The following is a 142,202-nucleotide window of genomic DNA, read 5'->3' as shown; positions in this document are numbered from 1 at the left end:
GGGAAGGGGGCCGCAGCACGGGAAGGGTTAAGACCTCCCCCTACCTTGATCACAGTCCCCCAGAGCTGTCCTGACCCCCTACCCTCTTGGCCCTGCTGTGTTAATTGGCATGGAGGAGCCAGGCCATATCCTGGGGTGGGGGGAGCCACCAGAGGGTTTGCAGGTAGAGGCAGTGGGAGGGGGACCTAATGGGGGGAGCGAGGCAGTTGCCTAGCAACCCCACAGCTGTCTGTTGACCTAGAAGAAGCTGCGCTGTCTTGACACAGCTGGTGTTTACATGTAACCGAGGCTCTGGCTTAGCGCTTGCTTGGAGGAAAGCTGAGGCAGGGCCCTCGTGGCAGCCTGGCCCCCGGCTGTCCAGGGCTCACTGCCTGCCTACCCTCTCTGCTCTAGTTCGCACCTCAAGTCCAACGGAGGAGGAGTGGGCGAGCAGCTCCCAGGGCTGGAGGTTTGGGCCTGGGGAAGGTTGGTGTGTTACACACCCACACACACACACGCACAGCCTGAGGCCTGGGACATCCAGACAAGGCAGAGATAAAGGAGGAGAAGTGCAGGTTCCAAGTCATGCCAAGAACACCTCTACCCTGGAATCCTTGGACACACAGAATCAGAATGAGAAAGAGTGGCTCTCATCCGCACAGTGTCGTCCAGGCCTCAGGGCATGGAAACTCATTGGAGGGACATGGTGTGAGGCAGAGGCCCTGGCCACCTGACAAAGTCGCCCTCCAACACGCTGACGCACACGCAGCCTGTCCCCCGCCTTCACAGCGTGGCTCCCACTGGCCTGCCACGTGACAAGCAGAAGCTCATGGGTATGCACCAGAACACAGAGGAACACAGCTCACCACAGCTTGGACTGACTGCATGCGGGGCCCCAGGTGGGCGGCACCACCAGCGTAGGCAGAGGCACACCCAGAGGCTCTATATGTGAAGTGGATCTTCCCATGTCCCACCTGCACCCCCCACACAAGCACCCGTGGCCCAAACCTGTGCCAGCCTTGGGTGTGGTGTGGGCAGTGCTGAGGCTCCTCCCTGCCCTCGAGCTCCCAGCAGTCCTGCCCATGTGCAGGTAGGTCCTTGGCTGCACTTGGGAGGCCCAGCATCAGGGAGAACCAAGGCCCCAGTGAGGCCTCTGGTCACAGGAGGCTCAGCCCTGGCTGCAGGGGCCAAGTCTGATGGAGGTCGTGTCTCTTTCCCAGGCACCTCTGGACCCTACACACATGCACACTAGTATGTGGTCGCTCCGGGAGCAGGGGGAAGGTGCTTGAGGGCTGTCAGAAAGAGGGGAACCCCAGGCCTGGCTCTGCAGCCCGAGAGGAAAGGGGCTGGGTATGCACAGCCGAAGAGGGCCTCCTTCCCTTCTCCCGTACTCCGCCCCCTCATCCAGCAGTTCTTCCTCCCCCCAGGGCCCAAGGGGCCAGCTGGGGCCCCACGGTCCCATCAGCCCCAGCAGTGAGCAGAAGGAGGAGAGTGGATATTTTTAGCTTCTCTGCCACTGACATTTCGCAGCAGGCGACCTGGGCTGAAGCTGAGTGAGTGCTGAAGGCTGGGAGAAGCCGACAGCGCCTGCCCGCCCCCATGCACATGCACGCACAACAGGGCACGCACACAGCCACAGTGCTCCCAGAAGGAGCACAGCTCCAGGCCCTCAGCGTGCCAAGCCTGGCTACACACACACCTCTGCACATGCTAGATTCCTACACCACTTAGGATTGCAACCTCACTCCCCACCCCGCAACTCCAGCACACAAAGGATGTAGCTCACACATGACTCCTCCATGTCACATACTCCCAACCCCTAACCAAGCAGCCACATGCCTGTTGTTCCTTCTTTGGAGAAAATGGACTCTGGCAGTTACAATGTATTGGGCACTATGCTAGATGCTTGGGACGCCATGAACAAAATTGATGAATGTTTCTGTCCTCATGGAGTTTACATTCTAGCAGGGGACAATAAGCAAAAAATATGTGAAGTGCTAGACTGCTCCAAGAATCACATAGCTGGACAGACACTTTGCATGGCAGTGAAGACTCCACTAGGAAAGCCTTTGTTCCGTATCAGAATACTTGGGTCACCATCCCTATCTGCTTCAGATTCTAGCTTCTTGCTCAGGCACACGCTGAGGGGCAGCAGTGATGGCTGTCATGCCAGGGTCCCTGCCACCCATATGGGAGACCCAGACTGAGCTCTGGGCTCCTGACTTCGGCATGGCCCACCTGGGCTGTTTGCAAACATACAGGGCAATGACTCAGTGGATGGAAAGAGCTCTGTCTCTCTCACTGTCTCTCTGCCTTTCAAATAAACTAAAAATAAGTGAAAAAAGTAAAAAAAAAAAAAAAAAAAAAAAATTTTAGAAAAAACCACCTGAATAGCCCAGTCCTTCAAAAGATGCAGCCACAGGAATGAACTCTTACACTCCCTGCCTCCCAAGCACATGCATGTGAGAACAGTCACCATCTGTGTGAACTCGGAACTCGGTTGCACACATACGCCATTACACACTTCACAGAAAGGTGTGCCCCTCACTAACCGGCACACACCAATGCAGTCACTGCTGCACCTACACACACGTGTACAGAATGTAGCCTTCCCAGGAGCAGGTAAGTGAGGGTTCACACTCTTCCCCATCCTCATGCCATTCTGTGCCTGACACCCAGACAGGCACCCCCACCGTCACCACCACCCCCAACACACACACCCAGCCAGGGAAGTCACAGCTACACAGTCTGCAGCTTCACATTCAACAACCCAGGGGGCACATACCCAGGGTGTGCCCCTGCATAGCCCACCTATAGGCCCCCTCACCTTTCCTGATGCCATGAGGATGCCCCTGCATAGCACACAACAACCCTCAGCGGGTTCAGCCCCGCTGTCCCCAGGCCTTGGGAGTGGAGCCCTCAGAAGAATCCAACCCCATGGTCTCCCCACCCAGGGAGGCAGGATCCTGTATGCCTGCAAATTGCTCCTCTGTGCCCAGCCTAGGGAGAAGCTTCAAGAGGCCACCCCTGGCCCAGTGCCTACCTACTCTCTGCTCTCTGCCTCCTCCTTCTCTGGGAGCCTGTGGCCCAGAACCGAGCTCTCTCTTCCTCTTCTAGGTTCTGCTAGAGGGGATGGGAGCCCTTATAACACACAAGCAGACTCTTGAGGCTGAGAAAACCAACCCAAATAAAAAAAAAAAAAAAAGGAGGACATTGTCATGACCTGGAGAACCTAGGTGGGAGACGAGACTAAGCAGCCAAGGGAAGGAACGTCCTTGCTGGCTCTGAGCCCACGTGCACAGCCAACAAGAGTGGGAGAAGCAGCACTGAGTTGCTATCTTGGTTCTGCTGTGTGGCCCTGGAGCAGTTGCTACCCCTCTCTGGGCCTCTGTTGCTGCTGGATGCAGAGAGTTGCAGTGGATTGATCTCTGAAGCCAAGGGATTCTCAAAGACATGGCAGCAGTTGGAGAAACAGGGAGAGGGGGCTGGCAGCCCTAGAAGCCTGGTCAGAGCCTTGAAAGCCCTCTCCTCCCCGAGAGTGCCCCAATGGCCTCCTCCCCCTCCCAGGCCAACAGCACCCCCTGGCCTTCAGCACAGATAAAGGCGCCTGCTCATCCTGCATGCCCAGACGCCCGCTCACTGCCTTTGCCCTTTGTCGACCAGAGTGTCCCAGCTCCTGGGTTTGGGCTTGGGCTCTGAGCCGGGAAGCCAGTCTATGTGTGCAATGTCTGTCTGTCTGTCCCTCTGCCAACAGCCTGCAGGCGCCGGGAGGGGAGGCAGCAGTGGGGAAGGTGGGGGCAGGGACAGCGGTAGCGTTGACAAGTTCCAATGTCTGCTTTCCCTCCTGGAAACCCAGAGCTGGGGCTGCCCCCCCTTCCCTTCCTGTCTCTCTCGCTCAAGCACGTCCCTTCTAAGAGCCCCTCTCTGCAGACACCCCCAGTGGAGCCAAGCCCAGATCAGCTGCCAAGAAGGCCGATATTTCTTAGAGTTGCCACATTAGAGGGGCCTGCACAGGCACGCACTCAAATCCCCCCGCCCGCCCCAAGTCCTCCTGCGCACATTCAGGCGACCTGAAGCACACAAAGACACGGTTGGACACAGCGGCCACCTGTGCACACAGGAGGCAGCACATGGAGCGCAACTGACCCGGGGCTCACTGACAAGCACAAACACAGCCGTGGGCTCCCTCCCCCTTCTTCCACCAACCTCAGCACAGACTCACGCACGCACGCACACACACACTGCTCACAGACACGCACAGACATAGGCACACACAGGACCTCGCAGTGCAGAGAATCCAGCACCACCCCATTGCACAGTGCTTGCTCTGAACCATCCCTGCCATTGCCCTGGCTGCCTGCAGTCCCAGAACACAATGCCTGCGCCGCCTGCTCCCTTGTCCACACAGTCAAGCACACAGTCACCAAGGTCCCCTGCATTACAGTTAGTAGCCACACAACACACAAAGTCTGCAAAACACAGACCCACTGCAGGCCCAGCCCCTGGCCGTTCAGACCAACCCACACTGATAACTCAGCATCTTCCTGCACACCGAGAAACACACCCGAGATCACAATGACACACGGTCATGCCTTGTGCACAGGCTAACCCTGTCGCTTGTGTGCACACAGATGAGCTCACGGACATACCCACGGCACTTCGTTATCCTGCTGCACCACTTAAACACATAAGCAGCCACAACATAGCCGGGCATGACGAACACAGACTCCAACGTGAGCACTGACCCTGCGGTACACACACACACGGATGCCTTGTCACAGACGGCACCCAGTGCCTTCCAGGTACATGCACTACTGGGCACAGTGTGCCTGTGTTAACAGACCCATGCTCTGCCCCAGGACACATGCAGCTGTCCTTTGTGCTTCCACAAGCACCCAGTGGCCCCGTTTGCCATCACAGCCCCAGGAGCAAGACCTCATCCCTGAAAACCCCCGCACACTGAGACAAACCCAGACTCACAAACTGCCTCCAACACACTCTTCCAGGCACACACACGTTCCCCTGGACTGATCTCACTCTCAGACCTTCTCCCTCCCCCCACCCAGTCCCCTGCCTCCCTCTCTTGGCCGGTGAAGCTAGGAAAGGGTTGGGAAGGTTGGGGGCTGGCTCAGCCCTTGTTCCCTCCCTCCACCGGCTGGCTCACTCCCTCCTGTCTGGCAGAGTTAGCCAGCCCAGCCCCGGTTCCAGCAGCCCAGGCTGCTCTGGGCAAGCTCTCGGCGGGTTGGTCTCGGCTGTTGCCGCATCAGCAGCAGCAGCAGCAGCAGGGGCCGAGAAGGCTGCGGGCGGCTGCCAACGTGGCAGACGGCGGGCAGGGCGGCAGGAAGGAAGCTGGGCCGCTTCTGCGCCCACTCGCTGGGGGAGACAAAACCAAGGGGGCTGGATGAGCAAGCGAGGCAGCTGGGCAGGGGGACCTTGAGCAGGGACTGGGCTTCGGGCCCACACTGGCCGCGCACTCCCTGGGTGACCTTGGGCGACTTGTTCCCCGCTGTCCCTTGTGCAGAACAGCCTGGACTACCCCTTCTTCCAGCCCCAGATCCTAGTCTCCGACTCATTCTGTAGCTTCGGGGCTGGCTGGTCCCTCCTCTCTCCCCAGCTCAACTTCTCAGCCCAGTGATAAACACTCCACCATTTTACAGATAAGAAAACTAAGGTTCCCAGAAGCCAACAGATTCTCCCAGTAAGTGAGCGCTCGGGGCATCTGGTTGAGTCTAAAATCAGCACTGGTGCCCTCATCTTCCAGCCAGGCTTCCCCACCCCCACCTCAGCCCACCTCACCTCCCAGCCCTGGGCCCCCTCAGAGCCACCTGGTCCCGCCCTGGGGAGTCAGAGTGCAAAGGCCAGACAGGCCTCCCACCAGCATTCCAGCTGCCTCTGGGAACACAGCTGTCAGCAGAGCCCTAAGAGCCAAAAGCCGCCTCCCCAGCAGGCCCACATAATTGGTACATTGTCAGCTCTAAGCCAGAGCTGCTGTGGGACCTGGGTCTCTCTAGGCCTTTCCAGGCCCGGTCTGTCCACCTGGCTGGCTCTCATGGCTCAGGCTCGGTCATTTGCAAGGGCCCTTTTGGCCTCCTGTGTTGCCTCAGGAGTGACCATGGCAAAACAATGGCAGTGGGCAGCAGTGCCAGGGTCCCCAGCAGGCCAGGGTGTATGCCTCAGGGCCTGGAAACCTGAAAATCTGGCCCCTGCCTCACCTGTAGGCTGTTGGGGGAGGACGGTGTGGCTGACTGCTCTCTGAGGCCCCAGGTAAGGACTGACTTGCAGGCAGGTAGATGGGCAGATAGATAGACCAACAGAATCGTGAAGGAGAGGAGAGGGGTGCTGACCAGTGCTCCAGGGGCCTAGCACACCCTGAGGAGGGTGCTGGGGAAAACAGGCAGAGGGTCTCTGCCCCACCTCCACCTTTGTTTATTCTACACCCCCTGTGGATGCTCGCTGTGGGAGCCCTACCAGCACAAGTGTGGGACACACAAGAGAGTGCAGCCTGCTGAGGGCTCAACCCTGTGGGCTGAGGCAGGAGGTGACACAGGGATGGAGCCCAGGTTTCCAGGAGTCAGACTGAGCCCCCTGAGATGTGTATGTACAGGGGGATGAGTGGGGGTGGACAGGCATAGCTCAGCGAATAGCCCCATTATACAGACAGGGAAAGCAGTGCTGAGAAGTAGAGAAATGGAGCCAGGCCTGGGTGATGGCCGCTGCCCTCAATACCACACTGCCTCCCGGAGGAGGGGATTGCTAATGGTGGCATTCAGATGTAGCAACCCCATGTGTGCTGGGAAGAGGATCTGGACAGATGGTGCCCAGTCGGGCCCCTGCCTGGGGCAGGCAGAGCAGAGGGCTGTCAGGGCCAAGAGCAGAGTGCAGCCTTGGCCCAGCAGCTGTGCAGGAGGTGGGCAGGCCCCTCCCGGTGTGCACTGGCCCCTCCAGCCCTCCGGCCTGGCTTGGGTGACCTGCATGAGCTCAGCTTTCCAGCAGCCCTGCGGAGGAGGCAGGCCAGGCACAGCTGCCTCTGTCCTCTCCCTGCTCAGCAGTGCCAAGGGAGGCAGAACCGCAGAGGGGTGGCAGACCGTCACAGTCACAGGCCCTCGGGCCCAGTCTCCTGGCCCAGGCACCTGCGGGACTCACTGCTGAGACCAGGACAGTGGTGCCGGACTGGGTCTGCTGGTCAGGCCCGTCTCTGTTGCTGCAGCCTTGTTGAGCTGCCATTAACAAGTGGCCGGAGGTTGCCGTGTCTCCATGGAGACCAGACAGTCAGTGCGGCTGCGGCTCCGGGGTGAGGGCCGTGATTAGTGAGTGTCAGCTTTGCCAGCCTTGCTCTTCCCGCCGCTGGGCCCAGAGACAACAGGCCTGGCGGGTGGGGGAGGACTGGGAGGTGGGGGGAGCAGCACTCAGGGCTGCACAGGTTGGAGGGGGGAGCGCCCAGGCACAGCGCCAGGTGCTGCGTCTTTGTCTGCCCCTGTGGCTCCTTCATTCCCCCTCGGCGAGTCACCTGCCTTCCCTCCCTGATCCATCTTCCACACAGCGCCAGGTGGAGCTTGGGAAAACACGAGCTGAATCCCAACACTGCCTTCCTTAAGAACTTTCCATGGCTCCCAAGCCCCTGGAGGCAAAGAAACCAGTTCCTTCTCACAGCCTTCAAGGCATGCATGCATGTATTTGGCAAGCCTCTTTTTGAGCCCCTACTGTGTGCAAAGGAGCAGGTCAATAAAATAAACAAGGTACCTGCCCTGGTGGAACCTCCTGTCTAATGAGAAACTCACTATAGACAAAACACCCCATTCTGCTGGGTGGGCAGGGCGTCTCCTGGGACACCCGCGCCCTACATAGGAGTGTCTTGGTTCAGGCCTGGCTCTGCTCCCGATTCCAGCTTCCTGTTGGTGAGTAGCCCAGGAAGCAGCATGTAACAACACAAGAGGTTGGGTACCTGCGACCCATATAGGAGACGTGGATTAAGTTCCCAGCTCTTGGCTGTGAACAGGTTGGTCCCAGTGCTTGGCACTTTGGGAGTGAATAAGTGGATGAGGGTACACTCTTTTTCTGTCTCATTGTGCTCCTAGAAATAAACTAAAAATTGAAAGCAAAACAAAATACTTGTCCAATTTCTGTCGTCCTACCATCGTGCTGAGGCTGAGCAGGAAATGGATTGTGTTGGTAGAGACCAGTTTGCAGGGGAGGCAGTGGACCCAGGGTGGCCAGGGGGAGCTTCTTGGAAGAGGCAGCATCTTAACAGAATCACAGCCATGGATGAGGTTCCCCTGCTGGGTAGATGGAGGGGAAAAGCATTCCTGGGGGCAGCCTGTGCCAGGGCCCTGTCTCTTGCCCAGGGAAGGCTTTGCCCTGCCCCCTGCCCCTCCCTCTTTATGTCCAACCCCCTACTCCCTGTTTCCCATTTTGGTTAAAGGCACAGGACTTCTCCAAGGCACAGGACAAACCTCGTCATTGCCAGCTCTCTCTTCTCCCCCTGCACTCAGCTCTCATTGTGCTTGCCTCCTACCACTTCTGTCGCCACTGTTCGTGGCCACCGCAGACCCCATCGTTTCCACTCTGCCTGTCGCACCAGGCTTATCCACTCATTGCTCCAATCACGGGTGTGGCACAGTGAGTGGTGTGCCCAGCCCCGGGCCTCGGGGCCTTGTGGGGACAGGCACACGGTTGTTCCCTGCCCTTGGCCAGAGTCCGGTGGGGAAGGGCAGACAGGTCTGTGCGAGCAAGGAGGAGCAGGACAGACCCGGATCTGGAACAGAGTGTCTGGGAGGACTTCTGGGAGGAAGTACTGCTCAGGCAGACTCCCAGGAGGACAAGGGGTTCGGCCGGCAAGGGGAGGGGGCGAGGCTGCCAGCAGAAGAGCAAGTGGGCAGGCAGGAAGTAGGAGGTCAAAGCCACTCTGGAGGCTGCTGGGAAGCCACGGGTTGGAGAGGGGGGACTTCAACCCCGGAGGGGGAGCACTCAGCACTACTCCCACTCTCTGTCCTTCCGGTTCATTCTGCACACCACAGTTAACCTTCCCTTCCGTGCAGTCATCTGTCTCCAATATGCACAGTCCTTTCCTGTCCCTGCTCTTCAAATCCTGTCCTGCCTCCCCAGGTCTTTTAAAGTCAGCACTCAGCAGCTAGAGCCTGGAGGCCCCGCTGCCCCCTCCCCTCCCCCCACCCCCCCCACCCCCAGCCTCTTGTTTCACAGCTCTTCCTAGCCAGCTTTGCGCTCAACCACACCCAAACAGGTCAGATCCTTCTAGAGCACCGCCTGGGCCTGCGTCCAGGTAACACATTCCTTCTCCTAGGCCCTCCCCCACTTCCCTTTTGAGGGCCCAACATCCAGGGCAGACAGATACTGCCTCCTCTAGGAAGCTGCTTCCGCTACAGCAGTCCATTTCTCTTGCTTCCCCATTACAAGCTAAATGCTTCTTTGTGGGTGCTAGACTGCATAGGAGCCCTGTACTGTCATGGTTATATTGACCTTGATTGCCTGTCTTCTAAGAAAGAAGCTGTCTTGGGGGCCAGCATGATGGCTCAACTCTGGCCATTGCAGTCATCTGGGGAGTGAACCACTGGATGAAAGATCTTTCTCTCAGTTTCTCCTTCCTTCTATAAATCTACCATTCCAATAAAAATAAATAAATCTTTTTTTTAAAAAGAGAGAGAAAGGAAGGAGGGATTGATGGTAAGGAGCAGGGAGGGAGAAGCTGTCTTATCCTTCACATTTTGCTTGGCTGAAACAGAGGCTCAAAAGAGCTGCCTAGAACCTCACCCAGGCAGGATGCTGCTACAGCTCATTTTCTTAGTTATCAGTCTGCAAGGGGCCGTGGGAAGGTCCAGTGGCAAATTAGGCTAATCCTCTGCCTGCATCACATATGAATACTGGTTCATGTCCCAAGTGCTCCACTTCTGATCAAGCTCCCTGCTTATGACCTTGGAAAGGCAGCAAAGGATGACTCAAATCTTTGTACCCCTATACCCATGTGGAAGACCCAGAAAAAACTCCTGGCTTTGGATTGGCTCAGTTCTGGCTGCTGTGACCATTTGGGGAGTGATCAGCAGATGGAAGATCTCTCTGTGTCTCTCCTCTCTTTAAAAAATTTGCCTTTCAAATTACTAGGTGGGTGTCGGGTTCGTAAGCCCCAGCAGTCAGCGATGCTTGGGACACCTGGCCAGGGTACTTGGACTTGCCTTCAAGAACATGTCCTGCTTAATAAAAAAGGTGGAGCAGTGAACACAGGCCCTGTTGTAAAAGGAGAATATGACAGCTCATCTGGTGCTGTAGCAGAAGAACAGAACTAACTGGACAACTACCCCAAACAAACGATGACAGCAAACAATCTCAGTGAATGGAGCCAATGGACATTGGGAAGGTGACATCATCCTTGGATCAGTGAAGTCAACAGCATTTCAGAACTATCCAAACTACTTAGACAGAACCCTTGGAATATGTACACATGGAGACTCTGGGTTGATATGAGGTGGCGGTTCCTCATTCCTGGGTGCTGGGATGTGTGGAAAGTCATGAGTGGTTCCCCCCTTTGTCTCTCCTCTTCCCTCAGAACAAAAGAAGAAATAGCAAATTTGGAAACAGTTAGTATACCCAGTTTTCCCTAAACCTCAGTTCTTCCACACTGATACACCATGTAATCATTATAAAAAATAAATCATATTAAAAAAAAAAAGATGGGTCTGGCGTGATAGCATAGCGGTTAAAGTCCTCGCCTTGAATGCACTGGGAACCCATATGCACGCCGGTTCTAATCCCGGCAGCCCTACTTCCCATCCAGCTCCCTGCATGTGGCTTGGGAAAGCAGTCAAGGACGACCCAAAGCTTTGGGACCCTGCACCCACGTGGGAGACCTGGAAGAGCTCCTAGCTCCTGGCTTCAGTTTGGCTCAGCTCCAGTCGTGGCCACTTGGGGAGTGAACCATTGGACGGAAGATCTTCCTCTGTGTTTCTCCTCCTCTCTGTATATCTGCCTTTTCAATAAAAATAAATAAATCTTTTTTTTTAAGTTTTTTTTTTTTTATTACAAAGTCAGATATACAGAGAGGAGGAGAGACAGAGGGGAAGATCTTCCTTCCGATGATTCACTCCCCAAGTGACCGCAATGGCCGGTGCTATGCTGATCGAAGCCAGGAGCCAGGAGTTTCTTTCAGGTCTCCCACATGGGTACAGGGTCCCAAGGCTTTGGGCCGTCCTCGACTGCTTTCCCAGGCCACAAGCAAGGAGCTGAATGGGAAGTAGGGCTGCCGGGATTAGAACCAGTGAGCATATGGGATCCCAGCACTTTCAAGGCGAGGACTTTAGCCGCTAGGCCAAGGTGCCGGGCCCAAAATAAATAAATCTTAAAAAATAAAAAAAGAAAGAAAGAAAAAGAACGGCCCAGCATGGTAACCTAGTGGCTAAAGTCCTCACCTTGCGTAAGCTGGGATCCTATATGGGTACCAGTTCGTATCCTGGCTGCTCCACTTTCCTTCTAACTCCCTGCTTGTGGCCTGGGAAATCAGTAGAGGATGACCCAAAGCCTTGTGATCCTGCACCTGTATAGGAGACCTGGAAGAAGCTCATGACTCCTGGGTTCGGATTGGCTCAGCCACTTGGGGAGTAAACCAGCAGATGGAAGACATTTCTCTGACTTTCCAGTAAAAATAAATAAATCTAAGAAATAAATCGAAAGAAAGAAAGAAAGAAAAGAACTAGGGCCATTTTCTGCTGCCTTCCCAGGTACCTTAGCAGAGAACTGGGTTGGAAGTGGAACAGCTGGAACTTGAACCAGCTCTCCACTATGAGATGCCAGTGTCATAGGATGTGGCTTAACCCACTACATGATAACATCAGCCTCTTGGTGGGTAAATGAAACCCTCTATTCTGGGAGTCACTTGGGGCCAGAGCAGCCCCTAGCTTTTGGTCACCTACTGGTGACCTTGGGAAGCCTAGCCCGGGTGTGCCAGATTTAGCCTTGCATCTCAGCTGTGAACTCAGCAGCGCCTGCTCTTGTGTGTGGCTGGGCAGACGATGAGCAGCAGCCACAGCGACTGTTTCCCAAGGTTAGCTGTGCATCAGCACAGGCTTAGTGGCAGAGTCTTCATCAGGACCATGCCATCCCCTTGGCCTCCCTGCTGCCTCACCGACAGCAGGTTCGCTGGCAGGAGAATTGGGGAAAGGGGGTATGGTAGCTGGCTGGGCCCCTGTCTGGAGCCTGGCCTGAGGACAGCTGTTTCATGGGTTAGGGTGGGACAATGGACAGAGCTTGATTTGCCGGCATGGGGCAAAAGAGGGGTTCTGGTGTCCTCTTTCTAGAAACTAGTTGCCCTTGATAATCTTCCCACCTGCCTGAAATGATTCATCCTATTGAAGAGATGAAGAAGTGGCAGTGTTGTGGCTCCATCCTGGTCTCTTACGTGGGTGACAGGGACCCAAATACGTGGGCCATCATCTGTTGCCTTCCCAGGAACATTCGCAGGAAGCTGGATCAGAAGTGGAGCAGCCAGGATTTGAACCAGCACTCCTACAGCACCTACCCTGTGGCAGGCAAGCTTTCAATCCCTTAGAGCCTGCTGCCTGTTCTCATGAACACACTTACAACTCAGTCCCCTTTGCTGGCAGGCAGTCTCCACCTTGGCCACCTGGCTGCTCCTGGCTGTACAGCCAGCCAGAAAGGGGTAGATTAGTGATCCTGCCTGAAGACCTGTCAGACCAGGGCTTGTCCTACAGCCCCAGGCCAGCCCAGCAGAGCCCTGGGGCTGCTCTGAGAGAAGCAGCAGCTCTGAGCTCCCAACTCTTCCCTCCCTCCAAGCCTACAGCCTGCAAAGATGGCGCTGTCCCATGGCCCAGGCAGAGGCCGCCCCCTGCCTCGCCTCCAAGGCCCAGCTGTGGGGCGGCTGCCCAAGATCCCGCCAGCCCCGCCTCTCCTCCCAGCCAAGCTGCTCCTCTGTGGTCACCTGGACCCAATTTCCTTCTTCCTGCCTCCTCCCATCTCTGGGAACCTCCCCAATTTCCAAAGGCTTCTCCCCTAGGAAACCATCTCTGTATTCCCCTTTTCTCCACCCTCAACTCCCACCCCAAGCCCGGGGTGGGCTACCCCCGCCTTGGAATGCTCCAGCCCCTCTCCTTGCAGCCCCACACGTAGAGAATCACTTGGAGCAGCAGCCCATTTTCCATTTGGTTCCTGGCTGAACATTGGGTCTCTCTGGCCAGACAGCAAGCGAGCTGCCTTCCCAGGGCAGGATCACGTTGTGTGCTGCCCTCTCTCCCCACATAGTGCATGATGGGGAGGAGTCCAGGGCCAGCATTGCCCTTGGAGCAGGAATTGACCATTATCCCTCAGAGGGCTGGAGTCCATGAGCCCATGTGACTGTTTCAAGGTCAAAGTATCCTTACCTACTGGGTGAACACTGGGAAGGAGGGGAAGAGACTCGCCCAAAGTCACCCAGAGGCCAGGCCAGGACTCCACCTGGCCCTTCTGACCTCCTGATAAGCCCGACAATACGGTGCCAGAAGCCTGGGGGCTGACTTGGCCCCAAACGCCACTACCACATCTAGAGAGGTCTCCAGGAGGTTATCAGCCCAGCCTGCTTCCAACCACTTCGGTCTCAGACACAAGCAGCAGAGGCCTGCAGAGCAGAAGGGGTTTCCTCAAGCTGCCTTAGAGCTGGGGCTAGAGCTGCAAAAAGATTCTGCATCAAGATCTTGGAGGAGGGCCCGGCGGCATGGCCTAGCGGCTAAAGTCCTCACCTTGAACGCCCCGGGATCCCATATGGGCGCTGGTTCTAATCCCAGCAGCTCTACTTCCCATCCAGCTCCCTGCTTGTGGCCTGGGAAAGCTGTCGAGGATGGCCCAATGTTTTGGGACCCTGCACCTGTGTGGGAGACCTGGAAGAGGCTCCTAGTTCCCGACTTTGGATCGGCGCAGCACCGGCCATTGCGGTCACTTGGGAAGTGAATCATCGGACAGAAGATCTTCCCCTCTGTCTCTCCTCCTCTCTGTATATCTGACTTTGTAATAAAAAAAAAATAAATCTTTAAAAAAATTTAAAAAAAAGATCTTGGAGGAAAAAACTGAAGCATTGCCTTTGAATTCTTTCATGCAATAAAAATTGGGAGTGGGTGCTCGGTGCTGCATTGGCTTAAGCTGCTGCTTGGCATAGTAACAGCCCATATGAGAGGGCTGATTTGAGTCCTAGCTAGCCTGCTTCTACTCCGGCTGTCTGCTGATGCATCCTGGAAAGGCAGCAGATGATGGCCTGAGACCTTGGGCCCCTGCCACCTTTGTGGGAGACCTGGATGGAATTCATGGCTCCTGATTTCCACCTGGCCCAGCCCTGACTGTGGCAGACATTTCGGGAGGAGCCAGTGGATGAAAGAGCTCTTTCTCTCTCTGCCTCTCCCCCTCAAATAAATAAGTCCTTACACCCCAGGCAAGGTTTCTTAGGGGATTTCCTAATGAGACGACTGACTCAAACCCCAGCCACAGGGAAAATCACAATATATGTGGTCTGACCTTGGAAGGCATGTATGGGGACTGGGCCTCCTCAACTTCCGATGCCTGTGCAGTGGTCAGCATGCCCAGATGCACAGAGGGGATGTGACACTCAGCTCATCTGGACCAGTGGAGGATGTCAAGTGCCTTGTCAAGGGATGGAAAGCAGAACAGGTTGGACCATTCTCCTGGCCAAGCTTTGAAACATGTTCCTGGGCCTGTGGAGGCACTAAGGTAGAACTGGTCAGCCAATAGATCTTGGAAAGATTTTCTCAACCCTGGTGCAGCAAAGCCAATGATGACTCAGAACTATCAAAACCCACCCAAGCAACACCTTCAGAACACTCTCCCGCACATCGAGGTCTCTAGGGTGTCATCAAATGATAGTTCTCCCATCCCCAGGTACTGATGAAGTTTGACAGCAAGGAGTGACCCGTTCCCTATCCCTCTCTGCAGACACAGAAGAAAAATATAATTGAAACATTTGTCCCACCCTCTTTCTCCATTCTTGGATCCTCCTTACCCTAATCAGAGACCACATGAGTTTCCCTCTCAACTGTGTAAACAATGTTAACAATAAAATTGTAGGCCTGGCCAGGTAGCCTAGCGGCTAAAGTCCTCACCTTGTACATGCTGGGATCCCATATACATGCCGGTTCTAATCCCAGCAGGCCCACTTCCCATCCAGCTCCCTGCTTGTGGCCTGGGAAAGCAGTCAAGGACGGCCCAAAGCCTTGGGACCCTGTACCAGCATGAGAGACCTGGAAGAAGCTCCTGGTTCCTGGCTTTGGATTGGCTCAGCTCTGGCTGTTGCAGTCACTTGGGGAGTCAATCAGCGGACAGAGAATCTTCCTTTCTGTCTCTCCTCCTCTCTGTATATCTGACTTTCCAATAAAAATAAACAAATCTTTAAAAAAGAAAAAAGTGCCAAGATTTGTACCTGACCTCTTTGTGAGAGTGGTTATGTGGGCTCTGATATACAGAGAGGAGGAGACACAGAGAGGAAGATCTTCTGTCCGATGATTCACTCCCCAGGTGGCCACAACTGCTGAAGCTGAGCCAATCCAAAGCCAGGAGCCAGGAGCTTCATCCATGTCTCTCATGCTGGTGCAGGGTCCGAATGCCTTGGGCCGTCCATGACTGCTTTCCCAGGCCACAAGCAGGGAGCTGGATGGGAAGCGGTGCCACCGGGATTAGGACTGGTGCTCATGTGGAATCTCAGTGCATTCAAGATGAAGACTTTAGGCACTAGGCTACCAGGTCAAGCCCAAACTAAAATAAATCTTAAAAAAAAAAAAAAAAAGAAAGGAAAAGATACCCCTTGAGATACCTGCATCCCATACTGGGATGTTTGGGTTCTAGTTCTTAGCACCATTTTCAATTAGCATATATTCTGTAGGCAGCAGGTGATGGCTCAGCTGCTTGGATCCCTACCCTCCACATGAGAGTCCTAGCTGGTGTTCCAGGCTCTTTCCAGTGTGGCCCAGCCCTGTCTGATATGGGCATTTATTTATTTATTTATTTGAAGACTTATTTATTGTTATAGGAAAGGCAGAGTTACAGATAGATCTTCCATCCACTCCCCAAAATGTCGGAGCTAAGCTGGGAACCAGGAGCCAGGAGCTTCCTCCCAGCCTCCCATGTGGGTACAGGACACCAATGCCTTGAATCATGCTCTGCAGCTTTCTCAGGCCATAAGCAGAGAACCTGATCAGAAGTGGAGCAGCTGGGACATGAACTGGAGCCTGTATGGATACTAATAAAGATTTATATAAGTGAAGAATTAGCCTGCTGGGGCACTACACCAGCCCCTGTTGTGGGTATTTAGTGAGTAAATCAATGAATGGAAGATCACTCACTCTCTGCTTTTTTTTTAATCATCAATTTTCTCTCTCTCTCTCTCTCTCTCTCTCTCTCTCTCTGTATATATATATATATATAAATATATAAATATATATATAAATATATATATATATATATTTGGAAAGTCAGATTTACAAAGAGCAGGAGAGACAGACAGGAAAATCTTCTATCCACTGATTTGCTCTCCAAGTGGCCACAACAGCCAGGGCTGAGCTGATGTGAAGCCAGGAGCCAGGAGCTTCTTCCGGGTCTCCCACGTGGGTAAAGGGTCCCAAAGCTTTGGGCCGTTCTCGACTGCTTTCTCAGGTCACAAGCAGGGAGCTGAAAGGGAAGTGGAGTATCCAAGACACGAACTCGCACCCCTATGGGATCTGGTGCATGTAAGGTGAGGACTTTAGCCACTAGGCTACTGTGCCGGGTTCTACAATTTTTTAAACTTTTTTTTTGAAGATTTATTTATTTTTATTAAAAAGTCAGATATACAGAGAGGAAGCGAGACAGAGAGGAAGATCTTCCATCTGATAATTCAGTCCCCAAGTGACTGCAACGGCTAATGCTGAGCTGATCTGAAACCAGGAGCCAGAAACTTCCTCCAGGTCTCCCATGCAGGTGCAGTGTCCCAAAACCTCAGGCTGTCCTCAACTGCTTTCCTAGGCCACAATTAGGGAGCTGGATAGGAAGTGGGGCTGCAGGGATTAGAACCAGCGTCCATATGGGATCCCAGTGCATTCAAGCTGCTAGACCACCACTTTCGGCCCCCTACAATTTTTTAAAAGATTTATTTAATTTATTGGGAAGTCAGATTTTATAGAGAGAAGGGGAGACCAAGAAAAAAAACAGAGAGAAAGATCTCCCATTCACTGGTTCACTCCTCAAGAGACCACAACAGCTGGAGCTCAGCCACTCTGAATCCAGGAGCGTCTTCTGGGTCCCCCATAGGGGTGCAAGGTTCCAAAGCTTTGGGCTGCCCCCTACTACTTTCTCATGGCACAAGCATTGAGCTCGATGGGAAGTGGAGCAGCCAGGATACGAACCAGCGCCCATATGGGATCCCGGCAAGGCAAGGACTTTGGCCAGGTCCTCTGTCTGCTTTCAAGAAAATGAAAGTAAACAAATAAAAATGAACACGAAACATGGACCTACCTGTGAAAGCTATCAGTACATAATGTTCTAGAAGAAATGGAAATATTTAACTGACCTTGAGCTAGGCAAAGCTTTTTTTTTTTTCATTGTAAAGTCAGATACACAGAGAAGAGGATAGACAGAAAGGAAGATCTTTCATCCGATGATTCACTCCCCAAGTGGCTGCAACAGCTGGAGCTGAGCCAATCCAAAGCCAGGAGCCAGGAGCTTCTTCCGGGTCTCCCACGTGGGTAAAGGGTCCCAAAGCTTTGGGTTGTCCTTGACTGCTTTCCCAGGCCACAAGCAGGGAGCTGGATGGGAAGTGGGGCTGCTGGGATTAGAACCGGCATGTATATGGGATCCCAGCATGTGCAAGGTGAGGACTCTAGCCACTAGGCTACCTGGCCAGGACCAAGGCAAAGATTTCTTTTTTTTTTTTTTAAGATTTATTTATTTTTATTACAAAGTCAGATATACAGAGAGGAGGAGAAACAGAGAGGAAGATCTTCCATCCGATGATTCACTCCCCAAGTGAGCCACAATGGCCGGTGCTGCGCCAGTCCGAAGCCGGGAACCAGGAACCTCTTCCGGGTCTCCCATGCGGGTGCAGGGTCCCAAAGCTTTGGGCCATCCTCAACTGCTTTCCCAGGCCACAAGCAGGGAGCTGGATGGGAAGTAGAGCTGCTGGGATTAGAACCGGCGCAGTCCTAGGAGGCAGAGGCCAGACTGGAGACTTCATCCTGACAGTAATAGACACTCAGAGAAAGCTCTTGTGGAGGGCTTCTGGCGTAGTGGACCAAGTCGTTGCCTGCAATGCTGGCATCTCAAATGAGCGGCAGTTTGAGTCCCAGCTGTTCTACTTCCAACCCAACTCCTTGCTAATGCTCCTGGGGAAGCAACGTTGGGTCTTTGTACCCACGTGAGAGGCTTGGAAGAAGCTCCTGATTTTTGCCTGGCCCAGCCTCGTTGTTGGGACCAACTGGGGAGTGAACCAGTGGAGGAAAGATCTCTGTCTCTCTTTCTCTGTGTAGCTCTCTATCCTGTAGCTCTGCCTTTCAAATCAGTAAAAGGAATTAAAAAAAAAAAAAGGCAGGAGCAGCAAGCGAAGCAAAGGCTGGGGACAAGGCAGAAGCTGGAGTTACCATCTTTGATGTGCCCAGGGTGGCAAGGTGCTCCCTGCACAAAAAGGAGAAGAAAAGGGAACACACTTCCTGCTCCCTGCTCTGCCACAAGATAGCGCCAGGCTGGGCTTCAGTTGCTCGCAACCCAGACCTTGTTTTACAACTTACAAAGTCACTTAATCCAGGTGCCAGAATGAGGTGGGGCACGGCAGGTGGGGACTCTGTCCTGCCAGGCCCTGCCCTGGTCTTAGAGGAGCTGGCAACTGCCAGCTCCCAACCACGCCCCAGCTCCTATGAGAGCCCCACCCACCCTTGCTTGCACCTGGACCTCCTCCCTGCCTCTGCCCTCTCCCTCCCTGGAGAAGAAAGAGCCCAGATGTCAGGAGTTGCCTCCGCTCACTCCCACCACCACACGCTTATCACCAGCCTCTGGTTCTGAGCTGGGCTGCGCCCCTGGCAGCCGGGTCCCTGCCACACTGTCCAGCTTTGTCATCCCTCAGGGCTGCTCCCTGCAAGGAGCTCAGGAAAAGTACCAGCCATGACGGACATTTCTGGAGTACCTGCTGCATACCAGGCACCATGCTAGAGTCAGGAAAGCTGCTATTCTTACTCTCTGGGGACCCTGGGGCGTTGAGGGAGAGAGGTATGTAGCCAGTACTCTTCTAGGGGTTTCACAGAGGTGCAAAGTGCAATGGAGTGTAGAAAACCAGGCAGCTCACACTTGGAGTATGGTGTGTGGAAAGCACAGGAAATTTTCTCCAAGTGACATCTGAGCTGGGTTGTAAAGAACTACAGGGTCTCCTGGAAGTGTCAGGTTCTGCGCTCAGCACCTTATGTATTCATTTAAACTCCATAATGATTCACAATAGAAATAGTATTATATTTATACCCATTTTCCAGTACTAGCTGAAGCTCCTCCAAGGGGTGGCAGGTGCGGATTTGCTTTTAAATTCTCAGAGCTGGCTGAGTGGCAGAATCCACTGTGTCTGACTTCCATAGAGTAGCTGAGGAAAAGAGCATATGATCACCCAGAGACAGGGGCAGGAGAGGTGGGAGAGATAGAGAGGCAGGGGTGGGATGGGGGAAGCCTTTGTCGGGAGGGTGGCTTAGCCAGAGGGCAATGGGGAGCCATAGGAGGATAAGGAGCGATGAACCGTGGGATTAGCTTTGTTTACAGAAGCCCACTTTGAAAGAGGCACTGCAAAAACACCACAGAAAGAGGGGGGCTGAGGAACAGAGATGAGGGGGTGCACCAGACACAGAACACAGGGCCTGGCTCATTCTGGCGGCAGGAATAGAGGCAGGAGTCAAAGACAACGTCTGGCGCTCTGGGCTGATGTGTTTCTGGAGGAGGCTCAAGGACTGGGGCTTAACCAGAGACTGGGCGTCTGCCCCCCTTCCCCCACAATGGCACCTGCAAAACGCGCTCCTGGAAGGTGCTTTCTTCCTCTCCAAACACTCATGCATATTCATCACCTGTTTGTGCATGCATTCATCCAAAATCTAAGGGCACCCACTGGATTCCAGATGTAGGCTCAGAGCTGGGGACATGGCAGGGAGCAAGCTGAACCTACCTCATTAGCAGGTACTTGTGACAAAGTGGGGTCCAGATTGCAATCCTAGCTCTTCAGTTTCCTTGAGGGGAGCCCTGGCTCGGCTTCCCTCTTACTGTGACTTCAGGTGAATGAAAGAACCTCTTGCCTCAGTATTCTCACCTGTGAGATGGGGAGAGACACAGTCCCCACCACAGGGTTAAAGAGTTTAAGATGTGTGTGTTGCTGATGCCATGCTGGCTATGCCTGCAGAACCAGCTGCCAACATCACAGAGTTCACATCTTAGTGGGGAGACAGAGCCATTACCTAATGAACTACTTCACTCTAACAGTGATAAACACATTGGCGCAGCACAATCTGGGAAGGGTTGAAGGGGTGGGGGTGGGGGGACAGGCAGCTTCTGGCCCAGAGTGAGCCAAGCCATGGGCCTGCTCAGTTGTGCAGAGGGAGGTCAAGTGGGGGGCAGAGAAAGGACAGTGGAGGCAGAAGGCCTGGGGGATCAGGTGGTGCAGTAGACACGGCGTTTTGTGTGTTTCTGTTCCATCGACCTCTCCGGGGCCTCAGAACAGTGCTAAGAAGTAGGTCAGGCCCTGTTCCCATTTCACAGACAGGGCATTAGGGCCCAGAAAGGGCCAATGACTTAGCAGGTCTGTGCTGGAGGAGGCGCTGGGCCAATGGCCTGCAGGCTGATCCTGGGGGCTGCAGGGCCCTGGTCTGAGTGGAGGCCTTTGTCCCCTTGCCTGCTGGGTCTGGAGGAGCAGGAGCTGAGGCTGCAGCTGGCCCCCAGCAGCTGCGATGGCCAGGGCTGCACTTCCCTGCTGCCAACAGACCAAGTCCAGGCTTGCAGAGGGGCTGGGAACTTCCTTTAAAAAAAAAATGCATATCGACTTGTGATTTCCATCAGGCAGCTTCCCACATCCCCAGGGTGGTTGGTCCCCAGGCAGCCAAGTGACCCTGAAAGGTAAGGTGACCTGGAACTGGAGGCCAAAGACCTCGGGGGCAGTGTTGAACCAAGCAACCCCAGCTTGCTGTGTGACCTCAGGCAGGTCACCAGCCTTCTCTGAACCACAGCAGCAGCTACAAAACAGGGAAAGGAGGGGTGGATGACCTTAGTGGGGTGGGGAGTCCAGGAACCGGCTCCAGCCAGCTGCAGCAACTTCTCTGTCCTCCAAGTCAGAGGCCTGGGGGGCCTTGGGGGACCGGAAGCTGGAGCCAAGCAGCCTTTCATCTCTGCTGGCCCAGGGTTACTGCAGGTTGGCAGGAGGCTTCAAGGGGCCTTCCTGTGACCTCAGCAGCCAGTTTTGCCCCTGCTCTCTCCTCCCATCCTCACCGGGGGGAATCAGGCAGCCTCCTGCCCAAGGTCACTGACCAGCAAGTGGCTGTCCTTCGGGCTGCCCTTCCCTCCCATCCGAGAGCCAGCCCCCGCCAGCCTCCCCCTGCAAAGCGGCAGGTCTCCTGGGCCATTAGGAATCTGCCAGGCGAGGCGTGGTCTTTTCCTCTTGTTTCTTGGCTTGTTTTCCCAGTCCTCCAACAGCCGCCTCCTGCAAGCCTCCGGGTGCGGTGCGGGAACATTTTTCCTTTAAAAAAAAAAAAAAAAAGCGAGACAGAGAGGAAGAGAGAGAGAAAAATGCAGCCACGGTTTGAGTAGAAAAAGCAACCAACTCCTTAATCCTCCCCTGTAACCTCTGGCTCCACAGCCGCTTGGCTCCAGGCGCTGGGAGGAAGGCCTGGCTGGGGCGTGAGGCCCAGGCTTGTCCCCCACCGCCCCCACCTCACCGCCCCCTCAGCCCTCCAGGGTTCAGTCTAACTTTTGGAGCCAGTAGGAAAAGAGCTGCAGGGGTGAGCTAACTGGGGGTGCCAAGGACTTGGCTGGGGACTTTGCCCCCCTGCCCGCTTGGCTGCTGTCTGTGGAGGTTACAGGATCTGGAACTTTCTCTCCTAATCCACTCCCTATGAGGCCAAGGGACAATTTGGGGCCTTTGTTCCCGGGTCTTGGGAAGCAGGAACCACAGCTGGCAGCATTCCCCATGGGCCATCTCCTTGTCCCTGCTCAGTGGCCCAGGCCAGGGCTCACCTTTGTTTTCTAATAAAAATTGTCAAAGTCTTTTTATCTGCCCACCTGTAGGGGTGACACTCAGGTCCTACCCCTTGCTCTGGCAAAAGGACTCCTCACCAACTGCTGTGGGTGCCAGGGCCACTTATCTTGACTGAATTGCCGTCCTGAGTGGGAACATTAAAGGCAAGCTCACCCAAGGGACAGTGGATGATGACACAGCTCTAATACAGTCCCTCCCTGCTCACCCCCACACACCTGGGCCCATCCTTCATCTCTGCCTCTCCCCTCTCCTCAGTCCTTCTCGCAGCAAGCCCCCCACTCCCAGGTCTTCTTTCCCTGGCCTCTGCGGATGAACTGTTCCATGGTCAGACACAGCCGTTTCCACCTGCACCTGGCTGACTCCTTCAGTTCCCCCCAGAAGCTGATCAAGCAGGGATTTAAAATACCAGCAAAGGAGGGACACTGCAAACTTCCTTTTCAAATATTTGACCCTTGATAATTAAGAAACAAACACTAAGAAATTGGCATGGTGGCATAATAGGATAATTCTCCGCCTGAGGCACTGGCATCCCATATCCGCACTACGTAGAGTCCTGGCTACGCCACTTTCAATCCAGCTTCCTGTTTGTGACCTGGGAAAGTAGCACAGGATGGCCCAAGGCCGTTGGATCCTATAGAAACAAAAGGAGACCAGGAAGGCCCCTGGCTTCTGGCTTCAGATCGGCTGCGCTTTGGTTGTTATTGCTGTCTGGGGAGTGAACCAATGGTTAGAAGATTTCTTCCTTCTGTCTGTAAAATCTGTCTTTCAAATAAAAATAAATCTTTAACAAACATTGAAGTAGTATTCAACATTGAAGTAGTATTCATGGGAAAAATTCAACTTTGTTGGTGTTCCCTCCTCTTATTTTATGACTTGTGTTGTTCTTAGTGTTGAACTTATACATATTTCTTCTATTCTCAGTACTCAAAATCTCTTAATTGCTTGGGGCCCAACTAATGCTGCTCTATTTCCACACCTGGGCAGAACCTAAGACAACACCGAATGCAGACATGTCACTCTCTGGCCTTGCTTTGTTCAGCACTCTTTGTAGGATCCGTGCTATACATCAGTTTCTCTGTCCCCATGTAACTGCCTGAGGAACTCCTGCTCTTCCTTCAAGACCCCATCCAAATGGTCCCTGCTCCAGAAACATGCTCTAGTCTTTTAGCTGAGTTAAGCTTTTTGTTGCTATAGACTCATAGCTTCTGCTGCAACCTGGGTCTCCTTCTTTACTTACAATGTTTTTTATAAACTGTGTTTATTTGAAATTCAGAGTCACAGAAATAGAGGGTGAGACAGAAATTTTCTCCACCCACTTGTTCCCCAGATGGCTATAGTAGTCAGCTCCAGGCTCTGTGGAAGCCAGAAGACAGGGGTCACCCATGTGGGTGGCAGGGGCCCAAACACCTGGGCCATCTTCTATTACTTTCCCCAGGCCATTAGTAGGGAACTTGATGGGAAATGGAGCAGCAGGAACACAAACTAGTGCCCACATGAGCTGCTGGTGTTGCAGGTGGTGGCTTTATCCAGTGCCCTATTTTTTTTTTTTTTTAAGAAATGCCTTCTGGGCCCAGCGGCGTGGCCTAGCAACTAAAGCCCTCGCCTTGAAAGCCCTGGGATCCCATATGGGCGCCGATTCTAATCCCAGCAGCTCTACTTCCCATCCAATTCCCTGCTTGTGGCCTGGGAAAGCAGTGGAGGACGGCCCAAGGCTTTGGGACCCTGCACCCGTGTGGGAGACCCGGAAGAGGTTCCTGGTTCCCGGCTTCAGATTGGCGCGTACCGGCCCATTGAGGCTCACTTGGGGTGAAACATTGGATGGAAGATCTTCCTCTCTGTCTCTCCTCCTCTCTGTATATCCGGCTTTCCAATAACAATAAAAAAATCTTTTAAAAAAATAAATTAAAAAAAAGAAATGCCTTCCTCCTCAGCAGCATGGGACCCACGCAAGGACAGAGGCTGGCTGGACTGAGTCCTGGGGCCTCAGCGCCTGGCTGAAGTCCGGCCACAGCAGGAAGCAGCATGCACTTGTGAAATGCCAACTGGAAGACATCACAAAAGAGGTAAAATGCAGGCAGGTTTTTGAAGGTGAGGCGAAAGAGAGTGACCTGCAGCTGCTGTGGGAATGGAGTCAGTGTGGAGAAAAGCAAGTCATCGTGATCATCATGGCAACTGTTACTAGGTGTGCCACACAGTGCAGTGGCCAAGGACACAGACCCGGGGCCTGGCAGTGAGGCATAACCGGGCAAGCTCCCGAATGGGACGTCTACTCCTCACATTTAAGTGCTGATTCTAGTCCTGGATGCTCCAATTCTGATTTGACTCCATATTAATGCACCTGGGAGGCAGTAGCCTGTGCCCCAAGTCCTTGATTCCCTTCTTCTCAGTTAGGAGACATAGGTGGCATTCCTAGCCCCTGGTTTTGGCCCGGCTCAGCCTCAACTGCTGTGGCCATTTAGGAACTGAGCCGAAGGGTGGAAGATTTACCTCTCTCTCTCTGTGTTATTTTCCCATTCCAGTAAATAAATGTTTATAAAAGAGGAAAAGGGAGTCGGTGTTGTGGTATAGTAGGTAAAGCTGCTACTTGCAATAGATACCAGTTTGAGTCTCGGCTGCCCACTTTCAATCCAGCTTCCTGATAAAAATCTGGGAAAAGTAGGGAAGATGGCCCTTCTTGGGCCCCTACTTCTCATGTGGGAGACCCAGATGAAATCTGTGGCTCCTGGATTCGGCCTGGTCCAACTCTTGGTATTGCAGCCACATGGGGAGTGAACCAGCAGATGGCAGATCTCTATCTCTCTGTAACTTTGCTTTTCAAATTATTAATTGGGAAGAAAAGGGGGAAAAAGAAAACACAGACACACACACACACACCACACACATGAATGCACAATGCACACACACACCATACATGCATACATCACACATGCATGTGCACAAAATACCACATGATACATCCCACACATTCACACACACCATACATGCATGTACATATACCACACAGACACCGCACCACACATGCACACGTACCACATGTAGGCACCATACACATGCATCATATATACACACCCCCACATCTAACACACATGCACAAACATACCACATGCACACACCCCACACACTCACACACACCCCATGTGTGTTTGCTGTCACTGCTGGCCTGGCCACTGCCAGGTGCTTTCATTCGCTGCCTCACCCAGGAGCTGTGTCTCTCTGCACAGAGGAATGAGGCAGCAGCACTCCTGAGGTCATTTGCTAAGTAGGGGGTGAGACTTGAACCCAGGTCTCTCTCGGCCCATCACCCATCTATGTTCCTTGCTTGTGGCACCTGCCTGCAGGAGGAGGGGGCGAAGGAGGAGCGGGCACAGTGGGAAGGGGGGGCTTTCCCTGTGCTGGGGCCTGGAAGCCTAGCGGCAGGCATTTTTCCAGGGTTTTCATTTCTGTCTGCCTCTTCCAAGCAGGTGAAAACCCCCACGGAGGCCTTCCCTGAGTCCCCTCCCTCCTCCCTCCCCTCCCAGCACAGGGGGATGAGGCAGTGCGGGGAGGGGGAGGTCAGGCAGGCAGCTGGGGGCTGCAAAGGAGGGATGTGTGGAGGTGGGGGAGCATCCTGCCAGATCCTTCCCCTGCAGCAGCAACCTCCTTGTCCCCCCATCAAAGGCACACAGGGAGGAAGGGATGGCCAGTGCAAAAGGCTGCAGGCAAGGCTGTGGAGGCGGGGCAGTGTGCGCAGGCGGCTGGAACCCAGCTTGCTGCAGCCGAGGTTGGGGCCCCCTGGGATTGCTCAGTGAAGAAGAACTTGTTTGACGAGAGGAGAGAGGGAGAGGGAGAGAGAGAGAGGGGGAGAGAAAAGGAGAGAGTGAGAGATTGAGAGAGAGGCCTGGAGAACATACTAGGCTCATGGCACCTGCACCCTGTTCCTGCAGATGTGCGGGGTGAGACTTCACTACCTCTTGCCCTGTCCTTGACCTTGGAATGCCTTAACTGACTGCTTCCTAACAGTGCTGTACCATGCAATGGAATGTGTGGTTTTCTACTGATCTCTCACTGCATTTTCTCTTCAGCTCTACAAGATTGGATTCTTCACTCCATTTTCTGGATGAGAAAACTGAGACCCCGATGATGTTTTATCAAATATGTCCCCAGTTGGACAGGGCAGAATTGGCACACTTGGGGCCTGTGCCTCAATCCTGTTTTCAGGCATCCCTCCCGCCTGCTGTACCCACTTGGCGGTGGCGGCGCTGGCTTTGCCGAAGTGCCTGCCATCCCCATAGCAACAGCAAGAGGCACTCTCAGTGTAGGCCTGAGGCAGGGCTCTCAGCACCCCGCCATCAGGAAACTGAGGCGCAGCGTGGGGGTGGGACTTGGCTAAAACCACAGAGCCACGGGGCAGCAAGACAGGGATACAGAGCCAGTTCTGGCGAGTCCCAAGGTCTTTCTTGCTTCTCCTTGCCGAGGCAGAGGGTCTGCTGCTGTCTCTTATCAGGGAGCAACAGGAACTGCTTTTCATAATTCCTAGCAAAGAATGAGGGCTTTGGAACTTGGGGATTGCAACAGACTGTAATTTCTGGCTCCAGGTGACATTGCGAACTCTTTGAACACAAGAGGGAAGCCGGCCCCTCAGGGGAGTAGAATTCTCCCCCACTGTTCCATGGTTCAGTTTGGATTCCAGAGCTGCTGGGCTTCTGGGCTGGGTGTCTTTGAGCAACTCACTTACCCTCTCTGGGATTCCTTTCCCTCCTTTGTAAAAGGAAGATGATATGGAGCTCAGACAATGTTAATTAATTAATTTGAAAGGCAGATATATATGAAGAGAGATCGAAAAAGATCTCCCTTCTACTGGTTCATCTGCGGTTGTTTGCAATGGCTAGGACTTGACTAAGCTACAGCCAGGAGCCCAGAACTCAGTCCAGGTGTCCTGTGTGGGTGGCAGGAACCCGCACACTTGATCCAGCATCTGCTGTCTCCACGTGTGCACTAGCAGGAAGCTGGAGCGGGGGCAGATGGGGCAGAACCATGGCTCAGCCTGCAGCTCCTGTAACCCGTATGGGTGCCAGTTCCTGTCCCAGCTGCTTCACTTCCCATCCAGCTCCCTGCTTGTGGCCTAGGAAATCAGCAAAGAGAGCCTAACACTTTGGGACCCTGCACCCACATGAGAGACTCAGAGAAAGCTACTAGCTCCTGGCTTCAGACTGACTCACCTCCGGCCCTTGTGGCCACTTGGGAAGTGAACCAGCAGGTAGAAGATCTTTCTCTCCTCTCTGTAAATCTGCCTTTCATGTCAAATCTTGGTATTCCACTATGGGATGTGAGTGGCTCCAGAGGAGTTTAACTGCTGTGCCAAATGCTGGCTCAGTTCGTGTTTCAGTGCTTTTTTTTTTTTTTTTTTAATATTTATTTTATTTTATTTTATTTGAAAGGCAGGGCTAAGGAGAGAGAGACAGAGAGCTAGATAGTTAGAAAGATAGAGGTATCTTCCATCCTTTGTTCTACTTCCTGAATAGCCACAACATTCTGGGCTGGATTAGGCCAAGGCCAGAAACTTGAAGTTCCGTTTGCATCTCCTATATAGGCATTGGGGACCCAGGTACATGGGCCATTCTCTGCTGCTTTTCCTAGGAGCATTGGCAGGGAGCTGACCAGAAACGGAGCAGCTGGACCTGGCATGATGGCTCAAATGGCTAATCTTCTCCCTGCAAGTGCCTGCATCCCATATGGGTACTAGTTCATGTGCCGGCTGCTCTACTTTCCATCTGACTCTCTGCTTGCGGTCTGGGAAAGCAGTCCCAAAACCTTGGGACCCTGCACTCATGTGGGAGACAGTGGAAGAGGCTCCTGGCTCCTGACTTTGGATTGGCTCAGCTCCAGCTGTTGTGGCCATTTTAAGCAATGAATCAGTGGATGGAATATCTAACTTTTCTCTATAAAAGTACCTTTGATGGGCCCGGCGGCGTGGCCTAGCAACTAAAATCCTTGCCTTCAACACGCCGGGATCCCATATGGGCGCCGGTTCTAATCCCGGCAGCTCCACTTCCCATCCAGCTCCCTGCTTGTGGCCTGGGAAAGCAGTCGAGGATGGCCCAAAGCTTTGGGACCCTGCACCCGTGTGGGAGACCCGGAAGAGGTTCCAGGTTCCCGGCTTCGGATCGGCGCGCACCGGCCCGTTGCGGCTCACTTGGGGAATGAATCATCGGACGGAAGATCTTCCTCTCTGTCTCTCCTCCTCTGTGTATATCTGGCTGTAATAAAATGAATAAATCTTTAAAAAAAAGAGTAACTGGGGCTTCAGTGGCCATTCACATAGAATGCCTACGTTGCAGGGAGCACCTTACCATGCTGTGTCACCACGCCAGCCCCTGACTTGTTTTATAGGATTGCTATAAGGATGGATGAGCTAATACATGTGAAGCAATTAGCAGATTCCTGGCATATAGTAAATCCTAAGTGTCACTGTTTATTAATATTACTATTAATATGCTCAGTACTGCTTCTTCTGAAAGGACTTGCTTGTCTCTGTTGCCTAAAGGAGAAGTTCTTGTTCTCAGACATCCTTCAAGCAAAGTGTCAAAATCTTTTTATACACGTATATAAAATACATTTTCAGGGCCTGGAGCGGTAGCCTAGTGGCTAAAGTCCTCGCCTTGCACATGCCAGGATCCTATATGGATGCCAGTTCGTGTCCCAGCTGTTGTACTTCCTTCCAGCTCCCTGCTTGTGACCTGGGAAAGCAGTCAAGGAGGACCCAAAGTCTTGGGACACTGCACCCGTGTGGGAGACCTGGAGAAAGTTCCTGGCTCCTGGCTTTGGATTGGCGCAGCACCAGCCGTTGTGGTCACTTGAGAAGTGAATCATTGGATGGATCTCTCCTCCTCTCTGTATATCTGACTTTGCAATAAAAAATGAATAAATATTTAAAAAAAAAACAAGCAAGCAACTATACTGTGTATTGAAAATGGTAATAATAAAATGAGGGGACTTCAAAAATCTGTGGGAAAATAATTTTAAAATAAATTTAGGAGCAAGCAGTTGACATGGTGATAAGATGCAGCATGGAAGGCTGGTGCCGTGGCCTAGTAGGCTAAGCTCCGGCCTGCAGTGTCAGCATTCCATAGGAACACCAGTTTGAGTCCCAGTAACTTCAACCCAGCTCCCTTGCTTATGGCCTGGGAAAGCAGTGGAGGATGGCTCAAGTGCTTGGGTTCCTGCGCTCGCGTGGGAGACCTGGAAGGAACTCCTACTCCTGGCTTTGGACTGACCCAGCTTTGGCCATTGCAACTTTTTTTTTTTTTTTTCAAATCACATAGCTGCTTTTATTGGATAACTGCACAGCATAAGAGCGGGAAAGGGAGTACCTAAAATTCAAACGTCTTGGCCAAGGGCAAAGCCACAACCTTCCCTCCCTCTTTCAGCTTCTTATGGAATATCACTCCTCATAATGGATACAGTGAACTTGAGTGGAATAAAAAACAACCACTCCAGGGGAAACTGGAAGCTGGCGGAACATCAAGAGAGACGGTCCCACTCAATCTAGAAGCCACAGGTCACTGGTGTTGGGCTGCATCCTGACAGAGGTGCCGAAGTCATTCTTGGTCAGTGGTTGGTTCAGGACACGTTGCAGCATTTGGAGGCCTTGGGCTTGTTGGGAGGAGTCTGGGTGCCCCAAGCTCCAGAACATGTCCATCAGCCACTGGCATGCATTATGGGGTCCAATGATGCTGACCCAAGTCTGTCCCTGGGCTGTGAACCAACTCTCCACCTGGATGAGGCTGTGGCTGTGTGCCTCAATGCTGCGAAGGTACCTGTCACCACGGCCAAATATTTGCTCCTCTTGCTCCTCTTTAATGTAAAGTACCATTGGAGCATTAAAGTTGTCAGGCACCAACCACCACGGCTTGCTGCTGAGGTTGCTCATGCCCACGTCCTGCACTGCTCTCACCTGACTCAGAACAAGGCAAAGAGCAAGCTAGTTGACAGGTAGCTTGCAATCCATTGCAACTATTTGAAGAGTAAACTAGTGGCTAGAAAATCTCTCTCCCTCTCTAATTCTGCCTTCCAAATAAAATTAAAAAATAAATCTTAAAAAAAAAAAAAATAAAATCTTAAAAAAAAAAAAAGCCACTTGGGATGCCCACACCCAAGATATGAGGGCCTGGATTTGAGTTCTGGTTGCTTTAAAAAATATGTATTTATTTAGGGCCCGGCATGGTGTCCAAGCAGTCAAAGTCCTTGCCAGGACCCCAAATAGGCGCCAGTTCTAATCCTTGCAGCCCCACTTCCCATCCAGCTCCCTGCCTGTAGCCTGGAAAAGCAGCCGAGGAAAACCCAATGCCTTGGGACCCTGTACCCGCCTGGAAGACCCAGAAGAGGCTCCTGGCTCCTGGCTTCGGATTGGCTCAGCTCTGGCCGTTGCATTCACTTGGGGAGTGAATAATCGGATGGAAGATCTTCCTCTCTGTCTCTCTTCCTCTCTGCATATCTGACTTTCCAATAAAAATCTTTTAAAATATATTTATTTATTTATTTATTATTTGAAAGGCAGATTACAGAGAGATAGGGAGACAGTTACATGGGGTTCTGCCACCGGATGAAATCCCTGTGTGTGTGACTTTGGCATAGTCCAATCCTAGCTATTGTGGGCATTCAGGGAGTGAACCAGCAGATAGAAAATGTCTCTCTCCGCATCTCTCCCTCTGGGTCACTCCGCCTTCCGAATAAATCTTTATAAAACCCTTTTTCTTTTTTAATCCATGCATAATTTTTTTCACAACATACATCCCCATGCACTTGATAAGAAGTGTCATGAGAGCTAACATTCATCCACTGTTCACTACGTGCCCATCATGGTGTTAACGATGTTCTCTTCACTGCAATGGGAAATAGATGCCTGTAGGGTCCCCATTTTGTGGATAAAAAAACTGAGCCTCAGAGAGGTGAGGTCACCTGCTCAAAGGCACACAACTAGGAAGTGGCAGTAGCCGTGACTTGACACCAGCCTGTCTGGCTCCACAGCCTCCTATGACAATTCAGATCAGGGGACAGCTTGCCCAGCACCTGGACTCCTGCAGCAGCTCCATCCCAAGACCTTTTTTGGATCTGCTGCCCAGGACTCACCTCCCTCCATGTTTGGAAGGCCACACATTGTTTAGGGTGTTCCTTCTGTGTGCTGGACACTTTCCACATGTTCCCTCATCAAGTCCTGTGACTCTATTTGCCTTTTAAATATTTATTACTTTTCAAAAAATTTAAAAAGTATGGACCTGGCGCAGTAGCCTAGTGGCTAAAGTCCTTGCCTTGCATGCGCCAGGATCCCATATGGCCACTAGTTCTAATCCCTACAGCCCTGCGGCCCATCCAGCTCCCTAATTGTGGCCTGGGAAAGTATCCCATACCTGATGCAAGGAAGTCAGCACCATCTCAGAACAGATGAGAATATTCAAGTAACACCCTTAGGAAATTCTCCCCGTTGGGGTCCCTGGGACAAAACCAGGGGACCATCTCTGTCCCCTGGCACTGATAGGATCTGACAGCAAGAAGCAACACATCACCCCCTTTCCTGCCCCGTGTTCAGGAGGGAGGGCAAGGTCTTTCCCCTCATTCACTTCGTTGCTTCCCTTTCCATCCCACCCAGAGTCTTCATGAGTCTGCAGTCCCCTCACCTAGGTAACAAACATTCAGATGTAAATAAATTTTAATTGTTTAAATAGATTTATTTTTTTAAAGATTTATTATTATTAAAAAGCCGGATATACAGAGAGGAGGAGAGACAGAGAGGAAGATCTTCCATTCGATGGTTCACTCCCCAAGTGAGCCGCAACGGGCCGGTGCGCGCCGATCCGATGCCGGGAACCAGGAACCTCTTCCGGGTCTCCCATGCGGGTGCAGGGTCCCAAAGCTTTGGGCCATCCTCGACTGCTTTCCCAGGCTACAAGCAGGGAGCTGGATGGGAAGTAGGGATTAGAACCGGCGCCCATATGGGATGCTGGCGCCTTCAAGGCGAGGACTTTAGCCGCTAGGCCACGCCGCTGGGCCCAGATTTATTTTTTTATTGGAAAATCAGACATACAAAGAGGAGGAGAGACAGACAGGAAGATCTTTCATCCACTGATTCACTCCCTAAGCGGCCGCAGTGGCTGGAACTGAGCCGATCTGAAGCCGGGAACCAGGAGCTTCTTCCAGGTCTCCCACACAGTTGTAGGGTCCAAAGGCTTTGAGCTGTCCTCAATTGCTTTCCCAGGCTACAAGCAGGGAGCTGGATGGGAAGTAGGGCCGTCAGAATTAGAACCGGCATCCATATGGGATCCCGGCACGTTCAAGGCGAGGGCTTCAGCTGCTAGGCCACTGTGATGGGCCTGTGTCCTGTCTTTTGTGTCTTTTGTGTCTTTTGTGTCTCTCCTCACACGGAGTCAGAAATGGGGGTGGCCCAGTCCTATCACGTGTGCTCCGAGGCCAGATCAGATGTCCACGTCGTGTTTCCTGAGGTTGGGGACTGACTGGAGTGGTTCTATCAGGCCAACTCCCTAGAGCTCCTACTGGGTTACTCCTCAGATTTGGCTGCCCTGTGTGCCAGCCGGCACTGCAGCCCAGCCCAACTCAGCGTAAGACCCGGTCTCACATGTGCCAGGGGTGCGGCAGCCTGGTGAGGGCAATCCCCCAGTACCCTAACCAGGCCTACACACAGACATGGCCCCTGTGCATGCCAGTGAGCACTGCAGCCTAGCCCAGCCCAACTAGTTAGACCTGGCTCTCAGATAGACATACCCCACGTGCTGTGGCCTAGCTGGGAAAATCTTAACCCTAACCCTGAGGACTTCTTCCACGCCTGGCCCAGACCCAGGTTAGGCCAATGGGTGCCTAACCTGGCCTACCCCCAACCCTTCTTATTTTATTTGATGGGTTGAGAGAAATTTGCCTTCCTCTGGTTCACTCTCCAGTTACCTACAACAGCCAGGGCCAGGCCAGGATGAAGCCAGGAGCCCAGAATTCCACTGGAATCTTCTAGGTGGGTGACAGGGCCCCAAATCCTTGAGTCATCGCTTGCTGCCTCTCAGGGGTGTCCATGAGCAGCAAATTAGCAGGAAATTGAATCTAAAGTGTAATAGCTGGGTCTCAACCAGATACTCTGTGGCATTTGTCCCAAGCAGAGAATTATTGTCACTTAATAGCCACTGTTACTGTGCCCATTCTTCAGGAAATTGGCTGAGGAATAGCCAAGCTCAATGAATGCTCAGGATCAAGCATTGTGAGGGGAGATGGTAGGTCCAAGACTGAAGTCCAGAGTACTGGCTTTGTGGCATAGCAGGGTAAGCTACCTGAGACAGTACCATCTCATACAGGTGTCAGTTTAAGTCCCAGCTGCTCTACTTCCAATGCATCTTCCTGCTAATGGCCTGAGAAAAGCAGTGGTGGATGGCCCAAGTGTTTGGGTCCCTGCACCTTCAGGGGAGACTTCTGACCCTTATTTCAGCCAGTCATTGTGGCCATCTGGGTAGTGAATCAGTGGATAGAAGATCTCTTTCTGGGCCCGGCGGCGTGGCCTAGTGGCTAAAGTTCTCGCCTTGAACGCGCCGGGATCCCATATGGACGCTGGTTCTAATCCCAGCAGTTCTACTTCCCATCCAGCTCCCTGCCTGTGGTCTGGGAAAGCAGTTGAGGATATCCCAAAGCTTTGGGACCCTGACGCCGTGTGGGAGACCATGAACCCGCATGGGAGACCCGGAAGAGGTTCCTGGTTCTGGCTTCGGATCGGCGCGCACCGGTCGTTGCGCTCACTTGGGGAGTGAATCATCGGAGGGAAGATCTTCTCTCTCTCCCCTCTTCTCTGTATATTTGACTTTGTAATAAAAATAAATAAATCTTTGAAAAAAGATCTCTTTCTCTCTCCTTCTCCTCCCTCCTCTCTCTATATATATCTCTGTTTTTCGAGTAAACAAATAAATCTTAAAATATGGAGTCTGATGTGGTAGCCTAGCGGCTAAAGTCCTCATCCTGCACATGCCAATATCCCACTTGGTGCCGGTTCATGTCCTGGCCGTCCTGCTTCCCATCCAACTCTCTGCTTGTGGCCTGGGAAAACCTGGGAAAGCAGTCAAGGATGGCCCAAAGCCTTGGAATCCTGTGCCTGTGTGGGAGACCCAGAAGTTCCTTGCTTCAGATTGGCTCAGCTCCAGCCGTTGTGGCCACTTGGGAAGTGAATCATCAGATGGAAGATCTTCCTCTCTGTCTCTCTTTCTCTTTGTATATCTGACTTCCCAATTAAAAAAAATTACAATAGGGATCCGGTATGGTAGCTTAGTGGCTATAGCACTACGTTGCACTCACTGGGATCCCACATGGGTGCTGGTTCATGTCCTGGTTGCTCTACTTCCTTCCAGCTCCCTGCCTGCGGTCTAAGGAAGCAATCAAGGACAGTCCAAAGCCTTAGGACCCTGTACCTACCTGGGAGACCTGGAAGAGGCTTCTGGGTTTGGATCAGCTCAGCTCCGGGCCACTGTGGCCATTTGGGAAGTCAATCAGTAGTAGACAAAAGATCTTTCTTTCTGTCTCTCCCTCTCTCTGTATATCTGTCTTTCCAATAAAAATAAATCTTTAAAAACTACTTTAAAAATTAAAACAGACTTAAACCTAGGCAGGGAGTTAGCCCTGTGCACAGCAGATTGAGATGCTGGTTATGATGCCCACATCTTGGGCCACTGAAGGGCTTGAGTTTGAGTCCCAGTTCTGCCTGGTGGTTGCAGACATTTCAAAAGCAAACCAACAAAAGAGAGCGCTCTCTGCTTTCTGAAAGAAGGCAATGAATGAATAAGTGAACTGGGGTGGTCTGTCTCACTGTTTGCATGTTTTGGGGGTATTAGACCATCAAAGAACAGCCTTACTTTCCAAGTCAGTTTCCCTTCCTTGTAATTATTCTCATTCATTCAGCAATCACCAGGATTCTCCCTAGGGTGCTGTGCTAGCCCCAGTTGCTCGGCCCGCTGTCCCTGCTGCCACTGTCCCCTGGCCTACATAGCTTTCACACTCCACCCTTCCTTTGGTCAGCAAAGCTTCTGCCAGCCTCCCATCTTCATGAACAGATGTACTTCCCACACCACCTCACTCCAGGCATTACATCTTCTGGAAACTTCCTTTGACCTCACCAGGTCACCTGATACTATCAAAAACTCATCCTATTTTCACTTCTGGTTCCTTATCCCATTTCTGATTGTGTCTTGATTTGCCTGAGCATCTGTACTCAGAGGTGTTTCTCCTTGAAGACTCCAAGCTCTGACAGGTCTATTTTATTCACCATTGTGGCTGAGCCACCCTTAGGTGGCCCTTACCGCCTGCAGGTGCTTTGTGATTTCTTAATGAACGGGTGAATCCAGGAACGAATAACTACCAGGATTTTACCTGCGTGGTTCATTACTAGCACAACGAATTCATTGTATCTTCACAACTGGCATGTGGCCCCATTTATTTTATTTTTTTAAAGATTTATTTTATTTTTATTACAAAGTCAGATATACTGAGAGGAGGAGAGATAGAGAAGAAGTGGAGCTGCCGGGATTAGAACCAGCGGCCATATGGGATCAAGGCGAGGACCTTAGCCACTAGGCCATGCTGCCGAGCCCATGTGGCTCCATTTAAAAGAAGGAGTCGGTGAAGTTCAAAGCTCCAAAGTGGTGGAGCTTGGATTCAAGCTCAGGTCAGTCTGACCCCCGAACCACTGCCTTCTGCACAGCTGCCTCCCAGCCCCTGGCAGGCCTCAGCTGGAATTGAAACAGTCATCGGTCTTCAGACCGCATGTCCCAATGTGAGCTGGGAGGACACCAATGCAGATGACACGCGGAGGCTCTGGCGACACCACCCATTTGGCTGACTCTACCCCTCTTGAAGTCGGGCTGCTCCCAGTCCCACTCCCTTATTGGCCTTCTTCCTTTCCAGTGAGGGAACAACAGCCAAGACAGCCCTGCTGGGAAAAAAAAAAAAAAAACAACAACAACAAACAAGCCTGTGGGGGACAGAGAGCCCAGTTCCTATGGCAGAGACCTGGGGTGAGGTCCTGGCCTGCAGGCTAACCCGCCCACGGCCCCCACGTGGTGTCCCCATGTCCTGGCCCCACAGCCGTCTATTCCTTCCCTCTAGGTTCCTAACGGCCAGAAACAGCATGGGCACACCCCTCAAGTCCCTCTTCCTCAGGAACCCTGGTGACTAACCCTGGCTGGAGGGTGACCTGGTGTCAGAGCGACCAGAGGGACTGGCCCGGCTTCCTTAAGGCCTTTCCTCCAATGGGAAGGGGCTGGGGAGGAAGAAATACAGGAAGTGAAAGCTAAAGACAGATGCCCTCCAGTTACCTCAAAATGTTGATGGCAAAGTGGAATTGAAAGGGAAGTTTGTTTTGGTGTCTTTTTGAAGCCCACACTTTGTTTTCTTTTCATCAGACACATCTTTCATTCACTTCTGGAAAATCCTCAATACAGGTTTGAAAGCCTCCCCTGCCCCTTCCCACCCCCCCCCCCCCCATCCCCCGGTTTCAAACCGGGTGACTAAATCAAGCAACTGGCAGACTCGATTTCCTCTTTTGCAAAATGAGGGCAGCATGTGCCTCACAGGCTTCCTCTGGAGAAGAGGATGAGCTTTCTTGGGTCACACTGCGACCCAGCTGCTACCTTTTGGGATTAACAAGACGCCGTGTAGGGTCACTCAGGCATGCCTTCGCAACAACCCCACCCCAGGATGTGAGGTAGAGAGAACGCTCCTGCTTTGCAGAAGGACGAACTGAGAGCCAGATGGGCTCAGGGAGCTGAGGTCGCCACAGGGTAGGGTGGCCCATTGCACTCGGACCTGACACTGGCATTTCTGACCAAGTTTGCGGCCCCAGGACCCGAACCTCGCCCCGGATGGATACTTCAGCGGACTGGAACCTGTGACTCACACTCCCCACCCTACTTTCCGCGGGTTTCAGACTAAAGGGATACAACTAACTGCAACTTGAGGGGTGATTCCAGAAAGTTCATGGGCTTGGTCCCTTCTGCCCTTCAAACACACCGATCCTCTGAACCCTAATGAGGAAAATTCGTCCTTTAATATACTTTACACTTTGTTGGGGTGGGATTTTTATACTCCGAATTTAGGAGTCGACGTGATTTAATCTCCACCCCCACTTCACTTGGTCTGCGCCCCGCTGTTTACTCTGATTGCGGAAGTCTCTCGGGTGGAGCTCCCGGGACGGTACCCCTGAGTACGTCTTTTGCGTAGGTATTTAACTGGCATTCCACTCAGGCCAATGGAATGTCTGCAAGGGCCGGGTGGGTGGGGCAGAGAACCAATCAGGGCTCTTGGCGGGGTGTGGTTGCGTCCCGGGGCGGGGAATCGCGTAATGGCGGACACGGGCCGGGCGAGCGCAACTGGGGGCGTAGTGCAGTGAGGGGGGTCCGGCTGTGTGGCAGCCCGCGAGGCGGTTCGCGGGGCCACACCCCGTGTGGAGACGGGGCGTCCGGCCGGCCCTTCTTGTCTCTGAGGGCGACCGCGCGAGGCCAGGTGAGCAACAAGTCCCCTTGGGCGTGCCCCGCGGTGAGGCACGGACCCCGCCGGGGCCGCCCCTTGCGCACCGCGCCGGGTCCCGGGGGAGATGGGGTGCCGCGCCTCTTGCTGCGGACCGGCGGAGGCCGGGCGAGCGGTCAGCGCCTGCTGGCCTCTTCCTTAGTTCCCCCCCACCCCAGCCTGAGCGGGGTGGCCCGAAGTCCCCTCGGAGACTTGGAGGGGCCCGCAAGTGTGAGAGGCCGCCCGAATGTCCCGTCCGGGACTTGGCTTTGCCTCCCGGTCAGTCGGGGTGATCTTGAGCGAGTCACTTCCTTCTGTTGACCTCGGTTTCCCCATTTGTAAAAGCTTTATCGGTGGGCGCAGAAGAGTTGGAGTACCGGCTGTCGTGGGAGGTCCTGGGGCGGGGGAGCAAGTTCGAACCCAGGCCCAGCATCAGTTTCCGTGCCTAGCGGCCTGGCCGGAGACCGGGCCCTTGTGGTTGACAGGAGGGCTTGTGGAGGGAGCAGAGTCGGCCAGAGCGGCTCTCTGGCCGCGCGGGGATGCAGTCGTGGAATGGGTCTTGGGTCTACAGGAATCCCGGAGCTTCAGATGGGATAGTTTTTGAGCTGGTGCCCTGTAGAATCAGGGAACGGGAGCACATCTTTGGAGTCCCTGGGGGGCCGGGGTTGGAATTGAATCAGTCCCCAGTTACAGGAGAGTTCACGTATTGTTCTCTACCATGTCTCTGGTTCTGACTGAGACATTGTATAGCTACTTTTGAGACGTTACACCTAGGAAACCCAAATTTCAGAGGAGTTAAGTCCCTTTTCCAGGGTCACACAGTAAAAGCAGAACTGAATTACGTTAAGGGCAAAGAGTAAGTCACTTAGATCACTTACAAGGCAGGAAGAGGAGGGACGTTTGCTTTGTTATAAACTGAGGGAGAGGGCCGGTCACATCTGACTTGTGGTGGGGAGCCGGGCCGATCTTGATGTCTGGAGGTTTAATTAAGTAGTCCATCCCTGTTGCCCAGCCGTGAGGTGCAAAGGACCAGTCCTAAGTTGTGAAAGTCACTGTGAAGTTAGGAGGCTGGGGAGCCTGGTCTGAATGCTGGTCGCATGGCTTCTAGGAGGAAGTTCACCATCTATTGGTGAGGAGACTTGGAAGGCAGGGCAGGGCGGTGCCAGCCCAGAAGCTTTTTTTTTTTCCTCCTCCCGAGGAAGGTCGGGATTTCTTGGGATGGAAGAAGTTTCCCGTTTGTCAGTTCACATTTCTTACCTCTTGGTACTGTTTGAAACCCCAGTTCTACGAGTCAAGATTGCAGATTTTAGATTAGGAGGTCATTTGGTACTAGGAATTACAGCCTCAAAATTTTCCCCCCAAACCCCAGAGCTTTTGGTTAATCAAGATAGGAGGGGACTGACTGGCTGTGAGTATTGTTCTCATTTGTTAATGGTAGAGAGGAAAATTGGAAAAGGAAGTTGCAGAGAAAGAGGGCGTTTCTTAGTGTGGGAGCCAATATGTATTTCTTTGTTTGAAATTCTAAAACCAGAAAAGCAACAACTAAAGGAGGAAGGAAGGAAAGAGCTGTGAAACTCTTCTTCCTGTTCAGATATCCTTAAGGGCTGTCTGTGTATCCATCCTCTTCCAGAGCCCCACTTGCACAGAGAAGTTTGTGGTAGTTTGTTAGACATGCAGAGCTTGTCTTCTAGAGTGAAATTTTAAGTCTTGAATCCTCTCAGATTAATTTTTGAAAGATCAGAACATTTTACTGAGCATCGTGTTTATCAGTGGATAATTCTTTTACAATCTTTGCCTTTGTTTAACTGTGATTTCAATCAGTGAATTTCAACCCAAGTGGACTTGATTTATTTTTATTTTTTTAAAGATTTATTTATTTTTATTACAAAGTCAGGTATACAGAGAGGAGGAGAGACGGAGAGGAAGATCTTCCGTCTGATGATTTACTCCCCAAGTGAGTGCAATGGCCAGTGCTGTGCCGGTCCGAAGCCGGGAACCAGGAACCTCTTCCAGATCTCCCACACGGGTGCAGGGTCCCAATGCTTTGGGTCATCCTCGACTGCTTTCCCAGGCCACAGGCAGGGAGCTGGATGGGAAGTGGAGCTGCTGGGATTAGAACCGGCGCCCACATGGGATCCCGGGGCATTCAAGGCAAGGACCTTAGCCACTAGGCCATGCTGCCGGGCCCTGGACTTGATTTAGATATTACAGGATGCAAATGTCAGCATTGCTTGAAAAATAAAATGGGGTACTCAGTTTTTTGACATTTGTTGAAAATCTTTTTATATATATATATATATTTCAGGAGTGAATAAGTGGGTGAGTAAGTGTGTGTGTGTGTGAGAGAGAGAGGGAGAGACAATTTTAAGATATTGAACTTATATATGAAGATCTCCCATGATTTTCAATAGTAATAATTTTCAGTAGAAGCTGTATTTCCTTTATAAAAAGAAGTCTTTTAATTAGACAGTCCATATTGGGGCCAAAAGTTCTTGGGACCAGATGTACTCCTGGAATGAGAAATTTTGGGATGTTAGGAAAGAAATATGGTACATGTAGTATGTGCTTTGTGACACCACAGAGAGAGCTGGGCAGCACCCTGTGATCCAGCTGTTTCTCTAGTTAACTTTATGTTCACACTAACTGGGATAATATTGTAAATAACTTGATGCTGTTTCTTATGTCTTGCCACCAAATGAATAATGAAAAGTTTGTCACAAGAATTTTGGAATTAAAGTGAAAGAATTGTAGGCCTCTGGGTAAAACTTAAATGATGATAAGAACAATTATAGGAAAAAATAGTATTTAAAAGTCACGGGTCCTGGGGGCTGTTCTAGTGGCTCAGTTGACTCATCTTTCACCTGCAGTGATGACATCTTATATGGAAGCTGGTTCAAGTCCTGGCTGCTCCACTTCCCATCTGCCTCCCTGCTGATGTGCCTGACAAAGCAGTGGAAACGACCCAAGTGCTTGAGACCCTATAGCCATGTGGGAGACTTGGAGGAGGCTGCTGGCTCCTGGCCCATACAGCTCTAGCCATTGTGGCCACTTGGGGAGTGAACCAGTCCAGCAATGCATGATCTTTCTCTGTCTCTCCTTTTCTCTTTGTAAATCTTCCTGTCCAATAAAAATAAAGTCATAGGTCCTAAAGACCATATTCTATACTAGAAATCTTTTTTCATTTCTAGCATGTGAAAATCTTGCTCAAGTGTGCCTGATGTATGATTTTCTTTACATACCAAAAATGTGTATTTTAATATTCTTACTGGTCTTTGGTTGAAGTGTTAGGATGACATCCTCCACCCCTTTTAAAATATTAACTTATTAGAGTCTTTGCTCATCACTTTTTGTATCGTAATTATGAGTATTCTACCTTTTTCCATGTAATTCAGAGAAAGGTGAATTGGGTGAGGGTCTGTAGATTCATGCTTAAAGCTGACTTTTCCCTTCAGGGTGGTCTTTAGTATAAGATAATACTACTGGATGGGACTTGGACCAAAATTTTCTTTGCTTTTAATGCACAAAGGTTTCATAAATTGTATGTTTTCATCAGCATTTTACTAAAATGTGTAACTCAGGATAGTTTTATTCTTGAGTTGTTTTATTTGAAAGACATAGCATCAGAGAGAGAGAGAAACAGAGGGAGAAAGAGATTGAGATCTTCTATCCATTGGTTTGGTCTCCAAATGCCTGCAGCACCCAGGGCTGGGCCCAGTCAGAGCCAGGAGCCCTGCTCCCTCCAGGTCCCCATGTGGGTGGCAGGAGCCCGGGGCCTCAAGATCTCCTGGTGCCTTCCATGTACATTAGCAGAGAGCTAGATGGGGAATGGAGCCACTGATACTTGAGCATCTTGTGATTTAAAAAATTTGTTTGTTTGAAAGATAAAGTGGTAGAGAGGATTGATTAATCCTCAATCCACTGACTCATCATCCCCTCAACTGCCCCAAACGTTAGTGCTTTCGGCTGAACCCAGAGCATGGTATTCCATCTAGGTCTTCCACATGTAGGCTGTGTTCTGCTTTTTGGGCTGTGTTAATAGGGAACTTGGATTGGAAGTGGAGCGTCGGGAATGGAACCAGCATTCATACGGGATGCTGGCATTGCAGACAGCAGCTTGTTATGCTGCTCCACAGCACCAGTTCCCAAATAAATAAGAAAATATTAGAAACAGTACCAACATATCTAACAGTTGGCAGGTCCATATCCAGTCAGCTCACTGTTGGCACTGTGCAAATATGAATACCTTCAATTTTTGACCTAGGCAGAATTGGAGGCAGTCTGTGTCAAACTGAAAGTTTGTTTACTCTTTGAGTTGTGGCCCTACCAAAATTGATTACAGTGGCAATTGCTAAATTAGGAATAGATAGAAATGGAGAATTCTTGATTTGGGAGGGAGGTGGACTACTGGGCACCTGGGAAAGAAAGGGAAAGTTGTCATTTGATTAGGTTTACAATACATAGTACGTTGTGTGGCATATAGTTGATGTGCTAGCTTATTATTTATTTGTAAAAAAAAAATGTTTATTAGAAAGGCAGAGTGATACAGAAAAGGGGATCTTCTGTCTGTTGCCTTGCTCCCCCAGTGTTCCCGACAGCCAGGGTTGGTCCAGGCTGAGACCAGGGGTCCCAGAGCTCAGTTTGGGTCTGTCACAGGTCACAGGAACTCAGGTACCTGAGCCATCAGTGCTGCCTCCTGGGGGTGTGTGTTAGCAGGAAGTTGGAGTCAGAGGAGAGCTGGGACCTAGCCCCAGGCCGGCAGGATGTGAGGGTCGTGAGCAGGGGAGGCTTCACCGCTATGCCACAGTGTCTGCCCCGACACCAGCAGTGATGAAGCATCCATTCTGGTCTCTACCCCTAGGTGACAGTGGCACCCTCCTCCCACCTGAGTTGTAGCTGAAGTGTTTCCAGGCGTGTCACATGTACCCCAGGGGGACAGAGTTTCCCTCTTAGTGCCACTGTATTAGCAGCAGTGGGGGTGGGGGAGGAGGAAGTGAGTGTAGATCTCCTCAGATACTGTTCTGCTTTTATTCCTTCTTTTTGGTTATACAGTCTCTTGTCTCACTTTCAATAAGAAAGGAAAACGAGGGAAGTCAAGAGTTTTATTCTCTTCAAATTTTATTTTATTCATTTAAAATATATTAGAGCAGTGCAGATAGCTGAATTATTTATGCAGATTTATGTAAATTCAATTTCTGTCACTGATTAAGATTAGATTGAGGAAAGCACTACTAGAATATTATTAACTAGCAAGAAGGCTGTCTCAAAAACAGTAGTGGATAAGTTTAACACCTAAAGAATAACCAGTATTTTTTTTTTTTCTGTACAAATTATTCTCATTTATTTTAGAGACAGAGACAAAGGTCTTCTATTCACTGCTTCACTCCCCAAGTGCCTGCAGCAGCTGGAGCCTGGCCAGGCTGAAGCCAGGAGCCAGGAACTCTATCTTGGCCCCTTCTTGTAGATGATAGCGACCCAAATATTTGAGTTATCACCTCCTGCTTTCCGATGGTGTACACTGGCAGGAGATTGGAATTGGAAGCAGACCCAGTCCTTCCAATATGAGCTATGGGGCTCCTCGGCGACTTTTTATTGGCTGTATTAAATACCTGTCCTGCTGCTTGTGCTTTGTAGCTAAGATTTATTTTTTTTGATGATGCTGCATAGATACTCTATAACTGCAAAAAAAAAAAAAAAGGCATTTTAGGTGGTGAGCATGCTTTCTCTAATTTCTGTATTTTTTATATTATGGTGATTGGTCAAGGCAATAGTCCTTGGTTTCTTTGGGCATTCATAAATTATTGACAAGGTAGTAGTAACATTTGGCCAATCCTCTGCGATGTAACTTTGTAATCATTCATGTCTTAATTACCGTTAAGGTGAAGCTGAATGAATGTTTTTTTTTCTGTTCCATTTGAAGTTATGAATGGTATTCTAGAGAATTCAAATGTATAGTTATGAATAGTATCTCAGAATAGTTACCATTTATGCAAATGAAACACACTTCTTAACTTAGAAACCAAACAGAATTGAATTAGAAAAGAGAAAGAGTAGAAACAAGAATTGTTGTATGCTTACAAGAGGAAGTAGTGTACAGATATAGAAGTATCTCAGAAAAATTACTTTTCATCATGATTTCAACATACTAATAAAATAAACAGTTTGGGATTCCTGGGGAAGGCTTTGCCTGTGTTGTTTCTTTTCAAGCTTTAATGTGGAGAAGTCTGAGATACCCTCTCTTTTTGTAAGATTAATTTCAGTTAAAATCAATTTTCCTAGTTTTAGAAAAAAAGAGGCCCTTTTGAGAAAGTAGTGGTTCAAGTCAGTTGTACTTTGAGTGGAAATTTAAACTTGGTATTCAACAATTAATGATTCTTACTTTCAAGTATTTTGAATTTGAACTTTTCTTTCCCTCCTAATTATGCCATCGTTCTAGCAAGTATTCAATCTGAGAACACTGTTTCAAGTAAGATTTTGAGAAATTGTGTTTAACCCTGTAGAAGGTCTTGTGGGTTATGCTCATTGATATTCCCTTCCTTTCACAATTGAGAACTATAAGTGAATTTACCTTTATAGATTATTGATGGTCTTTAAAATAAGATATTGCCTTAACCAAAGATTATGAGAAGTATAAGGCCAATTTTGCAGGACTGATGTTGTGGCATAGTGCAGTAAGGTACTGCTTGTGTCATTGGCATTTCGGGTTTTGGCTGCTCCTGCCTACTAATGCACCTAAGAAAGCAGCAGAAGGTGGCTCAAGTGTTTGAGCGCCTGCCACCCACCAGGCCTGGATAGGCTTCATGCTGGCCTAGTATTGGCCATTTTGGCCATTTAGCGGAATGAATATTCAGGTAGAAGATATTTGTGTGTTTGTTTCTTCTCTGTGACTCTGCCTTTCAAATAAATAAATCTTAAGGAAGAAGACCGATTTTAGCACCTTTAACTTTGCATTTGAGAGGTAAAGAGAGAACTGTCAGCTAGATTAACTTCTCAAATGTGTGGAACAGCTAGAACTGGGTCAAGCTGGGAGCTAGGAACTCAGTGCAATTCTTCCACATGACTGGTAGGAACCTGGTGACTTCCGCCATCACCACTGCCTCCCAGGGCCTGCTGCAGCAGACAACAAATCACTAGCTGGAGCTAGGGGTCAGATCGAAGCACGGTGATGTGGGAATTGGGTACCTTGATGAGCATCTAAACTGTCATGCTAATTGCCTGTCCTCTAAAGAGACAGACAGGAGGAACTTCCGTCTGCTGATTCACTCCCTGGAGCTGAGCTGATCCGAAGCCAGGAGCCAGGAACTTCATCCAGTCTTCCACGCAGGTGCAAGGTGCCAAGGCTTTAGGACCTCCTCAACTGCTTTCCCAGGCCACAGGCTTAGAGCTGAAAGGGAAGTGGGGCTGCTGGGATTAGAACTGGCACCCATATAGAATCCCATTAGGTGCAAAGCGAGGACTTTATCTGTTAGGATACTGCGCCTGGCATATATAAATATATCTTAAAACAAATATATATATACATACAAATATATATATATTTGTTTTAATATTTAAGATTTATTTATTTTTATTTGAAAGATAGATTTACAGAGCGAAGGAGATACAGAAAGATCTTCTGTCTGCTGGTTCACTCCCCAGATGGCTGCAATGGCCAGAGCTAAGATGATGCAAAGCCAGGACCCAGAAACTTCTTGCAGGTCTTCCGTGCAGGTGCAGGGTCCCAAGACCTTGGGTCATTCTCTACTGTTTCCCCAGGCCACGAGCAGGGAGCTGAAGCCTATATTCCCTATCAGAGCACCTGTGTTTCCCAACTTTGGCACCTGACTCCAACCTCCACTAGTGCTTTATCCCGGTCTCCTATGTGAGTTCAGGTACTCAAGTGTCTAAACCATTTTTTGCTCCTTTTCCCAGGCACATTAGCAGGGAACTGAATCGGAATGGTGTAGCCAGGACTTAAACTTGCATGTATATGGGGTGCTGGCATTGCAGGTGTTGGCTAAATTTTTATATGTAGTTTGTTTTTGTTTCTCATGTCCTACATTCACTTGTTTTAAAAAACTCCTTGAAATTGCAGAGATTGCAACAAAAACATGCTCATTGCAACAAATGATACAATCATAAAATAATCACGAGTGAAAATATCCTCAGATTTTTATTTCTGCCTTTTTTCAATTATGAAAATAAGGAATGCTTTTACTACAAACATAAATAAGAAAATTGGGCTGACATTGGTGTAGTAGATAAAGCTACCACTTGTCTTGCCAATATCCCATGTGGGCTCCAGTTAATATTCTTCCTGCTACACTAATGATTCAGCTTCCTGCTAATAGCTTGGGAAAAGCAGTTGGGGATGAACCAAGTGTTTGGGCCCCTGCCACCCATGTGGGAGACCTGGAGGAAGCTTCTGGTTCCTGGCTTAGGTGCAGCTCAGCCCTGGCCATGGTGACCATTGTGGAAAAGAACCAGCAGGTAGAAGGTCTCTCTATCCCTATCTTTCCCTCTAACTCTGAATCTCAAATGAATACATGAATCTTTATTTATTTATGTATTTATTTTTATTATTATTGGAAGGGCAGATTTACAGAGAGAAGGAGAGACAGAGAAATATCTTCTATTTGCTGATTCACTCCCCAAATGGCCACAGCTGCCAGAGATGAGCTGATCTGAAACCAGGAGCCAGGAGCTTCCTCCTGGCCTTCCATGCAGGTGCAGGTTCCCAGGGCACTGGACCATCCTCTGTTGCTTTCCCAGGCGACAGACAGGGAGTTGGAAGGGAATAGGAGCAGCTGGGACACAAACCAGTGCCCATGTGGAGTTTTGGTGCGTGCAAAGTGAGCATCTAACTACTGAGCCATTGTGTTGGGCCCTCAACTCTAAGTTTTAAACAAGATTTATTTATTGGAATGGCAAAGTTATAGACAGTTCCTTCTATAAGGGAGATAAAGAGATCTCCCACTGGGTAATTCCCCAAAAGGTCAAATCCGTTTGAATCTCCCTTGTGGATGGCAGGTGTTGTCTTCCATCGCTTTACCAGGCACATTAGCAGGGAGTTGAATCTGGAGTGGAGCATCCTGGTCTTGAACTGGCGCTCATGTGGGATGTCAGTGTTTTAGGTGGTGGCTTAATGTGCTGTGCTGTATGCTGGCCCGCTATTTGTATCTGTCTATTACTGTATATCTACATCTGTGTTTTTAATAGATTTGAGAGACTTAGCTCTCATTTGCCGGCTTACTCCTTAAATGCCTGCAGTGACTAGGGCTGGGATAGGACTGAAGCCAGGAGCTAGAAACTCATTTAGGTCTTCCACAAGGATGGCCGAAACTTAGTGACTTAAACCATCAGCACTGCCTTCCAGGGTCTGCACTAGTGGAGGTTGAAATCAGTTACCACAGCTAGGAAATCCAGGTGCTTTGAAAGGGAATATAGTTGTGTTAGCTGGTGTGTGTGTTGTTTTAATGGTAAAAAACAAAAACTGTACATTTAGATTTACTCAACTGTATTTAGCTTAGATAGTTGCAGTTTTGTTGGCAGTATCAAAAACATCATTGTCTCGAATGAGTTGAACATAATGTATGCCCTTTTCTCTACGTTAGGCCTGAAGAAAATGTTGACTTAGGCCACTTCATATCACAGAGCTTCTCTTTCTCTTTCTTGCTCACTTGCTCTATTTTAAGATTTTCTTTATTTGAAAGACAGAGTTAGAGGGCCTGTGCAATGAATGGCTCAGTGGCTAAATCCTCACCTTGCTCATGTTGGAGGATCCCATATGGGCCCTAGTTTGTGTCCTGGCTTCTCGACTTCTCATCCAGCTCCCTGCTTGTGGCCTGGAAAAGCAGTAGAGGATGGCTCAAGACCTTGGGACCTTGGCTCAGTTCCTGCCATCGTGGCCACTTAGGGAGTGAACCAGTGGACAGAAGATCTTTCTCTTTGTCTTCCTTTTCTATAAATCTGCCTTTGCAATGAAAATAAATAAAGCTTTCTTTTTTTTTTAAAGATTTATTTATTTATTTATTTATTTATTTTATTACAAAGTCAGATATACACAGAGGAGGAGAGACAGAGAAGAAGATCTTCCGTCCGATGATTCACTCCCCAAGTGAGCCGCAAAGGGCCGGTGCGCGCCAATCCGAAGCCGGGAACCAGGAACTTCTTCCGGGTCTCCCACATGGGTGCAGGGTCCCAAAGCATTGGGCCATCCTCGACTGCTTTCCCAGGCCACAAACAGGGAGCTGGATGGGAAGTGGAGCTGCCGGGATTAGAACCGGCGCCCAAATGGATCCCGGTGCATTCAAGGCGAGGACTTTAGCCACTAGGCCACGCCGCTGGGCCCCAAATAAAGCTTTCTTTCTTTTTTAAGGAAGGGAGGAAAGAAGGAAGGAAGAAAGGAAAGAAAGTTAGGGAGAGGGATGGGGGAGAAAGAATCTTCTATTTATTGCTTCAATGGCCAGAGCTGGGCTGGTCTGAAGCCTGGAGCCAGGAGCTTGCTCCAGGTTTCTCACATGGGTGCATTCTCCACTGCTTTCCCAGGCATGTTAGCAAGGAACTGGCTCAGAAGTAGACCATTCAGGACTTGAGTTGATACCCATATGGGATGCCCATGTCTCAGGTGAAGACTTTACCCACTATGCCACAGGTCAGCTCCCCTGGAGCTTCTTCACAGCCTGTTTGGTCTGATGCTTGGACTGGCTTGACCTTGCATGGTGAGCATGAGCGTGTTGCCTTCTGCCTTCCTCAAGACGACTCTGGTCAGGTTTGTTTCTCCTGGATCTACTCTTAGGTCTGTGGCCTGCCCTTGGAGACGCTGAGGGTGTGAAGGGCAGGGATCTGTGGAGCTGCCTTCGTGGCCGGCAAAGTGACAGGAGTGCCTGTTTTCACCTTCACTGTTGTCTAGGTAAGAAGGCAAAATTCTGCTGACTATAGCTTTCTGGATGGGACTGCTTATGGGGAAGGCCTGAACATGTCAACTTTGAAATTTAGAGTTGTTACTCTAAATGAGTAGTTTTGGAAATCTTACCGATGTCTTTGAATTATGTTTATATTCTGTACTGCCCACCTGAGTAATGAGTTTTATTTGTTTACTGCATTCTGTAGTAAACTGTTAGATTTTGTCGGCTCAAATAAAAATAGTAGTTGCGTGTAGTGAATATATACTGTGTTCGTAACTTGCCCATGGTCACACAGCTAAGCCAACTGGGACTAGAATTCAAAACTCCTGTCTTCTTAATTCTAAAATTTGGGTTTAAAATGTTCCAAAATGTGTTTCATTGTTTCTTTAGATTTCTAACTGCTTCATAACTTCTGAGGTTTGATGCAGAAGTATCTATGTACCATTTCACACCCTTTTTGCTTCATATTAAAGTGTCTTTTATATTTTCTGAAAAAATCTGTGCTTACCCAGAAGCCCCTCTCTCTTTTGGTCTTTTCCAGTACCTTGCTATGCCTATGCTGTGATGACCATAGCTGCACGTTCTATTCTAGGTACAGATACACTTTGGTTTGTACAAGGATAGGATAATGTGTTCTGTTTCCAGAGCTTTCAGAATAGCTGCCAGCCTCTTGCTGCCTCTGTGGAGCTGCGATCAGGACACAGTCAAGAGACTGCAGCCCCTTTCCTGGGTTCTACAGGTAGCTCCAGCTCATCATCGCATAATTACAGTTTGTAGTGTTTTTCCATTACTGAGTTACCTTAGCTTACTTTTGTCTGCTTGAAAGCTGTTTTCCACATTTCTGGACACATATAATCTTGTACCATCATACTTTGTTACTGTAGAATTCTCCGTAAACTGGGAAGGCGTCCCTAGATCACGTTCTTTCTAGATAATTTCTGAAAATGTTGATTGTGATAGGTTTCAGCTTCAGTCCCGGGGTGCCCTTTGTTTATACATCTGTGTAGAGCAGACACTATCACAGCTCTCTGCTGTTTGTTGCTAAGTGGAATTTCTGTGTGAAGGGAAAAATTGGCCCTCCCACCCCCTGCTGCTGCTTTTTTTGTGCTGTTTTGAGCACCTTTAGAGCAGTTTTAAAATTCCGTCCATTTTGTTTTCACTCATTATGTATCTTATTTCACATGTGTATGTATGTTACCCAGTGTCTGGCAAACAGCAGATTCTCTGTAAACCTTTGTCATATTAATGTTCAACAGTAGGGTGATGTTCAATATTGGGTTATTTAACATTCAGCAGAATTTTGGATACTGATTGTATGCCAGATACAATAAAGTATACCTTATTCAAAATACTTGGGACCAGAAGTGTTGCAGATTTTGGATGTTTCTAGATTTTGCTATGGGCCAGGGCTGAAGTCAGAAAATGAGAACTCAGTGCAGGTCTCCTCTGCAGGTAGTAGGAGCTTAGCTTTTGAGCCATCCTGCTGCCTCTCAGGGTCCAGGCTCTTTCTCCTTATCATTATTCCCTAAACAGTGTGGCGTAACAGTTATGTGGTATTTACCTTGCATTTTGTCTTGTAAGTAATCCAGAGAGTATGTAGGAGGATGTGCGTGGATTAAGTACAGACTTTTAATATAAGGGATTTGAGCATCTGCAGATTTTGGTTTTTGTGGGGGTTTCTAGAATCAGTCTCTCATGGTTATTAAGGACAATCATATTTAAAATTTGATAAGTTTTTGGGCCCGGCGGCGTGGCCTAGCGGCTAAAGTCCTCGCCTTCAACACGCCGGGATCCCATATGGGCACCGGTTCTAATCCCGGCAGCTCTACTTCCCATCCAGCTCCCTGCTTGTGGCCTGGGAAAGCAGGAGAGGACAGCCCAAGGCTTTGGGACACTGCACCCATGTGGGAGACCTGGAAGAGGTTCCTGGTTCCTGGCTTCAGATCCACGCGCACCGGCCCGTTGCGGCTCACTTGGGGAATGAATCATCGGACGGAAGATCTTCCTCTGTCTCTCCTCCTCTCTGTATATCCGGCTTTCCAATAATAATAAAATCTTAAAAAAAAAATTCGATAAGTTTTTGTTAAGATTTATTTATTTTTATTGGAAAGTCAGATGTACAGAGAGGAAGAGAGAGGAAGATCTACATTTAAGGTGAGGATTTTAGCTGCTAGGCTACCGCACTGGGCCCAGATAAGTTTTGATATGTGTATACCACTATGGTCAAGATAATGACACACCCATCACCCCAACCATCTTCCCCTGTCCCTTGTGCAGTCACTTCTGCTCTTCTCCCCCCTACCATTCCACAGGCAACCTCTGATCTGATTCTTTCACTGTGAAGTAGATTGCGTTTTTTAGAGTTTACATTAATAGAATCATTAGAATGTGCTCATTTGAAGGGTGTCTGGCTTTCATTTAGGATAATTGTTTTAAAATTCATCCATGTTGGTGCATATATCAATAGTTCATTCTTTATTGCCATTTTATAATTCATTATATGAATATCAATTTGATTATCAGTTCATCTCTTGATGGACATTTAAGTTGTTTCCAGTTTTAGACTACTATAAATCTGTTATAACAATTTGTGTTCAGGTGTTTATATGGGTAATAATATTTTTTAAAATAGAAGATATTTGTCCCCAAAAATCACTCATTAGTTTTTAAACAGTATTTATTTTGAAAGTCAGTATGATGAGAGAATCGGCGAGGGAAGGAGGGTTTCTATCTGCTGGTTCATCCCCCAAAATGCTGCCATAGCTGTGGCTGGGCAAACAAACCAGGAGCTAAATCTGTGTTGCTCGTGTGGGTGCAGGGGCCTAAGCATTTGGACTCTTTCACTGCTTTTTTCAGGGTGTTAGCAGCCAGGACACAAACCAGCACCATATGGGATGCCAGAGTTGCAGGTGGTGGGTTCACTTGCTGCATCACAATGCAAGACCTCTTCATTTCAAAATTATTTATTTAAGAGACGGAGACAGCTCCCATCCATTGTCTCACTGCCTAAATGACCATACCAGGTGAGGCTGGGCTCTGGGCCAGGACTGAAGTCAGGTTGCCTCCGCAGGTGGTAGAAGCTTAGCTCCACTGTTTGAGCCATCACTGCTGCCTCTCAGGGTCTGCAGTGGCAGAAAGCTGGACTGAGGAGCCAGAGCTGGGTATTGGCTCATGGCACTCCAACATGGAACACGGGTATCCTACCTGGTGCCCTGGGTGCAGAGTTAAATGTCTGCCCCTGTGTTTTGGTGTTTGTTTGAAGAGCCATTTATTTATTTGAAAGAGAGAGAGGGAGAGACCAAGAGAAAGAGATCTTCATTCCACTGATTTACTCCCCAAACGTCTGCAATGGCTGGAATCTCCATCAGGTCACTCATATGGGTGGCAGGAACCCAAGTATTTGGCCCATTTTCTGTTGTTTTCCTAGGTACATTAGCAGAAAATTGGACTGGAAGAGGAGTACCTAGAGCTTGAGCCTTGTGCTCCTAGGGGATGCTGTCATTGTAGGTGGTGGCCACAGTACCAGCCCTATCTGTTTCTTTTTGTAAATCAACTCCTAATAATTGTACATATTTAAGGAGAATAATGTGATAGTTCAGTACATGTACACAGTGTACAAATCATTAGCATTTTCATTTGCTTAAACTTCTATCATTTTTTAACATCAATAGTATCCTTGTATTTATTTATTTAGTTAGTTTTTTATTAATTACATTGCATTATGTGACACAGTTTTATAGGCACTGGAATTCCCCCCTCCCATCCCCAATCCCTCCCCCCCATGGTGGATTTCTCCACTTTGTTGCATTACCACAGTTCAAGTTCAGTTGAGATTCTTTCATTGCAAGCATATACCAAGCATGGAGACCAGCATCTTATTGTCCAGATAAGTTCAACGGCTTCTTGGGGAGACCATCTCTGGTCTGAAGGTAGAGCCGGCAGAGTATCATCCCAATCAATTAAAAGCCCCAACATAACATCAGCCACAATTTGTAACGTTATGGAATTAATTGACATAGTATTGAGTAACCAATATGTTAAAAGAAGAAGAAAGAAAGAAAAGAAAAAAAATGCAAGTTCTTAACTACATCCTATGCCTTCTTCATTAACATTTCAATTTTAGTTTATATACAACCGGGTTCTATACACCTTAAAAAGGTTATAGATTATTGTCAGCTGTCTCATGTCTATTTTCATTATAGTATTTAGCATTTTATAGTGTTGAAGCATGATTTTGCTGAACCTGGCTGTTTTTTGGGTAGTCTAGACTGGCTTATAACTCTAACAAGACATATGTCAACAGTTTAGGTGCAGAACAGTTTTAGGAGGGGTGTGCAGAGAAATCCTCAGTACCCTAGTGAGGAGTAACTAATCTCTGTGTCCCACCTAGTAAGGTATGTGTGAGTCCACACTGACCGTTTCCTGTCTGATTCTAAGCTTTCATTGTTGTTCTCTATCTATTCTAGATTCTTTTGTTTATTTATTTGTTTGTTTGTTTTGAGGGGTTTCTGGAGCGATCCTGATGGTCATTGCTAGAGAGGGTGGGGACCCAAAATTGGAACCAAGCAAGGACCAGAGAAAGCTCCCTTCCCTAGTCCTGAAGGAACTTTACTGTTCTTGTGTTTCTGCAGACCGCTCAGGGCTCCTGGCTATAGTTCCGATGTCCTTGGATCCTACAAGGAAGGATTTGGACTTCTTCCATCCCGTGGGGTAGATCCAGATGGGGGTGGGTGACCTCAGAGTTCTTGGTCTCCGAAGGCACTCTAATTTCCCGTGGTCACCTTGGCATTTGGGATGTAGTCCTTGGTGCCCATACTGATAGTCCTTGGTGAGGGTCTAGGAGTCCTGAGGGTTGGGATACAAACCTCCTCCTGTTCTATCATTTCCTTGTGTAGGGAACCTTCAAAGTCCTCTTCTATTTTTCATAAAATATGTAAGTGTGAAACATCTATAGGCAAGATCACTTAAACTGCAAATATAGTTTTATTTCCTTCTTGGCAATCTGGGTGCTTTTCTTTCTTGCCTGATTACCCTGGATAGAACCTACAGTCCAGTGTTAGACAGAGGTGGTGAGGGTGGGTGTCTAATCTTGTTTCTCATCTTCAGTCTTTCATCATCAATTGTGATGTTAAGCAAAGTTTTTTTTCATAGATGCAGATTTTTGTCAGGTTGAGAAAATTCCTTTCTCTTCCTGTTTTGTTGAGTCCATTTTAATCATAGTTCAGGGGCTAATGTGATGGCTCAACTGGCTAATCCTCTGCCTGCAAGTGCCGAGATCCCCTATGGGCACTGGTTTGTATCCCAGCTGCTCCACTTCCAATCTGACTCCCTGCTTGTGGCCTGCGGAAGCAGCAGAGGATGGCTTAGGGCCTTAGGACCCTGCACCTGGAGGAAGCTCCTGGCTCCTGGTTTTGAATGGGCTCAGCTCCACTCTGGTCATTGGGGCCATTGGGGAAGTGAATTAACAGATGTAAGATGTTCATCTGTCTCTCCTTCTTTCTGTAAATATACCTTTCTGATAAAAATAAATAAATCAGGCCCAGTGCAATAGCATAGCGGTCAAAGTCTTTGCCTTGAACGCACCGGGATCCCATATGGTTGCCGGTTCTAATCCCGGCAGCCCTGCTTCCCATCCAGCTCCCTGCTTGTGACCTGGGAAAGTAGTTGAGGACGGCCCAAAGCCTTGGGACTCTCCACCTGTGTGGGAGACCTGGAAGAAGCTCCTGGCTTCGGATCAGCTCAGCTCCGGCCATTGAGGCCACTTGGGAAGTGACTTATGGGATGGAAGATCTTCCTCTCTGTCTCTTGTCTTCTCTGTATGTATATCTATGCTATCGCACCGGCCCTGATTTTCATTTTTAAAAGATTAATCGGGCCCGGCGGCGTGGCCTAGCGGCTAAAGTCCTCGCCTTGAACGCCCCGGGATCCCATATGGGCGCCGGTTCTAATCCCGGCAGCTCCACTTCCCATCCAGCTCCCTGCTTGTGGCCTGGGAAAGCAGTTGAGGACGGCCCAATGCATTGGGACACTGCACCCGAGTGGGAGACCCGGAGGATGTTCCTGGTTCCCGGCATCGGATCGGCGCGCATCGGCCCGTTGCGGCTCACTTGGGGAGTGAATCATCGGATGGAAGATCTTTCTCTCTGTCTCTCCTCCTCTGTGTATATCTGGCTGTAATAAAAATGCATAAATCTTAAAAAAAAAAAAAAAAAAAAAAAAAAAAAAAAAAAAAAAAAGATTAATCTACTTGCTATAAAAAGAATAGGTTCTCTGGAAGCAGGAGTTGTTTGAGGTGGGTAACAGAAAGCTTTTACTGAAGTCCAGATAATGGTGGAGGCTCAAGCAGGGTTGGTGGAGACAGAGAGATGTGGCGTATTTTGAGTGTATTTCGTTTGTGTTGATGAGTTATATATGTGGTTCATGGAAGAAAACAATCACTGAGCATGGCTTCTTCTTTTGTTGTTATTTTTAAATTAATTCTGCTTGGAAGATGAAGGGACCGTGAGAAAATTTTATTTTAAAATATAAAGTATACTTATATGTGTATGAGTGTGTGAACATGGCTTCTCTGGAATCCCTTAGCTTTCAAGACACAATGTTATTCTGGTTCTCCTTCTGTCTTCCTGATCCTCTTTTGTCAGTCTGCGTTGTCCTCTGACGTTGCTACTTACTTCATTCTTTTGTATTGGGAGGCCATCTGCCTTGGTATCTTTTTTTTTGAAAAGCAGAATAACAGAAATCTTCCTTCTACTGTGCACTCCCAAAATGTCCACAACAACAGGCGCTAGGCCAGACCAGAGCTAGGAGCCAAGAACTCTACCCAGATCTCCCTTGTGGGTGGCAGGAACCCAAGTACTTAAAGTACAGGGTGGCTGGGATTCAAACCAGGGGCTCTGCTGTGGGATGCGGATGTTCCAAGTAGCAGCGTAGCCAGCTGTACTGCAATGCCTGCCTGCCTGCCTGTCCTGCTCTTCTGTCTTTAATTGTGACCTCTATATGTAGCTCCCATATCTATTTCGACGTCTGAGCTCTAATTCCAGAATTCCTGTCGTACCACCCTTTGCTGTCCTGTCTGCACGTCTAGCTTTTCCTGCCCTTCTGCTTCTGGGACAGTTTAATCAGGTTGTTACAATTTGTGAGAAGTTTAAGGATAGATTTTGTAACATTGTAAAAACTCATTTCTTTATTATTTTAAAGGCAGGTAAGAGAGGGAGGGAGGGAGGGAGAGAGAGAGTGAGTGAGAGAGAGAGAGAGAGAGAGAGAGAGAGAGAGAAATCCTCTCCAAAAGTCTGCAATAGCTAGAGCTGGCACAAGCCGAAACCAGGAGCCAGAAATTCCATCAGGGCTGTCTATGTGGATGGTAGGAACTCAGGCACTCTATTAGACTACAGTGCCCATCCCTGAATTTTGTAGCTTTACATGGGTATTAATGGTGGACACTTTGCTTTAGAGAAGTGCATTTCTAGGAAAGGTGCTTGGCACACTTGGTGAGGTGGTTTTTTCTTAAAGACCTTGGCTTTCTCATAGGTGAAAGTGATGAAGCTAAGCTTCTCTTTTGCTCCTGTTCTGCTTCCATCCCAACCCCTTCCCTGCCATTCTTTGACTTTCACATATTTCTGTTTGTTCATGGGCTTTTGCAGCACTATTTAGGTCTGCCAAGATGCTAAGTATTGACCCAGCCATTCTCCCAGTTTATCTGTGTATAAATCTTAGTTAATGTTGATGTCCCTGAACTCTTCTTCCTGTGTGTGGACACTCAGGTCGGCCTTGTCTTTCTCCTCACTGTGGTTCTGGTCCTGTTACCTTGGGTTTTTTGGTCTGTACTTCTGATCTCTCTCTGTAACTCTAGTCTGTTCTGCCCTACTTAGGTGAGATGTATAGCAGCTTCCCAAATATTCTGTAATTTGTAATTCCAGTTATGGGACTCCCATTGCTTATTGACTGGTGTATAAACTAAGATTGTATAATCTGGCCTCTACTTGTCTTTTCAACTTTTTGTCCTATTTCTTGTGAGATAATGCGTTCATCTTCATTTCCCAAAGAATTCTCATTTTCGGTTTCTGTGCTTTTTTCACACTCTATGTCCACCTGAGATAAAATACTCCTTGTCAGTCATCATTGCATGTTTAAATCCTGTCCATTTTGGGCCTGGCATGGTAGGCTACTGGCTAAAGTCCTCGCCTTGCATGCATCGGGATTCCATATCGGCACCAGTTTGTATTGTGGCTGCTTCACTTACCTTCCAGCTCCGTGCTTGTGGCCTGAGAAAGCAGTACAGGATGGCCCAAAGCCTTGCGACCCTGCAGCCACAAGGGAGACCCAGAAGAAGTTTCTGGCTCCTGGCTTTGGATTGGCTCAGCTGTGGCTGTTGTGGCTACTTGGGGAGTGAACCCGCAGATGGAAGATCTTTGTCTCTGTAAATTTCACTTTTCAATAAAAATATTTTAAAAAATCCTGCCCATTTAAAAATAAACTTCTTTTAACTTTTCAGTGAACATTCTTTCAAAACAAATTATTTGAAAGACACACAGAGAGGGAGAGAGAGGCAGCTAGAGAGGAGATGTTCCATCTGCTGGTTAACTTCCCTCATGTATGTAACATCCAGGATTGGGTCAGGTGAAAATTAGGAACTGGGTTCAGTCTGAGTCTCCCATGTGGGTGACAAGGACCCAAGTCCTTGAGCTGGCATCCATTGCCCCAGTGGGTGACAAGGACCCAAGTCCTTGAGCTGGCATCCATTGCCCCCGTGGGTGACAAGGACCCAAGTCCTTGAGCTGGTATCCATTGCCCCCTGGTTGCACCTTAGCAAGAGGCTGGCTCGGAATTAGAGGAGTTAGAACTCTAGCCAGGCATACCAGTATGGAATGTAGGCATGTAAAGTGGCATCATTTTCTTTTAAATATCATTTTATTTGTTTGAAATCCACAGTTAAGAGTTATAGAGGGAAGGACAAAGAGATCTTCCAAATGATAAATAATTTCAATATGTAGCCCTAAAAGATACTTTGTTAAAAAGACATATCTATTTATTTACTTACTTGAAAAGCAGAGTTGGATGGAGAGAGAGGTGTCTTCCATCAGCTGGTTCACTTCCCAAATGGCTGTAACAGCCAGGGCTGGGCCAGGCCAGTACCGGAAGTATGGAACTCTATTTGGGTCTTCCACATGGGTGGCAGGGGCCCAAGCTCTTGGGCCATCATTCGCTGTTTTCTCAGGGCCATCAGCAGGGATCTGTAAGCCATTCAAGCTGCTGAGACTGGAACAGGTTCACATTTGGAAAGCCAGCATCACAGATGGTTACTTAACCCACTGTGGCGGCCCTTCTTTTTTTGTTAATCAGGGGAATGACTCAAAGAACTTTCCCTTTTTAATTCTTTGAATACCCTGAGGTTTGAGATGTAATTTTTTTTTTCTTCAGATTTATTTATTTACTTGAAAGTGAAAGAAAGAGAGAGAGAGAGAGAGTTTTCCATGCACTGGTTTATTTCTTAGATGGCTATAATAAACAGACCAAAGTGAGAAGCCAGGAGCTTCATCTGGGGCTCCCACAAGAGGCCCAGGGACTCAAGCACTGCCATCTTCCACTGCTTTCTTCAGGCCAAAACCAGGGAGCTGGACTGGAAATAAAACAGCCCAGACATGAACCAGTGCCCATATGAGATTTTAGTATCAGAGGTGGCAGTTTAATTCACTATTGCCACAACTCTGGCTCATGAAGTTGTTATTCTGTTTGGTTTTACTTGTTTATTCAAAAGGCAAAGAGAGATTTTTCCATCTGCTGGTTTACTCCAAATGCTCACAGCATTTAGGGTTGGTTCAAGACAAAGCCAGGTGCCAAGAACTCAGTATAGGTCTCTCACAGTGGTGTCCAAGACCCGAGTACTTCATCCTTAACTGCTGCCGCCCAGGCTGTGCATTGGAGAAATTGGATTAGAAGCAGTGGTGGGGCTTGAGTCTGGGTACTCTGAAATGGGCTTTAAGTGTCCTAAGTGAAATGGGTTGTGAGTGTCCTAAGTGAAGGTTTAAGTGCTTCACCAAGGTGGCTGCCTCCCGGATTCCTTTCAACATAGCAGCGGTACACTAGGATAGTGTTTCCTACTTCTAAAAACTAAGATATTCCAGACTGTTCTTGTATATTTCCTGCTCCTTCCTCAAAGAGTTCTGGATCCTGTTAGTGGGACATTTAGAAGCCATGTTACTGGCTCCCTCGTTTTGTAAATGAAGCAGCTGAAGGCTAGTGATGTCTGTTTTAACCAAGGTCACACAGGTTTAGTGCCAGGATGTGTCCTAGGACCCAGGTCCTCTGGCTCCTTGCTCTTTGCCATTGCCATTTTGTCTTACAGCTTCTGCCTAGTTTCTAATGTGGTTTGACTACATTTTAGTTTCTACTCTAGGCCATAAGGGGAGGATAGGTTTTGTGGGTCACCATTGGAGAAATTACCAAACCTCATTAATTTGGGCTAATTGGGGAAAAAATCTGGTAAGAGTGCTGTATGTTGTTTTCTGGAGGTGCAGCTGTTACTTGGAGTTCACAAAGTACCTGAAACTAGGCTAATAGTGTTACTAGGTTATTTTGTTAGGTAGAGGTCCTTGTACCTGCCTTAATGAATAGCTGAGAACGATGTGTAATTTAACTTTAATTTATGTAAATTAGACTCTTGGAATGCTTAAAAACAGCTCATTAAACATTTCTGTCTGCAATCTTATTTACACTGTTTCTGAATCTTTTTCTTTACTAGAGTGTAGAAGTAAACTTCAGCTCAGATCTGAATTCATTTTAAGTTTTAAATATGTGGAGTTTATATGAATAAAATGTTGCTGTAAAATTCAGAGAATTTCAGAAAGATATTTGAGAAAGTGCAGAGGAAGAGCCTCTGGAAGGCAGACATCTGGCAGTTCAACCAACCAGCACACAGCTCCTTGGGTGTGCAGGTCAGCTGAGAGTGCTGGTGGGGGAAGAGAGCATACCGAAAGCTCCTGCACTTCTCCCCACAGTAGCATCACCCGAAGGCCTCACTCAGAAAATTGTGTATATTGAGGTGCAGAGGACACAGGTGTGTGAGTGCTGCCTGTGTTGCCTTTTGACTCTGTGGCCCCAGTCACTTGGCCTGTGAGTTGTAATTTATTCATCTATAATGAGGTAGGTAAAATGAAGTAGTAATAAATGTATCTTTTTTTTTTAAGATTTATTTTTATTACAAAGTCAGATATACAGAGAGAGGAGGAGAGACAGAGAGGAAGATCCTCTGTCCGATGATTCACTCCCCAAGTGAGCCTCAACGGGCCGGTGTGCGCCGATCCAAAGATGGTAACCTGGAACCTCTTCCGGGTCTCCCACACGCGGGTGCAGGGTCCCAAAGCTTTGGGCCGTCCTCGACTGCTTTCCCAGGCCACAATCAGGGAGCTGGATGGGAAGTGGAGCTGCTGGGATTAGAACCGGCACCCATATGGGATCCCGGTGCGTTCAAGGCGAGGACTTTAGCCACTAGGCCACGGTGCCGAGCCCAAATGTATCTTTTTAAAGACTTATTTTTGTTGGAAAGGCAGATCAGATTTACGGAGAGAAGGAGAGATAGAAAAATCTTCCATCAATGACCCTAATGGCCAGAGTGGAGCTGAGTCAATCCAAAGCCAGGATCCAGGAGCTTCTTCTGGGTCTCCCACATGGCTGCAGGGTCCCAAGGCTTTGGACTGTCCTCTACTGCTTTCCCAGGTTATAAGTAGGTTGTTGGGTGGGAAGTGGAGCAGCCGAGACATGAACTGGCATCCGTGTGGGATCCTGGCACTTGCAAGGTGAGGATTTAGCTGTTGAGTTGTTTTGCCAGGTCTTAAATATTCTTTTTACTTTACAAACTACTTGTGAGAGTCAAATAAGTTAGTTTAAAAGCTGATATAATAAATATTATTTGAATTAATGGGAGGTGATAGATGGAAAAAGTTTTTTTAATGTATACATTTTATCTTTGATAATTTTTACATATTTGAATAGGGTGTGAAGGGTCAAGGGCTAGAGGAAAGTGGGTTAGACCATTGCTTTGACATTCTCTTTTTTCCTCCCTGTATCTGGAAGGAGGGGAGAAACCACAAACCCAGCCTCCCAATTATCTCAGGGTCCTCTTTGTGGGGCACACTCAGAGTCCTGCTCAAGTGTTTTTTAAAAATGTTTATTTATTTTTGTTGCAAAGGCAGATAACAGAAAGGAGGAGAGACAGAGAGGAAGATCTTCCATCCAATGATTCACTGTCCAAGTGACTGCAACGGCCGGAGCTGCACTGATCTGAAACCAGGAGCCAGGAACTTCCTCCAGGTCTCCCACGAAGGTGGAGAGTCCCAAGGTTCTGGGTCATCCTTGACTGCTTTCCCAGGCCACAAGCAGGGAGCTAAATGGGAAGTGGAGCCACCGGAATTAGAACCGGCGCCCATATGGATCCCGGCACGATCAAGGCAAGGACTTTAGCCACTAGGCCACCGTGCCAGGCCATCAAGTGGTTTTGATAGTTCAATAGTTCTGAATTGCTGCCAATCTTGCCACTCCAGTCATGCTGAAATCTCTCCAGAAACCGTCAGCTGACCTAGTCTACCTTAGAGTTTCCGTTTGTCCAGATATTCACTGCCAACTCTTGGCTAGGGTAGTTGATTGATTTGTTCTGTGCCCGTCCTGTGTTATGGTACCAGGTGTCCTCTGCAGGCTCTAGTGTACTGCCATATCCTCCATGTGCATCTGGATATGCTGTCCACTGCTCGGTCAAACCCACTGAAGAGGCCCAGCTCTGACACATGGATTCCACAGTCAGACCATGGAATCTGCAATTTCCAGATAGAAATGTTTTGAAACTGGAAGCTTTGTGTGTTTCTGAGTATTAGAAAAACACAGATTAGACTCATGCAGATGTTCTAGTGATGTGCAGCACAGCAGCAAGAGGAGGGAGTTTATGATGTCAGTCCCAACCTTGGTAGTCAAAGTGCCACAGGAGCCTGCACATCTTCTGGGCTTCGGACAGTGTCACAGGACCCCACCTTACCAGGCAAAAGTTGGTAATAACTCTGTATAAGAAATGGTGGTGGGGCTCGGCAGCGTGGCCTAGTGGCTAAGGTCCTCGCCTTGATCCCATATGGCCGCTGGTTCTAATCCCGGCAGCTCCACTTCCTCTCTATCTCTCCTCCTCTCAGTATATCTGACTTTGTAATAAAAATAAAATAAATCTTAAAAAAAAAAAAAAAGAAATGGTGGTATGCGCAATATATTTTACAGAGATTTTCATTAAAATGACTTCAAAAAAGTCAAGTGTCTAAAAGATCTTTTTCTATTATCTGACAATTCTACGTAATTTGAAGTCTCTTATTCTCCAAAATCAGCTAACACCTTCACCAAAGGCAGGTTCTAAATTTTTTATATTTAATATATGAGGATATTTAAAATATGGAGTTCAAAGGTCAGTTTATTTTGGTGCCAAACATTTTTAAATACATGTGTAGTTTCTTATAACCCACATTGTTTTGTGTTTTGAAGAACCCTCATTCAAAAAGTTAAACATTTTTTTTTTTTACGAGAAAGTAAACTTACCTTTTAATTCCACTTTTGATTCCAGATTTTTTTTTTTTAACATATGTTTGAAAAGCAGACAGGCAGACTGACAGAAATCTTTGAGCCACTAGTTCATTTCTCAAGTGTGGCAAGATGGGGCTAGACTGGGCTGAAGCAAGGAGCCTGAAGTAAATCCAGATCTCTCCCGTGGGTGGCAGGGGCTTCATCACCTCCTGCCTCCTTGGGTACACTAGCAAGAGCCAGGGCTCGAACCCAGGCACTCCCGGTATGGTATGTAGATGACCCAAGAGGAGTAAAATTTATTTATTTACAAGACTGAGTGTACAGAGTGATGGGAAAAAGAGATATCTATCTGCTGGCCTACTCCCCAAATATCTGCATTGGGTGGGATTGAACTAGGCTGAAGCCAGGAGCCTGAGACTCCTACCTGGGTAGCAGGGTCCCAAGTACTTGGATCATTTCTGTGGTTTACCTTGCTGCTCTGTAACACCAGCACTCAAGATTTTATTTTATTTTAAAATGTATTTATTTATTATTTGAAAGGCAGAGTTACATAGAGAGGGAAAGACAAAGGGAGATTCTCCATCTGCTTGCTTAACCTCCCAAGTGGCTGCAGTAGCTGAACCTGGGGCAGGCCAAAACCAGGAGCCAGGAGGTTTCTCCAGTTCTCCCACATGGGTGATTGAAGCCCAAGTACTCGAGTTGCCCTCCACTGCCCTCCTAGGCACATTAATAGGGAGCTGTATTTGAAGTGGAATAGCCAGGACCTAAACCGGTGCCCACATGGGATGTCAGCTTTGCAGAGGTGGCTTTTTAGCTCCTGCACCAAGCATCTGTCTTCTTGAATTTTGTTGAAGTATCCTTGTATTTTTTTTAAGCTTTTTTTTTTTAAAGATTTATGTATTTTTAGTGGAAAGGCAAATATACAAAGAGGAGGAGAGACAGATCTTCGTCCACTGATTCACTCCCTAAGTGGCTGCAACAGCCAGAGCTGAGCCGATCTGAAGCCAGGAGCCTCTTCCAGGTCTCCCACGTGGGTGCAGGGTCCCAAGGCTTTGGGCCATCCTTGACTGCTTTCCCAGGCCATAGGCAGAGAGCTGGATGCGGTAGTGGAGCAGCCGGGATACAAACTGGCACCTATATGTGATCCCGGCACATCCAAGGCAAGGACATTAGCCATTCGGCTACCACACTGAAGTGTGAAGTATGCTTGTATTTACACCCCTCATTTCTTGTAATAATTATATGAGGTGTTATTATTAATCTGTTTTATAGGTAGGAGAACTGATTTGCAGAGATTAAATGCTGCCCAAGAGTCTGGATTGGGATTCTGGGTTGAGATAAAATATCAAAAACATGACTGATAAACTTTGGATGTGGACTTTATGTTAGATAATATTGCTCAGTGCTAAATTGCATAGTGTGATGATTGCGCTATGGTTTGGTTTAGAAAAGAATTCTGGAGTAAAGGGGCATGATGTGTTCAACCTGTTACCAACTGATGTAACAATTGGTAATAAAATATGTGTGTGTGGAGAGATGGTAAGTGAGTCACTGTGATGAACTTGGGTGAAGGATGTTATAGGAGCTCTTCATACTCTTTCAACTTTTCTGCAAGTTTGAAATTTAAAGTTAAAGAAAAAAAAGCACAACTACTTTGCTGAAGTCACACAGCCAAAGAGATATGAGGTAACTTAAAAAATGTGTAGAAAATGGAACTAAAAGGCACCTGGAGTTTGGTGCCCTCCTCTCCAATAACTGATCCCCTTGCATAGGGAAGGGGTGTTTGGTACAGCCCCTTCCCTAGAGCCTGGCATCCCATATCAGACTATCAGGGTTTGCATTTATTTCTACCTCCTGCCAATGCACACCTGCAAGGCACCCGGTGATGGCTTGAGTGCTTGGGATCCCTGATGTAGATGGAAGGCCTAGGTTGGGTTCTGGACTCTTGGCTGTTTGCCCAGTCTAGTTCTGGCTGTTATCGGCACTTGTGGAAAGTGAACCAGTGAATGGAAGATCTTTCTGTCACTGTTTCTCTGCATTTCAAGTACATTTATAGCATCCATTTATAGGAGAGGACTTCAAGAAAGTTAACAATATACACATTAGGGAGAAAAACCATGTATTAGCTTTCAAAAGAAGTATTTTTTGTGCCGATAGAGCCCGTATCTTCTAATTCCATTTTCCCATGAACTTAAAAAAAGTGTTTATTTATTTATTCATTTGAAAATTATTGTTATAGAAAGAGAAATCTTCCATCCACTGATTTACTCTCCATGTGGTTGCAGTGGCCAGAACTGAGCCAGGCTGAACCCTGGAGCCAGAAGCTTCATCCACATCTTCTTGGGATACTCTCCGCTGCCTTTCCTGGACCAACAGCAGGGAGCTGGATTGGAAGTTGGATAGCAGACTCAAACTGGCACCCATATGGGAAGCCAGCATCTTTTTTTTTTTTTTTAAGATTTATTGATTTATTTTTTTATTACGAAGTCAGATATACAGAGAGCAGGAGAGACAGAGAGGAAGATCTTCCATCCGATGATTCACTCCCCAAGAGACTGCAGCAGCCGGAACTGAGCTAATCTAAAGCCAGGAACTAGGAGCCTCTTCTGGGTCTCCCATGCAGGTGCAGGGTCCCAAGGCTTTGGGCTGTCCTTGGCTGCTTTCCCAGGCCACAAGCAGGGAGCTGGATGGGAAGTGGGGCTGCCGGGATTAGAACCATTGCCCTTTGGGTACAAGGGCAGGACTTTAACCACTAGGCTATTGCATCAGGCCCAAAGCCAGCATTTTATGCCACCTCTCTATCCACTCAGCCACAGTGCTTGCCCCTCCTTTGAACTTTTTTGTTGTACTCTCACATACAGACTGTAAGATTTGAACCTAGGCCATTTGGCTCCAAAATCCATGATCTTAATTGCAGTTTTTCAGGGGCTGGCGTTGTAGCATAATGAGTAAAGCTGCCACCTGCTACGTCAGTACCCAGTGAAGGTGTCTTTTCCAATCTTGGCTGCTTCATTTCAGTCCAGCTCTCTGATAATGGCCTGGGAAAATGAGTGGAAAATGGCCCGAGTGCCTGGGCCCCGCCACCTGTGTGAGCGAACTGGATGAAGCTCTTGGCTTCTGCCTTTGACTTGACTCAGACCTGGCCGTTGTAGCCACTTGGGAGTGCATGAATAAATGTAAGATGTCTGTCTCTCTGCCTCTGTAATCCTGACTTTGAAATAAATAAATGTTTTTAAAGAATTGCAGTGCTAGATATTCTATTCACAGTGCTAGATAATAAATGTATATCTGTGATGAAATCTGACTATGGGTCTGTGATTGTGTCCTAAACACTGAGCTATGTTAACAGCCATGTCTCCTGGTTCTTTAAGGATAGGGTGGTCATATAATTTATTGTGTGAATTAGTTAATTTTTAGGAGTAAGAAGGAATACTATTAGTAATCACCCTGAGATGATTGATGTAAAGCATGATTAATGGACACCCTAAAAGGTATCTCTTGGCAGAGTTCAGTTTTAACAAATGTGACAGGACCTAATTACTTCATTATAATTGAATTTTGTTTACATTGTTTTTTGTTTATACAGTACAAATGTTTTTTTTCTCCTGCCAACAGAACTTAGGCTCTGTCACTTAATATGTTTTCATATTTTCTTCTTTCATTTTTTCTAATTCCTTTGGTTTTTTTCTATACCACTTAGGAAATATTCTTCTTCAAAATCCGTTCCCTCCAAGTTTGAAAAATACCGGTAGGATGAGCCAGTTTTGGGGTATAATGGTAAAGCCACTAGCTGCCAAGCCGGGATCCCATGTAGGAGCTCCAGTTTGAGTCCCAGCTGCCAATCCAGTTCCTTGCTAATGTGCTTAGAAAAGCAGCAGAGGGTGGGCCAAGTGCTTGGGTCCTGTCATCCACATAAGAGCACTGGATGAAGCCCCTGGGTCCTGGCTTCAGCTTGGTCCAACCCTGGCTATTGCTACCATTTGGGGAGTGACCCAGCAGATAGAAGATCTCTCAGTGTTTGTCTCTCAACACCTTCAAGTAAATAAGTAAATCTTAAAAAGAAAGAAAAATATTGTGTTATACTGGAGACAGTGTTCATGTTTGATAGAAAGGATTAAAGCAGTCTAGATTCTAAGATGGCTGTGCTGTCTCAATGATCTGTTGGCCAGGTGTTATCTGTGGCCGTTTTTCTAATTGTGCTTATTTGCAGTAACATTTTCCTGGAGTCACATCCAATTACAAGCTGACCTTCACTGATGGAATGCTAGTATTTTTGGTTAATTGCTAAACAAGCTTTCAAAGTTGTTCTGGGACAATCTGGTCTGAATTTTAAAATATCTGCCTTCTTTTTTGTTTTTCTTTTTTCATGTGGTATATATTTAATGAAGTAGGTATCTACAGTGGTAACAGGCCAGGGACACTGAAATTTGTATCAGATAGCTTATTTCCCCAGTTGCTATACTATGAGGCTTGTAACAGTGGATAAAACACATATTTAGGGCTCAGTGCGATAGCCAAGTGGCTAAGGTCCTCGCCTTACACATGCTAGGATACCATATTGGTACTGATTCTTGTCCTGGCGGCCTTGCTTCCCATCCAGCGCCCTGCATGCGGCCTGGGAAAGCAGTCCAGGACAGTCCAAAGCCTTGGGGCCCTGCACCCACGTGGGAGACCCAGAAGAAGCTCTGGGCTCCTGGCTTCAGATTGGTGCAGCATCGGCTGTTGTTTGTTGCTTGGGGAGTGAATCATTGGAGGGAACATCTTCCTCTCTGCCTCTCCTCCTCTCTGTATATCTGACTTTCCAATAAAAATAAACAATCTTTAAAAAAAAATCTTGCAAAATTTTTTTTATCACTAAAATGGCTTTTTTTCTTTTTTTGCTTTAAATATTTATTTATTTTGAAAGCCAAAGTTAGAAAATCTTATATACCGGGCCTGGTGGCATGGCTTAGTGGCTAAAGTCCTCACCTTGAACATGCCAGGATCCCATTTGGGCGCCGGTTTTAATCCTAACATCCCCGCTTCCCATCCAGCTCCCTGCTTGTGGCCTGGGAAAGCAGCCAAGGACGGCCCAGTGCTTTGGAACTCTGCACTCCCGTGGGAGACCTAGAAGAAATTCCAGGCTCCTGGCTTTGGATTGGCGCAGCTCTGGCCACTGCAGCCACTTGGGGAGTGACTCATGGGATGGAAGATCTTCCTCTCTGTCTCTCCTCCTCTCTATATATGTCTGACTTTGCAATAAAAATAAATAAATCTTAAAAAAAAAAAAAAGAAAGAAAGAAAATCTTATATACCGCTTCACACCCAAAATGGCCTCAACAGTTCGTGCTGCGTCGTGCTGAAGCTGAGTACTCTTCCTTTGGTCCCCGTGTGGGTGTCAGAGGCCCAGACACTTTGACCGCTTTCTGCTGCTTTTCCCAGGCCACTAGCAGGGAGCTGGAATGGGATTGGAGCAGCCTGAACATGAATGGTTGACCATATGAGATGCTGGAGTCAGAGGTGTTTTACCCTTTACACCATGACAATGCCTCCAACTTTTTTTTTAAATCATGAAATGTACTTTCACAAGATAGTGGTCTTAATAACAGTTTCCTTTTATATTTATTATTATTATTTTTTTAAAGATTTATTCATTTTTATTGGAAAGCTGAACATACAGAGAGGAGGAGAGACAGAGAGGAAGATCTTCCGTCCGATGATTCACTCCCCAAGTGAGCCACAACGGGCCGGTGCGCGCCGATCCGAAGCCGGGAACCAGGAACCTCTTCCGGGTCTCCCACACGGGTGCAGGGTCCCAAAGCTTTGGGCCGTCTTCGACTGCTTTCCCAGGCCACAAGCATGGAATTGGATGGGAAGTAGAGCTGCCGGGATTAGAACCGGCGCCCATATGGGATCCTGGCGTGTTGAAGGCGAGGACTTTAGCCGCTAGGCTAAGGTGCTGGGCCCAGATTTATTATTATTTAAGAATACTGTGGTGGAGTGGGTGTTTAGCCAATTGGTTAAGTCACCTGTATCCTACACACTTGGCCTCAGTGCTTCTGGCCATGGACTGTAATGTAGATTCTTGGATTTAGCAGTGATGACTCAATGGCATTTCTGCAGTGTGCCTGGGAGATCTGGGTTGATTCCTTATCTCAGTTCCCCCGCCCCCTGCCCTGCCCTCTGCTGTCTGTCGTAGGTTTTTGGGAAATTTTCCCAATGAATGTAACCACATGTGCTCTCTTTAACCTTCTGCCTCTCAATTAAAAAATAAAAAGATTTATTTATTTATCTGAAAGGCAGAGGGACATAGAAAAATAGGAGGAGAAATTGATGTTGTGTCTGTTACTCCACTTACCAAACACCTGCTAGAGATGGTAGTTGAAGCAGGCCTAGGCCAAAGCCAGAAGTCCAGAATTTCATTTGGTTTACCCATGTGGGTGGCAGGAACTGGAATATATCTGAGCCTTTCCAGGCTATATCTTTTGTCTTTCCAGGCTCATTAGCAAGAAGCTGATTTGGAAGCAGAGTAATTGGACTTAACCAGACTCTTGAGTATGTGATGCAGGCATCCCAAGTGGTATTTTTTTTTTTAATATAGCTCAGAGCTTTTAAATTTCTTATTTTGGGTGCCTGGTGCTCTGATATAGAAAGCTAAGCCTCCGCTTGCAGCTGCAGCATCCCATATGGGTGTCAGCTTAAGTCCCAGTGGCTCCTCTTTCAATTCAGTTACCTATTAGTGGCATTAACCAAGAAGCTGCTCCTGCACCCACCCTGAAGACCAGAAGAAGCTCCTGGCTTTGGAGCAGCGCAGCTACAGCTGTTTTTCCCACTTGGGGGGTGAACCAGTGGATGAAAGATCTCTTTATCTCTGTTTCCTCCTTTCTGTCATTCTTTCAAATAAATAAAATCTATTTAAAGAAATAAGATACTAGTTTGGCTTAAATTACCAATTTTATACTTTTTACTTAATGTAGAAAAATTAATAGATACTTGAAAAAATTATTTATTTGAAAGGCAGAATTAGAAAGGGATAGCCAGAGCGAGAGACTAAGAGAGAAATCTTGCATCAGCTGATTGATTTCTCAAATGGCTACAATAGTAGAAGTTAGCCTAGGCTGAAACTAGGAGCTTGGAACTCCACATGTCTCCCACATGGCTCCCTGTACGTGAGGGACCCAAGTACTTAAGCCATCATCCACTGCTTTCCCAGGCACATTAGCAGGGACCGTGATAGGAAGCAGAGCAACCAGAATTCAGACTAGCTCTCTGATATGTGCTGCTGTGATTGCAGATGGTAACTTAAGCTGCTGCACCTCAGTGCCAGCCTCTGTCCTTTTGTCTCTTTGGTTTGTTTTTTTTTTTTCTTCATAATCAGCAATAGTCAACAAGAACTTTTAAAAAGCCCTAGTGCCTAGCTCTCAGTCTGTTCCTGTTAAGGCTCAGGATGGGATGGGTGCTCCAGTACAGGAGTCGCGATGAACTGTTGGAGTCACAGAGAACTTGGTCAATTCTGGGGAGCAGAAGGAGTAATAGAATTTGTTTTTTTCTTTTTTTTTTTTTAAAGATTTATTTTTATTACAAAGTCAGATATACAGGGAGGAGAGACAGAGAGGAAGATCTTCCATCCGATGATTCACTCCCCAAGTGGCCGTAGTGGCTGGTACTACGCCGATCCAGAGCCAGGAGCCTGGAACTTTCTCTAGGTCTCCCACACGGGTGCAGGGTCCCAAAGCATTGGGTCGTCCATGACTGCTTTCCCAGGCCACAAGCAGGGAGCTGGATGAGAAGTGGGGCTGCCGGGATTAAAACTGGCACCCATATGGGATCCTGGCACGTTCAAGGCGAGGACTTTAGCCTCTAGGCCACGCCGCCAGACCCCCGATTAATAAAATTTCAAAAAGAAGGAAAAAACAGAAGGGACATCTAGTGGGTGGGAAATGTCTCTGGTGAAATCACAGAGGCATTGGTATGCAGGCCTTTGTTGGTCAGTGGACGAGCATTGGGGGGGTGTGACCAGAAAGATGCTTCACAAAATATGCTGCCGTGCAATAGGAATAGGCCTCCTGAAGCCCATGTTTCCTCTCACAATTGCCCCCTCTGATTTCTCTGTCTCCATTTCAGTCTTTCTTTTTTTTTGCAAATGATGTTTTTATTTGCAAGACAGAGTTAGAGAGGGAGAGAGAGGTGGAATCTTCCATTTCCTGACTCACTTCTCAGATGCCCTTAATGGTGTATTTAGGGCCAGGCTGAAACGAAGAACCTGGAACTCCATCCAGGTGTCATGTGGATAGCAAGAGCTCAAGCACTTGAGCCATCTTCTGCTGCCTTCCCAGGTACATTAGCAGATACTGGGTTGAAAACAAAGCACCTGAGCTTTAAACGGCCACTCTAGTATAGGAGGTCAGTGTTCCAGGTGGGAGCTTAACCTGCTGTGTCCAGTGCCTATAAATAATTCTAAAGTGTTAAGAAAAGATTGGGGGGCTGACACAGTAGCATAGCAGCACTAATCCTAAACTTGTGGCACTGGCATCCCTTATGTTTGCCAGTTCAAGTCCCAGCTACTCCACTTCCAATCCAATTCCCTGCTGATGTATCTGGGAAAGCAATGGCAGATGGCCCAAGTTGTTTGGGTCCCTGCATCTATGTGGGATACCTGGAAGAAACTCCTGTCTCCTAGTTTTGGACCAGAGCAGCTCTGGTTGTTGCCACCATTTGGGTGGTGAACCAACAAGTGGAAAATTTGTCTTTCCCTGTTTCTTTCTGTAGCTCTTTCAAGTAAAATGAATCTTTTTTTTTTTTTTTTTTTAAGGAAAAGGTGATTCTTGATCTAGTCTACTGTTCTTAGTTCTGCTTTCACACATAAACATAAGGTACAGAGAGATTAATTAGTTAAACTGAAAGAGAAAGCTTCCTGGTGACCAAACCCTGTCTCAAACCCACTGTGAAGGGCTTACTGTAATCTTAGGATGCAACTATTCCTTTTGGTAGATTTTTCTGATCAATTGTGAGTGCTTCCACTTGCACTACTGGCTCAGTCTTTCACCCCTTCGTATTGTATGTTCTCCGTGCTGCTGCCAGGGAGCGCTTTCTAAATGCAAGTCTGATCATGTCACTCTCCGGCTCCATTTTAAACAGCTCCCTGTAGCTTTCAGCACACTGTGAATGCCCTAGCTCAATGCACAAGGTGCTCTGTGCCTTGGCTTCTGTCTGCCTTATTAGCGTTATCACTCATGCCTGCCTGCACTTCAGCCACACCAAGCCATTTGTGGTTCTTGAAACAGTTTGCTTATGCACACACACTGTTCCCTGTACCTTTATCTTTGAACCAATATTATCTCCTTAAAGGCCCCCTTTCTTTCCCTTTATTTATTTTATTGGAAAGTCAGATATACAGAGAGGAGGAGAGACAGAGGAAGATCTTCTATCCAATCCATTGACTCACTCCCCAAGTGGCCACAACGGCTAGAGCAGCGCTGATACATAACCAGGAGCCAGGAGCTTCTCCAGGTCTCCCATGTGGGTGCAGTGTCCCAAGACTTTGGACCATCCTCGACTGCTTTCCCAGGCCACTGGCAGGGAGCTGGATGGAAAGCAGTGGAGCATCTGGGATACAAACCAGTGCCGATATGGAATGCTAGTGTTTGCAGACAGTATTAGCTAGTTGAGCCATCACACTGGCCCCAAGGCACCGTTTCTTAACTGGCCCCCAGTCTCCTCCCCCACACATGTCCTAGCTTGTCCTAACCTAAGCTGGATCCTGTGTAACAGTCTGAGTTTGGTGTTTGTAGTCACACTGACCACAGAACATCCTTATTTCCTTTCCATCTCCTTCAGTGGCTTGCAAGCTCAGTGAGGGCAGGGAAGCTCCCTCCTTGTGTGGCACAATGTTTGGTAAATGAGGTTCATTAAGTGAATGAGTGAATAAGTGATTGGCTACCACTTTACATAAATCCCATCATATTTTATAATTGTCATTTGTGTGCTAGATTTTCACCAGCTCTGTCCATGTTTTTAGAGAAAAGAAATGGAGAGAGAAGGAGACAGCAAAGAGGATGGATAGGAGAGTTCCTTGTCAGCGGGCAGTGGGTAAATTAGTAAGGGAAGAATATTACAGGTAGCGAAGCAAGACAGATTCACGAAGGACAGGAAGGGCTCAGGGGCTTGAGAACATTTTAGGCAAGTGCCTGTAGAGTACAAGACAGCCTGGATTTTTTTTTTTTTCAAGTTTGGATATGTGCTAGTTTTCATGACCTTCCTTAGCCTTTTTTGGAAGTTTTTCTCCCTTGGCTGATAGCTATCATTTTTCTCTCTTTACATTAGGGAATTAGAACTTTGAGATAGATTAGTAAAATGGGGATGACAGCTCATGTTGGTAATGGTGGCCACAGTTTCTCATTTTTAAGTCTTCACTATGCTTTATCGCAGAATGGAGCCCCGGTCACTTCCCTGGGCTTGAGAAATGCCTGTGAATTCTGTTTCACGACCTGGTGAACTGCAGGGAGTCTCAGTGCTAGAACAGAGATTGACCTTGGGCTATTTAGATTGTGTTTTCTTCCATTAGGAAGAAGTGTTATTAAACTAGTGGTTCAAACTCACTCCCCTCCCGACTCTTACCTTGTGAGGGCCTAAGAATAAGATCCGCTGACTGTGGCTTCATTTGTTTGTTAAACATTGATTGAGCTTTCTCTGGGTCCCTAGCATGGTAGTAGGCACTAAGATTAGAGATGACTAATAGCACCCGCCTCAAAGAACTCATCGTCTACTGGGGGAGTAAGCAAAATCATCATTTTAATCCACTGTGATGGTATAGGCATAGACAAGGTGTTTGGAGAAGTGATGTGGCATGAGGGAGAAAGGCCTTGAGACAAGGCCTGTCAAGAAGTGTTTCACGTACGCTCAGCCTTGGAGACCTTAGAAGTTGGTGAAGATTGTAGTGGGTGGTCAGACTTAATCATCGAAAATATGGAATAAGAGAGTATGTGATACAGCGGGGAGCTGTGGGAGATCTGTGGGATAGCAGGGGGGTCCCTAGATAGGAGAGTGTGACAGAAGGCGCTGGCATTGTGGTGCTGCACGATAAACTGCAGCCTGCAGCACCTTCTTCCCATGTAAGTCTGGTTTGAGCCCTGGCTGTTCCACTTTTTTTTGCTTATAAAGATTTATTTTCATTTGAAAGGCAAATTTACAGAGAAAAGGGAAGAGAGAGAGCGCGCTCTTCCATCCACTGCCCCACTCTGAGTAGTTGCAGCCAACGGCTGGAGCTGAGTTGATCTGAAGCCAGGAGCCAAGGACTTGAGCCTTCCTCTACTGCTTTCCCATGCCATAAGCACAGAACTGGATGGAAAGTGGAGTAGCTGGGATTAGAACTGTGCTCATGGGATGCCTGTACTTCAAGGCTAAGGATTAGGCTATTGAATCACAATGCTGCCCCCTGCTTCACTTCTGACTAAACTTTCAGGTGCAGTTCTCTGCTTGTGCACCTGGAAAAACAGCCGTTTACCCATATGGGAGAACAAGTTGGAATTCAGGCCTCTTGCTTTTTCCTTTCCTAGCCCTAGTCATTTTGGAAGTGAACTAACAAATGGAAGATATCTAATTCCTCCTTCCCTCCTTCCTTCCTTCTCTCCTTCCTTCCTTCCTTTCATTTCTTTTTTATTGGAAAGGCAGATTTACTGAGAGAAGGAGATAAGTCTTCTGTCTTCTGCTCATAGCAGCCAGAGCTGAGCTGATCAGAAACCAGGAGTTTCCTCCAGGTCTCCCACGTGGGTGCAGGGTCCCAAGGCTTTGGGCCATCCTATGCTGTTTTCTCAGGCCACAAGCAGGGAGCTGGATGGCAAGTGGAGGATCCCAGTGCATGCAAGATGAGGACTAGTCCTTAGGCTACCAAACCAGGCCCCTCTCTAATTACCTAACAAAACAAACAAACAAACAAACAACAAAGCATGTAACAAGAAATCAGGCTGATACTACAGAAAGGGGCCATATCATGAGCATTACTTTACTGGATTTTGATGAGGGATACAAAATATAGATAGTGATAAATAGTAATGGCTAAATTGGCTTATTTTCCCCTTGCAAATGCTGGGATCTCATATGGGCGCCAACTCTTGTCCCAGCTGCTCCATTTCCCATCCAGCTCCCTCCTGATGGCCTGGGAAAGCAGTGAAGGATGGCCCAATGCCTTGAGACTCTGCACCCATGTGGGAGACCCGGAAGAAGCTCCTGGTTTCAGGTTGACTCAGCTCCAGTTGTTGTGGCCATTTGGGGAGTGAACCAGCAGATGATATCTTTCCCTCTCTGTCTCTCCTTCTCTCTGTAAATCTGCCTTTCCAATGACTAAATCTCTTTTTAAAAGATAGAAATACATTCATTCATCCAGTGTTAGGTATACAGTTTTTCTCTACTGTTGTTTTCTTGAAAATTGAATTTTTGCTTCTTGAGTTTGTTATTTTTATGATACCCAGATTTGAAGTTCTTTCTTTGTATTTTTTAGGTGATTCTGCTTTAAGTAAGATGTAGTCAGACCCTGCACTCTGACTTTGTGGAATGGATGACACATTGCTTTTAAGGCAGCTTGGAAGAAGGAGGATTTAAATGACCTTCAAAGGGTGATGTCAGACGCCCATGTCAATGTCACTGCAGTTCATGCATGCATGGAAAGTAGGAAAGGGAACTTAATTATGGAGGAGGGGAATCGTAACCCTGCTTGAATGGGTTGTTGAAAGTCCTGGGCCCGCCCCTCAGGCTCGAAAAAGGACTTTCTTACATTTGCTGCCAAGAGGCCATAGGGAGAGCCCACATAAATGCCATCCTCACTGCAGGGCATGAGAGTCAGCCTGCCTTGTTACTTCCACAGGTGCAGAATACTTCCACCAGACACTTCTGATCTCCACTGAACGGCATTTGGCATCGTGTTGTCCTTTCCCAGAAAATCAATGCCTTTGAAGCCTGTAACATGGCAATTTTAGGTCAGGAGGCATTTAAAGACACCTTTTTAACCTGAAGGGCTAGCCTAATAAGATAGATTTTGTACAAAAATACCGGTGTTATCAAGATGGAACTTGAATCATTTACATTTTGAAAGGGGCTTGGTTTTACTAGGGAAATTACTTTTTGTCTTTTTAATGGTGCTGTCCTGGAGCACTGTGATCAGCAGCAGCTGTCGGTTCTGCTTCTGCCAGTAGTCTTTCCTAACTATTTTTATTTTATTTGAAAGCCAGAGAGTAAGAGACGGAGAAAAAAACAGAGATCTTCTATTGGCTGATTGATTTACCAAATACCTACAACTGCTGGGGCTGGGCCAGGTCAGCCAGGGACTTGGAACTCAAGCTAGGTCTCCCACATGAGTGTCAGGGACTGAAATACTCAACTCATCATCTGCTGTCTGTCAGTGCTTGAGATGAGGGAACCTGTAGTGACATGTCACTGTTCTTTCATGAAATGACTTCTCAGGGCTAGGTGTTTAGTAAAGCTGTTAAGAGGCCGTTTGGGATACCTGCATTCCACATGAAAATGCCTGGGTTTGCATTCTGGCTTTGCTGTTGAATCAGCTTCCTGTTGATGCACACCCTGAAAGACCGTAGATGATCGCTAAAGTGTTTCCCTGGCACCCATGTGAGCCACCCAGAGTTCTAGGCTTCTATCTTCAGCCTGGCCTTTGCTACCCTGGCTGTCATGGTGTTTGAGGGTGTGAACCAGTGGATGGAGGATTTCTTTTTGTGTGTGTGAGTGTGTGTGTATTTCTTTTCAACAAAATGAATATTGAAAAACATTAAAAAAAAAAATAAAACAGTGTCCGACGCCATGGCCTAGCGGATAAAGTCCTCGCCTTGAATGCGCTGGGGTCTCATATAGGCACCGGTTCTAATCCCGGCAGTCCCGCTTTCCATCCAGCTCCCTGTTTGTGGCCTGGGAAAGCAGTCATGGAGGGCCCCAAGTCTTGGGACCCTGCACCTGTGTGGGAGACCTTCAAAAAGCTCCTGGCTTCGAGTCAGCTCAGCTCTGGCAGTTGCGGCTTCTTGGTGGGGTGAACCAGCAGATGATCTTTGTATTATCTCCTTCTATTTGTAAATCTGCCTTTCGAATAAAAATAAAATAAATCTGTAAAAAAAAATTAAAAAGGAGTAGTAGGAAAACAAAGCTCAATCTTTTAAATTTCTCCTCCTGTAAGCCTTTTCCTTCCTTTGTAGTAGTTCTTTAGTGCACAGCCAGTGACGAAACCCATTTTCAAAGCAGTTCATAGAGATTTAGCTATTCAGTTTTTTTACTGTAGGTCACCAAGACAGAATAAAAACCAAATAACCGAAGGGCAGCTGAGGGGAAAATAGTGGAGGAGGGAAACTGAGGGGTAAAAGTCCAGAGTGCAAATAAAATGCTTGGGGGTGATCTCAGGTAGCCACGACTGGACTAGCAGAATTAAGGTCATGGGATGTTTAGGTGGCTCTAATAAAGGCATTCTTCTAACAAATCTTGTCTTGGAATTATCTTTCCAAGTAAAGAACTTGTGATGATTGGAATGCCACAGAATTCATCTCTTGGCTTTTTGCTTCACAAAGGCATTGGCATTTAGGGTCACATCCCGTTTATGCATGCCCAAGTTCAAAACCCAGCTGTACTCCTGACTCCAGCTTCCTGCTAAAGTAGTCCTTGGGAGACAGTGGTGATGGCTGGAGTAATTGAGTTCTTGCCACCCAAAGGAGACTTGGTCTGAATTTCTGGCTCCTGGCTTTGGCCATCTCCACCCCCACCCCCGTAGCTTGGGTAGCTGCAGGCTTTGGCCATCTCCACCCCCCCCCCGTAGCTTGGGTAGCTGCAGGCTTTGGCCATCTCCACCCCCCCCCCCGTAGCTTGGGTAGCTGCTGGCTTTGGGGGAATGAATTGGGGAATGGAAGCTCTCTTCGTGTCTTTCTACCTTTCAAGTCGATATGTTTTTAAAAAGAAAAGCTTAAAATTTTTTTCAAAACAAACTCTTTAACACAATTTATGGCAGGTAGGAAACACCAGTTCCTTTTTGGGCAGGTAGTGTTTAATTTTACCCCTTTCTCTGCAGGAATGGGCCTCTTTCCAGCAAAATAGAGGTGAAATCGCAACAAAGATCCATGTAGTACAGCTTTACTTTTTTCTTTTTAAGACATCAGTATCTTGCATTTTCTAATGTCAAAGGTTAATTTAAAATATTAATGCTGAAAAGATTAATTTAAGATATTGAATGTACTAGGCAAGAATACATGTACATATTGCAATTACTTTTTACAATTAAAATAATTGGATTATATTTAATGAGCTATTTACATTTAATAATTAAAAAAGACTTATCTTTTCAGTATTCCCTATATGCAGAAAGAGATGGGGGAACTTGTGATGTAATTATCTTGACTTGAGCTAAATAGGAGAAACAACTGTGCTTTTTAGAAAAATGGTCAGAAGACTATTACTTTAAAATATACATGTACAGTTTAGGAATTACCCATAGGAGTATGTTTTGGTTCATTGTGAAAGAAGATGAAAGATTAGGTGCTTAAAAAAAGTCCCTGATGACAAGATTTGATGAGCTGAACAGTGAATAAAAAATGAAGCTTAAAGTGATTTTCAGGGACCCTGTAGATAAAAGTAACCTGTCAGAAGTGACGGAACCCCAAATGCCTTGCTGTTTGAAAACACGGGCTTGTTTGAAAAGCAGCAGCAGCTGAACATGCTGTCTGAGGCTGGCACTTTAAATGAGCCAGTGTTTATGTTGTTTAAAGTGAGAGATGTGAAGCCCCTGAGCAGCTGGCTAAAATTGGGGCTAGAGAGGGAAAAGGCAGCATGTGCTCCTCATTAACACCGTTCCAGGCCTAGGGTAGGTCTGTCAGGGAGACCTCCCTGTGTTAGCATTCAGTCTTTTGTTGCAGGAAAGGAAACCAGTCTGGGGTTTAGGAACACCTGTGCATGAGGACTGTGGGCCTATCTGCCATAACTTCTCCAAGGTCTGAGTCTTTGTCAAGAGCTGTCGTGATGTGGAACTAGCAAGGCCTTTGGGCCTGGTTGGACTGTTCAGAAACTGTGTGTGTGTGTGTGTGTTTTCAATATAGTTACAGCACCAGAGTAAGTTTTAGCCTTCTCATCTGTAAAAATCAGACTATCACCGCTTTTCATGAAGAATTACTTTGAGGATTAAAAATTTTCAAGAAGGGGGCCCGGCACCGTGGCCTAGTGGCTAAAGTCCTTGCCTTGAACGTGCCGGGATCTCATATGGGCACCGGTTCTAATCCCGGCAGCTCCACTTCCCATCCAGCACCCTGTTTGTGGCCTGGGAAAGCAGTCGAGGACGGCCCAATGCTTTGGGACTGTCCACCCACGTGGGAGACCCAGAAGAGGTTCCTGGTTCTCAGCTTCGGACTGGTGCAGCAGTGGTTGTTGCAGTCACTTGGGGAGTGAATCATCGGACGGAAGATCTTCCTGTCTGTCTCTCCTCCTCTCTCTATATCTGACTTTGCAATAAAAAATAAATAAATCCCTTAAAAAAAATTTCATGAAGGGCCTGGCGTGATAGCATAGTGGTTAAGGTCCTCGCCTTGAACGCACCAGGATCCCATATGGGCGCCGGTTCTAATCCCGGCAGCTCCTCTTCCCATCCAGCTCCCTGCTTGTGGCCTGGGAAAGCAGTCGAGGATGGCCCAAAGCCTTGGGACCCTGCACCCGCGTGGGAAACCCAGAAAGAAGTTCCTGGTTCCTGGCTTCGGATTGGCGCAGCACCGGCCATTGCGCTCACTTGAGAAGTGAATCATCGGACGGAAGGTCTTCCTCTCTGTCTCTCCTCCTCTTTGTATATCTGACTTTGTAATGAAAATAAATAAATCCTTAAAAAAAAAAAACAGATTTATTTATTTTCATTACAAAGTCAGATATACAGAGAGGAGGAGAGACAGAGAGGAAGATCTTCCGTCTGATGATTCATAAGTGGCCACAACGGCCGGTGCGCGCCGATCCGATGCCAGGAACCAGGAACCTCTTCCGGGTCTCCCATGTGGGTGCAGGGTCCCAGTGCTCTGGGCCGTCTTCGACTGCTTTCCCAGCCCACAAGCAGGGAGCTGGATGGGAAGTGGAGCTGCTGGGATTAGAACCGGCGCCCATATGGGATCCCAGGGCGTTCAAGGCAAGGACTTTAGCCGCTAGGCCACTCCACTGGGCAAAAATAAATAAATCTTTAAAAAATTTTTCAAGAAATGTGAATAAATTCTTGGCACAGTTTAGGAATTTAATAAATATTTATTGAGTAGACACTATAGAATGCTAAGAAACTTTAAAGAGTCTTAACTGTGGCTCTAGATATGTGCTATTGGTGCTATAAAGATATTTTCTGTTTAATGTAAAGATGCATTTTTAAAGATGTATTTATTTTTATTGGAAAGGCAGAGATATAGACAGAAGACAATACAGAGAGAAAGATCTTCGTTCACTAGTTCACTCCCCAAGTGGCCACAATGGCCAGAGCTAAGCTGATCCAAAGCCAGGGGGTAGGAACTTCCTCTGGGTCTCCCAGGCGGGTGCAGGGTTCCAAGGCTTTGGACCATCCTCTGCTGCTTTCCCAGGCCACGAGCAGGGAGCTGGATGGGAAGTAGAGCAGCCAGGACACAAACTGACATCCATATCGGATCCTAGCACATGCAAGGCAAGGACTTCAGCCACTAGGCTATTGTGCTGGGTCCCAAGATATTTTGTTTTTCAGTTCTTGCAGTCAGTGATACCCTCCTACCCCCTAAATCTGCTACACAACAGAATGTAATGAGTATCAGAAAGGGCTCTACATATCTATGACAGTTTCCAAGAGGAAGTCTGCATTCAGATTGTAAGTCAAGGAAGGTTTCTAGAGGTGGTGGTGGCGTTTGCTTTGGGCCTTTAAGATGTTTTTCAAAAGAAAGGCCACTACCTGTAATAATAGTGCTTTTGAGGCTGTTTCATTTGCAAAGTACATGAAATGAGCATACTGAATGATCTCTTGACTGTGATTGGAGATCTGATACTCAGATATAATCCTTAAAATTGGCATAATGTGAACTGAGGCCATCATTTCTTCCTTAGTGTTTTTCTCCACTTTTCTTAGAGAACCTGTGTCAGGAGGTCAGAAGCTCAGCCACGACTTGGCCTCCTCTGGGCCCAAGAGCAGTGGGCCTGTGAAGAGACATAGGGGAGCCCTTGTGCGTTGCTTGTTTGATTTGCTTGCCCACTTTAAATCAGTCCACGGCCACGCGTAGGTGAGAGCAGACAAACTCAGCGTGCCTTTCAGTCAGTAACCTGGAGAGCTGTTGGCTACTGAGTACACGTCTACATTGGACAGGTCCTTAGAACCGTCCAGTGGGGTAGCTGTCGTCTTCCCTGTTCTTAAGGCTCACTCTATGATAGAACATGCCTCAGGGTTCACCCAGGAGTTAACACAAATGTGAGGAGTACCCATATGAATCTTAGCATTAAAAAAGAGAAATTTCCAGACATTTTCCTCAACAGTAATCATTCAAAAAATTTAATACAGTAGTCAAATATTATGTGCTAATGGTGACAATATCCTACCTATTTGCAGGTGCAGTCATTTCCTTGATGTCAGGACATTTGTTTGTTATTCTCTTACTCCTAAAAGCACTCTGAGGTATATACTTGTGGAAGATTGTGATTCTAACAAAAACATTCTTTAGTATTTTTATTATTTTAAGAAACATTTATTATGTGAAAGGCAGTTAGAGATCTTCCATATGCTGAACCACTCCTCAGATGGCTGCAGTGGTTTGAGCTGGGTCATGCTGAAGCTTGGGGCCTGAACGCCATCCAGGTCTCCCACACAGGTGGCAGGAGCTGCTGCTTTCAGAGAGCTGGATTGGAAGTGGAGCACCCAGGACACCAACTAGAACTGATAAGGGATACTGGCCTCTCTTAAGTATTCTTGAAGTCTTTTTTAGCCATACCTCTATGACTGGGAGCCTTGTAAAACCAATAGAAATGATTCCTGGCTTAAATAGGAAGCACAGGTCTGCCATCCCTGGGAAAAGGGAAATGGAGAAGAGCTTTGGGATTATGCTTGCTCTTGAGTGGGGTGCATATTTGGAACCAGGGAGCAGTCTGGGGGTTTTCAATGTGGAGAAACAAGTTGTAGTTTAAGGGAGCTGGGAGATGTGGAGCAGAGTTGTAGAGATGAGGGAACTGTGTGGAAAAATGGCCTTAGGAATCTCTCTTAGGTCCTTTTGATGACCATGTTCATCTCTAGAGTCTAACTCTAGAAGGTTAGGGAAAAGTGGTCAGGACACTTTGAGCTGCTAGTTCTCAAAGCAGGACGGAATTTGAGTTTCTACAAGCCAAGGTGGGAAGTCCACATTGCTCTTTCAGGGTCTTCAGTAACGATTTCAGGAGGGATATATTTTAGTTCAAGAACTGAAAGAGGGGTTCGGGCCTTGGGTTTGGGGGCAAGTGCCGCTCCTCACAGTGTGGTGGCTGTGGGGGGTGCCCCTGCTGGGTTGGACCCAATGCTGGGGGCTCACGCCAAAGACACTGCCGCAAGGCCGTGAACGAGTCCTCGGCCTCACCCAGGACCCAAGAGAGCTCTTTCCTCAGGGTAAGTGCGCCATGAGGGAACTTGGGAACTGGGTTAAAATTCCTAGCTCCGCCCAGCTGCTAATATCTTGTGGCTAGGTGAGTTTGGGAGGGGTTCGGGCCTTGGGTTTGGGGGCAAGTGCCGCTCCTCACAGTGTGGCGCTCCTCACAGTGTGGCGCTCCTCACAGTGTGGCGGCTGTGGGGGGTGCCCCTGCTGGGTCGGACCCAATGCTGGGGGCTCACACCAAAGACACTGCCGCAAGGCAGTGAATGAGTCCTCGGCCTCACCCAGGGCGGCCAGTGCACCATGTGGTGCCAGGCTTCGCCTGCTGGCCGCCTGGCGGCCTGCTCTGGAGTTTTTTAAGATATGTTTGCTGCCTGGGAACACCCATGACTAAGTCCAATTTTAGTGTAGGTGAGTAGTGAATCTTGGGTGATTCCCAGTGACAGGGTCATGGAAGGTTTAGGCATGCGTGGGGACTGAGACCTGGTGGTTTGGAGGGAAGTACCCAGGAGACAATTACAGTTAGTCAGATACACCAACCCAATTCGAAATACAGAAATGGCCTGTTTGCCTAGAACATCACTGATCATCACACACCAGCCCACACCAATACTATGGATGGGGGCCTCTTTGGCAGTGATGGGTACCATTACCCAACTGTTTGGTGGAGTGGTCACATTTGGCATGGTCAAGACTGTATCCAGCACGCGAGAGAACTTGGTCTGGGGGTAGACTCTATGGGGTTGTGTGGGCCCAACCCTGTAGAAATACAAGTTCCCCTACTTGGACACCCTAACAGGGTTGAGGTTCACACCAAGGGGCGCGTGTGCTGGAATGGGAGCTGCGTTCTATCTAGGAAACAGTTGCAGTCACCCGAGGCACTAGTGTGGGCTGGGATTGGATGCACCAGGCCAGTTCAGACACCAACACCATCTGGTGTCATGGAGAACCAAGGTAGATGTGGGACTGACTAGGCTGGGTCTCAACCCACTACTGAGCCATGTGTGAGCTGTATGTGGGTATGGACGAGCCATGGCTGGGCTGAAACATCCAACAACAAGAACCAGAATGGGGTGAAAGCCAGCCGGGAAAAGCCACTGTTCCTGCTAGGACAGGAGGTGAACTGAGTAGGGTTGGCTCAAGAACCCCCTGGTATGTGCAAAATCTGGCATTGGGAGGGGTTCTGATGGAGGAGCCTGGGCAACTCCTCTGGCAGGACACAGTCCCTGCAGGTAAGCGCAAGAAGCATGATAGGAAACAGCCCAGAATAAGCCATGGAAAGTTTCCCATTGGCACACATTCGGCATGGGTCAGGGGCAGACCAGGATGAATCAGTTCATGTCATCCACTGGCAAATCTGAGCACCAGAACAGAGTGTGGGTTGAGCCGAGTTTGGTTGCGACAAAACCAGTACACATTATGGAATGCCAGGGTGAGGTTGCCTGTGCTGGATTTGACTGCAGCACCCAACTAGCACACGTGAGATCCAGGAAGGGAGGGACAGAGCTGGCAGGGGGATTAAGGGGCTGGTCCCCTTGCCGGACAGCTACTCCCACTGGAGAGCGTGGGCTGGGATGGGGACAGACCAGACTAAGCAAGGCTGCAACACCTGTGCGCTGCATGTGGCCTAGATCAGGGAAAAGCCAGGCTGGGCTGATTATTCCTGCTGGTGCAAGCATAAATTAGAGTGGGTGAGGGATGTTTGGGCTTGGCCACAGCATCAGCTGGCAGAAGCTGGCACTGGGGACTAATTCTGTCAAGTCAAATCACAGAACCACCTAAAGAGTGCATAAACCGGGACTGAGAGAGACCTGGGAGGGAAAAAGTGGGTTCCCCCTTCCTGGGTCACTAGTCCCACGGGAGGGCATGAAAACTAGGACGGGGGCTGGGGTGGCTAGACAGAGAGGCACTCAACATCCGTGAGGGCTGGATGGTTGAGTTGGTTAGATGAAACTAAGCTTTAATACCCACTGACAAGTACAAGAGCCAAATGGGATGGGGGACAGACTGGTCTACTGCTACACATACTGGCAAATCAGGGTAGGGGGCGGGCCTTGTGGGGGTTATTGTGGGTCGCCCCGACTAGGCTGCAGCTCCCACTGGTTGATGTAAGGGCCGAGTATGTGCTGGGCAGAACCAGACTGGACTGCAACACCCATTGGTTCCAGTGCAACTCGGGACTGAAAACAGAACCAACCCAGCAATTGCAACCACCAGCTGATCGGGGTGATGGACTTGCCGGGCCCTGTGCTTACTAGAACATACAAGAATCTGGTCTGGGAATACCTCAAGGTTTCTTTGGAGATCTCCCTAATCGAACTGCTGGACTCAGAACTCTAACCAAGAAAAGACAGAAGACAGAACAGGTCAGTCATTCACCTCAGCTATATGTTGGCAGCGAAATACTGGACAAATGAAGACTTTATGATGGACCATGTCAATCAGTGGACGACCTCATCGAGCGAAACTGGCAGCGATTCATAACTGGAGAACTATTAAAACCACTTGAGCAAATATCTCAGAGCATGCCCCAAATGCGGGACTTGGGGTGGGCGGGAAACTGGGTGGGGCTTCTCCCTCAATATCCCCTTTTACCTCAGATACATGATGGAAACAATATGGACATAATAATATTACCCACTTCCCTACCCCCCTGAACCTTTTTTTTTTTTTAAAGATTTACTTTATTTTTATTACAAAGTCAGATATACCGAGAGGAGGAGAGATAGAGAGGAAGTAGAGCTGCCGGGATCAGAACCAGTGGCCACAGAACCTTTTTTTTTTTTTTTTTTTTAACCGCAATTAACTATGTAAAGATTGTCAACAACAATACAATAAAAAAAAAAAGAGAGAGAGAATTTAAAAAAAAAAAAAAAAGAACTGAAAGAGCCCTAGAGTGGGGCCAACATAGCACAGCAGGTTAAGCAGCTTGTAATGCTGGCATCCTGTATCTGAATCCCAGCCCTAACCCAACTTCTCCTGTTGTGCTTCCCATCTGTTTTTGCTTATTTGTTTGTTTGTTTTTATCAAAGATTTATTAATTTTTATTGGAAAATCAGATATGCAAAGGAGAGACAGAGAGGAAGATCTTCCATCCGATGATTCACTCACCAAGCGGCCACAATAGCCGGAGCTGAGCAGATCCGAAGCCAGGAGCCAGGAGCTTCTTCCAGCTATTCCTCTCGGCTGCAGGGTCCCAAGGCTTTGGGCTGTTCTTGACTGCTTTCCCAGGCCACAAGCAGGGAGCTGGATGGGAAACAAGGCTGCTGGGATTAGAACCGGCTCCTATATGGGATCCCAGCACATTTGAAGTGAGGACTTTAGGCACTAACTAGGCCACTGGGTCGGGCCCTCCCATCTGGTTTTTTGCTAAGGCCCTGGAAATCAGCTGGAGTAATTAGGCCCCTGCTATCTGTGTGAGAGACCAAGGTGGAGTTCCTGGCTCCTGACTTTGGCCTGGCCCAGACCTGGCTGTTAGGACCATCTGGGGAGCGAAACAGAAGGTGGAATATCTGTTTCTCTCTCTCTCTCTCTCTCTCTCTCTCTTGCTCTTTGAAATAATACATTTTTAAAAAATATTTATATAGGGCCTGGCGCGGTAGGCCAGTGGCTAAAATCTTCGCCTTGAATGCGCTGGAATCGCATGTAGGTGATGGTTCTAATCTGGGCAGCCCCGCATCCCTTCCAGCTCCCTGCTTGTGGCCTGGGAGAGCAGCTGAGGATGGCCCAAAGCCTTGGGACCCTGTACCAGCATGGGAGACCCGGAAGAGTCTCCTGTCTCCTGGCTTCAGTTCAGCGCAGCTCCAACCATTGTGGCCACTTGGAGAGTGAATCATCTGAGGGACGATCTTCTTCTCTGCCTCTCCTCCTCTCTGGATATCTGACTTTGCAATGAAAAAAATAAATCTTAAAAATATATATATTTCTTTAAAGTCTACTTTAGACCTGCCTTAACAAAACTTTGTTAAAAAAAGCTTCATAACTACCAATTCTAACTAAAAGTAACTTAATTGCCTACTGGATGGAAATCCAGTGTTCTGGACCATAGCAGTGTTAAATATTCAGCAATGTAAAATCACAGTGTCCAGTGTGCAATCAGAAGTTGTAAGACATGCCAAGAAGATGTGACCCATAATTAGAAAAATTACTAGAAACAAAAATTACCGAGATGTTGGAATTGGCAAACAAAGATATTGAAACAGCTGTAATAACTGTGTACAATTATATAAAGTAAAACATGAATGTACTAGTTAGATATTTTAACCTTGCAGATTGTGGAGTATGATTCTATTTTTGCAATCATTGGGTTTTTTTTTTAAAGATTTATTTATTTTCATTGGAAAGTCAGATATGGAAAGAAGAAGAGAGACAGAGAAAGATCTTCTGTTCGTTGATTCACTCCCCAAGTGGCCTCAATGGCCAGAGCTTCGCTGAACCGAAGCCAGGAGCCAGGAGCTTTTTCCGGATCTCCCACGTGGGTACAGGGTCCCAAGGTTTTGGGCCATCCTCGACTGCTTTCCCAGGCCACAAGCAGGGAGCTGGATGGGAAGCGGGGCTGCTGGGATCAGAACCAGCGCCTTTGTGGGATTCTGGCATGTGCAAGGCGAAGACTTCAGTAGCTAGGCGATTATGCCGGGCCCAAACTTTGTTGTTCTTACGGTGTTGATGGTTTGATTAAATTTATACAATCATCATGTTACCTTCTTATGTCATAGCAAAATATGTGTTTTTCTCAATCCAAAATATACATTTTCCCCCACATTTTTCAACATCTCTGGAACCGTTATGCCTTTTAGAATCAGTGACCTCTCAGTGGTTGGTGCTGTGGCATAAGGCTCCGCTTGTGGTACTGGCATCCCTTATGACTGCCAGCTTGAGTCTGACATGTTCCACTTCCGATCCAGTTCCCTGCTAGTGTGCTTAGGAAAGAAGCAAAAGATGGTCCAAGTCCTTGGGCCTCTACACCCACATGGGAGACCCAGAAGAAGCTCCTGTCTTTGGACCTGCCCTACTCGCTGTTACAGCCATTTGGGGAGTGAACAGAAGATGGAAGGTTCTTTCTCTGTCTCTTCTCTCTCTATAAATCTCCCTTTCAAAAAGAAGTGAGTAAGTATTTTAAGAAATAGGATCAGTCGGGCCCGGCTGCTTGGCCTAGCAGCTAAAGTCCTCGCCTTCAACACGCCGGGATCCCATATGGGCGCCGGTTCTAATCCCGGCAGCTCCACTTCCCATCCAGCTCCCTGCTTGTGGCCTGGGAAAGCAGTCGAGGATGGCCCAAAGCTTTGGGACCCTACACCCGTGTGGGAGACCCGGAAGAGGGGAGTGAATCATCGGACGGAAGATCTTCCTCTCTGTCTCTCCTCCTCTCTGTATATCTGACTTTGTAACAAAAATAAATCTTTAAAAAAAAAAAGAAATAGGATTAGTGGCAGTTCAGATTTGATGAAATACGATAGAAATCCATTGGAGTCATTACTTTCTACTAGTGGTAGAGTTTAAGACATTGAGCACATATTCCCCTATTTTGAAAACTCTCCTTTCTTTATTCTTTCTTTCTTTTCTTTGTTTGTATGTTTGTTTAGATTTATTTATTTGTGGGGGAAGGCAGATTTACAGAGAGAAGGAGAGACAGAGAAAGGCCTTTCCTCTCCTGGTTCATTCATCAAGTGACTACAGTGGCTGAAACTGAGCTAATTTGAAGCCAGAAGCTTTTTCCTGGTCTCCCATGCAGGTTCAGGGTCCCAAGGCATTGGGAAATCCTATGCTGCATTCCCAGACCACAAACAGGGAGTTGGGTAGGAAGTGGAGCAACTGGGGCACAAACTGACACCCATATGGGATCGTTGGAGATAGAGGATTAGCCAGTTGAGTAATCGCGCTGGGGCTCCTGTCTTTATTCTTTATATCTAAATTCTGCTTACTTCATGTTTTTGTTTCCGAAGCCCATTTGGTTCCCAGTGACCTTTTCCTCTTTCCTGTTGAAGGCATTGACTACATCATTCATTTGGTAAACTTCCATTTATTGCTATGATTTTACTTAACTGTGATTTTATCTATACATCCTTAACTAAATTATAAACTCTTAGTTTCAAGGGAAAGATTTTACAGTTCTTTGTGTCTTCTACTGTCTACTTGATAAATACTGACTGACTGATAATAGGGTAAAATTAGTTAACCAGTAATACTACCTGAATTTTATTGTGTTAATATTATATAATGATTGAGTGAGCCACACATAGTCTTGGTCTCTATGTCTTTCTTTCTTTTTTTAAAAAAGATTTATTTATTTTCATTGGAAAGTCAGATTTACAGAGAGAAGGAAAGACAGAAAGATCTTCCATCCACTAGTTCACTCCTCAAGTGGCTGCAGTGGCCGGAGCTGAGCCAGTCTGAAGCCAGGAACTAGGAGCTTCTTCTAGGTCTTCCACATGGGTGCAGAGTTCCCAGGCTTTGAGCTGTCCTCAACTGTTTTCCTAGGCTGCAAAGAAGGAACTAGATGGGAAGTGGAGCAGCCGGGATATGAACCAGCACTGCTATGAAATTCTAGTGTAGGCAAGGCGAGGAGTTTAGCCACCAGGCTACTTCTTATGAGGTAGGGATCATTGCATTAATTTAGCAGTTTAGTAGACCGAGAGATGAGACTGCTTGCTGCAAAGGTCCCAGAGCTAAAATGTGGCGGTGGCAGAGTGAAATGCAACCCTTTGTCTGATTGTTCATGCGCTCCCTGCTCTGCCCCTTTGCTGTTGAGGTTTTTAGGACTTTGGTAACTGTCTGATAAACTGAAGGTAGAAAGAAGAAAATAGTACTTTTTCCCTTTTTTCAAGGACTTTTCCTTATAAATCCCATGTTTTGAGTGGTGACTAGACCTTGTGAGAGGAAGTAAACGTACAGCTGTCCTTTGCTACTGACTCTTAGTTGCTGGCGGCTGGGCTGTTAGTGACAGATGAGTGTGTGACACTTTTTCAGGAATGAATTCTTGTTACAGCTGGCAGAATAAAATAGTTGTTACGGAATTGCATGGCAGTTTGCTCCGTAGTTCCTGTCCCGGTTGCTCAGATGTAGTTGTGATTGCTGGGTCTCTCCCCTCCCCGAAGTCGTTGTATTAACACTCACATCTCAGACTGCTGCCTGCCTGTTCCGTGACCACACGGTGTATTTGTATGTTGCCCTCAGCTGTCAGCAAAACATTTTGCTGAATTTCCTTTTCTGTTGCTGCTCTACAACCTTCTTTTCCCTAGCCTTTCTCAGTTATGAAAAGTCAGTTTCTTTTTTGGCTTTTCCATCCCAGAGAGAGAGCAGTTACTGCAGAGAGAAGCTTGAAATACCAAGTGAGACATCATAGAGACGAAAATGAATGGTTAGACAGTGGGCCAGATGAAATGAGACTTACTCAGTGCCTGATGTGCAATTCAGCTCTAATTATCTCCTTCCTCTTTCATTTTCAAATCTGCCACTGTATTTAATGCAGCAGTGAGTATCCCAGTGTCTTGACTATTAGGGAGTTTAATCTGGTACAGAACGCACTGCTACTGTGAGAGCCAGAGCACCACTGTCCTCAGCATTCCTGAATAAGGTGGCAAATAGCCCTTTCCCTAAAAGCCTACAATAGATTCCCATGTGGATCGGGTTTTTGACTCTGCTTGTCTGGGAGTCTAGAAGACACACCCAGGTTTGGCCTCTTCCCAGACTTGGAGAGGAATGCATTTTGTATCTAGCCTCTTATCTCAAGTTTTTGGGAATCAGCAGTTGGAGATCACACTCTTCTGTCCTTGGCTGTACATTTTAAAGGGACATATTTGAAATGAAGATAGCTTTATTGGGGTTTATATAAGTAGTTATTTTTAAAGATGCTTTAGAAATTTATTTAAGAGGGCACAGAGCAATAGCCAAGGCTAAATCCTTGCCTTTCACCACCGGGATCCCATATGGGTACTAGTTCATATCCTGGTTGTTCTACTTCCCTTCCATCTTCCTGGGGAAGCAGTCGAGGACAGCCTAAACCCCAGGGATCCTGCACCAACATTGGAGACCTGGAAGAAGTTCCTGGTTCCTGGCTTCAGATTGGCTCAGTTCTGGCCTATGTGGGCCCCTTGGGGAGTGAATCAGTGCTTTTAAGATCTTCTCGTGCCCGGTGGCGTGGCCTAGTGACTAAGGTCCTCGCCTTGAACGTGCCGGGATCCCATATGGGCTCTGGTTCTAATCCGGCAGCTCCTCTTCCCATCCAGCTCTCTGCTTGTGGCCTGGGAAAGCAGTCAAGAACGGCCCAAAGCTTTGGGACCCTGCACCTGCATGGGAGACCAGAAGAGGTTCCTGGCTCCCGGCTTCGGACTGCGCAGCACTGGCCATTGCGGCTCACTTGGGGAGTGAATCATCGGATGGAAGATCTTCCTCTCTGTGTATCTGGCTTTGTAATAAAAATAAATAAATCTTTAAAAAAAAAAAAGATCTTCTCTGTTTCTCCTTCTCTATGTAAATCTGACTTTCCAATAAAAATAAATAAATTTTTTTAAAAATGTATGTAAGAGACTGCCAAGGTGCTCTTATCTGCTACTTAGTTCCCTCTGCAAATGCCTGCAGATAGCTGGAGCTAAGCTTGGGCCAGGAACGAGGAACACAGTCTAGGTCATATAATCTAGTTATCCCACACTGGTGGCAGGAATCCAGTTTCTCAAGCCATCACTACTGCCTCCCAGGGTCTGCATTAGCAGGAAGCTGGAGTTGAAAATTAAACCTAGCTATTTTAATGTGAGATGTAAATATAACTGTTAAGCTAAATAACTGATTAATTAGTTATTTAATTAATGACCAAAGCTTTGTGAATATTGACATATGTCTTGTAATCTTATGAACTCATTAGTTGAGAGTTGATAACTTGTGTGTGTGCATATGGGGAAGTATTTTTCAGAATAGTTTGCTTATTTTTATTTTTACCTTTTTTTAAAAAAAGATTTATTTATTTATTTGAAAGGAAGAGTTACAGAAAAGGAAGAGACAAAAAGAGAGAGAGAGATCTGTTATCTGCTGGTTCACTTTCCAAATGGCTGCAGTGGTCAGGATTAGACCAGGCCAAAGCCAGGAGCCTAAAACTCCACGCTGGTCTCTCATGTGGGAACAGGGATCCAAGCACTTAGGCCATCTTCTTCTCTCAGATGTTTCAGCAAGGAGGTGGATCAGAAGTAGAGCAGCTGGGTCTTGAACCGGCACTTATATGGGACTCCCACATCACTGGCAGCTGCTTAACTCTGCCACTGTATGAGGTCCTAGTTAACTTTTTTTTCTTCATGTTAAACTTTTGAGTTAGTGTAATGCTCAGTTGATGATGAAGGCCAAAAAAAAAAAAAAATCTAGTGCCCATAAATATTAGGGTAAGATAAATATTATTACTCATAAGGATTTTTCCATTTGAGTAAATTATTTCTAATCTGCATTTATCCAATCAAAGTAAAAATAAGCCCAGTGAGAGGAGTAGTTCGTAGTTCAAACCACACCATTTTGATTATTTGAATATTGATTATTTGGCAATAAATTTGGAAAATAAATGAACTCTTATATCTGGAAGTCATCAATGACAGCAACATTATAAAACTTGTGTAACCGTAGTGGCTCTATAACAGGAAATTAGGCAAAGATGGAGATACAAAAGACTTTATGTGGATCCGTCTTTTCTTCAGAGCTAGGAAGACTTTGCAAACAAAATCTCAGTTTGTTATAGCCTCTCTTGAGTGTTCTTTGCCAAAGTTCACTGCTGGATGAATGGAAATTGTATCCCTGATTGCCAGTCATTCTTAAACTAATAGCTAGAATCCAGATTTCTGACTTCAGGTAAATGTGTTTTCTTTTGGACAACCAGGTATATCCTATCAAACGGAGAGCCTCTACCTGTAATATCAGTGTCTTCTATGATGCCACTTGGAGTCCTGACTGATCCACTGCCAATGCCACTCCCAGCTAACGTGCCTGGGAAGGTAGAAGAAGGTAGACCAAGTGTGTGGACTCCTGCCAATGGCATGGGAGACCTGGATGGAGGTTCATGATCCCGGCCCAGCCTAACCCAGTCCTGGCCGTTGCAGCTATTGGGGGAGTGAGCCAGTGAATTGAAGTGCTCCATTCTCTCTCTCTGTGTCTCTCTGTCTCTCTCTCTATCTATCTCTATTTCTGTTTAACTTTGCCTTGCAAATAAGTAAGTATATACTTTTGAGAGCCCAATTTTGGCCATTTACAAGGTGGTTTTCTGTGGTAAAGTTGAGACTAGAAGGAACCAACTTTGCAAAGTGATGCCCTAAATTTTAGTTTTTAGAGCAAAAGTATGATTAGAGCCTGAAGAGTAATAAAGGAAAGAACAAAAGGTGGAATGCCCCAGAAGACAATAGAGAGTTATGGAATTACCAGGTGTGAATGGTCCTTGATGGAGGTACCATGTGCTCAAGGAGTAAAGCCCTGGAGTTCAGAAGTCCTTTGTCCTGCACTATTGTCTCAAAGCCAAATCAAGACAAGAAGGATCCTTCTGTTGACTGAATGTGGGCCCAGAGCTGGTGTCATTCCTTTATTAAATTGAAACTTTCTTTCAATTTTAGATCATAAGTAAGCTCTTTTTCTTGATTGTTCCAGTCCGATTTTTTTTTCTGTCCACCCCAGGAGTTCCATTTCTGTCCTGCTGTCTCTTTTGGACATTGTTTTAGTGACCTGCACTAATTTACTAGTCATTCCTGGTGTTTGGAGACAGACTGGTTCTATTTGTCAGTTCAGCTCCACCCTTTATTTCAACAGGAAGTGGGTGAGAGTTTTATCCTCCTAGCTGCTGCATGATGCTAGGGACTACTTTAGCATACAGACTGAAGTACAGTGTCTGTCATTTTGAAATCAGATGACTATCTGGTTTTCTAACTGAAGTTCTTTAATTTTGTGGAACGCATTTTTTCTTTAAATAAATTTTTTTTAAGATTTATTTATTTTTATTACAAAGTCAGATATACAGAGAGGAGAGACAGAGAGGAAGATCTTCCGTCCGATGATTCACTCCCCAAATGAGCTGCAATGGCCGGTGTGCGCCGATCTGATGCCGGGAACCAGGAACCTCTTCCAGGTCTCCCACACGGGTGCAGGGTCCCAAAGCTTTGGGCTGTCCTTGACTGCTTTCCCAGGCCACAAGCAGGGAGCTGGATGGGAAGTGGAGCTGCTGGGATTAGAACCGGCGCCCATATGGGATCCCGGGGCTTTCAAGGCGAGGACTTTAGCCGCTAGGCCACGCCACCAGGCCCGGAACGCATTTTTTAACATAAAGAAATTCATCTCATCGAAGAAGAAACTACAAACCTCTTCTCCTATGCACCACCACACCACCTAAAGTGCTGTTAACTACAGAATAGTGGGAAATGCTGAAGTGAAAGCAGAAGTCCTAATTGTCTTACATCCACCGTCCCCACGTGTTCCCATCCCCTGCTCCTGCTGATCAGCATTTTGAGGTGTTTTTCAAAGAGGAACTGCCTTGAGAAGCATTTCTGTTGTGATGGCTATTGCTATAGCTCAGATACAGTTGCCTTGTGACTGTGTTGATAGAACTCTGTGGGTGTTACCAATGACCTTGGCTCTAAATGCAACATCGTTTGTTTATCTAAACATCCCTTCCAGCACAAGCAGTCATCGGTCTTGATGATAACAGGAATTCAGATTGTGGGGTGTACTTGAGGGGCTGTTGCCTGCTTCTACCCCCCAACCCCTCCTCACCCCACTCCCACTTCAGGCTGTTGGGAGCAGTGTTGTGGGAGTTCAGAAAGTAGAATGGGTGTCAAAATCTGTTGGACTTTCTACTAACCAAATGTGAGGTGTCCAGTTTCCTGCTAACTTTAATTATTTGGAGTGAAGACTGACTGAAGAGACCTGAAAGAACACCTTATCCAGTTTCCATTTCTTTGTTTAAAAACAACTTATTTTTATGTTTGGAAGATATATTTGTTTTACTTGAAAGAATTACAGAAATGGAGAGGGAAAGACAGAAAGATCTTTCATCTGCTGGTTCACTCTCCACGTGGCAACAACATGCAGAGCTGGGCTGGTCTGAAACTGGGACCCAGGAGCTTCTTTCAGGTTTCCCGCAGGAGTGCAGGGGCCCGAGGTCCTGGACCATTCTCCACTGCTTTCCCAGGCTGTTATTAACAGGGAGCTGGATTGGAAGTGCATGCCAGTGCCTCATAATCCTACCATGGCTACACCACCACACTAATCCCAATTCATTTTATTTTTATTTGAAAGGCAGAGCTACAGAGAGGGTAATCATACAGATCTTCTATCTGCTGGCTCACTCTCCAAATGGCCACAACTGGTTCTAGGTGGCCTGATCTGAAGCTGGGAGCCAGGAGCTTCTTCCAGGTTTCCCAAGTGGATGCAGGGACCCAAGGACTTAAGTTATATCAACTACTTTCCCAGGCCATTAGGGGGGTGAATTGGAAGTGGAATAGCTGGACCATGAACTGGCACCCATATAGAATGCCTGTACCGCAGGCAGAGGCTTGGACTACTATGCCACAGTGCTGGACCCATCTAGTTTCCATTCCAAAGCATGAATCCTATCAAGGCACTGTCAGCACATAACCTGTCCAGAGTCTGCCAGACTATGGTGAGAAAGGATGCCTTGAAGTCTTTTATTTGTTCTTGGACTCATTCTCAAGTCTTTAGCTAAAACTAGCTCAAAGTAAAGATGGGATTTGCTGTGGAGTCTGGCATGGGTATCTGGAACTGGCCACAAAGCTAGTTCTTCCTTTTCGCATCTTTGAGTAGCCAGCTCCCAAATCAGACTGGGAGCTGCAAGACTGTGTAAACCACTTAACCCAGGTCTCAGTCTGGAGTACCTTTTGGATCTCACAGATCTCACAGATGCTAGTAACTAACTGGATCTAGACCTGAAGATGATACTTAAATTTATGGCATGGTCAGCTCTCTGTGTGGTTTTTAGACTTGCCTCTGATCCTGTGTTCAGGTTACAAGTGGAAGTTGGCTGAGTGAGGTTATAACAGCTTGGGCAGAAGCAGACCCAGAAGCTTCAGAGCTGGGAAGTTGCTTAGAGACCTGCTAGAACACTTAGTTTAGTTTGTTTATTTTGTAGATGAGGAGACTGAAGCCCAGGATGAGAATTCTAACATCTTTGCTTTAGAAGGCACAGTGAACATTATCTAGTGTGTCCTCCTGGCACTTTCTTATACTCTGGGAATTTTCTCCAACCTATCTGATTGCTAATTTGTGGGGGGAGTGTGAGACCTCATAATCTTTTTTTTTTTTTTTGTATTTACATAGTTAAGAAGGATGCATGCCTATATGGACCACTGATTAAGGTCCAGGAATAGGGGAAAGTGGATGAGACTATTATTTTCAGTTTTGTTTTTCTTCCTCCTGCATCTGGGGTGAAAAGAGGAGAGAAGAGGAGAAGCCGTACCCAGTTTCCTAACTGCATCGGCACCCAGGGGTGGTGGTTGGCCACCTGATGTCATCCCAGGGTCACCAATGTGGAGCATGCTCCAAGGGTTCTGCTCAAGTTATTTTGATAGTTCTGAAATGCTGTTGACCTCACCACTCCAAGGATGGGGGAAATCTCTTCAAAGGACCTCATAATCTCACCTAAAGTGACCCTATTCTGTTACAGGACAATACTACTGAAAAGGAGCTAGAAAACTCATCTGTTTCCCCATAGCTTTTATCTTCCTAGTGGTTCTAACTTAATTCCTCTAGAACATCCGCCAGGGTAAGATCTTCTCAAATCCTCAAATTATCAAATGCCATCATAGTTTATGATTTCTCTTATCAAAGTCAAGTGTAGTTTGAAGAGACCAGTACTGATCGCATAAGGACAGCATTGCATGAACCCAAAACTTTTTCCCACTTCTTTTTTTCACAACTCTGTTGTTTATCTTCATATCCTTTTTTTGTCCCTGACACTAGCTTCTAGCTCTTTGCATGACACATTTTTTGTTAAGATTTTATTTATTTCAATGGAAGAGTTACGGAGTTACAAATGGCTGCAGCAGTTGGTGCTGTGCTTTGCCAAGCCAGCAACCGTGAACCCCACCTGGGTCTATACAAGGGTAGCAAGGGTCCAGGCTCTTGGCCATGATCTGCTGCCTTTCCAGGCATGTTTAACAGGGAGCTTAACTGGAAATGGAGCAGTCAGGACTTGAACTGGTACTCTAACAAGGGATGCTGATGTCCAGCATCAACTTACGCCTTTGTGGCACAGCAAGTTAAGCCACCTGTGATGTCAGCATGTCATATGAGCACTGTGTGGAGTCTGGCTGTTCCTCTTCTTATCCAGGTCCTTGCTAATGCGCCTGAGAAGGCAGCAGAAGATGGCCTAAATGCTTGGGCCCCTGACAGCCACATGGGAGACCCAGATGGAGTTCTAGACTCTTTTGTCAGCCTGGCCCAGTTCTTAGCATTGTGGCTATTTGGAAACTAAACCAGCACATGGAAAATCTCTCAGTCTGTCAGGGGAAGGGTTAAGTAAACTTTTCCTCTCTTTCTCTGACACTCTGCTTTTCTTTTCTTTTTTTTCTTTTTTTTTTATTACAGTCAGATATACAGAGAGGAGGAGAGACAGAGAGGAAGATCTTCCGTCCAATGGTTCACTCCCCAAGTGAGCCACAGCGTGCCGGTGCGCGCCGATCTGATGCCGGGAACCAGGAACCTCTTCCGGGTCTCCCATGAGGGTGCAGGGTCCCAATGCATTGGGCCGTCCTCGACTGCTTTCCCAGGCCACAAGAAGGGAGCTGGATGGGAAGTGGAGCTGCCGGGATTAGAACCGGCACCCATATGGGATCCCGGGGCGTTCAAGGCGAGGACTTTAGCCACTAGGCCACGCCGCTGGGCCCTCTGCTTTTCAAAATGTAAAATAAGTAAATATTTTTAAGAGGAATTTGTTTTTATTTGAAAGGCAGATTTATAGAGAGAAGAAGAGGCAGAGAGAAAAAGATCTTCCATCTGTTGGTTTACTCCCCAAATGGCTAAAATGGCTGGAGCTGAGCCAATCTGAAGGAGCCAAGAACTCTTTCTGGTCTCCCACTTGAGTGCAGGTGCTGAATAACTTGAACCATCATCTGTTGCTTTCCCAGGCCAAAAGCAGGGAGCTGAATCAGAAGTGGAGAAGCTGGGATATGAACCAGCACACATATGGGATCCTGGTGCTTGCAAGTGGAGGATTAGCCTGTTGAAACACCACACCTACTCCAAAATAAGTAAATCTTTAACAATACACACACACATACACACACACTCTTGGGGCTGGAACTGTGGCATCGCATGTAAAGTTACTGCCTGCTGATATAACAGGGAAAACATCAGAGGGTGGTTCCCTGCACCATAGTGGAAAATCCAGAAGAAGCTCTTGACACCTGACTTTGGACAGGCCCAGCTCAGCCTGTTGTGGCTGTTTGGGGAGTGAAACAGCAACAGAAGATCTGTTTCTCCCCCACTCCCTGTGTGTGTGTGTGTGTGTGTGTGTGTGTGTGTGTGTGTAAATAACTCTGCTTTTCAAATAAATAAGCTTTTTTTTTTAAAGATCATTTAATTTTTATTGGAAAGGCAGATCAGATTTACAGAGAGAAGGAGAAACAGAAAGAAAAATCCTCCATCAGCTGGTTCATTCCCAAAGTGGCCACAATGGTCAGAACTGAGCCAATCCGAAGCCAAGAGCTTCTTCTCACATGCTGGAGCGGGGTCAGTACATGACACTAGCTTCTTACAAACCCTGAGAGACAACAGATGATGGTTCAAGTAATTGGATCTTTTAAAAAAAAAACAAAAAAAACACTTTTTTTTTTCTTGGAAAGTCAGATATATAGAGAGAAGAGGAGAGACAGAGAGGAAGATCTTCCGTCTTCTGTCTGCTGATTCACTCTCTAACTGGCCACAATGGCCAGAGCTGCACTGATCTGAAGCCAGAAGCCCAGAGCTTCTTCCATGTCTTGCATGCAGGTACAGAGTCCCAAGACTTTGGGCCATCCTCAACTGCTTTCCCAGGCCACAAGCAGGGAACTAGATGGGAAGCAGAGCCACCGGGATTAGAACTGGCACTCATATGGGATCCCAGCGCGTGCAAGGCGAGGACTTTCACCACTAGGCTACTGTGCCAGGCCCAAATAATTGGATTTTTAACACCCATCTAGGAGACCCAGATTAAGTTCCCAGTTTCTGGCTTAAGCATATCTCACCCCTGGCTTTTTGCAGATATTTGGGATGTAAACCAACAGATAAAACATTTCTGTATCTCTCTGCCTTTCAAATAGAATAAATGCTTTCTAGAAAACATAATTTGGGGGCAAGATTTATTTTTATTTGAAAAGCAAAGTCACAGAGAGAGAAGAGAGGTAGTGAGAGATATTCTTGATTTATGGGTTTACTCCCCCAAATACCTATAGCAGGCAGAGCTGGGCTGACTTGAAGTCAGGAACCAGGAGCTTCTTCTGGGTCTCCCATGTGGATACAGGGCCCAAGACGTGAGTCATCCTCCTGGTGCTTTCCCAGGCCATTAACAGTGAGCTGGATTGGAAGTCAAACAGCTAAGACTCAAATTTATGAGCATCCTTACAGGATGCTGGCACCATAGGTAGAGGATTAGATTGCTCTACCACCACACCAACCTCCAAAAACAAAATCTTTTAAAATGTGTTAAGGGCAGGCATTTAGCCTTGTGATGAAGATATCCACATCCTGGGGCCAGCACTGTGGTGTAGTGGTTAAACCTGCCACCTGCATCTCTAATACCCCCGTGGGCTCTGGTTCGTGTCCCGACTGCTCTACTTCCCCTGCACTCATGTAGGAGACCCAAAAGAAACTCCTGGCTCTTGACTGCAGACTGGCCTAGGTCTGGCCATTGAGGCTCTCTAAGGGGTAAAGATGCAGATGCAGAGGTTTCTTTCTCTCTGTGTGTCTTTCTCTTCATCTCTCTAACTCTACCTTTCAAATAAAAAAAAAAAAAAAAACCAAAAAAATCATCCACGTCTCACTGTAGTCTGCTTGGGATGCTTGCGTACCATATAGGAATGTAGGTTTGAGTCCCAGAACTTCCACTTCTGAACCAACTTCCTGTTAATGCATTTTGCGAGGCAGAAGATGGGTTAGATTCTTAGGCCGCTGCCAACTATACAGAAGCCCTGGCTGTTGTAGGTACTTGAAGAGTGAACCAGTGGATGCAAGATCTCTCTCTTTCTCTCCCTCTCCCCCTACCACCTTTCAAATAGTTGAAAAATAAATTAATAAATACTTAATAAAACATAAGCCTAGGCTCGGCGCAATAGCCTAATGGCTAAAGTCCTCACCTTACATTAGCCGGGATCCCATATGGGTGCTGGTTCGTACCCCAGCTGTTCTCTGCTTGTGGCCTGGAAAAGCAGTCAAGGACGGCCCAAAGCCTTGGGACCCTGAACCTGTGTGGGAGACCCAGAGAAAGCTCCTGGCTTCTGGTTTCAGATCAGCTCAGCTATTGTGGCCACTTGGAGAGTAAACCAGCGGACGGGAGATCTTTCTCCCTGTATCTCCTTCTCTCTGTATATCTGCCTTTCCAATAAAAAAATAATAATAAATCTTTAAAAACAAAAATGAGGCTTGTATTGTGGCATAGTGGGTTACACTGCTACCTGTAATATCAGCATTGCATACTAGAGAGCTGGTTTGAGTCCTGGCTGCTCTGCTTCTTATCCAGCTCCCTACTAATGCTCCTGGAAAAGCAGTGGAAGATGGTTCAAGTACACCCACATGGGAGACTAAGATGGAAATTCCTGACCCAACTCCAGCAATAATTATTGCTGTAAATAAAATTTCCAGTGAATAAAATTTTTCTGTTGGTCTCTCTCTGACACTCTGCCTTTCCAAATATAAAATACATAAATCATACACAAAAATGACAGCTACGTCCTGTATTAAGTCTCTGGGTTCCCGTCTATCAGTTCCTGGCCTTAGCTTCTTGCTGATGCAAACCCCGAGAGGAAGCAGGTGATGGTTCAAGTAATTGAGTGTGGGAGACTTGGCTTGCATTACTGAATTCCAACTGAAGTTCCTGTGCCAGCCCATCCTTAGCTGCCATGAACACTGGGAGAGGGAACAGGATGAATCTCTTTACCTTTCAAAGAAAATTTTAAAAGATAGAGTTGAATTTGTTTCAGAAGGGGAGATTAAAATGCCTACAACAGCTAGTACTGGGCCACAGGAGCCATGATTCCATCCAAGTCTCCCTTAAGGGTGGCAAGGAACTCAGATCCTTAGGGCCTTCTTCAGGCAGATTAACAGGCTGGATCACAGCAAGAGGCAAGACTTGATGCCTGGTACTCCAGTATCAGATGTAGACATGCATTCCAAATAGCGGCTTGACCCACTGTACTACACAATCTGCACCCTCTCCCCATTTTTTCAGAACTATTTATTTATTTTTCAGTGACTGTAATTAATTCTCCAGGAAGATGTGAATAATTGAAGGAACTACAAATAGCTACACCTATGTTTTCTGTTTATTGTTTTTATTAGTCCTACTGTGGGTAATTGGTGTATGTTATATATATTAATTAAAGTCTCAGGAAAAATTGCCAAACATGACAAGTGTCAGAATCAAGATTCTAACCCAAGTATATATCAATTTCAAAGCCCATAAATTTTCTTGAAGCTAACTTGAGAGTCAAGAACCTTGAAGCTTTTTTGCCCACTTGTAAGTTTATTTCCGCTAGAATGCAGGATTTTCACTGCTGTACTTCAGATCATGTATAATTCAGTACTTGTGCAGAAGAAAACCATTGGTTATCCAAGAGAAATCTGAGTCCTGGTGTAGTAATTTCATATCAGAGAATTTTGCCTCACTTGATGATGTTGAAAAAAAATGGTTTTTTACTAGCAGATAAACTTTTCCAATTGTGTAGTCTTGGTGCATATTGACATGTTGCTATTTCTTGAGTACTCACCAGCTGGTTATGGGCGCTGACTTTTTTGGGAAGGGGAGACTGTCTTGCTATTGAAAACTTGATTCCTGGTCATGTCTAGCCTGATGACATGGAGTTAACTCCATTTGCATCTGCTTGCCCAAGGCACTTGGAGAACATAAATGCCAAAGTACCAAGGTGTTAGAATCCACACCCATCCCAGGTCCACCATTTACTAGCCATCTGGAATCCAGTTTCCATTAGGAATCCAGGGGAAAGTCTGGAATGTGCTGTCGGTGGATGCGTTCGACAGTTTCAAGGTGGTCTGGCTCTTTGAGCTCCTTTGAGAAGCTGGAACAATACTCAAGTGATTGTAAGTGGAGAGAGGCACAGTGGCTGTTTTCAATCATTCTTGGCTGTGCCCTGAATTTCTGGTTCTTTCAGAAAGCCTGAAAATTTAGACTCTAAGAGCATTGGAGGATGGTGTCAGAGCCCTGCAAAATTCCTTTTATTTGTCATTTCTGCTTCCTTTCCTGGTCTAACCTCTCTTCAGCCTTGCCTTTAAAGTTTGCATCTCAGTACCCAAGATTTTACATGAGTAAAAAAGAGAAAGAGTTACATGGAAAGTCCAAAGTTTGGATTAGAAAACCTGTTGAGTCAGAGAAGGAACTTAGCAGAGAAACGGAATGGAAATCATTTCCTTAGACACTAGACAAGTATTCAGGAAACACCTCTGCACCCCAAAGATAGGCACAGCTGCCACACAGTGACTATTAAAGGGAGGTTCAAAGTTATAAGCAAACAGCTGATTCTCTGGGTTCTTGGGCTGTTGCTGTTGGTGACAGGAAATCTTGTTCCCCAAGCTGCTGGCTTCCTGTTTTATTTTTACTGCAGCCGAGCAGAATGTCCATAACAAGGAGCAGTCTGTTCTGAAGGTTCCACCCGCCTTGAGCCTGCAGGGTTGCTGCTTTTATTTCTCTTGGTTCCTCAGCCCTTTGCTGTTGTTATTGTTGTTTCACTTTTCAGATCTATGGTGTTTTCTGGTGTTTAGTTTGGTCTAAACGTTTTCTATGCACAATCAGCTTTGCACAATCAGCTTTTTTGGTGATGAGCTGATATTTTTGCCTTTTTTTTTTAATAAGAATTAATAATATTGGGGACCTGGATGTGTTATCTTTATGCTTTAACTTTTCATGTAAAGCGAATTGTGAATTTGCCATTTTCCCAAGCACAAAAACCATTAGGTCACATTAGACGTACTTAGGTTCACAAGCTAAGGAAACGGAATAAACCCAATGTACCAATCCATTTTTTAGAGTTTGAAACCTCCATGGACTGGCATAGTAGTTGAGCCGGCATCGATGCTTCTTGTTCATGTGGACCCCAGGCAGCAATGGTGATGAGGTTTCTGCTACCTCAGTGGAGACCTGGACAAAGCTCCCAAGTCCCTGGCCCAACCCGGCCCAACCTGGTCCGTCACCTGCTTCTACAGTGTTTGGGTACTGAGCCAGTGGAGGCAAGCATTCGATTGATCATTCACTTGCTCTGTCTCCCTCTCCAGCTCTGTTTCTGAAATAAAATAAATAAATGTTATTTTTTAAAAGCCCCCCTTTCATCAGAAAGCTAGGAGTTCAGTAAATCTAAAACAGCTCAACATGAGCTTGAAGGGCTGGAGGATTTCCCAGGGAAAGGGCCTCAGCAATTCACCAGAAAAGAAACAGTAACTAGGAAAGTTCCAGGATCAACTCCAGACACTTCCTGCTGTCTTGCAAGCACCTATATTTGAACCAAGTAGGAAGAGGATGGGGAGCTTTTGAGTAGAAGAGAGAGGACAGGTTATCTTGGAGCATTTTGTTCAGCCTCAGGTGTGGCATACTGAGCATGTAAAAGTGTTCTTAATAGTTTGTTAGTAGTATTAATAGCTACTGGCCACTAGTATCTAGTTGTACATTAACAGTCACCCATCCAGGAAGATCTGGAAGGATTAAGTCTTTTTTTTTTTTTAAAGATTTATTTTTTATTTTTTATTACAAAGTCAGATACACAGAGAGGAGGAGAGACAGAGAGGAAGATCTTCTGTCCGATGATTCACTCCCCAAGTGACCGCAACGGCCGGTTTTGTGCCAATCCGAAGCTGGGAACCAGGAACCTCTTCCGGGTCTCCCACGCGGGTACAGGGTCCCAAAGCATTGGGCTGTCCTCGACTGCTTTCCCAGGCCACAAGCAGGGAGCTGGATGGGAAGTGGAGCTGCTGGGATTAGAACCAGCGCCCATATGATCCTGGCGCGTTCAAGGCGAGGACTTTAGCCGCTAGGCCACGCCGCTGGGCCCATGTATTTTTTATTTTTAAAAAAATTTTTTATTTGAAAGGCAGATTTCATAGAGAGCAAAGGAGAGATAGAGAGGGGTCTTCCATCCACTGACTCCACCATCCACTGGCTCACCATCCACTGGCTCACTCCACTGATCTGGAGCCTGGAGATAGGAGTTCCCTCCACATCTCCCACAGAAGCGCAGGGTCCCAAAGACTTGGGCCATGTTCCACCATTCTCCCCAGGCTACAGCAGAGTTGACTCAGAAGTGGGGTAGCTAGGACAGGAACTGGTACCCATATGGGATGCTAGCACCACAGAGCAGAGAATTATCTGGCCCCTATCCATTTAAAACTGATTTATTTGGGGCCTGGTGTGGTGACCTAGCGGCTAAAGTCCTCGCCTTGAACGCGCTGGGATCCCATATGGGTGCCAGTTCTAACCCCGGCAGCCCCGCTTTCCATCCAGCTCCCTGCTTGTGGGCTGGGAAAGCAGTGGAGGACAGCCCAAAGCCTTTAGAGTCCTGCACCCATGTGGGAGACCTGGAAGATCGGCTCAGCTCCAGTTGTTGCAGTCACTTGGGGAGTGAATCATTGGATGGAAGATCTTCCTCTCTGTCTCTCCTCCGCTCTGTGTCTTACTTTCCAATAAAAATAAATAAATCTTTTTCTAAAATGATTTATTTATGTGAAAGGCAGGGTTACAGAGATAAAGGTACAGAGAAAGAGGTCTTCCATTCACAGTTCAGGCTGTAGTGGTTGGGATTGGACTGGGTCTTTTTTTTTTTTTTTTTAATTGGAAAGTCAGATATACAGAGAAAAGGAGAGGCAGAAGGATCTTCCATCTGATGACTCACTGCCCAAGTGGCTGCAGGTCCCAAGACTTTAGGCTGTCCTCAACTGCTTTCCCAGGCCACAAGCAGGGAGCTGGATGGGAAGGGGGGCACTGGGACATGAATGGGTATCTGTATGGGATCCTGGTGACGTGTGCATGCAAGGCAAGGTTTTTGACCACTAGCCTACTGTGCTGGGCCCTGGGCTGAGTCTCTTATGTGGGTGGCAAGAGTTCGAGTGTTTGGTTTTGGCTTCCATTGTTTTCCTAGGTGTGTTAGCAGGGATTTGAATCAGAAGTGGAACAGCTAGGACTCGAACCAGTGCTCATGTGATGCTGGTTTTGCAGGGCTTGGGGAGGGGCCAGGGAGGACTTAACTCCCTGTGCCACAATGCTGGCCCCTTTAAACCATTTTATATGAGAGCAAGATAAAAAAAAAAAGACAACCCTAGTGTGCCTGGAATTTGTGGTTGAGTAATACTTTCCTGTTATTTCTTTCTGAGGTTGTTTTTCATCGTTCAGCACATCGCCTGAAGCAGGTCCACCATGCCATTGGTGACGAGGAACATCGAGCCGAGGCACCTGTGCCGGCAGACGCTGCCCAGAGTGAGAAGCGAGCTGGAATGCATGACCAACATCACCCTGGCAAATGTCATCCGACAGCTGGGCAGCCTGAGTGAGTGCCTCCAAGAGCCTGTGCTTTGCCCTCAGGGGTCGTTGGTGCTCTTTATTTAGTTTCTTTTCCTCCCACAGTCCTATTTCTCCCCCATATGCCTTCCCTAGGTAATGCAAACTGCATCCCACCCCTCCCCAAAGAAAGGCTCCTCTCTGTGCAGATTCTCCCTTTCCCTCCTTTCTTTATCTATCACCACCCTCGAGGTTCCCTCCCCCTCCCCCTCCCCCTGCTTCAAAAGAAATCTGTGGGAAGGGTGGCAGGAAGGGCTGCAGCAAAAACTGCAGATGGGATGACAGAGCAGAATCCTGCGTGTGTAAAGTGGGAGGTTCACAGAGCAGTATCTTGGGTCGGGGAATGTGCCTGTAATTACATGAGCTATTCCATGTAGCCTGACTTGGTGGAAGCCTCAAATGTGCCAATAGTCTTTATCTCCCCAACACCCTCCCCCTTCTCTTTCCAAAGAAGAGTAAACCAAACACGCAGAGAGCTTCTGGCTGGTTTGTCCACCCTGGTATACATTTAATTGTGCTGCAAGCCCCCAGGTCCAAGTTCAGGGTACAAATTACTTCCGCAGTCTCAAGGGTATTGGGAGTTTTGCAAGCTGCCTGAACACACAGTGACACAAATAGTAGTTGGAACCATTCTTTTCTAGGAGGAAGATGGGGGTTAGCCCAGTCTGTTTTGGAGCTGACGGAAGAAAAGCCAGCTCAACTGTGCTTTTTTTTTTTTTTTTTTTTTAAATTGGCAAGAATGAATGAGCTGCCTTGGGTGCGGTGCATGCATGTGGTTTGGATTTCATTCTGAACCGAGCTGACTTTGTTTGCTTGAAGCTGAGGTCTCTGAGAAGGGCAGCTGCATGGATTGTCTCTGCATTTGTCTCGTGCCACTCCAGCTCCCCTAAGAACCTCTGTCAGAATCCAGTGTCGTGATCTACCTTAGCGAAGGCATCTTGATGTGAATTATGTCAGACACTCACCCCTTCTGTCGCATCACTGCCCTTAGTGAAGGCAGTGGAATATAAAGAAAGCCTGCATTCCCCCAGATAGTCATAGGCCCTGGCATTCACCAGGAGCCTGAGGAGACACTGCTCTGCGGCCCGATGATAGATGGAGTCTGAAATTCCAAAGCCCTCACCCAGCTCAGGGACCATCTTGGTTGATCCAGGGCTTAGGAAAACCTGGATGGGCGTCACAAAGAAGCGAAGCCCCGCCAGTGCCTGCTGCACACAAAGGAACCCTGACAGCAGCGCAGCAGCAGTGCAGCTGACAAGGAAGCACTCGAGGGCTGCGAGAGCCCCACCTGCTGCAGAAATCATCGTCTCTACTCACATTGCCCCGAGAAGACCAAGCGGGTAGGAGGCAGTCACACACAGGCTCCTTCCGCCGGACAACGTGCGTTCAGCTCCTGGTTCTCTCCTCACACGGCAGGAGCGACCCTCACTACCAGGCATTTCTCCAAGACATGCTGGGTGGATGCTAGCACTGGCCCTCCCACCTGTGATGAGCCTACACCAGTGTTGAGGAAGCTCATTTGAGGGCTGGGGTTGGCTTGTGCCCCAGGAAACAACATTTCCTCACATTGTGTGGCTATCTAACCCTCTGTGTGTCCAGTAACACCATTCTAGTGTGTTTTGTGAACTGGATGCTGAGATCCAGGGGTAATAAGAAATGATTGCTGCCTTCTAGGAGCTCATACTCTACCAGAGAGACTGAAATAAATAATGGTTAAGGAGAGAAAGGCGTGAGAAGGGAACTCCCATCTGTCTTTAGTCTGTCAGGACAGGTTCTGATAGAAACTTGGCATAAATTATCGCACTTGTTCATCCCAGTAATCCTATGAGGACAGAGGATGGTATTCCCATTTTTCAGATGAAGAAATGAAAGTTCAGGAAATTAAGGTAACTTGCATAAAGACACACAGCCCGAAGGAAGCAAGCAAGCACAGTTGGTTTTTGTTTTGTTTTAACGATTTATTTATTTGCAAGGTAAAGTTACAGAGAGAGGGAAAAGTCAGAGAAAGAGAGATATTTCATCTGCTAATTCACTCCCCAAATAACCCCAACGGCCAGGGCCAAAACCAAGAATCCAGAATGGCAGGAGCCTGAGCACTTAGGCTTTCCCAGGCACATTGTCAGGGAGCTGGATCTTAAGCCTGGACTAGCCCCAGCTGTGTTACAGCTACTTGGGGAGTAAAACAGCAAATATGAAAGTTTCTCTCTCTCTCCCTCTCTGCCTCTCTCTTTCTCTTTCTCTCTTTCTCTCTCTTTCTCTCTTTCTCTCTCTCTCAGGATCTTCTAGCCCCTGGGCCCAGCATGGTAGCTTAGTGGCTAAAGTCCTTGCCTTGCACATGCCGGGATCCCATATGGGTGCCGGTTGATGTTCTGAAGTCCTGCTTCCCATCCAGCTCCTTGCTTGTGGCCTGGGAACGCAGCTGAAGACAACCCAAAGCCTTGGGACGCTGCATCTGTAGGAGACCTGGAAGAAGCTCCAGGCTCCTGGCTTCAGATCAGCTCAACTCCAGCCACTGCAGCCACTTGGGGAGTGAGCTAGTGGGTGGAAAATCTTTCTCTCTGTATCTCCTTCTCTCAGAAGCTCTGCCTGTCCAATAAAATGAAAAAAAGGGGGCTGGTCCTATGATGTATGAGGTTAATGCTTCACCTGCACCCACATGGGAGACCCGGAAGAAGCTCCCAGTTCCCAGCTTCAGGCTGGCACAGCTCTGGCCCTTGCAGCCATGAGGGGAGTAAAACAGTGAATGGAAGATCTCTCTTTCCCTCCCTCTCTCTAACTTTTAAGTAAAATAAATTCTAAAAAAGTAAAACCAAAACAACCTCAGACTTCTGTATTGGCACTGTCCCTTGCTTTGAGCATCTGCCGACAGTGCCTTCTTTCAGAGCTTTGACGTTCACCTGAACTATTGCCCAGGCTTCCCTCTGGCCTCCTCTCTAATCCAGCCCTGAGTTCTGTCCCCTCTACCCCTTTCAGAATGATCTACCTAAAATGTAAATTTTACTTTTTTCCTTTTATAATTCTGAATTGGTGAAGTCTGTGTTAAATTTTGGACTTTAACACACTTGTAAATTAGGAATACAAAGTTTAACAATTTATTTCACCTGTTCCTCTGGAACATCCAAGTTCTTTAGCCAAGTAGTCAGCACCTTCTTCTCGAAGAACACAAGACTGTTGAACACAGTCTTCTCGGAGTGTTCTTGAAGGGTGCCAGCCTCATTTCCTGCAATCTGTCTTCCTCCATTTTGCAGCCATTTAAAACAAAGAGGGGAAGAAAGGAAGAGAATAAAGAATAATTTGCCAATTACTATAATTCTTCTCAGATAGGCTTGCTCCCCCATACTTCCACACAGGACTCTTGCTGTCCTGCCCCTGGCTGGACAACCCTGGCCCTCCTTGTCTGCCTGGCTACCCATATCTTATCCTTCAGACTTAGCTCAGGGCCTCCTCCCCAGGTTGGCTTAAGTGCTCCTCTGAGCTCCCACTACAGGCCTTTATTATTAAGTATCAGAGGTTGCAAATTATCTGTCTCTTAAAGTAAATCCAAGGGTCTTTGGAGGCAGAACTCATGTGCTGTTTATCCTTGAACCCCATTGCCTGCCTTGTCTGGTCCCTCCCACCAGTGAAGGTTTGTTGAACAATTCACCATGTGTATCTCTCCCGGTCCGTGCTGTTGGTCTCCAGAGAATAGAACAGGGAAGGAATACTTCCTGTGGGAAGGGAGGGTGCAGGGGGGATCGAGAGGGTCAAGGAAGCCTTCACAGAAGAGGTTACATTTGAACTGGGCCTTGAAAGATGACTGTGATTTCATCTGGCAGAGTGTGCAGAGATGGGCTCTGTGTTCTTCAGGCCCTGACCTTGGCCTTGTGTGCATTGTACTCCATCCAGAAGTGCTCAGTGTGGGAGTGAAAGTCTAATTATGGAATAGATAAAGCACAAAACTTAAAAATTCCTCAGCCATAGCTTCCTCCATGACAGTACATCCAGAATTCTTACTTTCCTTCTGTACTGTAACACTGCGTTTCACATCCTAGGTTGCCATGTCTTAGGAAATGCAGGTGCAGCTAGCACTTTTGAGCAGCACTGTGGCCACCCACAAGGAAAAAATGTCATTTGGAAATTGTACCGGAACACCCCATTGCGTGGGCGAGGGAGCTCTGGGACTCCCACTCAGGCTGTGACAGGGGCAACTCCCCATTTCAAAAAATCAGTTTTACTTTCATGTAACATCTAGTTTGAAGAGTTCTGCTAAGGAAAAAAAAAAATGAAGACTACTTTGGAATCTTGTGCACAATGCAATACCTGTTGTGAATGTCTTCATATATAGTATGAATGAATAGAATTTAAATGTTAGCAAAGACTTTGATTTTTTTCCAAGTGCCATACTTCTGTTTTCAGAATTGGAATAATTTTTTGCACTTGAAGAATAGGGACTATCAAATTACTGGTTGAAATTGTGTTGAAAATTTCCTCTGAGCTTAACGGGGAGCATATGAACTGTTGATGTGGTATAGTAGGCCTGCAGCACCAGCATTCCACTTGAGCTTGTATCCCAGCTGCTCCACGTACCATTTAATTCTCTGCTCATATCTTGAGATAGCTCAAGTTCTTGGACCCCTGTATCCATGTGTGAGACCTGGGGAAAAGCTCCTGGCTTTTAGCTTTGGATCGACTCAGCTCTGGGCATAGAAGCATTTGGGTAGTGAACCAGCAGATGGAAGATCTCTTTCTTTGTCTCTTTCCTCTCAGTAACTCTGCCTTTCAAATAAAAAATTTAAATTTAAAAATATTTTTTAAAGAAAGAATGTATAGATATTCACAGTCTTTAAAATCATCTGTAACATGGTAGGTTAGTTGTCCACACTTTACAGATGGGGAAACTGAGGCTTAGACATTGTGGCTTGCTGAGTACATGGAACTAAATAGTTGGGACTCACACCAAAGTTGCTAATATGAAGTCCGCTGCTCCTTTCATGTCTTATAGTGTCATTTTGAGTCTGCATGAGGTGATATGGCAGGGAAAAGCCTTCATACCACCTCACTCTTCCTTCCCTCTTCCACAAGACATCTCAAGGTTACCCCTTTTATTTTTATCTGGTGGGCTGGCATTGTGATTCAATCAATTTAGTCGCCGCATGCAATGGCAGCATCCTACATAAGTGTCAGTTCAAGTCCCAGCTGTTCCACTAGTGGTCTCCCTGCCACTGTGCCTGGGAGAGCAGGGGAAAGTGACCTACCCACCCACCCACTCATGTGGGAGACCTGGAAGGAGCTCCTCGATCTTGGCTTCTGCTTAGCCCAGCCCTGGCTATAGGGGTCATTGTGGAGCCAGCAAATGGATGATCCATCTGGATGGATGGATGGATGGATGGAGAGAGACAGGAAAATATATCTCGCTCTTTCTCTCCCTCCAACTCTACTTTTCAAATAAATAAAAGATTTTGTGTGGAAAACCACTATACTAACCTCCACAACTCCCACCACCAATGTCCCCTTCATGAAGGATTGGGAAACCCTGCTACTCTTGGTGACCTCAGGGTCAATTTTCTTTTTCTTGGGAATAGATACGTATTTTGGAGCCTTTTTTTCCCCTACACATACCTTTCTCTACTTTAGCCTGGATGAGCATGAATCCAGTGTAGATGAGCATGATACTTTGTGGTTTAGAGAAACTTGGGCTATCCTGGACAGGGCTCAGGTTGGCTCTCCAAGCTGCAGAGTAGAGGTGAGGCTCCAGCGTGAGACTTCTGAGCTGAGGTGCTTCCTTCCCATAGTTGTTCCTTCACAAAACCCTTCAGGGTGCAGGGGCCTGCCCCTTCCTTGATTAGGAACTCCTTCTTGACGTTCTTTTTTTTTTTTTTTTTTTTTTTTTGACGTTCATTTACTAGTAAACCAAACCATGCAGTTGACTGGCCTTGTCCTTCCTCTCCAGGTTGTCCTGGGGCGGGAGGATGGAACTGCAGCCACCTGCAGGTTCTGCTCTGACTTCTCAGGAGACATCTTGCTCCTCAGATATAGACTGAGCTTAAATGTAGTTTAGAAGCTAAAAAATGAGAGCTTGCCAAAGTCAGTCTCCAAAAAGTTAGGTTTTGGTTAGGCTGGGTTGTTTCTGCCCACCTTTACCTTTTAAGCCAGAGCTGGTTGACATCTTTATTCGTATGCACTGCCTTTCATTCCCAGGGAGAGTATGCCTCGTGGCTTGGAATGACAGTATGGAGGTTGTGTCAGATTGCTGCTGGTTTCTTTGGCTGCAAGTTCTGCTTGCATTCCAGAGTTGAAAGCACAGAACTCTTCTTTTTCTAAAAAACAGTTTCTAAAAAGACATTGTGGAAAGAGATGGCTGGTATGTTGTTTTGCAGGGAGGGCTTAAAAGTGTGAGCTTTTCATTTGTTCCCTGAGATGTAGATTTGAAGGGTTGTAACCTAGAGCAAAAACTTTGAAAGTTGTAGTTTATAAAACATAAAAAAGTAACCTTTCACCCCTTCAGAGAAGTTACACATGTCTGCTTGTGGCTTGTTGGTAAATTCAGGCGCCCTGGAAGATACCATGACTCCTGAGAGTTGTCCCTTGTACTTTTATAGTCCCATTGAGGAAGACATTTCTTCTTTATCATGTTAATAGTAGTTACCTAGAAGGTCCTCTTAACTTCCCGTGTGTTTTTCAGAACCATTTTACAAGGTGCTTTTGCATAAACCAGAGGCTGAGTGCTATGAGCAAATATCCAGCGTTAATTTTTTTTGCATTACACCTTTCAGCTTTATTCAGCCTGTTTTGAGTTTCGTGACTGTTCAGAGTTGGCCAGGAAGGCTGTACTCTCTACAGAACATATGCAGATGGCCCAGGCTCTGGAGAGTGTATCTATCTCTCAGAGCAAGCATCTGCTTGTAGCGCAGAATATCCTAGCAGGGGTAGAGGGATGGGAGTAGGGTGGGTCGTGCCTGACCATTTCTGTCCCTTCTGTGCACTGTTGACTTGGTTCCTTTGTTCTTTGCAGGTAAATATGCAGAGGACATTTTTGGAGAGCTCTTCACTCAGGCGAAAACCTTTGCTTCTCGGGTAAGCTCCCTTGCCGAGCGGGTCGACCGACTACAAGTTAAAGTCACTCAGCTGGATCCCAAGGAAGAAGAAGGTAAGGAAGCTAAGCTTAGCATTTGCAGGCTCTGCTGAGCAGTTCCTGAGAAATTTTCCCCCGATTTGTAAAAAAGCAAGGGGGGAATCACAGAGACCTATGGAGTTCTGCTTTGAAATGACACACGCCTGGGAGGTGTAAAGACACCTTTTAACTCTACCTCACCCCCACATGCTCCCTTTCCCCCAATCCTCCAGTTTCCCGGCACTCAACTTTACTTTCTCAATTGTATTTTGCTACCATAAAAGTACTTGGAAGATTCCTTCCTCTTAAGGAGAGGCCTGCTCTTTCTGGCCACATAGTAAACCTTTGTGTTCCCTCATTTTGTTCAGTCTTGAAATGGCTGGGCTGCTGACAGCCTTGTGGGGCTTCCCCAGAGGGGAAGGGGAAAAAAAAAAAAAACCTGGCTGCAGACATCCGCAGCCAAGAAATGCAGCAGCTGAGGCCTCTCCGACTGCTGTGACTCAGTGTTTGCTCAGCCTGCCGTCCATTTTCTCACGCCTTGCCTCTTCTCCCAGTGTCGCTGCAAGGAATCAACTCCCGAAAGGCCTTCCGAAGCTCTACCGTTCAAGACCAGAAGCTTTTTGACCGAAACTCTCTCCCAGTGCCGGTCTTAGAAACATACAATACCTGTGATACTCCTCCCCCTCTCAACAATCTCACTCCGTACAGGTAATGGCTGGCTAGCTCCTTCCTTTTTCCAGCCTGTACCAAAAAACAACAGTAGACTCTTTTATCTGAAGACCTTGTTTACATCAGAAGATTGTATCACAAAGCGTATTCTCTATCCCAAGGTGGCTGGTGGCAACAGAAGCTAGAGTTTACCCTGTAAACACTTGTCACTTAGTATTGTTTGGCTTCTGAAATTCATGGTGCATATAATGTATACTGAAAGTTTGCTGTAGCACTGCATCCTGCAGAGTTTAATTTGGTATAAGCCAGGTCCAGCTTGGATTCCATCCAAGGTATTTAGTTATTACAGAACCAACAGGACTTTGTTATAAGGTGGTCCTACAGCATGGATCCCAGGGGCAGCATGCTAGTGAGGCCCCCATTTACTTGGAAACCACTAGGTTACCAGATGTTGGGGCGTGTTAGTCAGACCTGCCTCATGGACTGGCTGCTCTGGGCCCAGAGGAGGCCTTCCAAAGCTTAAGGAGTAACTGGCATTCTTCCAGAGGAGTGTCGTTCGTTCACTGTGTTTTGAACATCCTTTCGACATTTTGTTCTGAAAGGACCTACTTTGCTGTGACTGGACTTGAAAAAAGAGGGTGCCTTATAGACAACCAAAAGTCCCTTCCCTCTGGTGGTTTGGTAGTGTTGTCATCCTGAAAAAACAAACACCGCAGAGGGGTGCATATTTATCTTGCCATCCATAAATGTCTTTGGAACAGGTAAAAAGCAATTATTGATCGCTGGAGGCAGATGTCTGCTATCAGACATGGCTGTACTGCCAAGCACAAGTGGGTGCACCCCTGTGAAATTCAAGGGTGCCATCCTGATTTAGGGACCCCGGCAGCTTCTCCCAACATAGATCCAGAGGAAATTGGTGGCATCTCCCTTTTTCTTTTCTGTGTGAGACTGTGTTTACCCTGGACTTCCCTAGGCACCAGCCAGCAGAGCAGGGTGGAGCTTGGACTCCGCAGCCTCTGTCGTTCAGTCCAGTTGTTTTAGGCAGGGGTGTGAGTCAGGAGAGATCACACAGCCGACAGTCAAGTACTTGTGTGGCAGGATGGGAATAGACGAGTGACATTAAGAGAATTCTGTCTGTCAGTGGCATTTTCCTTCATAAATACGATACCAGAATTACCATCTCCTCTCAATAATCTGGAGCTGAATTAACAAAAGCAAGCAAGTGGTGGTGTATCTCATTCAGAGCAAGAGTTAGTGTAAAATCGCTGCAGTTGGGAAGTACTTTCTGTATATTGTGATGGGGTTAGAAAGCCCTTCCAATTCTTTTTATTTCAGAATAATACTAAAATAAATGTTCCCCATAAGCCCATACTTTCTGAGCAGTGGGAGGGGCTTATCCTAGCCAGACTGTGGGATTCCAGCCAGGATGGATGAGCGACTCTTGGTGTACTGTGCACTACTTTTGCAGCCACTAAAGATGATTAAACCTTGGGGTCCCAGAACAACTGGCCATCTGTTCTCATCAGAGCCCCCTTGTGGTTGGGGGTGTGGATGCTGAGCTGTTCTGGAAGGGAACAAGAAGGTGGGTGCTCTAGTTATCTGGGTGTGCAGAGGAGTAACAGTGATGCCCACATGAACAGTTTTATATGTCAGAGATGCATCTGCATGTGTACGCATCCGATCCTGCCTGAGTATGCCCAGGTTTCAGGTGAGAGAAAACCCCTGTCCTTTCTTAGAGTCCTGGGGAGTGGGGAGGGGAAGGGAAATCCCTCGTCTGTGTCAGGCCCTCCAGATAGCTTCCGGGAGATGTCTGTGGTCATGCAAATGTGTAGAAATCATCAGAATTCCTGCTGTTGTAGTCTGTTCTTGACCTGACCATGCAGATCCCTCCACCAGGAATTGAAAGTAAGGCTAAGGTTCTTAAAAAGCCAAATGAGGAGAGAGATCCTCCCATTCAGGGGCATCTGAGTGCTGGTATGGGAAAGGAAATAAGCGATCGATTCGAATGACTCCTTGAGTCCTTGGTGTAACAACTGCTAACTGGCAGGTGTTTGGAATATTGGATGTGGTCGGGAGCTCATCTGTCCACTGACAGCTGCTTGTCTTCATTTCTATCCTAGGGATGATGGGAAAGAGGCACTCAAATTCTACACCAACCCTTCGTACTTCTTTGATCTTTGGAAGGAGAAGATGCTGCAGGACACCAAGGATATCATGAAAGAGAAGAGAAAGCATAGGGTGAGGGGAGAGGGGCCTCTGTTCTGCACATCAGTAGGCACGGTTGTGGAGGGGGATAAAAAGGAAGGCAGCCTTATGTGAAGTGATTCCGGGTGGCTGCTGGCTTGGATGCCAGGTGAAACTCTGAAAAAAATGTATCCACACCAAGCACCACCAAGATGAAAGTGTAAACCACACCAAAAATGTGTTTGTTCCCCTTAGCACTATTAACAATTGAGTATATTCAGACTGAGTTTTAGAAATTGGCGTTTCTACCCACCATTTATTTCTCTTGCAATTTGCACCTGACTCTGCTGGACACATGAGTGAGGCTTGTCCTTTCCCTGCCAGTTGTGCAGCTCATTTCTCCGAGATGAGCACTACTTCTGTAGTGTTTGATTGGCAACAGGAGCAGTTTAATACCTTCCCTGCTGGCTGGGCGGGGCCAAGGGGAGGGGAGGTGCCTGGGTTTGGGAGATGCTCCTCTCTGCTTGGACTCGTAATGGTGTGTGTGTGACCTGTCAGTTACGACCTCACAATCCCATTAGCATGGCTGCCAGGAGGCCCAGGAGAGCGCCAGAGGCTAGTGCAGTGATACACAATGAAAATTTCCTCACCATTTTTTTTTTTAACTATTTCCTTGTATCTGTCCCAGATATCTGTACCTATCATTACTTCTCATCTCTTGACAGACTTGTATGGATGAGCAAATGACAAACAGCTGCTTCCTAACTTCCCAACAATTAGAGCTGTTTAAAACTTGAATGAGTTATGCAGAGAAGTGTTGGGTTGCCAGAGCTAGAGGTGTTTGAGTATGTGACTGAGCAAATATTTTGCCCGGGAGGTAATTTGGGTTAGATGGCCTCTGTGTCACTCCAAACCCAGTCATTCTATAAATTCTCCAGGTACCTCGTATGCTATCTAGGCAGATCAGCTCTGGGTTCCACGTCTATGAAGATGGGTGGAATTTTAATGAACAACTTTGGAAAATGTTTAGCAGAGGCTTTTCTATCCGTTTTCATTATAGAAAGAAAAGAAAGATAATCCAAACCGAGGGAATGTAAACCCACGTAAAATCAAGACCCGTAAAGAAGAATGGGAGAAATTAAAGATGGGACAAGAATTTGTGGAATCCAAAGAAAAGCTGGGGCCTTCTGGGTAAGTGATACTTTTGTGTTCTCAGTGACATTTTTTGAAGGGGTTGGGGACAACTGTCTAACAGCTCTGGCATGATGCCTTTCACAGCTCCTGAAGTCTAGCTGTGTAGCTTAAATCAATACCACTATTAATCAGCTACTTTAAAGCACATCCATCTGATGATTAAAATTTGCTAAATAAATCAGAACACTCAGCAATTTAAATGAGGTGAGTGGAGTGGTCTGAAACAGCCCCATGGCTTCTAGTGCCCTTCCTCTGCCAGCCCCTGGTGTGGCTGAGGGTCTCAGAGCAAGGACTGCAGAGTGAAGCTCAGAGCTCTTGGGAGCCCTTTGCCTCCAGAGCCCTGAGCTGAAGGTCGTGCCTGCATGCTGGGCATTGCCCAGGAGAGAGGACACCGCCAGGCAGTGAAATTGTGCACATCACCAGAGTAACTTTTCAGCCAGCCTGTGTCGGTCTTGGGAGAGAAGTTGGGCAAGGACTGAATGCAGACCTCAGAGACAGTGTGAGAAAGGCTCCCGGGCCCGTATTGAGGCTATATATCTCTGTGGAGAAACAGGCAATGTCAGTTTGACCCCATTTCCTAATACCAAATCATGCTGGAAACTTGAAGGCAGAACATGGTTTTAAAGCTTGGTTTGATGCCTATCCCTGTGTCTGACCTGTGTGATATTCAAAGCCAAGTCACCACGACTGCCTGGCCTGAATGTCGCCTTGGTTTTCCCTCTAAATATGTGGCATCCTGACTGTCAGAAAACCATGCCAGCCAGTGCCAGGTGTCCAGGAATGATAAAAGGAAAGAACTGTGTTGTTCTCGCTTTTAGGAATAACTCTACCATGAAAATCTTCTTTTAAAAAATCTTGACACTTCTGACACTTATTCTTTCTGGATTAAGAGATGTTTTAAAGAGTGATGAACATGGGGAGAGGAAAAATGAACCTTTCCCTCTACAGGAGAATCAACCCTAAGGGGACCTGCATTACCTTCACCTCCCACTCAAAGGAGCCATTTTGTGCTGTGGTCCCGTCCTGCTGGGACAGGCACTTGCAATCGGCTCAGTGACCCTGAGGTCAGGAGCTTGCATTTTGAGAACACCAACCCTTATATGTATTTTGTGTGTCTGTGGAATGGGGTTGGGAAAGATGGTTTGGCCTCATGGCCAGTCTATGTGGACATGCCTGCTGGTAAACCTATAAAGAGATGTGCCAAGTCCACATCTCCAAAGCCTTGGGAATTTTCCACATCAGAGTGTCATTCGACTCGGTCTGCTCTCTCCAAGCCTGGTTTCCCTGTGTCTGTTCTAGAGGAGCTCTTTCAGGACCCAGTGATGGCACAGAGATGATGAGATGGAGCAGAGCAGGCTGTGCTTTCTGGCCAGCACATGGAATGGGAGGTTTATTGGTGTTCGCTGAGAGGAGAGCACTTCACTCAAGGCCCGGTGTTCTGAGGGACAAGTTTTCAGGAGGCAAGCCCTAGCAGGCACCCTGCTTTAATCTGCAGCTCATTTTCTTTGATAAGAGACCTGGCAGAGAGACCACGTTTACCACCACACAGCAACCTGCCTTCATCCTGGGCTTGATTTTGCAATCACATGCCTCCTTGGCCTTTGAGCACTCCAGAGACTTCACCGACCTCAAACTCAGGCTGCGTGCTAGTCATGTGTTTGCTGTTCACCCTTTGCCACAAGGCAGACTTGGGATTCGGTTATAACTGCACCTAACATTCGGGATATAAGCTACATCTAACATTCAGGAGAGAATTTAAAAGAACTTCTGAGTTTGAAAAAGGTCAGTCCTGGAGAGGAGGAACATGTTTGATAATCTGGGTTGAATCCCATTACTGCAAACAGTATGGCAGAAATATCTGGTGATACTTGACTGCAAGATACTTAGTCCTACAGCAAAAATCAGTATAGCAGAAAATAGTGTATTCTTATTTTATTTCTTCCTAATGATTTTTGTATCAGACATGTTTATGTGGTATCTGTTAAGAAAAAAAATACTTCCCTTAGGCCCTGTGAATGACAACCTTGGCATTGGGTTTCTCTCCAGGTACTCACCCTCCTTGGTGTACCAGAATGGACGCGTGGGCTCGGTTGAAAACATGGATGCAGGCAGCTATCCACCACCACCACAGGCTGACTCCACCTCTTCTCCTTCGCCTTCCTTCTCTGAGGACAACTTGCCGCCCCCACCAGCAGAATTCAGGTAATTGTGGTTCCTTTTCATCCGCTGTGAGTAGTTAACCAGTATAATGTTCAAAATCTAGGCCAGGACCACTGAAATAACTTTCAGGTAAATCTGTCTAGGTAATAGAAATGATTAACATTTGTCAGGCATTATGCTAAACACTGTATATGTTACTTAATCTTCACAGGAGCCCTCTTAAAATAGATATTGTTATTACCCCCCCCCCCCATGTTACAGATGAGTAAACTGTGAAGCGCGAAGGGTATCTAAGGTCACACGGCTAGTTAAAGACAGAGCCTTAGGCAGTGTGATTCAGAGAGTGGAAGACTAGATGGAGACCTTCCATCCACTGGTTCACTCCCCAAATGAAACTAGGGAACTCTATTCAGGTCTCCCATGTGGGTGCAGGGTCCCAAGCACATGGACCATCCTCTGCTACCTTCCCAGACGTGCTAGCAGGGAGCTTGGATGAGAAGTGGAGCACCAGGATGCCAGTAATGTGCTATACTACAAAGCTGGTTGTTGATCTTGTATTCTTAACTGCTTTTGCCATACTACCTATAACTGAACAGACAGATGTCACCAACTTCTCTGGTTTTTTTCTTTATTTAAAAAAAGTTTTGCCTTTTAAATTTGAAAGGCAGATAAAGAGACAAAGAAATCTCCCATCTACTGGTTTGCTCTCCAGATGCCCACAACAACCAGGGCAAGACCGGGACAAAGCTGGGAACCAGGAACTCAGTTCAGGTTCTCCCACATGGATGGCAGGGACCTTTGACTGGAGCACTTTGCTGCTGACTCCCAGGGTGTGCCTTAACAGGAAGCTGGAGTCGACTCAAACAGAGACCCTCCAGAATGGGGTATAGGTGTCTTCATCACTAGGCAAACACCCACCTCTTCTGTACCTTTTAGTTTTTGACCTGAGCAGCAGACAACACTCATGTTGCACTGGCCTGCTTCCCAAATGCCTGCAGCACCCCCAGGAAGGGGGCCAAAGGTGGGAGCTGGGATGACTGGAGCCGTCACTGCTGCCTTTCAGGGCTCACAGGAGCAGCAAGCTCGAGTCAGGAGCTGAGCCGGGGAGTGAACCCAGGTGCTCTGACTTGGGGAACAGGCGCCCTCACTGGCTAAAGCCCCACCCCATCTCTTGTTTGTTTTCCCCTGCTTTAGCTCAGCATGAAATGAAGTGGAATGATGCACTATTCACGAAACAGTTCGCAGGTGGTTTGCCCAGTTATCTAGGAGCCTTTCAGATAGTCACTGTCTCTCCTATGTCTTCTGGTACATTTCGCTGCCGGATGCAATCTCCAGAAAAAAAATGAAACAAAGAGAAAAGGGACATAAAATGTAGGCTGTGTCCCTTTAGGAGTCTGTATGCCCATCAGAGGGACCCAGGAAGGACCAGCAGTCACGGCTGCAGAGAGGTTGGTGGGTGTTTGGGATGGCCCTTTATGCTCGCTCGCTTTCTTCCTCTGACTCCTGACAGCTGAGCGTCTGGAAAGGCGCGTTGTTCTCCTTGGACTCTGAGCACCCCTCAGATGGAGACCTCAAGCAGTGCTGTCTCCCCCATTCTTCTTGCCCCTTGAAACCACTAATCCCAAATCACTTCCTGCTGGTTGCCTTGTCAGATGCAGCTGAGGCTTCAGGGGCTGTGGAAAATTCCAAGATGGATGCTTTTCTGAGGAAGAGCTGTTAGTACAGGGCAGATACCAAGGTGGGAGGAACCTTCAGCCTCACAGGAGGCTGGAGCCCTTGCAGCTGCAGCTGAGCGAATCTGATCCCAGGAGAGGTGGAGCCTTAATCCTCTTTCAAACGTGGGTCAAGAGTCATGTGGCAGATTCATTTCCCATCGGGACAGATTCTCAGATTGAGACTGGTTCACTCTGAAGTTCCCCCCCATCGCCCCCGTGAGCACTGAGGATGCATTGACCTAATCTATATCCTGCTTGGGTTTGGTCAGCTTGGCTCAGGTTTCCTGCCCTCACCAAGTCTGGTGAATGTTAATAGCCCTAGACATTTGTATTCTAGTGACTTCTTCCATGCGTTCTGACTCTTGGCTCCAAGCTAAAACTAACAGCTGCCCATGACTCACCCCACGTCTTGGAGAGGGGCTTCCAGAGGGATGCCTCCCCTGAGTGCTGAAGGGTTAGGGGAGGATCCGAGTGCTTGTGGACAAGTCTCCTTCCTGGTAGTCATCTTCAACTTCTGACTGGCTGGAAGTTCTTTTTCTAGCCACGGTACCCATTCCATTGACTGCATCTTTGAAGAGTTCCCGGGTTTTTCTTCCTGACTAAGCCACATAGTGAAATTAAAATGGTGTAGTTGGCTAGGATAAGCCTGGATTTGGCAATAATTGTTAATTCTGAACAGGACAGTGGGAGTGGTGGGGTGTTTGCATCCTGAAAGTGATGGTGAGTCTTTTTCCTTTTTAGTTACCCAGCAGACAACCAGAGAGGATCTGGCTTGGCTGGACCCAAAAGATCCAGCATGGTCAGCCCAAGCCATCCACCCCCAGCTCCACCTCTGGGCTCTCCGCCAGGCTCCAAACATGGCTTTGCTCCACCACCTGCCCCTCCACCCCCGCCTCCTGTGGACATCCCATCTCCTCCACCACCTGTGGGCTTTGGGTCTCCAGGCACCCCTCCCCCACCCCCACCCTCATCTTTCCCACTTCACCCTGATTTTGTTGCTCCTCCACCTCCTCCTCCACCACCAGCAGCTGACTACCCAGTACTGCCACCACCTCCCTTGTCCCAGCCAACAGGTGGAGCCCCACCTCCTCCCCCTCCTCCCCCGCCCCCGGGACCACCTCCTCTCCCCTTCAGTGGTGGGGATGGCCAACCTGCTATACCACCACCGCCTTCGGATGCCATCAAGCCCAAGTCCTCCTTGCCTGCTGTGAGTGATGCCCGTAGCGATCTGCTTTCCGCCATCCGTCAAGGTACACTCCAGTGGTGGGATTGTGTCTTTCTGAAGTTGGGGGTAATTGATGAAGACATGGTGTGAGGGCTGTGCTCTTCCCAGGAAAGAGTGATTGAGACCTCAGGCCTCAGAACAGATTTCTTCCCACCTTTTAAAATTTTGTTTCAAAGACAGAGAGATAGATTTAGAAAGAGAAATCAAGATCTCCCATCCACTGGTTCATTCCTCAAATGCATGCAACATTTAGGCCAGGCTAAAATCAGGAGCCCACACTGCCCCTAGGTCTGCCACGAGGGTTGCAGAAACCCTCGAGCCTCCCATATAGGATGTGGGCACTCCAAGTGATGTCTCAACCACCAGGCCAAATGCCTGCCTTCTGAAGTCAAGAAGTCAAGAATTCTTAACCTGAGATTTTTAAAAATTCCTTAAAAATGTAAGCTTTATATGTGTGCATGCATTGTCTTTTCTTGAGGAAGGACATTCATTTTTCATCCGGTTCTGAGCCCCAGAAAAAAGTCACTGTCTTAGCAGGACACAGCCACTCTGGTCCTCTTCCACGGCTCTGCCTGCCTTTCCTCCACTTTTTTTTTCTCATCCCTTTTTTCTCCCCATTTCCTCTCTCTCTTTTTTTCTTTAAGATTTATTTATTTGAAAGGCAAAGTTCTAGCAAAAAAAAAAGAGAGAAAGAAATTGACTGATTGTTTTTCCATCAACTAGGTCCCCTTCCCAAAGGGTTGGGGCCAGGAAGTTAAGACCCAAGAACTCTGTCCAGGTCTCTGGTGTGGGTTTAGGGACCCAAGCACTTGGGCCAGATGCTGCTTTCCCAGGCACTTTAGGAGGGAGCTGGATTGGAAGTGGGCTCCAACAAGTTCTCAGTGTTATGCCACAATGCTGGCCCTTATCCTCTTCCTCGGTCCCTCCCTCCATCACGGCTTCACAATGGCAAGTGGAGTGGCGGCTCCTCACCCAGCACCTCCTGAGAAAGCCCCATCCTCTGCAGCCGGGAAGAAGGGCTTCTCTTCCACAGACCCCTGGCCCTGGGCCGTCCCTCAGTCCTCCTCCCCTGCCAGGGCAGAACCGAGGCTGGGCACACCCCTTCACTCTCTTCCCCCTCCCCTGCCACCAGGTTTCCAGCTGCGCCGGGTTGAGGAGCAGCAGGAGCAAGAGAAGCGGGATGTCGTGGGCAATGACGTGGCCACCATCTTGTCCCGGCGCATTGCTGTTGAGTACAGCGACTCAGAAGACGACTCCTCAGAGTTCGATGAAGACGACTGGTCCGATTAACTCTGTCTGCCACCCACTCCTTTGTCTTTCCTTCCTGCCTGCCGCCTTTGCCGCCTACCCCCACAGTCCCATGGGCGAAAGGGGAGAAAAAAAAGAATTTTAAGGGGCCAAAGCCTTCCTTGAAGCAACCAAAGATATATCCAAGTGCTTCCTCCAAAGGAACATGGATTTCCTGTCCCCGTTGTCAGGCACCATGGGCCTCCTCAGCCACAGCCGCTGAGAACACCCCTTGTCCTTGCAAGCGACCGCTGCATACCGAAAGGAAGGAAGACCCCTAACCCTCCACTTGTGTCCGGCTAGATGCGGTGTCTCCCCTAAAAGCCATTTCAGTCGTGCCTTGTCTCCAAAGTTTTGATAATGCCGGCCCTCTTTGGTCCTGATCAGTGAGAGCAACCTGCATGGATGCGGCCAGCCCCTCACATGCTCCCCTGGGAGGGCAGTGCAGTGTCCCAGCAGCCAGACTGGCTTTGGCCAGATCTTCCCTCTTGCTGGCATGCCCCAGGCCCAGGAGGCGTTGGCCCTCCTGAGTGAGTGGCTCCCCACCTCATCCCAAAATGGCGCTTTTCTGAGGGCTGAGGTTTGCTTGCCTCGCAGGCTACTCTGGGGAGCAGGGTGTTCAGGTGTTCCCCAAATACCCTCCCCGCTCCTCCCCCCAAGAGTTCTCAGGCAGCATGGCCCGATTCAAACCTCTAACGTCTGTGACCAAAGCAGCCCTGGCGCTCAGGGAGCCAGGCCCATGCCTGCTCTCGGGAGCAGAGCTGGGAGCTGGCGCCCAAGGCCTGGAGAGGGAAGGGACTTGTTCAAAGTCACCTGACTGACCGGTGACAGAGCAAGAGCCTGAATGCTTGATTTCAAATCAACTCTGCTTTCTGGGACCAAATCACAGCCCAGGCTGGAGCTGGAGTGGAACAGTTCTGGCTCCATAGCTACTCCAGACCTCAGCCTGGGGGGCCAGAGAGGGCCCCCTTCCCTCATCACTGCTCAGCTCCTTATAACCTTGCCTCTAATCCTCTGTTGCCCCTTTCCATCGCCCCCTCACCACGTAACCTTGAGAACGGCCCTTGTTGGGGCCAAGAACAGTAGGAAGGAAGGGACCGGCAGCCTTGGCAGGTGCTGTTTTCAATTCCTCTGCAGCTCCTCCCCCTTTTCCTTCCCCTCGTTTAAGCCTAGACTCTGCCAACTGTAGAAACTTGGGTCCTTCAGGCTGGCAGCCACAGCAGGTCCTTGCGGGGTAGGCATGGGGGCGGGGGCTCTGGCAGCTGGGAAGATGCTGGGAGGCAGAAGGGCGTGATGAGGTCCATTTCCCAGCACCCCTCACTGCGTGGCAAGGTTCCCTAGGCTTCTCCCTGCTGTGCCCAGAGCTCATACACAGGTGCTATTATTCAGGGAGAAAAAAATGCTGGTCAGCTCTGACCCTCAGCGAGGTTTCTTCTCTCTGCCCTGACTATTGTGTAGCCCTCTTCTGCCGAAATCGGCTGCTCCTGGCTTCTTGGGCTTTCAGAGCCCTGAAACAAAGAAGAACAGGATCTGTCTCTACCCAGCACAGCAAATGGTTGTAGTAATTGCCAGAGCCCTCGTAAACTCCTCCGGCTCAAGGAGAGTGTGTATAATCTCGGGTACTGCCGCTGTGCCCTTGTTGTCTGCCTCCCCTCCACCTGTCTGCCTTGAACTTGGGGCGTGGTAGCCGGCTAAGCCTAGAGATGCAAGCAGGTGCCCCAGCCACAACCAGTCTCAGGCCAGGTATCCATGGCACGGGGCAGGCGCCCAGTTCCACTCTCAGCACACCATGCCACCTCTTCCCATCTCCCATCCTGCTTTGCATTGGGACCCTAAAATGGCCGATGAAGGGGCCTCTGTCACAACCCTCTTTCCAGCAGCGGCTGGAAAGGCAGGCAGGGCGGCGGTTCTCCTAGATAGGAGTCCTGGGGCCTGGCCAGGCCAGGGCTTGGGCCTAATGGCTCTGACTAAATTACCCCCATCCTCCTCCTTTCCGGAAAAGGGGGAGTCAGAGCCGCTCACAGTCATTCTGCTGTGACCTTGAAGGGGGCGGTGTTGGCCTGGCTTCTGGAATGGACAGAGTCCACCGTGGAGAGGGCCAGGGGCAGGAGGAGGTGGGGAGGGGCCCTGCCCGCGGAAGGTAGGATTAGATCATTAGCTCAGTGACCTCCTAGGGTTTCGATGTGCTGTGTTCTCATCCTACAGCTGCTTTGGTAATGATCTGCAAGTCCCGGAGAGCAACAGCACAGCTCTGCCTGGCGCTCTCATTAAAATCTATGCAGCCAAGCTCGGCGCTTTGTAGCAGCCGGCCTTGCGAAGCCTTCTCAGCTCGGGGGGCTCGGGACCCAGTCAGCCAAGGGGCCCTCTGGGCTCTACTTATGCATATGTACACCAAAAAAAGATGCTTCTTTAAACCCAGAGCCCTTTAAGATGATAAAGGACCCAGTGCAGGTAGTCATCGTGTGTTTTTGGAATCCTGTAATTGTAGAATGCAAAGTTTAGTGGTTATTTAAACTGGGCCAGTGCTGGTAAGAGTGTGAAACAATGGCCCATAAGGACTCTTCAGGGGTGAAGCTGAGGAGCCACCACCCTCTCTGGGCTGCCCGGCCCAAGGGGGCTGCCCTCATTCCCGCGGCCCAAGGGTCCAGCTTCCCGGCGGCAGTGTCAGGAGTGACTTGTGGCTTTTCCTTGGCTGTGAGATGATTTCATTCCAAAGGAGCAGGGGGGGAATAGTGGGGAGGGACGGCTCGGTGATCCCTGGGAGGCTCCGAGCAGCTGGCCCAAGCTCCAGCTTCCTCCAGTGGAAGCTCGAGTGCCCTCAGAAACGACCCTGGCCAATGTCACCGCAGAGCCAGGGCAGTGTTGTCAGAGCTAATGTGAAATCTCTTCCCGTGGCGCCGATCCTCTGACTTGCAGCGCCAGCTTGGACAGATTGAGGTCTCTGTGGCTTCGGTGACCCTGCTTGAGCATTCCCACCGTGTCCAGCTCTGCTGCAGCAACCGCCTCCCGTCGCCGCCCCCACCTGACCCCAGGGCCCAGGCCAGGCTGGGGGTGGGGGCTTCCCCGGAGGCCAGGCTGGAGTCCAGCTGACCTGTTGGGACCAGGTGTCGGGCAGAAATGTGCCTCATTCTGTGCCTGCTGCCACGTTCACTTGGACAGTGCCTCAGTGAGGGCTAGGGAACAATTTTGTTATTGTATTAACTTTATCCAGCTAATTCACTTGAGAAACTAACCAATTTTTACTTTCTGTCTAGAATGATGTACATGTAGGAGAGTAAGCCGTAACGCTCCCAAAGTGCCTTGTTTTCTCTGATATAAATATATTTATAAGGACATATTCCAGTGGGTTCCTAGGCGTGTTCGCCATGTTGAGATTTTAGGGAGAAAGTGCGCACGGAGAGTGGCCTCCCATTTGCCAGCAGGCCCCTCCCCCCTGTGCAGAGAGGAAGGCGGAAGACACCTCCAGACTGGGGGCAAGGCTAGACCCCTGTCCAACCCTTCCTTCTCCTGCCCGGTTCTTCTCAGACCCTCAGAAGGTCGGCCGGGTCTCTGCTCTCATTTCCTCCCCACCAGGCTCATGCGTGTACCGCGTTTGTGCCCCGGTGACCTGCGGGTTCCACGGAATCATTTTCTGTATGCACATGAGTCCTGAAATGCCAACGTTGAAAATCATCTGATAAAGTCTTTGTAGCCACTCAGCCACCCAGGGTGTGTGTGAGTTGTTTTCCTGGGAGAAGAGATTAGGAGGAGCCACACCGGCGGGAGGGCTTCCTGTGTGGGTGGGCACGAAGGGCAGGAGGCCAGTCACAGAAGGTGAAGTGGGCTGGAAACCATTTTGAACTAGGAGGAGACCCAGGTTGGGGAACCTGTCGGTCTGCGCCCCTCTCCAGTAGGGGGGCAGGGCAGGGGAGGCGGGCTGCTGGCAAGGAGCGGGGGCTGAATGCTGATGTTGCCGCCCAACATCTGGCCGGCATCTTGTCTGCCTCTCAGACCCAGGCAACCTACCTTAAATAGAGCGATTTACAATGGAATCCGATAAAAGGTTTAGGCTGCCGCACGCCCCCTCTCCTGCCTGAGGAAGGCGAGGGGGCTGGGTTTAGCTTCTGACCCAAAAAAATGACCTACCCAGGAAGCAACGGTTGTTCCCAGCACAGCTGCTGCGGGTAACTGTCCCCGGGGGTAATTTATGAGCAGACACCCAGTTCCGGGCCCCACCGAGACAGTGGAGTGGCCCCCGGGAGGGGCGGGAGCTGGGTCACGCCTGCTGTTGAGAGAGTCACCCACTGGCGTCCCAGGAGAGGGGGCCGAAGTTTTGAATTGTCAGCAAGTGCTGCGCCAGCCGCTCTGAGCTCATCGTGCAAGCCAGGGGTGGCCAGGGAGGGGGCCGTGAGCCGCTCGCCCTGCAGCCCCTCCACTCCACCCTCCTGCTCGGGCCTGTGTTTAGTCAGCACTTGGCTGCCCGAGGCCGGTGACTGACAAGCAGCCAGACGGCCGCCCTGGCAGAAGACAAAATGGTGGTGTCGGGAGCCGCCCTTGCTGGGGAGTTGGAGGAAAGGAATGTGGTTTTGGGAAGCCGGGAAGGCCTGAGCTGGAGTTCTGGCTCTGCCGTCCGGGAGCTGTGACCCTGTGCAGGTCCCTTCACCTCTCTGGGCTGAATGAGTCCCCGCTGAGAAGCCAGGAGCCCCCATCTCAGCCCTGGGGAAAGCAGGTTCACAGGGGTCAAGTGAGATACCAGAGAGCACAGAGCTAGCTGGCTGGGCACAGAGCCTGCGGGTCAAATGCAGGCTCCAGCCGGGGCTCAGGGCGGACGCCATCCCCAGGCAGGCTTACCAGCTCTCGTTTGCCTCCAGAACGCTGTGGTTTAGGGCTGGAAGGGTTTGTGAAAGGTCTCAGTTCCCATCTCCCCACCCCTGGGGTGAAGCATTACAGGCGCAGTAAACAGGTGGTGCTTCTTTGAGCTCCACCCAGGGCAACCAGACTTCAGGACTGCAAGTTCCCTGCACCCTCAGCCACGGCACTGGGGGGAAACCGGGCCTCAGTACACACCCACGTGCACGTGTGCCTGCTCACACGTGAGCTGAAAAGCAGCACGCGTGAAGGAGCACACAGCTCAGGGACACAAGCATTCATTGTGCACAGAGCCCTGTGCCTGTGCAAATCAGGGCGCACAGCAGCCTTGCAGTCCCAGGAACACACAGTGGCTGCCAACTGCACACCCATGCTCACAGTCACCCCTCCCTGCTCGCTGCCGCCGCCTGCTCCTTACTGCCCCCTTCTGGCCACCTGGTAGCCAGGGCACCAGGAAGCTCTGCTCTAGGGCTGTTGTCCGCCTGGTTCCTTCCTAGAGCCTGAGGGTGACCAGCAAGTTCAGGCACTCCCTCGGCACAGCATCTTAGCACTAGGGGTGTGGTTGTCTAGAGGGTGTTCCTGCAACTTGAAAACAAAAAGCCTTTGACAGCCGAAGGGGCATGACACGGTGGAACTATCAGTTGCTGATGATAGCGGGCCAGTAGTACTGGGGACAGAGGTCTTTCCTCCCTGGACCCCTCCCGCTCCAACCAGCAGCTAAGCTGTGCCTGCACATACTCACTGCATGCACAGACATGAGGTCAGTCCAGAGAAGTCAAGTCTTCTAGCTCCTGCTTTGCTGCTGCGTCTATTCAGCAACAAGCTGTGATAATGGCGTCTCGCCACTTTGGGAGCTCCCCGGTGTGTGTGCCTGAGTAAAGCACAGCCACTAGACACGACCCCATTGGCTCCTCAGGACAGTCTTGGAGGGGTTACGGACATGGAATCGTTTATTCCAGTCTTGCAGACAAGCACACAGAGAGGTGTAGCCATTTATCCAAAGTCACACAGCAGATAGGAAAATAGAAACTCTGTTCTTCCCAGTGCTTCAGTCTGCCTCCAAGAGAGTGGAGCACCCTTGGACTTGGGCCCAGAGCCTCAAGGCTAGAGCCAGAGGCACTGGCTTTGGGTCTGGGAACTCTGATAAGGTCTCCATTGCTGTCTGAAGCCTTGTGGGCAAGCTTAGGTATGTGGCTTAGGGGTTGGAGAAAGGCAGCCTGGAGCCTGGCAGGGAGTCTGCCTCACCACCCTCCACCCCACTGGCCTTGGGGCTTTTATGCCAAACCAGAGGCAGGCAGGAGGGGCTCTTCCCGAACCTGTGGCTACTTGCTGTGTGCACATGTGTGGTCATGCCTGCAAGCATCCAGGAGGACCCTGACAGTTTTGTGACATGGATGGGCGTGCATGACAATCCTTCATATCCGGGTCTGTTGCTGAGGTGTGTACACTCGGTTTGTTCCTGAGTGTACTTTGCAGGTGCTAGTGTCCACTCACATAGGTGTCCTGTTGCTATAGAACATGTCCATATGTGCTGCTGGGAGTGAGCGTGAGTGCACATATAGAGACAGCCTTGGATGACTGCGCAGGAGCCACACAAGAGCCCCCCCACCCCAGCAGGATATCACTTTTCCTTGTGCTGGCTTTGGGACAGGAGCTGCCCCACCCCACTCCAGCCAACCACTGAGCGCACAGTGCCCCCACCTCACCCCCACTTTCCCCCTATTCCCAGACCTCCCCCCTTGGCCAATTTGCAGCCTCTTGCTCCCAGCTCCAGAGCAGGCCTGCAGCAAAGTCAGGAGCTGGCGGCCAATTAGCGAGGGGGTTAATTAGGGATCTGGGGGCCCCCCGGGGGCTGGGAAGCTGAAGGCAGGTGCGGGGTGAGCAGGAGTGTGAGGTGCTTGTCATGAGATAGGAGGGGGAGGCTGAAGCCAAGGGGGAGCGGGAGAATTCAAGATCGCGGAGTCCTGAGCAGGGAGCACGTGCGATTGTAAAAAAGCCATGCACAAGCATTCAGGGCCTGTGAACACCTGACCAGACCCTGCCTGCACATATACATACATGTATGTACACTATGTGCAGCTGCGTGTGCAACAATGTGCAAAGGCTTTAGACGTGCAAGCAAGGTCGGTCCTGTATGCATATGAATATACAGTCTGTGCCTAGACACATGTGGGCAAGAGCCTGTACAAACATTCACCTATGTGCTGCATCACACAGACATGCCCAGACTGCTGCCCTGGCCCGTGTGCATTGTGTGCAGGTGTGCCTGGCTATACATGCATGTCAGGATGTGTGTGCCTGAGGGCATGTTCTGTGGACAGTCAGGGGCCAAGCCCTGTCTACGTGCCTGTGTGTACCCATGGGTGATTGCCCGCATGTGCGTGCTCAGGCCTCAGGATTGAGGGAACTGGGGGTGCGGGGCTGGCAGCCTTGCAGCTCCAGGGGGGTCACCTGACAGACAGGCTTGCTGCAGCCCCCGGCCCTGGGAGCCTGTTTTCCAGCCAGTGGAAGCTGTGAGCCCGTGAACTCATCTTATATTAATAGCTGCTCTCTCCTCACTCACCGCCGGGGGAGGCGGTCATGGCCCCGGCCAGGCGCTGCAGCGGGGCTGCCTCGCTCTCACACAGGACAGAGGGCAGCGGGGAAGGGCGATGAGGGCACCCCTGTTCAGCTCTGCCTCCTTGGATCCGGCGTGGGGGCTGGGCAACTGGCAGAGGCTGGGTTACCCTCCCCAAACACACGCATGCATGCACACACAGATGGGCACACACACGCACATGCACACGTGTGTGGAGCAGCCCTGCACTGAGTGCCAGGAGGAAACCATCTGATGGGGGAAGGCGTGGTCCTGCCCTCAGTCTGGGGCAGGAGGCCGACTCCCAGGATTCCCAGTGTGGTGGGGGAGACACGACCTTGTACTCAGAAGCCCCTCCTGCTTTTTTCAGGCCTCAGTCTGAGAGGATCGACATGGCCCTCCTCCAGGGGTCCGAGTCAGAGGCAGGAGTCAGGTGAGAAGCTTCAGTCCCAGATCCCTTGGCATGCGCAGTGGGCACCATGTGTTTGTCACTTCAGCTGCCACCAAGAGCTCAACCAGCAAGGCTTCCTGGAGGAGTGTGGGGTGGAGGTTCAAAGGGAGGCCTCGTCTGGGAGGTTCCAGGAGATACACCCACCGCACCCACAGGCTCAGCCCAAGGGGCAGACCCAGATATACCTCAGGGGGTGGCCAAACCCCCCATGCAGGTTCCTGGAAATGCTTCAGACCCTCCCATACTCCACAACCCCCAGAGAGACCCTTCCCACGAAGGGTGATTGAAGTCAGGCCTGTTCAGACCCTGGAGCTGGGGTGCGGGCACACAGAGCTGAGCCCTGGCCCAGGAGCAGCTGGCCCTTGACCTTCCTCTCCTGAGAGGCACGGGGGGCAGTAGGCAGTTGTGCTCAGGTGCCAGCGATGCCCTCCACAGGTCGGAGCACTGCCAGGTACTCCCTACCCCACAACCTTCCTGCCTGCTCCTGAAACCCACTCCAAAGAGAGGCGGGTTTGGTCTCCACACACCTGCTCACTGTGACTTAGGGCATGTCCAAAGTCACGTAAGAGACAGTTTCTGGACAATTCCATTTTACACTCCCATCCTTCCTGCCATACCCTGGGAATGTGTCACTGACACCACATTTCTGGGAAAATGTTTCTTTCCATGATTTTCTCCCACAGCTAGCAAGCAGGCCACCCTCAAGGGCAGCAGAGAATGGGTGACGGTCTTTCCCCATGTGGGCCACAGTGTCCGCATCGGTGAAGTGGACACAGGACCGACCTGAGGGAGCTGTGAGCCATCTTTGGCCGTGTTGGGCTCAGAGCTTGGCCAGGGCATGGCTTGCTGAGCTGGGAGGGCTTTTCCCTGGAAAGGCAGGGAACTGGACCTAAAGCCCAGCTGAGCTTGTCTGGGAGGCACCACTGGTTGCCACCTTGGACTCTTCCAGCTGATGCTGGGAGGTGGCTTGAATGACAAGCCGAAGAGCTGTGGGTGGGGAGACAGGGAAGACCTTTGGCCTCTGTGCTTCTGCCTGCTGGCCCACAGGGCCACATAGGGCCCTGCCTCCAGGCCCTGTCCAGTGGTCAGGTCTGGGCAGCTGAGCAGCCAGGTGGGTCAGTGCTTCTTCTTCAGCCATCCTCTTTCTCTTAGCAAACACGCAAACCTGGGACAGTGTGCCTGCACAGCCCAGAAGCACCTGCTCACAGTCACTCTTCCAGCTCCAGAACCACTAGGCTGTGGTTGACCGCCTTCCCAGGGTGGGCCTACAGCCCTGGGAGTGCACCTGCTAGAGCCTCGAGTATGGCGGCCCCAAGCCTCAGGAGGAAGGAAGTGGGAGGCCGTTGCCTAGGAGACAGTGCCTAAGTCCTGGAAACAGGTGTTCTCGGTTTGTCCCCTGACTTTGGCATTTCCTAGCCGTGGGACCAGGGCCAGTCCCTTACCGCTGGTCAATCTCTATTTCCTCATATGTGCGGAGAGGCGCCTGGTGGGCTTAGCCATTGGCCATAGGGACACTCCCAGTGCTCAGGAAACTGACCTACAGAGAGCATGGCCTTCATGCCAGAACCTCAGGTGACCCGACGTGGGCATCCTACTTCCTGTCCCCAGGGCAAAGAAGTCCTTGTCCAGTGGTGCCCAGGTCTGAGCAGAAGGGAACTGGCATCCTGTCAGGCATACCCCACGCTGGGTCTCCAGTTCTTCCAAAAAGCCCTCCTGGCCTGGCCTGGCCCTCTGGTTATCCCCCACCACACAAACACACCAGACACCATGCACACACTTCACACTCACACACATCACACACACAATACACACACACCTGACACACAGAGAATCGCGCTTATCACAAAATCACGTTTTATTGGACTCGGGTACAAGAACAGGGAATGCACTGGGGGCCATACCCCGGTTGGCAGAGGGGTGGGGAGTTGGCTCGTGCCCCGCCTCCTACAGGGCACCGTGGGGTGAGGCCGGGCCCCCACACCATGGCTGTGGCGCTGGACACCAGGCTAGAGTGGAGTTAGGGCTGCTTCTGGTCCCAGCTGCTCAGCCAGGCTGCAGTTCCCCCGAAACGGCCGCCAGAGGGCAGCCTGCCCCCAGCGCAGAGGAATTCTCGGTTGCTCAGGTGATGGCTTCTTAAAAAAATAAAAAACCAGAGGCTGGTGTGTTCCCCTTGCAGCCCGACGGGGGGCGGGCCTGGGGAGAAGGCTCTGGTTCCTATGATCTCTCCGATAAAAAATAAGCAAAAATAATAACAAAATACGTGATTTCTCTTTCTCTCCACCCCTCCCCGGCTTTCCAGGAACTGAGGTCAGGACAGTGTGGGGATCCAAGATCCCCTGGTATGGCCTGGATTTCAGGGCGTAGGTCTCTTCTCCTCTCTTACTATCCATAAGAAAATCCATAAATAAATAAATAACTCATAAATAGATCCTCTTTGTATGTGCGCACATAGATATAGATAAATCTGTCTTGGTCTAGGCAGCTAAGTGACTGGCTTCTCTTCAAGCTTAGAAATTCAAAAGTAAAGTGACATGGTCAAGGTCAAGTCTAGGGGCAGAGGAAGATCGAGGACTCGGAATGGCTCTGTAAACCACTTCCTCCTCCTCCCAGTCCCCCGCTCCCCCGCAGAGTTCTGGAATTGCACGTCAGCTGGGCCATGGGGCAACTCTGAGTAGAACCCCGAAAACCTACACATCCTGAAACCACGAACCCGTCAGGCCCCTGCAGGGATCTGGTGGAAACACCCGATGGCCTAGAACTCCAGAACCAGCTGGGTCTCAGTCAGGGGTGTGGCGCCGGGGTGGGGAGAGGTAGGGGGTGAGAATGAGGCCCTGCACAACGTTCTGGAACATTCTGGCATCCTGTAGCAAGACCGGGGCCAGGTGAGAGGGACGCGACTAGACGTCGCTGGGGGAACGGGAGCGGAAGGGCATCTTGGAAGAGCAGCAGCAGCAGATGGCCCACAGCACCTTCTGCACGTCTTGGTTGCGGAAGGCATAGATGATGGGGTTAATCATGGAGTTGTAGGTGGCGGGGAGCAGGGTGAGATAGGTGTAGAGGGGTGGGGAGTGGGCATCACCCAGCAGGCAGTAGACAGTGAAGGGCAGCCAGCAGGCAGCAAAGGCGCCAAGCACCACGGCCAATGTGGCAATGCCCTTGCGGGTGGCCACATAGTGGGAGGCAGGCAGCAGGTGCCGCTGGAGCGCGATCTGCTGGGCATGTCGGCAGACGATACGGCAGATCTGGGCGTAGAGCTGCAGCATGATGCCAAACACCATGAAGAAGGCAATGGCCAGGACCACCAGATGGTTTTTGGAGAGAGGCGAGACTACCCCACAAGTGGTCAGGCCATCCAGACAGTTCCAGACCAGCACCGGTAGCAGCCCCAGGCCCAGGGCGCCTCCCCACACTAGGGCCAGCATCACATAGGTCCGTGTCACCGTTGTCTCCGAGTAGTAAGTGAGGGCGTTGTACAGAGAAAGGTAGCGGTCCACAGTGATGGCCAGCAGACTGCCAATGCTGGCGGTGAAGGCCATTGCCAGCACGGCCACCAGTACCAGGCCCATCTCCTCTGAGCCAATGCAGAAGATGGCAGCAAAGTGCAGCACCAGACCCAGGCCCGCCAGCAGGTCTGCCACGGCCAGGCTGCCCACCAGTAGGAACATGGGGGCACGAAATGCAGGCGTGCCCACGATGATGGCCACCACCAGGGCGTTCTCACAGGATACCAGTGTGCCTGAGATGCATAGCACCACGTCCCAGGCTGTGGGGGAGGGCAGCGGTGGGGCTGCGGGGCCCGTGGACCCCTCTGCGGCTGGGCCTGTGCCGCTTGCGTTCACAGCGCCTAGGCCAGCCGAGAGCCAGGCTAGGGGGCCGCCTGCACCCCACATCATGGCACCTGCGGGAGAAAGATCCTGTGAGAATTGAAAAGGACTGGGGGGTGCTGGGAAGAGGACTCTGGAAGGGGTAGAATACCCCTCAGTATGGGTGGGGGGCACCCTTCACGCATGCACCAGTGCTGAGCCCAGGCCACCTGCACCTCTTGGATGTCCCAAGCCCCCCATCTTTTCCTGTGGACCCCTATCCTGGTCTCTGCACCCTCCTCTCTGGGTCCTACAGGCCTCCTTTCCCACGTGGGTGATGGGAAGCAAACCTGACCAGGGGCTGCCACCAGTGGGATAGGGTCCCAAGATGGACACCAGGGACTCCAGACAGGCGTGGCCGGGAGAGGGTAGTGCACATGGGTGGAAGGCAGCTGCCCGCCCTGCCATCGGCATGAATGATGCTCCAGACCCCTCAGAGTGCTCTGCACTGGCAGCTCCAAGCTCCGCCCCCAGGGAAGCGCGTGAGCTCCCTGTCTGCCCCCACCTGCCTCGCCTCCTGGGGTAGCCACACCTGGGGAGCCGGCCCTCTCCCTCCCAGACTTTTGTGCCCAACGGGGGGTGCCCCCCTCCTTCACTCGGAACCCCCTGGGTTTCCAGGAAGGGCCCTCACCCCCGTACTGGAAACCTGGCTCCGCCTGAGTCAGACCCGCCGGGGGTGCCGGGACACCTGCATTCCGGGCCTGGCTCTGCCTCCTGTCCCGGGTATCTGCATCCCCAAGTCGGACCCAGGGTCGCCGCCCCAGATGTCACCTGCAGGCCCGACCTCCACGACCCTAGATGACCCGCTGTCCCTGCAGGAATGCTCACTCTTCGCCAGGTCACCCAGCTGACCACTCCGGCACCCGAATACCTGGATGCCGCCCCGCCCGCTCAAGCCAGCATCCCAGCCTCGACCTCTGACCCTGGCGGGCAGCTAGGAGCCTTGGCCCGGCCCATGGCCCTCTGCAACCTGCGTGCCCTCCCGGACGCCTCAATGTGCGCAGCGGCGGCTCTGGCGGCGGCCGCTACTCACCGTTCCGGACCGGGTGCGGCCGGGCCGCGGGGAGTCCTCGCTCGGGTCCGGCGGCTCAGGGTGTGCGCGGACCCCGAGAAGCCCCCGCGGCCGGTGAGAAGCGGCGTGAGTCACCCCGCCCCGCCCCCGGCCCCCAGCTCGCTGACGTCAGCGCCCCGCTAGCCAATGGGCGCAGCGCGCTGAGGCGCAGCGCGCGTTGCGCGGCATAGTAATGAGGCTTCGCACCGCCCGCTCCCCCATTCATAAAAAGCGGCCGTGGCCGTGGCCCCGCCCCTCCCGAGTGGGCCGGCGCTGTCCTTGACGCGGCGCCCTCTGCGGGCCGGGGACGCCGGTGGGACAGCCTGAGAGAAGTCTCAGGAAAAGGCTGCAGAGGATGGGGCGGGGGCTGCGGAAAAGGGGACCCGGACAGGCTGTGGGGATCCAGGTGACGGAGACAGAGGCGATGGGCGGAATGGGCGCCCCCGGGGAGGATGACGGGGCTGCCGATCGTGGGGCTCTGAGGTGACGATGACAGGAACACAAGGGAGAGCCGGGAGGTTGGTGGCAGTGACGGTATGAGATGGTGACAGGATCTCGGGGGGAGGTGGCCGTGGGACGCTGACGGGAGAGAACCAAGCTGGGGGGTGGGGTGGGGAGAGGCAAACATCTCAGTGTCAGCATCCTGTGTGGGTTGGGGGATTCCAGGGGAAGTGGGAGCATTCCAGGCGACTTCGGGTCCCAGGACCCTCTTAGAAGTGCCAAGACCCTGAGCTAAGGAAGTTGAGGCATGAGACCTGTGGGGTCCTGGCATGAAGACCCCAAGTGACTGTGGTGCCCGTGCCCCAGGGCACAGTGACAGGCAGGTGAGTTGCTGCCAGGGTGAGTCCCGTGATGCTGGGGCTGGGATGAGGGCTGGTGACATCACGCCTATCAGCCCAATAGCGGCCTCTCCACCCCGGGGGAGGGGTGGCCTGGCGAGGTTTCAAACCCTGAATTATTTATCGTGGGATCTGGAAAGCCAAGGGCGGGGACACTTCCCCGAAGGAGCTGAGGAGCGGGAAGAACTTGGAAGCGGAGACCCTGACAGCCCAGCCCTCGCAGCTCCTCGCCCCACGCCCCCTTAGCTTGGCTGCTCCTAACACGTACCTGACTACTCTCCCCAGCTGCAGCGCCCAGGGAAGGAGGCATGGCACAGGCGTGGGCCTGGGCACAGAGCAAGGGGAAGGTTGAGGGGCAGTTAAGGGAGAAGGGGGCTGGAGAAGCCGAGGCCTCTCCGGGCCTCTCTGGTGGGTCGTGGTGCGTCTGAGAAACTTAAGCCACGGAGGTGGTTAAGAGCCAACTAAGTTCGAATCCCAGGTTGTCCATTTTCAGCTGTGTGACCCCAAGGGGTTACTGGGGACTGTGGGCCCATTTTCTCTCAACTCCCAAGCAGGGGTACTGTGACTTACTCCTTTATAGAGTTGCTGGCTATGCATTTTTTGTTGCTTCAATTTCACTTACTAATTTTTATTCATTTGGAAGAGAAACAAAAAGCCTGCATTTGCTGGGTCACTCCCTGAATGCTTGCAACAGCTGGTGCTAGGCCAGGCCAACGTCAGGAGCCCAAAGCTTCAGCTGGGTCTTCCACACAGGTGGTTGCAGGAGGATTAGGCAAACCAGGCTGGAGGGCACCCATAAGGGTCATAGTAGCATTTGCATTTCATGGAACAATTAACAATCACCACATGCCTGACTTCTTTTTAATGACAAAAACTGGGAATTCCAGACTCTTCTATATGGTTCCTTTGTAGCTGTTCCTGAACTAAGGATTCTAAAGCCTGTGATTTTTCTTGGTTAAGGCGCCACTGAGGCCTCCACACAGGCAAATCAGATTTCCATAGAATAGGTATTGGTGATAGTTTCATAAACTCAATGGCCCTTAAGAAAAACCTAGCCGGGCCTGGCGGCGTGGCCTAGCGGCTAAAGTCCTCGCCTTGAAAGCCCCAGGATCCCATATGGGTGCCGGTTCTAATCCCGGCAGCTTCACTTCCCATCCAGCTCCCTGCTTGTGGCCTGGGAAAGCAGTGGAGGATGGCCCAAGGCTTTGGGACCCTGCACCCGTGTGGGAGACCCGGAAGAGGTTCCTGGTTCCCAGCTTCGGATCAGTGCGCACCAGCCCGTTGCGGCTCACTTGGGGAGTGAACCATCGATGGAAGATCTTCCTCTCTGTCTCTCCTCCTCTCTGTCTCTCCTCCTCTCTGTATATCCAGCTTTCCAATAATAATAATAAAATCTTTAAAAAAAAAAAAAAGAAAAGAAAAACCTAGCCCACACCGGCCGTGATTTTGTTCTATAGGAACTAGCTTTATGTTTTCCTGAAAGTTTCTTCCTAAAATTTTACCAAAACAGTGGTCTATGTTGCCCACTCTTGGCTGAGAGGGGGAGGGTAAGTAGACCTCCGCATTCCATTGTTGTAATAAATCCCCCACAAATAGGAACTGGAGCAATATAAGGTTGCACGATACCCTGTAAATTTTCAGGACCAACACATCTTAACTTCTTTGTACTAACACGAAGCATAGTGGCACCTACACCCTGGAGCCCACAATCGGCAGGTTCTGTGGGCCAGTTACAAGGCCATTCCTTATTTGAAATAACTGAAACATCTGCTCCAGTGTCTAATAACCCAGAAAATTTTCTGCCACTGATGGTCAATTCAAGTGTGGGTCGTTTCCCTTCAGATGTAAGAGTTGTCAAATTGACATATTTGTTAGTACTACCGAATCCCCCAATTCTTGTTATTAGAAAAACTAGGCATATAATATGGCAGAAGTAAAAGCTGTGCAGTATTTTCTCCTGCCTTAAAAGTCCAGGTACACGGAGTTGTAATCATCACAAAAATTTCTCCTTTATAATCAGAATCAATAACCCCTAAATGTACCTTAATATTTTTCGAAGTCAGACTACCACATCCGATTATTAAGCCAACCATTCCTTCAGGAGTGGGTCCAAAAATTCCAGTGGGCACTTTACAAGGACACTGAGATGGTGTAGTAGTGAAATCCTGGGAGATATCAATGTCCAAGGCAGCACCTCCAGCAGTAGCAGGTTTTAAATCTGTTGTGGCTCTGTGGGCGCAAATTGAACAGGATACTGTTGTGCTGCAAACCCCTGATCGTTCGGGGCCTGGGCCTGGCCCCTCCAGGAGCTTCCCGGCTGCAGGAGTTGGCCAACGTGATCTGTTCTAGATCTACAGTCTTTTCCCAGTGTCGCCCTCTGAGGCACCTGGGACATATGCCGGGGGAAGTACTGTTACCAGCATCAGCGCTATCTCTGAGTTAAAGGAGGTGCTCGGCATTGTTTGCGAAAATGACCAGGCTTGCCACAATTGAGACATTTAGCCTTCATCTGCTTCTGAACAGCAAAGGTTCCCATTGCGGCTAAAGGGACACGATGTCTAAAAATCCCTATGTTACGGGAAGCCTTTTAGGTAACCCAGAAGATCCTCTCTTTTATAGGACCAATAACAGCCTGGCAGTCCTCATTTGCATTATCAAAAACTAACTGTCGGAGTAATAGCTGTCTAGTACTGTCGTCCCTGACTTGTTTTTCTATGCAATTCGTCAACCGTCCTACAAAGTCAGCATAAGATTCTCCAGCTCCCTGGATGACTTTTATATAACTGCCTGCAAACTCAGACCCAGTGTCAACTTTCTCCCAGGCCCACAATGCTACGTCCCGTCTATGAGTAAGCACACCTTGAGCAGCTGAATCTGCTGCTCTGTAGTAGCCCACTGTCCATTTCCTACCAGCATATCCTAAGTTAATCGCCCACCCTCCAGGAGTTGTCAGCCTATCCGTCCTAAAGACTGTAACTTCTCCTTAGCCGTATCACTCCTCCACATCTTCCCCTGTAGATATTGCGAAGAAGAAAGCCCTATTTTTGCTATTACTTCAAAATCATAAGGAATGCAGTTTGCTTCTTGGCTCCAACTATTTAAAATATTCCAATACATATGCGGAAGTGGGTCCATAGGACACACAAGCCTTCTTAAAAGCTGTGATGTCATTGAAATCTAGACTTTCATACGTAGGTTGATGGATCTCTTGACTAAGCATAATTGGAAAAAGCGACTGGAATTCATGAGGTCTGTGGGGACTATCAGACCTTTGAGAATGTCTTCGATCAGATTTAAGGGTGAGGCGGTATAGGCTGGTATTTAACTTTTCTATCTCATCCTCATCTTCCCCATTAGAGAAATCCTGCGATTTAACACTGGAAGTTTTCTGCTTTTTCTTAGTTCTAATTTCATTTTCTTTCTTATCTGTGCTTTGAAGAGTTTCCTTTCTGGCTGTATAAGGGTGGCCTCCCTGGTGAGGGGGGTCTATCACGGATTCCCCTTCATCCTCCTTATCTGTCCTGTGAGTTGAGGGGGATGAAGAAGTGAGTCCGAGAGTGGAGGTGCAGAGGGAATGGTATTAGGAAGTGTTTTCTTATTTTTCTTTTTAGGCTTTTCCTTCATTTCCCCATCTAACTCAGTCATCAAAGGAATCCGTGACAGCCTGTTGGAAGGTCTCCCTACCTTCCCCTTCTGTAATTGCAATAACCGCTTTAATTAAAGACCATGTACTCCAAAAATCGGCAGGAATATCTTCTGTCTTTCGGGCCTCTTCTACATGTTTCCAGGCACGATCCCAGACTTCAGTTTCTAGTGTCCCTTCATCCAGAAACCAAAGGTTATATTTAAAAATAATCTCGAGGGCCTGGCGGCGTGGCCTAGCGGCTAAAGTCCTCACTTGGAACGCACCGGGATCCCATATGGGCGCCGGTTCTAATCCCAGCAGCTCCACTTCCCATCCAGCTCCCTGCTTGTGGCCTGGGAAACCAGTTGAGGACGGCCCAAGGCTTTGGGACCCTGACCCGCGTGGGAGACCGGGAAGAGGTTCCGGGTTCCTGGCTTTGGATCGGCATAGCACCGGTCATTGTGGTCACTCAGGGAGTGAATTATCGGATGGAAAATCTTCTTCTCTGTCTCTCCTCTCTGTATATCTGACTTTGTAATAAAAATAAATAAATCTTAAAAAAATACCCTCGAAACAAGAACGCAATTGCTGCCTAGTTATATTTACTCCGCTTTTCTTTAAAAGGCTGCGCTCTACATTGATTCTGGCCTATTGTTGCCACTCACCTCGTTCTGTGGGGGTCTCCGTCACACTTTCCTTTCTTTATGCAGGTCCCTGTTCAGGGGTGCCACTTGTCGCTGTCCTGCAGCGATGGACTTGGTGCACAGAGCCGATAGTAACAGGCATGGACTACTGCCTGATGATCAATAGCTGAGATTTATTCTGGGCAACAGACTTTATACACTGAGGGTCATTTAGGATAAGGGTGGAGGTATTGAGCTTATCAACAAACCCATCAACTGTTTCTATGCTTTTGTTTGGAACTCCTTTTGTCTTGTATATTCCACCAAGTGTCCTCAGCATGCTTTCCACACAACTGTTCTTATACAAATGATATCCTATCAGGTATACAAAAGGTAGCCATTCGGTTGTTCTCATGCAAAGGATAGCCAATCATTCACACAAAAGGCACCCATTCAGTTGTTTTCATACAAATATTGTCCAATCAACTGTAATCCTGTGTTCCTTGACCTTCTAGGGTCACAGTATCCTCCTACAGGTGGTCCTTGGACCATCTGCTGCTGCTTCCCAGGGTGTTAGCAAGAAGCTGGAATAAGAAGCAGAGCCGAGACTCAGACCAAGGCTCTCAGAGGTGGGGTACAAGTGTCCCATTCCTTGTCCTCATCTTAACTGCAGAGCCAAGTGTGTCCCAGCACTGACCACTGGGGCCACTCTGGAGGCCCGGGGCAGCAGGTGTAGCTGATGTTGTTGGTGAAGGTGTCCGTTCTCTCGTGGCCTTTGCACTGCCTGCTTCCTCTGCTCTCAGCAACTGCTGTCAAGCCAGGTTGCCCCAACCTCCATGCCAGGCTGGTCCCCCAGAGCCCTCCCCCCCTCCCTCCCCACCAATACATAATTTTCCAGAGCATGCTGTGCCCCTGAACCAGTGCTTGTGTTTAAGCTTATTTGTTTCCTACCTGTCAGCCCCCCAGCCCTGGAGATGGTGGTTGTCCTTGTTCCCTGTCTGGCAGGTAGTGGGCATTCAGAATCTGCTGGCAGCTGATCACACCGAAAAGGAGCAGCACAAGAAAGGAGACAGATGAGGATGCCTGGGGCCAACGAACCCAAGGGTGTCATGGAGAGAGCGAACACAACAATGCCGGCACCCCCAGACTTAGCCACCCCCATAGAGGAGGAGTCCAAATAGAGCTCTGGATCTGGGGCTGTGGGAATAGGTGCAGAAGTGCCAGGCGGCTGGCTGTCTGCTCTCCTGGGTGGCAATGAGGGGCTGCTGTCACAGCCACAGGTTAGGGATCCTCAGCTGAAAGCGTGGAGCCATGGGCAGCATCACCATGAAGCCACGGCCGCTCCCCACTCCCACTCCTTTCTGTAGTGGCCTGTGGGCCCCACCCCACCCCATCCCACCCCCGCTGCCTTCATGTTGTCCTCTTGCTCCTCTACTAGTTTGCTTTTTAAAAATAATAATAATAAAGATTTATTTATTTGAAAGGCCAAAATGACAGGGAAAAGGGATAGAGAGAAATTTTTCAAGTGCTGGTTTATTCCCAAATGGCCCAGCTAGGGGTGGGCAAGATTGAAACCAGGGGCCTGGGACTGCATCTGGGTCCCTCATGTGGGTATAGTGACACAGGCGCATGGGCCATCTTATGGTGCTTTCCCAGGTGCACCAGCAGGGAGCTGGATCGCAAGTGGAACAACTGGGACTCCAACCAGTGCCCACTGGGATGCTGGCACTGCAAACAGAGGCTTTATGTGCTAACGTGATCTTATATATTTGGGCCGGTTCTTCCCAAATTTCTCTTTCTCTCTGATATTGTTGCCTTCCCAAAGACCACCACCAACCATCTGTTTTGCTGAGGTGGTGGCTTGTCATGAAGCTTTGCAGTACAGGTAAGTCTCTGGTGGCTGGGGTGGAGGAGCAGTCTGACCCAAAGTCCCCACCTGCAGAGCTGGAAGACTGAATCAAGGTGTGGATTTCCCCATGCATGCCCTCTCATGCCCTGAAACTGCCCATGTCACCAGGGTAATGGATGCCACCACTGAGAGGCCATGCTCACTCCAGGAATAAACAGTTCTTTTGCCTGACCTGGTTTCTTCCTGTGCCCACAGACACCTGGTCCAATCCTTTTCACCCACTAGGTGTGATATCCAAGTCAAGTGCTTACAAGAACCTTACCAAGGTGAAGGGCATTGCCATCATTTCACAGGTGTTGCTGCCAAGTTAATCTGCAGCCAGGTCCGATTGGCCTTCTAATCTAGCTTTTTTTTTTTAACCCTCTCATCCCATTTATTAAAGAAACAGTAAGAAAAGATAACAATGCAGGAAAACACCAACCCTCCTTTCATGTCAGGCTGAAAGAACCACTGATTTCTCCCCTTCATCCCCC

At 48.8% G+C, this 142,202-nt stretch overlaps 2 protein-coding genes and 1 pseudogene across 3 annotated transcripts; 1 reads left to right on the top strand and 2 right to left on the bottom strand.

The window, feature by feature from the left end:
- Positions 1–29,640: 29,640 nt before the first annotated feature.
- LOC131479656 (KH homology domain-containing protein 1-like) lies at positions 29,641–31,623 on the bottom strand (annotated as a pseudogene).
- Positions 31,624–37,552: 5,929 nt separating this feature from the next.
- WASF2 (WASP family member 2) lies at positions 37,553–122,051 on the top strand. 2 transcript variants are annotated; one of them, XM_004592195.2, is made up of 9 exons: positions 37,553–37,726; positions 104,238–104,410; positions 111,413–111,547; positions 112,066–112,219; positions 114,301–114,418; positions 115,425–115,555; positions 117,605–117,760; positions 120,175–120,683; positions 121,791–122,051. In XM_004592195.2, exons 2-9 carry the CDS (start codon positions 104,281–104,283, stop codon positions 121,946–121,948), a joined length of 1,491 nt encoding a protein of 496 aa, XP_004592252.1. In that variant the 5' UTR covers positions 37,553–37,726; positions 104,238–104,280; the 3' UTR covers positions 121,949–122,051. The 2 variants fall into 2 exon arrangements, with proteins under 2 accessions (XP_004592252.1, XP_058533480.1); XM_058677497.1 differs by lacking the exon at positions 37,553–37,726 and adding an exon at positions 87,655–87,711.
- A 10,367-nt stretch (positions 122,052–132,418) lies between these two features.
- On the bottom strand, positions 132,419–133,717 carry GPR3 (G protein-coupled receptor 3). Its single transcript, XM_004592197.2, has one exon. It carries the CDS (start codon positions 133,710–133,712, stop codon positions 132,717–132,719), a length of 996 nt encoding a protein of 331 aa, XP_004592254.2. The 5' UTR covers positions 133,713–133,717; the 3' UTR covers positions 132,419–132,716.
- Positions 133,718–142,202: the final 8,485 nt, after the last annotated feature.

The sequence above is a fragment of the Ochotona princeps genome, chromosome 2, assembly GCF_030435755.1.
Source record: "Ochotona princeps isolate mOchPri1 chromosome 2, mOchPri1.hap1, whole genome shotgun sequence".
Classification (NCBI taxonomy): Eukaryota; Metazoa; Chordata; class Mammalia; order Lagomorpha; family Ochotonidae; genus Ochotona; species Ochotona princeps.
This window is presented reverse-complemented; position numbering and strand designations above follow the sequence as displayed.

Excerpts from the sequence above, each read along its gene's own strand:
- GPR3 (XM_004592197.2), bottom strand. The coding sequence starts at position 133,712 with ATGATGTGGGGTGCAGGCGGCCCCCTAGCCTGGCTCTCGGCTGGCCTA.
- WASF2 (XM_004592195.2), top strand. The coding sequence starts at position 104,281 with ATGCCATTGGTGACGAGGAACATCGAGCCGAGGCACCTGTGCCGGCAG. Across the intron at positions 115,556-117,604 it reads GAAAAGCTGGGGCCTTCTGG|GTACTCACCCTCCTTGGTGT; the intron begins GTAAGTGATACT and ends GTTTCTCTCCAG. Across the intron at positions 120,684-121,790 it reads GCTTTCCGCCATCCGTCAAG|GTTTCCAGCTGCGCCGGGTT; the intron begins GTACACTCCAGT and ends CCCTGCCACCAG.